The following is a 144,179-nucleotide window of genomic DNA, read 5'->3' on the forward strand; positions in this document are numbered from 1 at the left end:
AGCCGGGGGGGGGGGGGGGTGCACACTTGTAATCCCAGCATCTGGGAGGCTGAGACTGGAGGATCTTGGTTCGCGGACAGCCTCAGCTACTTAGTGAGGCCCTCTGCAACTCAGTGAGACCCTGTTTCAAAATAAAGAATAAAAAAAAAAAAAAAACACAGCAGGGGGTGTAGCTTGGAGGTCGATTGCCCCTGGGTTCCATCCCCAGACCCACACACACACACAAAAAAAAATAATTAAACAAGCCTTTCCCTAGCACAACTTTTTTTTTTTTTTTCACTTTCTCCTACTAATCATCCCTCTTGTTCCTCTGCCCAATAGGAGCTCATGGCTAGGAAAAGCAAGAAGATTACAATCAGCTCTTGTGTGTTTACATTCACCCTTCGGACACGAGCTTCAATATTAGTTTTTACAAAGAGCATTAATGGATAGGGTTGAAAGAAGAAGCAAACTATTCCCTATATCTGCATAACATTATCTTCAAAATATAGTGCTCTTTGTGCTGTTGCTCTCGTTAAATGTAACCAAACTGAGGAGATTTGTTAAAGCCACCACCACAGGTGTTCACACGTCCCTACTGGATCCGCCACCGTGTGGAGACACATCTGGTGTGCCAGAAACAATCTAGGAAGTGGTGTGTGGGAGGGGAAAAAAATTAAAAGTTGTCAAACATATTTCTTTAGGCATTCAACATAATCTGCCATTCTAATTATTTTCGTGGTATTTATGTAGCCAAGTTAATTATTATACAAACTAAAGTAAAACTTTGAGTTTCTCTTATAACTTTTTGTGTGGTAGCCTTCACATGATGAAAGTGACCTATCCACCTGCAACACAGATACACAAATACACATACACGTTATATTACAGGATTTTCAACTTGGGATACAATTCAAAGTATTAGACTATCCCACATTCTCCTGAAAATTCCCAATGATTTACTGCTAATGCTTGTTGAGACCTTTCAGTAACAAGAAGATAACTCCCTCAGTATTTCCCTTCTTATTAGAACAATTGTGAATATCAAGCAGGGTAAGTTTAGTGTCAAAATTAATTTCATCAACAAAAACAATATACACAGCTTTGCAGTGGCAAACAAATTTCCTAAATTCCCCCATTTTTTATTTTTTTAATTTTTTTTTTTTGCAGTACTGGCGATGGAACCTGGGGGTATTTACCTCCTAGCTACACCCCCAGCCCTATTTTTTGAAACAGGGTCTCATTGAGTTGCAAAGGGCCTCACTAAGTAGTAGCTGAGGCTGTCTGCAAACCGTGATCCTCCTGTCTCAGCCTCCCAAATTCTGGGATTACAACTGTGCGCCACCATGCTGGGCCTCCCCAAATTATTTTACACAGATTACTCACAAGCCCAGATTATTAATTAAATTATACAAAGCTAAATCTTCCGATGCACAGTTCAGCTTTGAAAATATAAACCAAGGGTGATACAGGGTAGCTCAGTGGAAGAAGAGCTACACGCCGGAACCCTTGGTTTTGACTCTCAACATGGTGAACAAAAACAAAAACTAAATAAATAAAAATACAAGGCAGGACACCCTCAGAAAAGACTTTAGCTGAGTTTTCCTAAACAATAGTGGTCTAAGAAAAAATACTTGAAAAATACTGGATCCATTCACCCAGTTAGGAATATGAGGACTATTTAACAGCCAACATTTTAGCCAGATGAGGTGGTGCACACCTGTAACCTCAGTACTTGGAAGGCTGAGACAGGAGGATCACAGATTCAAGGCTGGTGGCAACAATTTAGCAAGGCCCTCTGCAACATAGTGAGAACTTGTTTCAAAATAAAAAGGTCTGAGGGTGTACCTCAGAGGTAGAATACCCCTGGGTTCAATCCCCAGTACCACAAAATTAAAAATGAATCAGTTTAAGAGCTAACATTTAGAAAACACTTATGTCTCAGATACTGCTTTATAGATATTCAGATAAATCTTCACCAGAACTTTTTTTTTTTTTTTTACGGGTACTGGGGATGGGACCCAGGGGCATTCTACTTCCAAGCTACACCCCATGCCTATTTTTTATTCTCTATTCTGAAACAGGGTCTCACTAAGTTGTAGAGGGCCTTACCAAGTAGCTGAGCCTGTCTGTGAACCGGGATCCTCCCGTCTCATCCTCCCGAATGCTAGGATTACAAATGTGCGCCACCACGCCCAGCTTACCAGAACTTTTGAGGTACATGTTTTAATTTGTATGCTCACTGTGCAGATGAGCAAGCAGACACAGAGATAAGAAAGTCAGGGTTAGAGTGGAGTTTCAGTCCAGGCAGCTGACTCCACAGCCCCTGGTCTCAGCAGCCCTCCTGCTGCCGGGATGCCATTGCAGGTGTGCCAGGACTACCCGTGTGCTCTTTTCTCTGTCGCTTCTCAGTCTCCACTGGGAGGTGTTTGACACGTCTACTACACAGAAACACTATGCTGATTCCAGAGAAGTCAGTTAAGTCACTTCTTCAGAAACAAATCATCTGAGGGAGGACTTTTATTCCAGGAATGGCATTGGGACATCTTAAATCTACTCCTCTGCAATTCAGTAGTTTTTATCTAAATGGCCTGAGACCTATGGAGTGGAAGCACAGTCTAGATAAGAAGAATGAGTGAGGAGATTTATCTAGAACACTAGAGTTTTAAATCACTTTTAATTTATCTCTAAATGAATGCATGTGTCTACACACAGGTACAAAGTGCTCCACAAAGCAGGAAATCCTAAGGAGAAAAAGAAACTCCAATAGGAAACTTAAATATTCTCTAGGTTGTCAGCGATAAATATTTTGGAGAAAATTAATGAAGAAGGTAAAGAAACGAGATGATCATTGAAAAAATAGCTGAAAAAAACCAGGTGTGGTGGTGAAGGCTTGTAATCCCAGTACTTGGGAGAATGAGACAGGAGGATCACAGGTTTGTGGCCAGTGTCAGGTACTTAGTGAGACCCTGTTTCAAAATAAAGAATAAAAAATCAGCTGGGGACATAGTTTGGAGATAGGATGCCCCTGAGTTCAATCCCCAGCACCACACATACACAAACACACACACACACACACACACACACACACACACACACACACATACACACTGTCTACTGGAAAAACAAAACAGAGAAACCTACTAGAAACCTACCTACTAAAAATCCTACCTAAAAATATCAAGACTTCTGTGATCTAACATCTTACTTAATTCAAGGCCACAGGAAAATAAAAGCTAAGTTAGCATGTTCAGATCTGCCTATGGAGAGCTGGGAACGTGCCTGTTAATATATAGTGGTGCACACTGGCAGAGGTCTTGAGTTTAAACAAAGATTGTAAATGGAGAGGTAAAAGTTTTCCTGATCTTTCTCTTCTTAAAAATACCTGTAGAAGAAGGCTGTGGTTGGGAGAGAGCACGATGTTCTTCATTTTCCAGTCCTGTGATGTATTCTGAGCACATTTTCAAAGTGCCATTTCTCGTTACCAGCTCCCTAATTCTCATTTACTTTCCTCAATTGTAAATAATCAGTTGCCTAGGCTGCTTTCACTGCCTTGGCTTTTTCAACTCTATTCAAGAGGATAATAGGAAAATAACTCACCGTGCAGAGAGAAGAAACTTAGATGACATTGCTAAATGGCATGGCTACATGTAAATGCGAGTGGAAACAAAGGGGAAAGACAGAAGAAAGAAGACAAGCAAGACTACACAGATGAGCTGCTGAAGGAGCCCACTTCCTAGGGAGAGGCCAGGCTGCCTTACTTGGCTAAAGCAAGAGGCCCTGGGCTTCTGGGTCTCTCGGAGGTACAGCATTGACAGACCTCCCTTAGAACTGCCCTGCACATGGAAGCGGGGGTGAGTCAGGAACCTGCAATTCCACACTTTGCTGTAATGCAGCAGAAAATTCAAGAGGAGGAGGGGGAAGGAATAAAAAGCAAACTTCAACTCTGCATCCGCTATGAGCTCTATGCCCAACATTAGTGCAATAAAGCTATTCACTGGATGCCTGTCGCTCTCGTGTATTTCCTTCTTAGTGACTCAGAACACCATGAGAATGGAGTATTATGATACAGTACTGTGAAATCCCAACAAGATATCAAATAAATGTTTCGGCTCATTTCTCAATATAAAGTATTAAGAGTTATTTTTTTAAAAAATTAAGAAAAATTAGTGCCACAAAATGTGAGATGGGGATTGGAAGGAAGAATTTCAAGCACTCAGAGTTTCCATCATCACGCTGTGTTGCACAGTGGGCCCGCGTGGCAACCCAACGGTGTTGAAAGGTGGGCTTCCTGGGAGAACAAAGGAACCAGGACCGGCTCCCCCTGTTTATAAAACAAGGGCAGTGTAACAAGCCATTCCTAGGACACCAGCGATTTTCTATGAAGTGATTATTAATATTAACTAGCTTGAGTAGCACCTTTAAAGTAAAAAATAAAAACTCACAGCAGTCCTGCATCACAAGACTGAGTCAGCCAAGAGCCAGAACCATTTCTTTTCTTTCTTTATTTGTTGTACTACTAGGGATTGAACTCAGAGGCATTCCACCTCTGAGCTACACTGCCAGCCCTATTTTGTATGTTATTTTTGAAACATTGTCTCACTGTCTCTTCTTGCTAGTTGTTGAGTCTATCCTCAAACCTGTAATCCTCATTTCTCAGCCTCCCAAGTACTGAGATTACAGGCAAGCTTTTTATTTTGGGCGGGGGTCAGGAGGGGAGGTGTTGGTGGTGGTAATGGGGATTAAACTCAGAGGCATTCTGTCTCCAAGCTATAATGCCAAGCTTCCCACCCCTTTTTCTTTGAAACAGGGCCTCCCTAGATTGCTGAAACTAATCTTGAACGTGCCATCCTCCTGTCTCAGCCACATCTCCCTTTAAGACAGAAGCAAAAGCTGTTGATCTATAGTATTTTTAGAAACTGCTTAGGGGGGAAAGAAAAGCATATACACACATATATACACACACACACACATATATAATAAGGAATTAAAATAGGACATAAAATTATGTGAAAGGATGAGATACAAGAAAAATAAACACTGGGCTAGGTCTCTCTATTATTTTTAGGTAGTTATATCCTCAGAAGGAAATGCCATGAATAGAACTGAACTCCTGACTGCCTAATGGCATTAGCCCATTACCAAAACCCAACAAAGTACCACATTAGCTCACAAATGAATTATGGCTTTCAGAGTTTATCTGGAATCCGGTTTGATCTTATAGATAGGTTGAGTTAAATGCTACAGAAAATGCCAAGAAACACTTGAGCCAGTCCAAAAAGTACTGCAATGTTCCAGTGACACAGAACCCACAAGTCATGGTGCAGCTTCTCTGGAAGACACCGCCTTTGAGTGCAATTTTCCAGAGATCCAGCCAAAAGTCATAGATATTGAAAAAATAATTTCAAACTCAAAATGGCTTCAAATGGAAGTTTGTATGGAAGGGGAATCATTCGCAGAAATTTATCACTTACAACCAATGGATTCAATAGCTGATCCAATTACATCAGAGGTTTTAAAAGTCCTCCTAAGCCGGGCGTGGTGGCGCATACTTGTAATCCCTGCGTTTGGGAGGCTGAGACAGGAGGATCGCACAGGTTCGAAGCCAGCCTCAGCTACTTAGTGAGACTTTCAGCAACTTAGAGAGACCCTGTGTCCAAATAAAATTTAAAAACTGGTTTGACAGCCGGGCGTGGTGGCGCACGCTTGTAATCCCAGCATTCAGGAGGCTGAGACCGGAGGATCGCTGTTCGCGGACAGCCTCAGCTACTTAGTGAGGCCATCTGCAACCCAGTGAGACCCGGTTTCAAAAATAAAGAATAAAAAATAGGGCAGGGGGTGTAGCTCAAGCCCGAAAAAAATAAAAAATAAAAAAAATAAAAAATAAAAATAAAAACTGGTTTGGGAGTATAGCCCGGAGGTAGAAAGCCTCTGGGTTCCACCCCAGTACCACCAAAAAAAAAAAAAAAAAAAAAGTCCTCCTAGAAATTCATTACAAATAACAGGTAATCATGTTCTAAGCAGAACTAAAACTTCTGTGTATTTTTAAACAAGTCAATTGTTTCAATGAGATAAGTGCATTATTTCCACCAGACAGATAATTGTTTTATTGTTCAATTGTATTACATTTGTGTATCCAGGTATAAAATGTTACAACTGGAAAATTAATGAGAAACAAAGCAGTCATTACTGTGACTTAAAAATAGAACAAATTTGTCTCAAAAGTTTCACTAATTTTTTATGTTCCTGAATATGCAGATATTATTATTATTATACTTTTTTATATGTCTGACTGCAAGACAAGAATAAAAAGCAGATCCTCATGTCTATATAACTATACGTAACATCAACAGAACTAAGAGGCCAGCTGGTAAATGTCTAAATGCCTTGTCTACAAAAATACAAAAATTACAAGAATAAATTACACTAATTCACAAGAAATCCAGAAATTTGGGAAATGCAGAAAATACAAAATAAACAATTATAAAGTATCTCTGTAAGAAGTATTTTAAATGTTGCTTCATTCCTGATTATTTTTGTGACATTATCTATTTCTGAGAGAATTCTTACATATTAATTGTCCTCATTTAAGGAGTCTCCAGCAAATAAATGAGATACTAAGTGACAAAATGCAACATCAACACCTTGATAATTCAAGGCACATCATTTCCTAATAGAAGTCCTACACTGTAGCTGGCCACTGAGCAAGATGAGTTATGTGGAGTGCCCTTGAGAGCAGAAAGGAAGAGGATTATTATGAGCAATATCTAATGCACACTGTATATAGTAGAGGCACAAAAACTTCCATTTGGTAAAAAAAAGTTGATTTTTAATGCTAGTAGTTTAATTTCTTTGAATTAAAATTTATGGCATGTGTTCTCCAACTGTTCAACAGTTTCTATGTCAAATGCATTAATTATATCAACATACATCTTGTACATTTTAAAAATAGAGAGGTCATATTTTTTCCAAACTGAATTTGGAAATTCATACTTCAAATTGTACAAGTAGAGAAATATTGTTAAAGGGCATAGACTATAATTTAAATATCACACATTGATCAAATATAAAAACTGACATTGTATGTTGCCTAGGAGAACAAGCTACTCAGAAGAGCAAAGTTTTCTTGCCTAAGTTAAAATGGATATTATTGGACTACATGATAACAGAGATCTAGAAAGGTATGAAAAGGCACAATAGAATTTCAAAGGAACTATGTTAAACATACAAAATCATTTGAACCAGCAATTCTTCTTTTACTATGTATTATACACTAATTCTATGAAAAGATCTTAGAGCTGAAAGATTTGTAATAGAAAAGCAAATTTCATAAGAAGATTTCTTTTTAATTTTTGAAGTATAAATAAAAATACAACTTCTAGTTTTCTTTCTTCGTGGCTATGTTTATTTAAAGCTATATAAAGTAGGGTTTGGCCCTCTGGAAGAAAAATTTTTTTTAATCACACCTTCAAACATCATACAAGGTTTCACTACCAATCTCAGTACCAATCCCAGCACCAATCTCAGTGTAAGGCGGACGGAGTAATACATGGAGGGAAATAACCGCGTGCTGAGCACCTATGTGTTTGCATCCCTGAATCTCATCATGATGTATAATTAGGGTGCATCTATAAAAGTACAAAAATAAATAAATCACACCTTTAATATTTTAGAAAAAAATTTAGCCCAAAAACTGCTTCTCAACAAGATTACAGGAAGGCTTTGATGTATCTAATTGCTTACAATATTTTAGTGATATTAAATAAATTAATAAAAGCTTCAACAAGTAAAAGCGAGGAAAGTGAGTCCCTATATAGTTTAATGTATTTTCTAAATTTACCAAGGATACTTTTGCAGCTTTAAACAATATTTTGCATATAGATTTTTTTTTCTACAGAATTTGTGAGCTTTTGAAAACTCTTAGACATTTTTAATCTAACCTCCTTTTTTGGAAGAGGAAATCAAAGTCCTAGGGATTAAAATGTCAAATCTCAGTCTGTAGATCTGCTTAAATGCAAAGAATAGAGAGAAGAAATCCTAGCTCCTGCTCTGGTGTTCACTTAAAAGGCTTTACTGAGTGAAAATGAAGAAAGAAACCATGTCTGGGGATCTTGAGTGTCTTACGCACATTTAGAGTTGAGGAATTCGGAGCAGGTAAATTCTTGGCCTCTTGCAAGTCACATTGCACTGAGAGCTCTGCCCCAGCATCTTCCTCTCACATCTCCTCTGCCCCCCACCCCAGTTCCCTAGAGAAAGCCTCAGTCAAATCGGTGCCCCTGCTGGTCCCTGCCAGTCCTCTGTAGACTTTGTTCTGTCCTGTGAACTTCTGTTCACCTGTTTGCAGATGATTCCAAGATGCCACACCCAGCCTGGCCAAACAAGCCACCCACAGCTCACTGAGCTCTTTACAACCATTTCACTTAAATCTCAGTATCACCTCAGAGTCAAATAAAGAAAAAGTAAAACCAAACAAACTTTGTTCAAAATTGCCCTTTTCATCTTCTTTGTTCCTATTACTACAGCTATTATTCTCTAACACCCTTGGTCTCAAATTTTAAGTAGCCATAATTCCTTTCTTGCCTCCTGCGGCCCCCATCTTATTTAGTCAGACCCTCTATCCTGCATCGGTTGCCAGAGAAACAGAACTAGTAGGAAACATATATTAATTAATTCTGAAAGGGAGAGAGACTGATTGACTATAAGGACCTGACTCATGACAGTGTGAAGGCCAGCCGTCCGCTGAAGGATCAAAAACAGTTAATGCCCAAGTTCAAAAAGGCTAGGGAGCCCCGGAGTGGTGGCACAGGTTTGTAAACCCAGTATTTGGGAGGCTGAGACAGTAAGATCGCAGGTTTGCAGCCAGCCTGAGCTACTTAGTGAGGCTTCTTTAATTTAGTGAGATCCTATTTCAAAATAAAGAATAAGAAATAGGGTTGGGGTATAGCTTGGAGGTAGAAAAAGTCTGGATTCAATCCCCAATACCAGAAAACAAAATGAAAATATAAATAAATAAATAAATAAGCTAAAGATGGGGAGGTCAGCCTTTTATTCTCTTCAGCATTTTGACTAATTGGATTAGACCCGCCCACATTATAGAGAGTGGTTTGATTTATTCATTCTGCTGATTTAATTTAATCTTATCCAAAACCTCTTCACAGAAACACCCAAAGTAATGTTTGACCAAACATCTGGGCACCCTGTGGCTAGGTAATATTTTGACACAAAATATTAACCATAACATTATGGTTTTCCTTTTCAAAGTTTCCAACTCTGACCTCTGTTCTCATTCTCATCTTCTCATTTGGGTCCTTTAATCCCCTACAGGTTTTCAGCAAAAGGATGTAAAGTGGCCCTCTCCTCGCCCGCCTTCACCTGCAGCTGAGACGTCACTGTGTCTGCTGCGTCCTTCCTGCACTGTGCCCTAACTCACAGTGGCACCTTTCTCTGCATAGATCCGATTCATTTTCTTCTAATATATTGCTCTGCATAATCCAGCCCACATTCCCTACCTTCTTCTTCCTTTTTCTTATGTTTGTATAAATTAACGACTATAACTCTACACTATTCTGTCTTGTACGCTTATTTCTATTGGACACACTCCCTGGTGTCCAATTTACCCTAGAGCCTCCAAATATACATCTTCTATTTATCTTAGGCTAAAAAGCTCTGAATCTGAATCTGCAAGATGCCAAGCACCATGTGAGGCAAGAGATAGACCAAGAGGTGTTATTCTCAAGACATTTACAGTATGATGCACAGGTACCCAAATAATGATGAAGCAATACAGTGCATGCTATGCCATAAATAGATACAAAGATCTAAGAGAATATAGAGCATGCACCAGAGGGAAAGGCTAAATTATACTAGCAAAACAATGGGTCAGGGGATGCATATAGCAGGAAGAAGAAAGGAAGAGGCATTTCAAGTTTTGAGAAGAATAAGTGCAAACAAACAGAGACGGGGCAGGACCTATTACACGTGTTTAAGGTACAATGAAACATGTATGCACCATACAAAAATACTGAGTATAAAGAATCAGAGCCCCCGCAGGAAATGGCTGATAAGCCAAAGATTAAGTTAGCAGAGGGATCATTGAGTAATAGGTACAGTACCCCAGAAGCAACAATGAACATAGCACTGAGAATACGAAATAAACAACTCAAGCAGGGCTGAGGGGCAGGCATAACTGGAGGATGGAGCTAACCTATGTCTAACTAAGGGAGCAGGAGCCTCTAAAGTACAGGGGAAATTTGGTTTATCCTCCTTTATCCATAATCCTAAAATAAAAAGCATTTTCAGAACTCATTTGATGACAAATCTAAATTCATCTGGCAGTAAAAATTGGCCTAAATAGACTTGAGCTTACCTATTTCTCTGTCTCTGTCTCTCAATATGAATATTTATGAATTTCACTATAGAAATATTAATATTTTATGTTATTAGGAAATATCCTAAGCCCCATTAAAGGTGATAGCAAAAAAGAAGTATATGGTCCTTTTTAAAACCTATTATGGCCAGGCGTGGTAGCGCACGCTTGTAATCCCTGCGCTTGGGAGGTGGAGACAGGAGGATCGTGCAGGTTCGAAGCCAACCTTGCTGGCTTAAGAGACCCTGTTTCCAAATAAAAATATGAAATAGGTCTGGGAATGTAGCCCGGAGGTAGAAGGGTTTCCAGGAACTCCAGTACCACAAATAAATAAATAAAAGTAAAACCTATTACATAGCACATACCTGTAATCCCAGCCCTTGGGAGGTTGAGACAGGAGGATCACAAGTTGACCACCAGCCTCAGCAACTTAGGCCCTCTCAACTTAGTAAGACCCAGTTGCAAACTAAAAAAAACATAATAAGGCTGGGGATGTAGAACGCTCCTGGGTTCAACCCCCTAAGACCTAGTGTATCTGAAAAACCATACTACCTTTGTAAAATCTGATAAACTCACAACTCCAATACACACTGAAGTGAACCCTGAGGCTTTAGATAAGATTGTGAGAACCTTGGAGCTTGAGCTTTCATGAATCAGTCAGATACACAGAGTTCTATTGTCTAAAATGTCTTCAGGGTTCACAGAAGATCCACTTGGAATTGATTTTTCAAATGAGGGTAAGTTTTCAGGGCCACATTATTTCTTGGCTACTTTAAGACCTGTGACAAAGTTTATTTTACTAAAGTGATATAATTCAAAAGCAAAAAAATAAACTACCAATCGTGAACTCTCAAATCAACATTCCCCTACCCCCTATAATGCCAGGAACACCATCCAAAAAGAAAAAAAAAGCAGAGAAACAACATTCACTTTGCCTCCTATAACCTTAATAGATCGTTTCCTGGAATTGTCTACTTAAATAGAAAATTAATTTCCACACACAGCTGGAAATCCCACATTGGCAAGCAAAGAAAACATCAAACACCAGTAGATTAAATAAAAAGTGGAGGAAGTATAAAGACTCCACAAAACACAACTTGCTCGGTAAGGTGATCAAATGAGAACAGCTGCTCACCTGTGATGTGTGAATGCATCCTTTAAAGTGCAGTAACAATAATTATGTCAGCTTTGGAGCCAGGGAAATCATTAGGAGACTCTATCATTCAAGAAATGTTTCTGGAGTTGTATGCAAGAAGAGAAGTGAACATTACTCTTGGCAGAAATGGAAGAGGCCCTTGAGACCTACACAACACACAGATTGCGACCTGGGCCACAGACTAGGTGAAGATTCATCTCCCCTAAGTTAGCACTTTTAATCCAATTCCTGGTCGCAAAATACAAGGATGTGCAAATATGGGGAGGGATTTGTAGAGAATGCATAGTTCATCAAACAAGGATTCTAACAAGAGAGAGACCTGATGACAGATTAGCCACCTCAAAGAAAATCTATCAGATAATTGACTCTCAGCCCCTTTCGGTTTCCTCATCTCACCCTGAGAAATGTATTTCATATCAAATATACTGACATGATTATCTATACAAAACTCAAACATCAGTTTTATAAACTAATATTTAATCTTACAGTGTGTGTGCACTTTGGTATGTTGTGTTGTAGTCTATTCCATTCTCTTGTTTACTTGGAGCTTGCTAAATTGATTTCATGACCCACTAATAGTTCATGACATGCAGTTTGGAAAACATTGGGCCAGATGATTTCTTTCCGGTTCATTAAAAGAAATTATGATTTTACTTAAAAGCTATCTAAAAATATCCACCACTCCCAAATATTACTTCCTCAGTGACCTTTCTAAAGTTGATTTTTTAGTGAAATGACACAAACCCCACACCCTTGCCTTCCCTTCCCACTCACAGTAAATACCCATGATTCTTCCCTCACAATAGCCTTTAAAAAAATTATTTTCCCAACATGCATACTACTGCTAAACTTGACCGTAGAAGTGTGCACAAGGGGGTTTGCAATAAAAAGTTAAACACCTATCAAAGGAACTTCTAACAAAGTGCATTTGAGTTTTTATAAACCATCAGGCAATAGCTAAGCAAAAGTCAGAATGCTATTATGCAGTAGCAAAAAGTGACATAAGTCTGGATTTAAAATTAAAAAAAAAAACATGTTTCAAAGAAGTTATATTCCCCCTTTCAAGAATACTTTTAACTTTCTAAAATAATATCTATTGTCCCTCTTGGAATTGTTCTAATATGTTGCCTTCCACTGTGGTACACACACACACACACACACACACACACACACACACACCCCACCTCCATCCCCAGAAGTGTGTAGGAATTTCTGGTGAAAAAACTGTTTTGCTGAGTCAAGCAATATTTTCCAACACAACTGTGTATTTTTTTTCTTCAATCATATAGCTGGTGAAAAGCCTCGTTTATTTCTTTCCACAATAGCTTACAAGCCACAGAAAACAATGTTGCCTGAAAGGCAGTACAGTCTTGACTGGAGTCCTCATGCATCAAATGTGCTTGTCAATAATTTCAAAATGCTTTACTCTAAAACTTCTCTTGTTTCTAAGTCCACAGGGTAAAGAATAAATAAATCTCACATGTGTATAATAGTATTTAGATATTTTAATCATTGCAGTTTATAAAATAAAATATAAAGCCTCAAAGTTTTAAGCATTAAAAACATTCCATAAATATCAAAGAAGTACACGTCAAAAAGTTAGGCCTATTGTAATTCTGTATTCAAAGCATTCTGTGTATTTGACAAACTTGGCAAGACAAATTTTTATTTTTAATTTTTGGACGACTAATTCTGGAGGGAAAGCAAACACCATTAACTTCCTCTTCAGTCACTAGCTCTCTGTGCTGTGTTTTTATCGCTTCCTGACACAAGAAAATACCGTTAAAAACAAAGAATACTATTCAAAAAGAGTTCTCTGGGTTAGCCTAAAATCATTCTTTCAGGAATTTAGAAATGATCGCACAAGTGATAAAATTCCTCAGAAAACCTTTACAATTTTGTTTTATTACATGGTTTCATCTAGTGCTTACCAGGTCTACAAAGATTTCTTGACAAATAAGCTGAGATTGGCCAGTTAGGAAACTTTCTTCGCCCATATGGCTAATAAATGACAGGGCTAAAATTAAAGTCCTTCCCTGTTTCATATCGAACCTCACGGGGAAAATTCTGTCAAGCTATTTTCCCTATGAGCCTTCTGATCAAACTGTAGGTTTTTATTTTAGCCTATCTGTCTAAGCAGCCTTGGGTTTCTGTGTATGAGCGGAGGAGAGAGTGATACACAGAAGCTGTAAATGATAACATGAGCAGGAAGACTGGCTAATCTCTTTGTATCCTAAGTGTGGCCACTAGTTATTGAATTCTATGTACCCGACAGTACATTCAATACTGGGGACCCTAAACATGCATGCACATTATAGCCCACGAGCTAAGATTTTTTTTTTTTTTTTTTTTTTTTTTTGGTGGTACTGGAGGTGGAACCCAGGGGCTTTTCTACCTCAGAGCTATACTCCCAGACCTACTTTATACTTTATTTGGAAACAGGGTCTCACTAAGTTGCTGAGAGCCTCACTAAAGCTGCAGAGGCTGATTTTTGAACATGTTGATCCCCCTGTCTCAGCCTCTCAAGTACTGAGATTACAAGCATTCCCAGTTTGTAGTAAAAATTTAAGAATATACATCTGTTCTTGTACTTGATAAATGCATTTGATAAATACATTGTGGATGGATGGATTGATGGATGAATGGATGCAGGAAGAAAGGAAAGAATGAATTTATACTCACATTGCTTGATCATATTCAAAATGTATAGTTAAAAACTTCATTTTATCTAGGGTTTTAAAATCACTTCTTCACTTTCTAACTAAACAGGTATCTATAACTTTCTTCTAAGTCTACATCTATACAATAGACAGATTGTACAGATTTTTTAAAGAAACAAAACAATTACATGCTAATATTTCAGTTGAAATTTTTAATATTTTCAGTTCATTAAAAAAAAACTGTATTTAGGCGAGCATGGTGGCACATGCTTGTTAATCCCAGTACTTGGGAGGCTGAGGCAGGAGATCACAGGTTTGTGGACAGCCTCAGAAACTTATTGAGGTCCTGTTTCAAAATAAAAATATAAAATAAAATAGGGCTGAGAGTGTACCTCAGAGGTAGAATGTCCCTGAGTTCCATCCCCAATATCTCTCTCTCTCTCTCTCTCTCTCTCTCTCTCTCTCTCTCTCTCTCTCTCTCTCTCTCTCTCACACACACACACACACACACACACACACTTAAAAGGAATGTCAGGAAAATAGAAAATCCTGAAAAACAAATCTGTAAATATTTTTAAAGCTGAGTAATTTTACCCACTAACAGTGCAAATCAGAAAGGATAAAAAAGATAGTAATGATCTTTATTTTAATCTACTATTTAGTAAGACTTTTAATAATATGTAGAAAATTTTACAGAAAAATTCCTTCACTCCATTCTACTTTTTTGGGTTTTTTGTTTGTTTTCTTGCAGGTCTGAGGATGGGACCCAGGGGCATTTGACCTCCAAGCTACACCCTCTGTTCAATTTTTTATTCTTTATTTTTGAAACAGGGTCTCACTGAGTTGCAGAGGGCCTAGCTAAGTAGATGAAGCTGTCTGCTAACCCTGATTGTCCTGTCTCAGCCTCCTGAATGCTAGGATTACAAGCATGTACCACCATGCCTGGCACTCCATTCTACTTTCTAGTCATTATTTTCCTCTTCTTCATACTATCATTAATAACATTTATCTTGCAATACTTGGGATACTTTTAAATCCAGCTTATATAATTTGAAGGAAAGCAAGTCATACACACATATAACCATAGACACATATGCATCTGTTCATCGTTTATGTACATATATGTATATTTAATTATATATAACCATATATGTATCTATCTATATTTGAAAATCAGACAATTTATGTGTTGGTCAAACACTTCTTTACAGGTTTAACTTCTTTATGTGTTCCACATTGTGCTCACACAAAACTCTCTCATATTCAAACAAATGTGAGAAAACTACCTCTTTGGAGAATTCACTTTAATTAATGTATCTTTGGGGGGGGTTGGCACTGGGCTTGTACCTTAGTGATGTGTAAGAAAAGGTGGCTAGAAATAGTAAAGGATGACTAAGTGTCATCTTCAGGGGCACTGGATAATATTTCCTCAACACACAATGTTCGCAAGAGAACCAGGATGGTCCCAGCTCTGCACCTGTGCTCAGAGCCTTTCAGGGGTGCGCCATGCTCGCCAAGCCCCAAGGGCTTGGTAAATCTCTGGTGATTTTGACTCAGGAGGTTCCGGTGGGGCCTAGAACCTGACAAGTCTGAGAACCACTGATTTTGTGTATAGAAAGAAACGCACGGAGCAAGAAGGCTGCAAATGTGACATGCCCTATTCCTTGGACACTGGAAATGCATCATGAGTGCTGATGGTTCTGGCAGGCCCTGGCAGCCATGCAGGATTTGGGAGAGAGGATAAAATTAGATTTGTGCTTTAGAGTAATATTTGTCAGGCAGCACTGTGTAGATCAGGCTGAATGGATGAGACTGTGAAAGAAGAATATTTGGGAGCTTACTACCCTGGCTGTAACAGGAAGTCATGGGTGCTAAAGGTAGTTGACAAAAGTAAAATATAAAGTCAATTAAGACTCAGACAACGTGTGGAGGGAAACTATAAATTTCAAAAATGGTGCCATGGTTTTAAGTACAGAGAGCTAAGAAAGAATCTGTGATATTCACAGAAAGAAGAAGGTCAAAGAGATTAGACTAAGTGAAATATTCATAAATGAATGATCAAAAGAAAAACATTGGCTGAAAGAGGCAATTGGGTTTTAATCTCCATTCTACCAAATTCTTGCTAGGAGGTGCTAGACATTTTTTCTTAAACTCTCTGAACCTCAGTATCCTTAATTAAAAATAATACTAGCAAAACATAAGGCAGAATTTCTGTAAATATTAAATAAGATTACTGTCATAGTTGATCCATAGTAGGTACTGAATAGACAATGCCATTTCTTCTCGCTTTTATTTTGGCAGATTTATTTATTTATTTATTTATTTTTTTGTAGTGCTGGGGACTAAGCAAAGAACCTCAAGCATGCTGGGCAAGAACTTTATATTTGAGCTACCTTGTTTTGCAGATTTTTATTTCCAGTGACTTAAAACCATTCCAGACACATAGTGGGCACACAGTATACATTTCTGAATAAATGAATGAATTACTATGTTTTTACTATTACAATTCTATTGAAGACTGAAAAAATATCATGGAATTTGCCAATTAGGCAGTAATTGACGTGGGGACCGCCTAAATACCTGGGAGTTCTGAACACTGGTGGGAGCAAAAGTCTGAGTGTTTGGAAGAACATGTTGCAATTTAAGCAGAATTGGAGGAAAAATGTTTAATGGTGTGTTTTTTATTCTGCATATTAAAGAGATAGTGCTCTACTAGAAAACAGATATGCCTATTAACCATTTTCATACACATCATATATTTTAGAGTTTTTAGAGCGTATTCTCTTGTTTAGATCTTCGGCCCCTTGAAGTAAAGAATTCAGTTCCTACATTATCATTTCCATCTTAAAGATGAGAAAACTGAGATTCAGAATTTGGTGGCTTTTTTAGGTATGAATGCCAGGGCCCAGAATTTAATCAAGGTCTTTTTGAACACAGGGTCCTGATCCATTTCATTCAGATGAGCTTTCTCCCATCCTGCTCCCACCTCAAGTTTGCCCTAAGATGTGAAGAATACAGCAGAGTCTTAGGAGAGTAATGCTCCTTCCTCAAAATGCAGCCAGCACCAAAGAGCACTTAAAACCATTCCAGACACATAGTGGGCACACAGTATACATTTCTGAATGAATGAATGAATGAATTACTATGTTTTTCCCACCATTCCAGGGTCAGTGGTCCATGCCAGTGCCAACAGTTCACCTGCTCCTTGTTGGCCTCAACTGAAAATTTTGTTAATCGGTTGGGAAATACCAAGGATGTCATTCCTACTTGTCCTCATAACCTAACCAGAATAGACTGTTTTCATAATTAGGTTGTGATAACCAGCCAGGGTACTGGACTGCTTGAATTCACATTGTGGCACAATATTGAGATACAGGCCTTAAATAAGTCTTTTAAGATGTGGTTCCTCATCTCTGAAACAGTACATTAGAATTTTTACTAAGATTCAATGAGATAGCACATAAAAAACACCTAGCACATGCACTTGGGATTGGAAATATAATGAACAATTAATGGTAATTGCTATTTAGCACTGTACGGTATCCAAGTTTTATAGAGAGCCCACAATGATCAAGATACTTTGCAGAAAGTGAACAAATATTTCATTAACAATAACTGCTTTTTTATGGAGAAAAAAGTCCAAAATCATCACTGAATTTTTCATTGACTACAAGTGTCACATTCATTCTACTGATTCTGAATTATTCATTTCTAATCATTCCAATTCACAAATTAGGATAATGGATGAGGGTGGATTTAAGCCCGTAGTTGAGATTCAGTAATCATGATCATTAGGAAATGAGTTTAGATATACAGAAAAAAAGTCTTTCTTAAAAACATAAATAGGTAGTCTTGCATATCCTTGTAACAATTAATATCTAAATGGGATTAATTTGCCTCTTTTCAAAATAGAGTTAAGTCTAGTTTTCACAATTAATTAGACAATATTTCCCCCGTTAGAAAGGATATGCCATCTTGTAAATGGTAATGTTTTTATATTTATTTACTCTATGCTGCTCTTTTGCACTTTTCTGATGCCTCCTTTAATGGTGGCTCTCAGCACTGGCTGCACATTATAATTACCTTGGAGATTTAATAAATATCCATGCCTACTCCTCATATAAGTCAAGCTGCATCAGAATCACTGAGCTGGTGGACTTGGTTCAGATCTTATCTTTTTCATTCCAGTTTTCCAGGTACTTTAAATATATAGTCCCAACTGAAGATAACTGTCTTACCTAATGTCTATCAAATAACAAATCATAGACTCTTATGCCTGATCGCTATCTATAAATGAAGTCAGTTTTACTCTAGCCATAAAACCACTTGCTCTGAAGGCCAGCCTTCACCTTGATAGCAAAGCAGTTTGACATACCGTCACTCTAATCAAACACGTTTGTGAGATTTCCACGCATTAATTTTCCTAATAATATTAAATGAGATGAATTATGTAGAAAGATCACACTGTACACAGCTACTCAATTACACTGCTAGAAAAGACAGAACATTCAAGATACAGAGTGGGCACTGCAGTATTTTTTTTTAATTTAGACATAATGCTAAATTTGTAATGGTTAAGGTTACAAATCTCAATGAGTAAAAAGGTTATTCTGAGAAAATCAGCATAAGATATACAGCATTATAACATTAAAATACTCCCTTGACTATATAGATATTCTATAGTCCTTTTTATCCAATACCCTTACAACCTTCAAATGAATATGCTGGATTCTGATTGTGCAGCACTGAGAGCTATGAGGGCACAGCGAGCTTATGAAATCTACCTGGTTAAAACAACAGGTGACAGGCAAGCGTGGTGGCTCATGCCTGTAATCCCAGTACTCGGGACACTGAGATAGGAGTATTGCAAGTTTGAAATCAGCCCCAGCAACTTGGAGAGGTTTTCAGAAACTTCTCAAGATCCTGTTTCAAATAAAAAATAAAATAGCCCTAAGAGTGTAGCTTGGAGGTAGAATACCATCGAGGATCAGTCCCCAGCAAAACACACACACACACACACACACACACACACACACACACACACACGCACGCATGTGCGCACACGCACGCATATTAAAATATAATAATTGATGTATTTTAAAACAATAATTATATTTCCCTGATGTTATAGTTTAGATCTGGAATGCCCCCAAAACACGAGTGTGGAAAGTGTGCCCCAGTGAAGCAAGGTTTAGAGGGGCCTGGCTGGAGGAGGGGAGTCCCTGGGGGCGTGGCCTGAGCACCCTCCCTGCCCCGCCCCTCCCTTCCTCCCTCTACCTGCCTCCTGGCTGCCATGACCTGAGCATGACCTCCACCCTGCTGTGCCACCCTGATATTTCTGCCCTGGAGCCAGCCACCACCCGTGTCCTGAAACTCTGAAAACGTAAGCCAAATAAACTTTTCTTTCTCTGAGTTGTTCTTGTCAAGTATTTTGGTCACAGTCATGAAAAATCTGACTAATAACCTACATTATTTAATAGTGCATTTTAGGCATAATTATGAGAATGGTAGAATAACCAAGTTCTAAGGCATTCTGAGAGAACAGGGTGAAAAAGAAAAAGCCACTTGACAGGCAAGATACCTCATAACTTTTGTTATTTGATACTTCGGTATTTCAGTTCACAAAATTAATTAATTAATTAATTAATTTATTTATTTATTTGTGGTACTGAGGATTGTACCCAAGGGCATTCTACCTCCGAGCTACACCCACAGCCCGATTGTGTTTGTTTATTTATTTATTTGTTTATTTATTTATTTATTTATTTTGGTGGTACGGGGGTTCCTGGAAGCCTTTCTCCCTCCGGGCTACACTCCCAGACCCATTTTATATTTTTTTATTTGGAAACAGGGTCTCTTAAGCCAGCGAGGCTGGCTCCAAACCAGTGTGATCCTCCTGTCTCAGCCTCCCAAGCGCGGGGATTACAAGTATGTGCCACCACGCCCGGCGCCCCCCTCCCCAGCCTGATTTTTAATTCTTTACTTTGAAACAAAGTCTCACTGAGTTGCAAAGGGCCTCACTAAGTAGTAGCTGCGGGTGTTCCGGAACCACTATCCTCCTGTCTCAGCCTCCCAGATGCTGGAATTACAAGCGTGTGCCACACGCCCAGCCCAGTTCACAAACCTAAAATGACAAAAACAGTGACATGTTCTGTCCATCTTCTTATGCCAGTACAGCCTCTCCAAAAGCAACCCTCTCCTCCTGGGGAAAAGATAGAGTAAGGTAGGAAAATTGAACCCCCAAAAAAGGCCTCAATGATTGAAAAGTGAATCAGATTCACAAAAACAAGAACATAAGTTGAGAAAAATATATACATTTATCTCTTTCAAGCCACTGTAATTATTAAGTCTATAGAAACTTAGGCACAAGTAGGAAAATTCAGGATTGAAACACTGATTCATGTGCTTAAATATTCAAGAACCGTTTTTTTCAATGAATCATCTGTTAATGATTGGAAGTCACAAGGAAAGATGAAAAAATGTCCCCTGAACATTTCAATAAAACATAGTCCTCGTTCCTCACCTCTCTTCATTCATTCCATCTTTCAGTTGTTAAGGTGCTGATTGCTGATTTGGTACTGCCCACGTTTCCAGCTGCAACCTCTTTTCAGATGCTTTTTAAACTCCTGTCTTTAGGTCCAGCTTCTCTTGCTCCACTGTACTCTCAAGCCGGCCTCCTGACAACTGTGTGGCTAACAGTACTAGAATTGGGTATCTGGATCTAAATGCTAGCTGTGTCACTCAATTTACTTTGGAGCGAGCAAGATAACCTCTCAAAGTATCCATTTTCCTATCTGTAAAATAAGAACTAGAATAGTTCCTACCTGAAGGGCTATGTACCAAATTCAATGATATAAAGAAAATGCACTGCAAAAGCCCCTGGCTTGCAGAAAGGACTAAACACAGCCTTTTCTACCAGTATCCCTCGTGCCTACTGATTCTGCGATCATTCTTGAACTTCTCTGTTGCCTTCATTGTTTCCCACTGTTTTTACATCTTCCAGTTAGTTATCATATCCCAGCTATACTTGTTACAGTTTGAGAATATGTTACGGTTTGGGGAAACTGTCCCCGGGGACCCCTGTTAGGGTTCCGAACACAATTTCCCTCAAAACATAAAAAGATAAAAAGCGCGGGTTCTTGTCCTGAGCTAAGGATAAATACACATTAGCCCGGACTCTTGCTGAAGATTTAAAGAAGTTTATTAAAAAGATAGAAATACAGAAGATAGTTACAGCCCCATGCCATTCATAAGTGGCATGGGGGGGGTGGTTTGAACAAATTCACTGAAGTACAAAACACATGGACCATTCTTATAGCCATTCTGACCAGATCCACTGCAGGTCCTTTGATATGTAGATGTGCTGCCCTATCTCTGGCCCAGGTCTCCAGCTCTATCTCCAACCCAGCCAGACCCGCCCCCTCTGGGGCAGGGGGCAGCTCTGTCTCCCGCACAGACCCCCACACCTTTTTTTTACACTCCAGAATGTGTTAAGTTGCTTATCCGGAATCTGGGATTTCCTCCCATCCTTGAGGAAGTTTGCTTCTCTTTAGAAATGTAAAAAGGCCCTTTTTCCTGATGCTCCTGGCTTTCTTTACTACCAAAGATATATTTTAAAATTGGAAATACTGGTACATTAATACATTTTGAAACCTCTTCCCAATACTGGTACAATACTTTTTTTTCTTTTTCTTTTTTTGTTTGTTTGTGGTAGTGGGGATTTAACCCAAGGGCATTCTACCTCTGAGCTACACCCCCAAACCTTTCATTTTTTTGTTTTGAAACAGGGTCTCACTAGGCAGCTGAAAACCATTCTTCTTTTGAAATATTTAAAATTAAACCTTCTTTTTTATTTCTCTCACTAAAGCCTGTTCCTAATGCTGATATGATACAGAGCAAAAAACAAATGGAAGCCATCTATCATGCTTCCAAGTTTTTTAAAAAGTGTAATTCAAACTATCAGCTATTAAGTAAAATATGTTCTACCCTCCAACCTTTTAAAATATGCTTTCATAAGCATTTATAAGCCCAGGATTAAATTTAGAATTTTCAAACTCAACTGGGCATAAAGGCCCACACCTGCATTCTCAGTACATGGGAGGCTGAGACAAAAAGATCGCAGGGTTGAGGACAGCCTCAGCAAGTAGCAAGACTCTGAGCAAGACAAAGAGTAACAAAGGTTTGGGGGTATAGCTCAATTTCAGGTTTCTTTAAAAAAAAAAAAAAGTAAAGAATTCTCAAACTCTTTAGAGTTCTGGGCCAAAAAGTCACAACAAAAGGAAAATTGGTAGTTAGATTTTGTTGCCTGTTCCCAACTGCCAGCTATGGCCCATCTCTTCCCCCAACTCCAGAACTCTGTAGATTTTCTTCCCATTGATGCCTGTTAAAATCTAGGAATGGACCCCTAGGGCCTCTGCTGAGAGCTTGGCCCTGCTTTGCACCTTGGCTTCAACCCAGTGAGATGATTTTGCATTTCTAGCATGTGGAATGGTGAGAGGATAACTTTCTTTTAAGTCACCAAGTTGGTGATAATCTGTTACAGCAGCCACAGGAAACCAGATGAGAGACTGATATCCAGAGAGGTCAAATAACTTGTCCAAAGCCCCTGAAGTCAATTAGGGCAGAGGTGGGATTTAACAGAATCTTCCTGGGTCCTCTGGTACTCTCACTCTTTCTACTTCACTGTGCTTCCTGCAGCAAAGTATAGAACACCAGGGTTCTGTGACTCTGGGATTGAAATCTGGGTACAAGATTCTGCCTCTTCTATGGCATAAGAGGGAAACTGTGAAAGATGTTAAATCCCTCAAACTCACCAACTGCATCCGACATGTATCTGATTTATCAAAAATTAACAAGAAAAATGAGTTGACAAAATAGTTTCTAGTACAATGTCCAGAAAGATACTCAGAAAAAAATCTTTTCCTTAAGCCAGATATATCAATATACAACAGCAAATGTCCATATGATAAAAGGGGAGGGGCATAGGTGTAACTTATAAGAAATGCCAGCACAAAGCATGGCAAAAAAATATAAAAACACAGCAGAAAGGTGGAACCAGGCAACTAAGTCACTCACTGATATTCAGGGTAGACTAACTTAAAGTGGCCGTATAATTAAACAGACAAGTGGCATGTGTCTTCTTGCTCAAACATGAACAAACCTTGAGAAAGAGACAAAACTGAACATGGTGAGAGGACCCAGAAATGATGGCTTGGGCCTCAGCCTTATCAGTGCAGAAAGATCTACAAACACCAGATTTTGCTTCGATACTCACTAAAGGACAGGTACAGACCTCACTTGGACTCATTCATTCTAAGTGTTCATTTATGATTACCTCAAATGAGACCTCTAACTATCCTTTAGAGTGACAATACTCTCATTGAAACAGCCAGCTCTAGGTCGGGTGTGGTGGCGCACGCTTGTAATCCCTGCACTTGGTAGGTGGAGACAGGAGGATCGCACAGGTTTGAAGCCAGCCGCATTGGCTTAAGAGACCCTGTTTCCAAATAAAACGTATAAAATAAGTCTGGGAGTGTAGCCCGGAGGCAGAAGGGTTTCCAGGAACCCCAGTACCACCAAAAAAAATAAAATAGAATAAAACAGCCAGCTCCCATTTGTGGCTATTCTCAATGAACATCTGATCCTTTACTACCTTTTTTACAACTACAACTTTAATGTACCGATAGAATAAATTTGTGACATACTTTCCAAGTGAGGAAAGCAGAACAAAGGGAAATTTAGTGAATAACAGAGAGATGATGGGTGACTTCTAAGCTAGTGTTTAGCTCCTGTGCTTATACTAGTAACTCCAAGTACACATTAATATAATGGTTCATTAACAGATAAATAAATAAGGTAACAAAATACCCAAAGTCAAGATATAAGGGTTTATTTAGTCCAAGTGAGTGTGAACATTTTTCCCTTAGGAGTGTAAAGTGGAGAATGGTGAGAACTATAAGGGCAATAGAGAAAAAAAGATCAAAACCTCTTTACCCTATATATTGGTTAATAACATGACCACAACAGGATGTAAGTGTTTCCTTAATGATCCTGCAGTTATAACAAGCAGAATAAACAATCCAGCCTTAACATGTCACTGCTCCCTAAAGGGCCTGAGCTTTCTCTTGTAGTTGAAGAATTAGTCACTCATTTAGACTGGGGTGGTCCCTATGGATTCAGGAGTTTGCGATCAGCTAATGGGCTAAGGCCTTGTTGTCAGTACATGCTCCCCCACAGGAGGCTGGACCATTGCATCATTCCGGGGAAGAGAGATGTTAGTGTGTGACAAACAAGATTCGACTCAGAGGCTCCCCAGAGCACTGAGGGAAAGACAAGCAGTTCTTGGCTGCTCCTTGTCTGTTCTTTCCATTATCTTTAGAAAAAGGAACTTCTTGGGTGGCTGTGATATATCTAGTCACATTTGACAAGATATATCCAACATAAGGGGACACTGTCTTCACCAAATGCAATACTTCAACACTGTCAGGTAATAAAGCCAAAAACACATACATCATTAATGCAGACTCAAGGAAAGTTTAAGATATTTATTTAATCTTTATGAAGACTTTAATTATTAATGTACTTATAAGTTCACTTTAAGCAAGAGTAATGAAAAACATATGTTATATATATTATATGTCATATATATGTTACTGAATTTAAGCCAGCTGTTTTTCTTTTTACATTTCACAGAAATCTAATATGTAAAAATTACCATTAATATATTAGGCAAAAAATTCATTAATTTTGTAAAGCTTAAAGAATATCGGATCTGAGCTAGGTATGATAGTGCACACTTGTAATCCCAGTACTTGGGAGGATGAGATGGGGGATCGCAGATTTGAGGACAGGCTCAGCAACTTAGGCCCTCTAAAACTTAATGAGACCCTGTTTCAAAATAAAAAATAAAATAGGGCTAAGGATGTAGCTCAGAGGTAGAATATCCCTGGGTTCAATTCTTAATATCACACACATACACACCAAAAAAAAATAAATAAAAAATATTGGATCAATATAAGTTATATAGACTAAAATAATAAATAATTTCCTGCTTAAACACAACTCAAAATCCTTTTGCTGTTTCCACTATTCTTAACTCTAGTGTATATTTGGTATGGGGAGGAAGGTGGCTTTTAAGTGTAGAATTGAGGAAAAAGAAAAGAGGTGGTGGGTCTGCTTCTATCACTGTTCTATGTCAAGTAAATCCAAGCTTGGTGACTTCTCCACATTAAGGAAACTCAATATGAAGCCACAGGCTTTGCAATCATCGATCCCTCTATTGCAATATCTATTGTTCATGGCATAGATAAGTCACCGTAAAAAGAGAGAAAAGAATTTCAGTGGGTAGTATTAACTAGAGGCAAAAGAATATCCATTCACTGTCATTCAGAACATGTGAAAAAATAAAAAACAAAGACAACAAATGGTAAATAATAAGAAACCAAAGGAATATAATGATTTACAAACAGAGATGAAACCACTTGGTTTTGCTCAGATATTTTCTTTTTTCTTTTTCTTTTCTTTTTTTTTTTTTTTTTTTTTTTTTGCGGTACTGGGGATAGAACCCAGGGGCATTTTACCTCCAAGCTATACCCCCAGCCCTATTTTTTAAAATTCTCTAAGGCAGAAGGCCTCACTAAGTAGCTGAGGCTGTCTTCAAATCTTGCTTCTCCCATCTCAGCCTCCCAAGTACAGGGATTACAAGTGTGCCCCACCTTGCCTGGCTGGCTCAGATATTTTAATTGCCTCCTGTTTCTCCAAACAGCACCACCACTATCACTGGCCCCCTCACAAGGCAAGGTGTCTTTACTTCTTCATTTACCTCCTCATCTTTATATGCTAGACAGTGCACTACTCAACTAATGGAGGAAACATAAATAAAAATAGTCAGTTGAGTCTCTTTATAACCCCCATAACAGGATCTTAGGAAGGTGTCTCTTGCCTTCAAAGCTCAGTCTCTTTGAGAAAGAAAACCCTCAACATCAGAAGATGAGCTCCAGAATAGACACAGGCAATGCATGCCAGAGTCACCCCGGGAGGCTCCAGGGAATGACAGAGTGAGAGCTGGGGCTGAAGGACAGGTGAACCGGACACCCCAGCAGCAAGAAAGGTTCATTCAAAGGTCTACAGGTGGATGAGCCAGACCTGGGGGTAGCACACAGCTCTACATGGTGACTAGGAAAGGACTCCTGGAGGAGAAAAAGGAAGACAAGCCCAAAAAGAGTGCAGAGTTCTCATGGGCTAGAGGTGCCAGAGGGCCACTGATATTCCTTAAACAGAAAAGTGACTGTACCAGGTTTAGGCAAAGGCAGATCTAGTCCTCTTCAAGTAATTTTACAGAATGTGTGTGTGTGTGTGTGTGTGTGTGTGTGTGTGTGTGTGTGTGTGTATACTAACAGTATTTATCCAATTTCCTTTATTTCCTTTCTTCCCCCATGTGTTTTATTTTTAAAACTTATGAAATATATCCCAATTCAAATTATGCAGGACTAAAGAAAATAATCAAACTAAGATAAGAAGGCAGATAGATATGGGAGTTATTAGTTCTTCCAGCAGAAGGGAAAATGAACCCTCAATAAGGTTTAAAATACCTTATTGATATGTGTAGATTAAATAGCACACACTATCTAGCAAGCTATGGTATGCATCATTTTTCCTCTTTCTATAATTAACTCCCCCAATTTTTTTTACTAATTTCTAACTCCATTCATTAGTATACCATGACCCTTTTAAAAAATCTGGTTTTGAATTTATTTTTTCACTTTAAACACAGGCTAAAAATAAGACATAATTAATCCTCCATTAAAAAATAAAGTATGATAATACAGGCATTAGGCACAAAAATACAGATAGATTCAAAGTTAAAATAATTATTCAAGGCTGGGCATAGTGGCACACGCTTGTAATCCCCACACTTGGGAGACTGAGAAAGGAGGATTGCACAGATTCAAAGCCAACTTCAGCTACTTAGTGAGGCTCTCAGCAACTTAGTGAGACCCTGTTTCAAAATACAGTATAAAATAAGTCTTCGAGTATAGCCCAGAGATAGAAAGCCCCTGGGTTCCACCCCGAGTACCACCAAACAAATAATAATAATAATTATTATTCAAGAAAAATTTTCATAGTTATATATTTTGATCTTTCTTAGGTGGTTTTGAAAATATCTCTAATCACAATACTTTTAATGCAACATATTATGAAAGCAGATAGGACTTTTGGAAGAACTATTTCACAAGAACCAGATTAATACTTTATTCAACAGCCTATACACCCTAAATGGAAGTAACATACCCCAGTGTGTCCGTGCCCATGAACACTTTGCGAAGACAGCTGAATTCCCAGGGGCAAACAAAACAAGTAACTACAATGACTTGCAGTATCTTATTCTTATCAAGGAGAAAATTTAGAAGAAGGATTCAGGAGAAAGTTATAGCTTTTCCCTTTCATGCAGCAATCTTTAATCTCTAGAAAGCACTGTATATCTTGAGGTCAGAAAAACCAGGTAAGGTTAAGTAGCCTGGATAAGAGCAGAGCTACAAGGTGTTGCCAGATTTTATTAAACTCACTTATATTTCTCGAGAATCCAAAACTTGGGACTGTTTTTTTTTCCTGTCATTTCAACCTTTCTTTCTGAAGAACAAGTTCTTCTGAGAGCAAAATATAAAAGGTGAGGGCCCAAAATATGTGTCAGTATGATTACCTGTTCTCTCCCTGGACTCAGGGTAAAATTATTAAGGTAAATATCAGCTCCAAAGGAAAAACCCCAGCTTACCCAGAACAGTTTCCAGTGGAACTACAGCACTGATAAAGTTTTCTCAGAAGTTGAGAATTTGAGATAAAAGGTTAATTATGCAATTATATCTGAAGAGCTGCCATCTAGCTTAAGAGGAAAGAGCCTTCTACAATCAAATGCCAGAGAGTTATCATAAAAAAGGTTTCAAACAATTTCATTAACTACCTCAGTTTCTCCATTTCCTATAAATTGATATAATATTTTTAAAAGAAAGCCCAACAATAGTTTAGTCATTAATCTTTCATTTTGGATATTAAAGTAAGTTCAAAGCAACAGAAATCAATATGAAAGCATAAGCATGCATTATAAAACTTGCTGTTCATAATTTCCAAGGACAGTCATGGCAAAAATCAAAACCATAAAAAGCTCTCACCTACTGCAAATGCAAAACTTGGTAAATTTATAGAGCAAAAACAGAAAGAACCAAGAAAACAGGAGGAAGGAGAGACAGGTAAAATGTAACTACAAGTGGAAGAAATGAAAGGAAAACAAGCACATTTTGCTCATAAAAGAGACTTTTGTGCTTCCTCAGAATTTGGCATCTTATTAATAATTTAACTCAACATACCCTATCATTCTAACTCTATAACAAATTAGATAAAATAAATCATAAATGGAGAATATTGTTATGCATTGGCATTCATAAAAATAGGAGATAAAAACTAAGAAATATACAAAAAAAACATAGGAACTAAGGCATTGGGGGTTATTTAGTGTAAATTCAGGTTACAATGTAGGCCCTCTGACCTTAGGGTTATTATAGTATCAAAACCCAACTCACACACACAAGCATACTCTCCAACACACACACACACACACACACACACACACACACACACACACCGTTTTGGAACTCAAAGTCAACCTCTATATGTCCCCACATAATACTCTAAATAACATTCTGTCCAGCTGTGTATGGTGGCACTCACTTGTAATCCCAATACTTGGGAGGCTGAGATAGGAGGATTGAAGGTTTGAGACCAGCTTCAACTTAGATTCCAACAACCTTCAACTTAGATTCCCAACAACCTAAAGAGATCTTGTTTCAAAACAAAAATCAAAAAGGGCCAGGGGAGTAGCTCAGAGATAGAACACCCCTGGGTTCAGTCCCTAGTACCATACACACATAAAAAGAATCTGGCCATGTGTATTTTGCAGAGGTACCAAGATCCTGCTCATGGAGCTTCATTGTTTTGTGATTGTGTTCACAAAAGATAAGTGTAAAACAGGCACTCATCAACCATTGTATATTTTTATATTTGAACTAGGTTTTTATCAGAATATTTTAAACTATAAAATTTCTTAACAATACATCCCTTATATACAGCAAAGATAAGAATTGTAAATATTAAGTCTAAAGTATTTCCTCTTCAGCATGTATGCAGTTATAATTTCATGTAAACTGATATGACTCTCATATATGAATTAAGGACTCATAATAGTCTACAGAAAATATCTTATTCTCACTTTCTGAAGAATTCTCACTAATAAGAACTTGAATTTTCTTACAACTATATTAGGAATTACCTATTTAGAAAGATTCATTAGAAAAAGACTTGAACAATTTTTTGAAAATGTAATATACTGATTTGTCCTGTTTGTATCTCTTTAAAGAAACCTTATTTAACTCTTTAATACTAACTTAATCAAGAATATATTACAAAATATTCTATAAGAAGCCATACCATGTTTGCACTCTTGGGCATAAATGTTCAAGAAAATATGGTAGAGACTGGCCAGGTGTTCACCAAACCTGTTCCCTCCTCTTCCTGAAGGAATGCTGGACTACATTTCCCAGCCTCGTTCATAATTAGGTATGGCAATGTGGTTGAATTCTACCCAATAAAATGTGAACAGAAGTAACATCCTTTAGAAACTTCCCACATACAAGCCACTTCTTCCATTTTGCCTCCATCAGCTTTGTACAGATGCACACTGACCTTGGAATCCATGAGCTGAAGAAACACAAACCACAAGTTGGAAACTGGCTGAGGCCTTGGAGAGGCAGTAGAAAAAAAAGGCCCACCATAAGGAAAACAGACTGACTCCACAGGAGGAACAAATAGCCTTGTTGTTTGGTTCGGTTTGGTTTTTTAATTTTTTTCTTGATGCATTGTAGTTATACATCTTAATGGGTTACAAGATGGTAGAGGCGTGCATGCTCACATCACTCATTTAGCCCTAACCCAGTTCCTACCCCATTCCCTCCTTCTCATGTTTGGCTTAGTGATTGACTTAACCTTGTATTTTGTTTGAGCTATACCTTGGGTTTTGTGTATACCCTTAAAATGATGAAATACATAAAGTTAATTGCCCACAAAATTACTCATGAAAAGCAAATTTGAAAGCAAATTAATACACAAAATAGATTTAAACTGAACATTGTAAGGAAATGTTTGCCTCTCCGAATTAAGAATAAATAAAAGAATGGGGGAAATGCCTTCCCAGATTTATGTTTCAAATTTAAATATCAATTGAGAAGTTTAGACTTAGAAGTAGCAAAGAACAAATCACTTAATTGTAAAGTTAAGAGTAAAAAAACTTGGAAAAAAATTTAATAAATGCAATATATTGTGTTTCCCATTAATATTGTGCCCCGTAATCAAATTCTGTCACAACAAACACAGGGGACTAATTCATTCTATCATTCCGGACCGTTTTTCTTCAATACAATTTGAAATAGACAATTGGCCAGGGACCTAAAATGTTTTAATTATGCAGAACTTCTTGTATTTTGACCTGTTTTTCCTTACAAAGTTAAGATATCATACTCATCCAGGCAAACTATAACCTATGTGATTTGTGCCATGATTCTGTTACACTTAACATTCTGTGTGTGTGTGTGTGTGTGTGTGTGTGTGTGTGTGTGTGTGTGGTGTATTGTGTGTCTGTACACATACTGTGAACAAACTAAAGAAAAAATACCCACTTGAACATTATGATATTTGTTTGTAGCTTTGTCCTGGTTTTAGTTTCCTACTTAATGACTAAATGGTACCACAGTGGGTAATGCACTGGAGTAAAAGTGGTGAATCATTAAAGAGTTCGTAAATTTTAAAAACAGGGGCAGGCCTTCTGGGTCCCATATGCTTCTAGAAAACTCAACGTTGTGCTGTATTAATTGAACCATGAAGCTTTTATTAGTTCTTTTTAAAAATGCTTGCAGTGAAGCTTTTATTAATGCTTGCCCTCAAATTGTGTATACTACTTAGCATTTCCATAACAATTTATATTTCAAAGAACTTTTTGATCATTAGTTAAACCTATTCTACATTTCTATGAGAGAATTCAGCTGTTTAGCAAAACAGAGGCATGAAGGGAAATCCCTTAACTAATTTTTGCACAAGATTTACCAATAAAAAATGAATAGAACATCAGATCGTGCTACAAACCTATAGCTTTTATAAATAGCCCAGTTCTCTCACTTCATATGGGTAGAATATTTGTTATAACCTTTCCCACAATGGTGAAGAAAAGGGGAGTGATATCTTAATACAGTTAGCTTTAAAAACCTTGCAAAACAGATATGGCCACTCTACCTTCTAAACTTACTAAAAGCCTGCAAGGCCAAGACACTGCATAGTTCTTGAAAGCAAGATGCAGCCGAACCTTTTTACTCTTAAAAGTGTTTTATTTTGAAACAGAATCTTGCTAAGCTACTGTGTGCTGACCTTAAACCTGTGATCCTCCTATCTCAGCTTCTGAAGTATTGAGATTACAGATGTACCCCACCACATTCAGTGTAGCTATTTTATTTATTTATAATCAGAGAATGAAATAACTGAACTCTTATATTTTGGCACACAGGTGAGAGACTTAAATTGAAGTAGAATTTCAAAATGTATTTTTTGTTTTTATACAGTCTCAAAATCATAAAAACTGGTGCTATTATACAGAATAAATTATTCTGCACTCTGTCAAATTGTAATGATCAGTATTATGCATTCCATTTATCTAGTACACAACTCCTACCCCCTCAGATATACAGAATGATACTGGTGGAAGAGTCTGGAATCTGTATTTTTAACAATAGTCTTGGATAATTTTTATTATCAAAGATATATGGGAAACACCAACTTAGGTAAGCCCAGAAGTCTCCCTCTGAGAAATGGAAATTCTGATAAAAGGTCAATTATTAGAAATACCATCCATACTGCTACAGAGAAAAATAATGAATTTCTGGTCCTATATTTACTAAGATACTTAAGAGAATGAATAGGCCAAAACTATTAACATTTCTGTCTCTTTCACTAAAGAGGTTAGTCCATAAGATTGAACACATGTTTTAGTACTCCTTGTGTTTCTATTGGGTAATACACTACCCAGCATAAGATAGACACTTGGTAAGTTTTGAATGAATGAATAGCTCAACTGCAACTGTTAGCTGCCAATCATCCAGACAGTCTTCCCTCCTCTCGGGCTCCTCAGGGCCAGACAGAATCCCCAACACTCTGATTTAGAACATTACTTGGGCAGCAAGATTAAAATGAAAACTAGTGGAGGACTTCCGGGAAGATGGCGACCGAGAAAAGCGGGGCTTAAGAGCCCCGCTAACAACCAATCTCCATTACCACAAAATCAGCGCCTTTCATAGACAGAAAACACCATCACCAAAGAAACAAAAAAATCACCAGGCTTCAGAGAGAAAGTGGACTGAGAACAGAGCTCAGAGCCACATAGGAGATGCACCGACCTCACGCCCGAGGACGCGGCAGCAGCGCCATACTGCCGGCGGCAGCGGCAATTTCACCGGACGGCTACAGCAAGCCGAAGTGAGCCGCTGTGGAACAGCCAGGCGGGATTTCTCGGCGAAGGAACAACTAAAGCTCCCAGTGGCTGAGCTCAGCACACGCTGCAGGGATTCAGAATGGAAATCAAAACCAAGAAGAAATACGCCAGCCTCACGGCCGAGGGCGTAGCAGCGGCGCCATATTGCCACCGGCAGCAGCAGCAGCAATTTCACCAAGTCCAGTACGGCTACATCTGCGTACTCAAGAACAGTGAGTCAAATTGCGGGCCACAGAGGAGAAATCCCAGTACTGTACTCCCTGGGACTTGACCCAGTGGGGGAGTGGCGGTGGCAGAGATATCACACCATAGGAGAACGTGCAACCTGGCACCCCCCACAGTCTAAAGCAGCCTCTATCGACTCTCTGGGTCGGAGACTCTGTGATACAACCCAGTAAAGGAGTAGTGGCGTCTGAGATACTACAGACTCGAGATCCAGAACACCTTAAGTGAAGTCATAGTGACCCAAGGGAAGAACCCAGAGAAGGCACAAACTTCCGAAATCATGGGAAAGAGGAATAATACTGGAGCAATGAATGCCCACAACCCCACAACATCAGAACCCGATAAAACAGAAAATAAGAGATTTCTAGAAGATCAAATCAGGAAAATAACTGTAGAAATAATAGAGGTGCTTCGAAAAGAACTCAGAGAGAGCCAAAAAGAGATAAAGGATGCAATTAATGAAGTAAAGGCCTCAATTCAAAGCACAAACAACCGATTAGACCACATGGAGAACAGAATCTCGCTCCTAGAAGATGATCATTCCAAAAATGAACGCATAATTTCTAATCTAGAAAAAAATATCCAACAGCAGGAATCTGACATTGAAGAAATATTGGCCCATTTTAAGAGAGCTAACCTAAGAATAATTGGGATAGAGGAGGGAAAAGAAAGTGAAACCAAAGGGATCAACAATCTCTTCAAGGAAGTAATAGCAGAAAATTTTCCAAACATAGAGCAAGAGGTTGATACACAGGTCCAGGAAACTTATAGAACTCCCTTTAGACAGGATCGGAGAAGAGGATCCCCACGCCACATGATTGTCAAAATGACCAATGTGGAAGCCAAGCAGAGAATCTTAAAGGCAACAAAAACAAAGGGCCAAGTGACATTCAGAGGCAAACCAATTAGAATCACTCCAGACTTCCCAATCCAAGTCATGAGAGCCAGAAGGGCTTGGAGTAACATATTCCAAACTCTGAAAGAAAACAACTTCCAGCCAAAAATTTCCTACCCAGAAAAACTTTCTATCAAATTAGATGGAGAGCCGGGAGTGGTGGCACACGCTTGTAATCCCCGCGCTTGGGAGGCAGAGACAGGAGGATCGCGCAGGTTCGAAGCTAGCCGTGCGCGCTGGCTTAGGAGACCCTGTTTCCAAATTTAAAAAAATGTAAAAATAGGTCTGGGAGTGTAGCCCGGAGATAGAAGGGCTTCCAGGAACCCCAGTACCACCAAAAAAAAAAAAAAAAAAAAAATTAGATGGAGAAATAAGAAGCTTCCATGACAAACAAACTGAAGGAATTTATGTCTTCAAAACCAGCACTAGAGAAAATACTCAAAGAGATTAACTACAAAGAAGAAATAGGTAACACACACCAGAACCAGAGAAATAAGGTTTTCCATCCAACAGACAACTAAGATTGGTTATCTGTGGAGATTCATTATTTATGTTAGTCTTTTACCTATCTCTAAATGGTATTGTTTGCCTTTATTGTTAATTTTTAGGATTTCTAGTTGGAATATTAATATACCTTCAGATATAGCATTTGGAAATATTTTATCCCATTCTATTAGTAACTTTTAACTCTGTTTACATTGTCTTTGGATATACAATATATTTTTTTTATTTTTTAGGGAGTTTGTATACTCTTCTGTTGCCTGTGCCATTGAAATCATATCTAAGAAATCACTGCCAATTTCAATGTTGTGAGGTTTTATGACCCAGATTTTCTCCTAAAAGTTTATAGTCTTAAGATTTATATTTAGGTCTTTTATCTATTTTGAGTTAATATTTGTATATGGGATTAGGTAAGGGTCCAATTTTATTCTTTTCCATGTAATTATTATTTTTCAACAATATTTAGTTAAAAGATTATTATTTCCACCACCAAATGTTCGTGGAAACCTTGACAAAAATAACTTGACAATATAGGGAAGAGTTTAGCTCTAGGCTTGTATTTAACTCCAATGGTTTATAGATCTGCCTTTAGAACAGTACTACACTGTTTCAATTATTGTAGCTTTATATGGTTTGAAATCAGAAAATATATATCTTCTAGCTTTGTTCTTTTTCAAGATCGTTGTGGGTATCTAGAGTCCATATTCCATATTAGGATAGATTTTTTTTTCTGAAAAACAAATATATAAATATATGATAGTTTCACCAAAAAAAATAGAAAAAAAATATTCTCTGGTAAGAAAGAAAGTAAAAAGAAATATTGAAATGTTATCTTTAAGTCATCAAAAGCTTGGTATCAGACAAATGAAACTGTTATGTGAGATTATCATTTTTAAGTTTGGATAAATTGCTATAGTACTAGATGTCAACCACTAAGCCAAGCATGGGAGGGAGGGATGGGGAGAGAATGGGGTGGGGATCGGGTGGGGGCTGACTGGGCGATGTGTGCATGTATGTCTACAAAAGTTTGTATCCCACTATGATGTATGAATACAGTGCACCAATAAAAAATTTTAAAAAATGAAAACTAGTGAATTCTATATATGTAAAGTAACACTTATTGTTTGACTTAATATATGATCAAGACAGTAATCACTTGTACTTGATATCAACTGCATTTGAATTCACATGGAGAAAGTATTTCAGAGAATGCTGTCAATACAGAGAAAATGTAAGAATTTATACTACACCAGAACCAATTTTCAAGGCAAACTTAAACAGTCAGAAATACTATTAAAGAATTTCTGTAACTACTGGAGTGAGTCTATTTTTCTTTCTGGTGCATCATAACTCTTAGGAACCATTCATGAAACAAAAGAAAAACAGTGAACGGTGATGGCATAAGCCTACATTCTCTTTAGATGTTAAAAAAAGGCAATATACAAGAAAAAATACTTTTTGTAAGTCAAATAATCAAATTATATCTCAGCATTAGAAAATATATAGCACCAAAAGAAGTCTTATAACAGTGAAATATTTGTATGTTTGTATAAAGAACATTTTCTTATATACACACAAAGTGTACTTCGGGCCCGAATCACAGTTTATTACCTGCAGTGAACAGAAGATACTCCCACCCATCTAGCTATTTCTTGTGATATTTCTCAGTATCAACTTTCACTCATTTCTTGTGATATTTCTTGTGATATTTCTCAGTATCAACTTTCACTCATAAAAACTTCTCAGAGTTGACTGAAACCTGTAGATAATGTTGTTCTCAATAAAACAAAACTATGTATAAGAAAAAGAGTACACGAGGAACTGTGACCCTAAATTCAAATGACCTTCACTTGATGGTTGTCTTATTATCCCTCCACTTTTTCACTTTAAAATTTAAAAAATTTTCCACTCTTAAAAATTACTATGACTTACAGGCACTTTAAAACAGCAACCTCAGCCAGGTGCAGTGGTGCACACCTCTAATTCCAGTCTTTGGAGGCTGAGTCAGGAAAACTGCAGATTCAAGGCTGGCCTCAGCAACTTAGCAAGGCCCTCAGCATTATAATGAGACCCTGTTTCAGATTAAAAACAAATAAACAAACAAAAATGACTGGGGTATAACTATCCCTGGACTTAATTCCTAGCACTACACACACACACACACACACACACACACACACACACACACACACAAGTAGCTGCCTCAAAGGACATTTTCATATTATAAAATTGATATTTTTCTGGAGGCAAGATATGCTGAGTCCAATTGCCAAATATTACCATAAGAAAAAATATTTGACTGTGGTGGTCTAAATTAAATGCCTCTTTTGTGTGTGTGTGTGTGTGTGTGTGTGAAGGGGGGGGATGGAACCAGGGGCATTTGACCTCCAAGCTATATCCACTGCCCTATTTTTTATTCTTTTATTTTGAAACAGGGTCTCACTAAGTTGCAGAGGGCCTCACTAAGTAGCTGAGGCTGTCTTCGAACCATGATCCTCTGGTCTCAGCCTCCCAAATGCTGGGATTACAAGCGTGCGCCACCACACCCAGCTTAAAAGCCTCTTTTAAATTATGCAATTTTGAAACATTAAATTTACAAGTAAATAAATATACAAAATATATATTTAAGTGCTATGTTTATAAAATACGGATATAATTTTAGCTTCATTGAAATAGAAAGGATAATAATACTATACTGTAATAATAGTGAGCAACACAGCTCACAGAACACCCTGTGGGGGATGAAGAGAGGGTAGTGGGGAACAGGCATAGGAGACTACACCTATGGTTCCCAAAGGGTGGTTTCCAGGCAGCAGTCGTATCATGCCCTGGGAAAATGTAAAAAAAAAAAAAAAAAAAAAAATCACAATTCTTGGGCCCCATCCTAGACCTATTAAATCAGAAACTATGGACATGGGGCTTATGTTAACAAACTATCCAAGTAATGCTAATACAACCTAAAGTTTAAGAACCACTTGGCTACATAAGGACTCAAAGATAAGAGGCCTTGGTCACTCTTCATCTGCTTTACCAAAAGGCATGATACCAGTTATAAATCATGGGGTTTAGCTGGGCCTGGTAGCTCATGCTTGTAATCCCCGCACTTGGGAGACTGAGACAGGAGGATTGCACAGGTTCGAAGCCAGCCTCAGCTACTTAGTGAGGTTCTCAGCAACTTAGTGAGACCCTGTTTCCAAATAAAATATAAAATAGGTCTGAAAGTGTAACCCAGGCTTCCATCCCAGCACCTCAAATAAATAAATAAATCATGGGGTTTGTTTGTTTGTTTGTTTGTTTGTGGTGCAAGGTATTGAACCCAGGGGCATTCTACCCCCAAGCTCCACACTCAGCTCTATTTTATTTTTTATTTTGAAACAGGGTCTCACTAAGTTGCTGAGCGCTTCACTAAATTGCGGAGGCTGGCTTCCAACCTGTGATTCTCCTGTCTCAGCCTCCCAAGTCCTGGAATTACAGAGGCTTTCTCATTTGAAAAAAAAAAAAATCAGAAATGTGGCTAAAACCTCTGGGATATATTCAATACATCCCTTAAAATCAACAGTCATAGTTATACCTTTCGATCACTTCCAGTTCCAAATTCAACCTACAAGTTGGGGGCCTGTTGGGAGTATGGAGAAAGGTCGACAAGACAGTAAAATTCCAGAACACCTAATCTGGGCACAGCACTTCCTAGAATGAAAATCTTAGCAAAAGGCCCTCCTTTAGGAACTCTGAATATAACTTTACAATAGCTTCCACCTATAGTTGGATAGCTGAAGAATAGCAACACAATGAAGGATGGATAGGAACAAATTTCCTCTTAATGATCCAAACAGAAAATAATTCTCCTACAATTTGCCTGTGATTAATATGTGTTTCTGGCCCTACTCCATCATTCTCAAAACTTGGATTTTGTTTGGACCAAAAGTGACACCCTGCTTCCAGAGGACTGGGTGTTGGCTATGCTGATCGCAGCACTCCATGAGCCTTGTATTGCATGCTGGACTCAGCGGAAGCAGGTGCTGAGATTATAATTAAATATGTGTATAGGAAACAGGAGTGGCAGTAAAGAAGGGTGGGGAGGAAAAATATCCTTCCTGTGTGTCAAAGAGAGAGGCGGAGTCAATCCACAAGCTGACTGCCAGACCCCATACCAAACAGACACATTAGGTTAGAAAGACCATGGGTACCAATTAGATTCCTGTGTCACCATTAATATTTATAACTTCACAAGAATCAAATTGAATGTTATATTAGAAGCAGAAGAAGAATCAAAGCTCAATGCTCTTACAACAATGCAAATGAAATTAGTCGCCTGAAAAGCAAACTGGGTTAATAGAGGATTAGCTGTAGAATGCAAAATTCAAGTTTATTATTATATCAACTAATTTTCACTAGAAAAAGAATGTGTCTTCATGACTTAAACTGTTTGGTTTGAAGCAATACAAAGCCACATCTTTCACATTAAGTCTGGTACTAGTTTAAATAGCAACAGGACTGACCGGGCTGCACTGGCGAGCTCATCATGGGAATCAGAAGGACTGGTGGGCTACAGTGCAGATTCACGGCCTTCGCTCAGCAAGCAATGGCAGTCCAAGAGGTGAGGAGAAACCTGGGATGCAAGAAAATGCAAGGTGTAAAATACAGGTTATGTCAATCACACCAAAAAAGAAACCGAGAACTGGCCTTGAGTCTCAAACTCCACCTCAGCTTTACTGTGGATCTTTGAGGCAGTCACCCAACCCAGCTGGGTCTTTAAGTCTCCATCCATAAAAAAGCAGATATACCAGTCTTGCTTACAGCACAGGAATACTGTGAGCCCCCAAATAACAGGCATAGAAGGAATCTATAAGTAAGAAAGCACTTTCCATAACTAAAATGGCTTTAATATTTATTTTACCCTCTATATCATTACTATAGAAATTAAAATTTTTCATAATTTAGATATAAATAGTTACTCAAAAATTTTTAATTCATTGTGAAGTATTTACTTCTGGAGGTAGGACTTGTTGGTGGAAAAAAAAGGCCTAAAAATAGTAACAAATAGACCATAAACGGTAAGAGGGACAGAAAATTCCCATTACAGTTCTCATTTCTTGAAGCCTTTTGCAATCTTGTTCCAGCTAAAAGTAGTAACAGCCATAGTCTTTCTAGGAGTGGCACTTACAGGATGAACTCCTTGAAAGGAATTTAAGGGACTTTCTGCTTTTAATTTGAATGCACTCCCACTTAAGAGACACTAAAAGGAAAGGCAATTGGAAGGACGTTTCCTTAACAGTTTACTGGAATGTCAAACTTAAAAAAAGAAGAAGCAGCAGCTTTTAAAGTTACACTTAATGAGTTTCTTACAAAAATAGTATATCCCAATTGCTCTATTTTTACAGACAGATGCTATAACTCTGAGAATTATACATCTCTTTATCTTGAGAATCCAACATATTTATTGTGACTCGTTTTCCCATCAGTATTTTGAAAGTGTTATTACTATTTTTGCCCAAAAGTATAAAGCCGGATATAAATACATATTTTCTTTGAAGAACTATATAATATCACCAAGAATACCTATAACACTTCAAATTGCCTCTGAATAGAAATATGCTCTTTAGTTATTAAAACAACTCAGTAGAATCATCAGATCCAGTAGGCTACTTCTCAGTCTATTTCTAATCTTCTACATGTATATATTTGAGGTACAGGGGATGGAACCCAGGGTCTTCCTATTTATGAGCTACACTCCCAGCCCTATTTTTTAGTTTTTGAAACAGGATATTACTAAATTGTAAAGGACCTCCCTATGTTGCTGAGCCTGGCTCAAATCTTTGATCCTCCTGTCTCAGCCTCCCTAGTACTGACATTACAGGCATGTGCCAGCACACCCAGCTTCTAATCCACACCATTTAGGGGCAAAATTGAGACTGAATTTTACATGAATTAAGACTACCGTTAACTGCTTTGAAAAGAAAGAGGGGTCAGCTGTCAAAATCTATCATTGAGAATGGGCAATTTATTCTCAAATCTTCCCACACTTCTTTATCCAAGGGACTGATGAGAAATAGACCATTTAGAATAAGAATGTTTTTCCCCCAAGTATATTTGTTATTCATATGGTAAGTATGAATTAGAAATAACAGGAAGTTGGCCTTCAAATGGATGGATAACTAGAGAAAGAAAAGAAAAACAAATGCAGATTGTTTGTGAATACCAATTATCAGAGCATGTAAAGGAAACTTATCTGGTCTCAATTAATAGTTTCAATTAATTTAAACATGAGTTTGCCCATGCTGTGAAAATATATATGTATACACTGAAGAAAATTAACACAATGCTACAAAACAAAACTGCTGCTATGAATCCTTGGTCTCTTGAGATCCAGTAATGGTTATTCTGGCTCTTGACTATATTCCTTGAGGTACTTGGATCCATGAAAGTGAACTGAAATCATCTCTCTCTAACTATACCATGGCCAGCTCTCTGCAAGGAAGTGACTGTTATAATATTCTGTGATACAGCACAGTGCAACCCAAGGGGGTGACATTTTGTGGTGTCTTAACTGGAGCAACCAGGAGAGGGAATGACCCTTGACCCTGCCCCGCCCACATTCCTCTCAACATCCCTGTGGTGTTTCTTCTGTTTGGCTGTTAATCATCCCACCTAAACATGCAGTTCAGTAGTAACACACTGCGTTTCACAGGTCACAGACAGCTTGCACATGGGTACTTCTGATCATCATGACAACCCTTTGGAGTATATGGAATAAGCTATTACTATTCCCACATTACAAATGAGGGGATTTGAGGATTAGAGAATTTAAAGGATTTGTTCAAGCAGGGCGTGGTGGCGCGCGCTTGTAATTTCCACGCTTGGAAGGCGGAGACAGGAGGATAGCGCAGGTTCGAAGCCAGCCGTGCTGGCTTAAGAGACCCTGTTTCCAGATAAAAATATTTTTTAAAAAAGAGTTATTCAGTGAGGTTGGTAAATGGAAGGGCTGATCTTCTAACCCTTTGCCAGTGTTCTCTTTGCTGTACAAGAAATTTGGGCCATCCCAAATTCTTGTTTGAATATCAAGACCCTGCCTTCCTAGTCCCCACAATCTCCATGAGTTACAGGGCTCCTTTACTAAGGAGCCTATCTAGCTTTTTAACCACTGAGTGCAGATTAAACAAAAAGATACAATGAATTGAAAAGTTGGCATAAATGTCTAGAAATCATCCCACAGCAGAAACCTTCAGTTTTGACTTAGACTCGATGTTCCTTAAATACCAATGCTTCTTTGAGCTCTTAACTGTATTTAGTCTTCTTTCTTTGTTTTTCTATCAATTGTTATTATTTGGGAGCAGTGCTACAAAGAAAACAGAACATTTTTATAGTCTATGTAGCTAATGAAAACCTCATCTGTGTCTCTAGTATATCTTTCCCAGACTTAGGGCAAGTTGTAAAGTACGGTTCAGTCTACAGAGTCATTCACACTCAGCTGCAAGTCCTTCTCTTCACAGATGGAGCCATTAGCTCTGATTCCTCTAAACAGTGAGCTCCATAAGCTGACTCAATTTATCACATGCACTCAACAGAGAGTCTACTGGTGAGAGAAGCCCACTGTGCCAGCTCATTGAGCACCAGGAGACTCCTCAGACCTGTAGTCCTTTACTTATGCTCAAAACCAGAAACTCAACCGTAATTTCATCTTCGGAGAAAAGCACTAAAAATTTGTTAACGTCCTTTTAAATGCAACAACTCTTACTGATTATACACAAGAAACTGTTACCCATGATGGAAACTCAAGATTGTTTCATTTCTCTTTTTCTTGCATTTCCCAGAGGCAATCACAAAAGCCAGAACATTGACCTCTTAAAAGTTATCAGGGACCCCCTTTCCATTTCAATTAATACTGTCAGTAATTGCTTGTTCTTAATTAGATTTTTGATCTAGCCTTCTATCCACTGTCTCTCAGGGAATGTATGAATGAATTAGTAAATAAATATAATTTGTCAATGCACAAAGTCTTTAGCTGACATTTGCATTCCTTCATAATCAGTTCCCTCCCACCCCACTTTCTCTATCCTCCTTTCCTCACACGTAACTCCTACGATTCCAGGCAATCTGCCATTGCTCTTGGTGTCATGTGCAACGTTATCAACTACTACTGAGGCACGGGCACTGTCAGAGGAACATCACTATGCTGAAGCACACTGGCTTTTAGTCCTGAGTATTCTTGTATATTATCATTTCACATTCACATTTCCATCTGCAATGGATACTGTTACCTTTTCTCAAGCTTCTGCCTTAAAAAATGTAAGGCAATGCTCAAATGAGAATTCTTAGCCAAGCACTCCAAATAGAGTCATCATCTTCCTCTATGTTCCTACTATGCCTTTCAACATATCTGAAAGAATACCCTTACCTCAGACAGTATCACTTCCCCTGTAGGTAGAGTACTCTTATTCACAATGAAACTATGTTCCACAGTTCAGATTGTATGGTATTCATCTCTGTAGCCCCACACGTAGCCCAGTTCCCGATACCCAGCGGGTACACAAGAAATTCTTGAGGAATTGGTGAAGAGAGGGGAAAGGCCAAACCAGTGAATCTGGAGTTATCGGATTTGGGGGCAAAGTCATCTATCAGATTTGTTAGTATAGAATTCTCAAGGACCAGAACACAGCCCTTTGATATGATCATAGAAAGTAAGAAAGAAAAATATTCTAGTATTTGGGCCACTATCTAGGTGCATTCACAGATTGGAAGAAACATGAGGAAACCCTTTCTCCAAATGCCATGTATCATGTTCCAAAACAAAGTCATTTCTTAGGGTTTTCAATTGAAGACACTTCTCTGATCACTGGAAGGGTTCAGCTTCATACCTTCTTATTAATTTCAGCTTTTCTCTCCCCAAGGAAATCTTGGTTTTAATTAGATAAATTATACAAGCTCAAGTATGCATTGAAATAATTGAACCACTATTCATCAAGACAGGGGAGAATGGAGCACAGAGATCCGCTCCCTTCAACTTTAGGAGAAGAAGGACTGTGCTCATAATGTTCCGGAATATATTAATGTTGTCCTAAGAAATAGGATGCTGGGGAGGCAGGAGTCTGGGGAGTTTGCAGACAGTGAAATTGATGGACACACTCAAGAGCCAATCAGTGATACAGTCTATGACTTAACCTTCTCCAATGCCAAAACCCACAGCTGGCACTCTGGATCACTGAACACACTGGGACTGCCATATCAGTTCCTCAGCTCATTCTGGCCTCGGGGGAGTTATCTATGCAAGACTATTGGTCTTCAGTTCCCATCCACATTGCCAAAAGTTTGCTAACTTCACCCTTGGAGCATAACTAAGAACAAAATGTGTCACCCAGAGGGTCACACATCTCACAAACACTCTCTGTGCTTACCTTTCAAAAGCAAATAATAAGATCCTTTATTAAACTTTCAGGAGAACCATTTAAGCACAGGCTACATTGTAGGGTGTAATACCGAGCAGGGAACGCAGCTTGGGAGGTTAGTTATGCATATATTTTGCATATTTAAGATAAGATTCGGTAGTCTGTACTATAAATATAACTCAATGGTAACATCTAAAAATATATAACATAATCAGGAATGGTCTGCTGGATATTTCATTTCCCAAGAAGAAATCCTGCCAACTACAGTACCTGCATTAAAGGAAGCCTTGGTTTTTAAAACACTAGGTTTACCCTAGGATACCCTATACCAAAATTATTTCCCAAACAGCCTCTACAGAATAAGATCATTTTATCAAGAAGCTTGCCTCCATGACTTTATTGGATTATCTTTGAAAGCATATCTGTAATTTCTTTCCTCGGACAATAGGGAGTCATAGTCACCATTATCATCAATTTGAGTTTAAAAGGAGACTCATAAAGCCCAGAAACTGCAGGATATACACGATTCCTTTACAGTTCTGGCAAAAGGGTTGTTAAAAAATTTTTTTTAAGCTTTTTCTACTTGTAAATACACATGACAGAAGTCCAAAATAGAATTGTGAAAAAGGAGTAATAGTGGAAGTGAAGGAACTTGTAACAGGCAACCTCTGCTACCTGGGCAGCAGGGGGCCTTTGTGACTTGCACACTGTAACCTTCCCTGCAGAAAACTGCCCCATCAAGCTCGCTTGAAAGAACCTGGCTTCCCTGGTCTACTCGCTGCCTCACCGGTATGGAGGCACAGGTTATGAGGAGCCAGCCAAATACAAAAGACCTTTATCCGTCATTGTGATTTAAAGTGACATAGTTCTGTCTTTCAAGTCCCAATATTGTGTACGTTATAAAAAAAAAATGTTCTGAGATTTCTTTAATGCTGGGACCTACCTCTTAAAGATCTGACAATACCTACCTACAGCAAAGTGCCCCTGTAAAATGTCTCACTAGCTGGGTGGTCTGGAAGTCAATTAACCTCTCTGAGCCTCGGCTGCTTAACTATGAATTATTCAACTTTTGGGGTCATTGTGTGGTTTGGAGGAAATAATGTGAAGTAACCAGTAGGGAGAAAGTACTCAAATATGTTGGCTATTATTATCATTATTATTGTAAAAGCATGCTTTACTTCAGGCCAAATTCCATCCCAAGAGGAAAGTGTGAGACACCAGTGCCTCTGACTTTGGAACAGTCCTGCAGCACAGCTATTAATCTTTCTAGCTCCACCAGGGCTACAAAGCAGATCTAATTATGAAAGCATTTTTCCTTTCTGTCTTTCTTTTAGAAGGCATATGTGTACTCAAAGAAAATACATTGTGCTACCTTCGCTTGTGATTGTACCATGCTTACTTTAATCTTTTACTGATGCTACTTGCACAAAACAATCACTTGGGGAGTCAATGCAAAAGAAAACACTAGGCTATAAAAAGAAAACAGTAAGCTAGGACATCTCCTGTTGCACAGAAATTTGAAAAGAAATATGTAATCTATTTCCCTTTTAAAGTCCCTTCTCTAAAGGTCTTTTCTGAAGTTTTAGCAAATCATGATAGGAATTTCAAGAGCCTCTAGGGCTCTACTCTCTATTTCGGGCAGGATTTCTAATAATTTTACTCACTGCTCTATTGGTAGTGGTCTAGCCAATTTTATGCCACCTAAAACACCCTGTAGTGAAGGGTCAGATATGCCCCTTACGTGAAGAAATTATAACAGCAATATTCCCCTAAAGAAGGAAAACAGATGAGCCCCAAAATGTGAGCTACATCATGCTGTCCCCCAACTAAGGCCAAGGCTGTCAGTGGTTCTGTTACTCCTCATCCCCGCATCCGTAACCCATTTTTCCTACTAAGATTTATCTCAAGTCCATAACTCTATTTCTTTTCTAGCTATGTTTTTCTTTCTTCCTACAGAGGCTTCCTTGGGATAACTTGGGATCTACCAAATTCCCAGAATACATTAATATGTAACAGATGACTCATTCTATTAGAAAACTGGTTATCTGAACTTTACCCTACCAATTAGTCTTGACCTCTCTTATCTTGCATAAACTTTAATTTAGACCAAATTAAGAATAACCCCAGCTCATATTATGGAACGTTGTGCTATATTTAGTGCAGGCGCAACAGTTTGGGCTGTGCTGGGATTTAATGTGCATTTACTGGAGTGCTTGCTGTGAGTGTTCAGTGCAGAGCTAAGGGGTAAGTTTCTTTTTTCTTTTTTTTTTTTCTTTTTTTTTTTTGCGGGTCTGGGGATGGAACCCAGGGGCATTCAACCTCCGAGCTACACCCTCTGCCCTATTTTTTATTCTTTATTTTGATACCAGGTCTCACTGAGTTGCAGAGGGCCTCACTAAGTAGCTGAGGCTGTCCGTGAACCACGATCCTCAGGTCTCAGCCTCCCAAATGCTGGGATTACAAGCATGTACCACCATGCCCAGCTTAAGGGGTAAGTTTCTACCTGGGAGATTTCAAACCAGAGATTTCCCAGACTGTAGTCCAATGGCCCCTCTGAAAATGTACATTCAGGTCTTATCTGACACCTCCTGAATCAAAATTTGGGGGATAAGAAGTCATACCAGCATTTATACATAATTACATGGTGATTCAAAGTGAATATGACAACTACTGGAAAAACAACATGTGCATATACATAATTAGGAAAGAAAGCAGTGCAATGTGTATGGAGAGTAACAGTAAAAAGAGCACTGGCTTTGGAGTCTGACTGGCCTCTCTGACTTTCCTACTGTATGCTCAGTTTTTACCACTATGATCCTCACCTTCTTCACCAGTAAGTTGTTGGATCTGATAGCTACCTGAAGGGTTATTAGGGATGAATGACAATATATTTAAAATACTTAGCATAGCATTCAATATACATGAGGTATCATTATAACAGTTAGGACTTCTTTATTACAAATTACCTCTGAAATTGTGAACTGCTACATTCTTGATAATTATTATTTCCTAAAAGGAATAGGATGGAACAAAGGCTATAGGGACTTGGAGAGGGGCGCTTTCATTGTGATTAGAAGTAGAAGGGGAATGTATCATGAAAAGCTTTCAGATTTAGGACACTTATTTTTATTCAAACATACATGGGTGTCAAAAATGTCCTCCTTTCCCTAAAGTTCCCTAAGTGCTAACCTCAATGAATTTAAATAATTTCAAGAAACAATTTAAAAATTATCTGGCTGTCTTTCAACTATATTGTAATTAAAATTTCTATGTTTATATTGCCCATATTATAAAATATTTCCAAAATCATCTTAGCTTCTGTGATAGTAACACCATATTGATAAGTTGTCTGTTTCATGCAACAAATGCTATTTCCAACAAGAGGGTATAATTTTAATACCCACTGCCTCTTAAATATACCATTGGTCATTTATATTATACAAAATGATAGTGCTTGGATTACTAATTTAATTTTTATAATATGGATTGCACATTTTCTGTTATTTCTTGGAAGAACCATGTGCACTATGCCCACTGAGGGTCAAGGAAGCTCAAGAATAGACTGACCTGCTCCATGGAGCTATATGGTTCATGACAGCAGGAAGCCTCTTGATGATCCCATTAGTAAAATAGGCTAATCAATTCATTTAAGCCACTCTGAGTCAATCCTATTATCCTCATTATTTCCATGAAGAATCAAGAGCAACTATAATTCTACCTCAACAAATGGAGAAAAAGTTTCAAATTATAAAACATAGAAAAGTAAGATGACAACAATTACTGACTATGAATACAGTGTCAGAATTCAAACAAAATCAGCACTCAATTCATTCCCTATGAGAATACTTCCTTTGAAACTGAGACTTTATATAAAAACAAGAAAGCTAAAACAACTCTTATTATGGCAGGCAACTTCTATTAATGTCACATAGGGGAAAGATACAGCCTTTGCTTTCATAATCCAATTCTGCAGAAAAAAATATCTGCATATATATGTATATACATATATATGCACATATTAAAATAGTCTGAGACAGATCAACACATATAAATAGCTCAATGCAACATCTGTAGCAGTCCTTCAGAGTATATTAAAGCCCTTGCTGTTTATCAGGTTGGTAAATCATATCAACTCCTAGTTATTTAAATTGCCAGTTGCCGGGCAACCACATATTTGTCAACTGTCACTCAGTCTTAAGTTCTTCTGCAACACTCCCTTAAGAAAAAAAAAATAGTAAAAAATCTCGAGACACTTATTTTGGGAATAAGAAATGCACTTAATTTTATCCCTGAGCTTAAAGAGTCTACTAATTGAGTTATATTGGGGAATAAAACCTGTTTAGTGAATTTGAGGAGGTGCCATATCTGATGCAGGTAGTAATGTGAGTGAAGAAAAGTTGTAGATCTTTACTAAAGTAAATCTCCCTTTCAGAATCTGGCTCACAATAGAAATGTGTTTGAAACAGAAGCCTTCCCAAGAAAAGACATGCACTCTAGGTGATTACCCACAAAACTAATGTCCAGTTGTTATTGTAGTTGTTATCATTATTATTGTACTAGACATTGAACCCAGGGCCATTCTACCTCTGAGATACACCCCAATCTATTTTTTTTTAATTTTGAAACAAGGTCTCATTAAGTTGATGAGGCTCTGACTAAATTTCTGAGGCTGGCCTCAAACCTGTGATCTTCCTGCTCTAACCTCCCAAGTACTGCAATTCTATAATTGCCACCATGCTAGTTAGTGTTTTATTTTTTGCCTTTTTTATACTTTTATTGGTGCAATGTAATTACACACCATACTGAGTACATGGTAAAAGGAATACACATGCACACAGCACTCGATGCGTCTCCCTCTAGATCCCACTCCCTTCTCTGCCCTGTACATATCACTGAGATGGCTATGGATAGCTATCATTTTTATATGCCCATTTACATCACTGAAGGATGAATAAGAATTATGGTCACAGTAATCAACTACTCCTTGCCTCTGATACTAATTTTTTTGGTAATTAGAACCAAGGTAACTCTACCTTCTCATGAAAAATTCTAGCATTCATATGTTTTATTTTCGTGGCTATAAATCAATAACAACTATTTTATTCAACCTGAGACTTAATTAATCTGCTAGTAGTATAAAAATTCTATCCAAAGTATATCAGGCTCCATGGTAAATGAAGATAATTGAAAAAAGTGTGTATACATTTCACTATGTGGATTCAAGTACCTCTAGAATGTCAACCCCCTGTTTCTCTGGGCATACGTTTCAGATCATATCATCTCTAAAGTTCTTCCAAATAATAATATTTTATAAGCCCATAAATTTTTAAATACTACAGTTCTCAGCTTATATAAAACTGAATCATCCCTATTTATCAGATTTTTATGTTGCTACATATTAAAAAGACATGTATCTAGATAAAAAAAATTATTAAACTTTGTAATTTATCCTGTTATGCAAGTAAAAAAGAGGGATTCCTTATAACTTCAAATAAGAAAAGTCATAATTTGTCAAATTTGAAATTAAAACATTTTGCAATAAATGAAACCATTTAAAAATGCAAAGAAAAATCAAACCAGGAGAAAATAATACAATGCAAATAATCAAAAAAATAATTAGTAATGGAATTATTTAAGGACAACCTCTAAATGACTTTTTTTTAAAGTGAGAACAATTTTAAAATAGGAAAAGGAAAGGAATTGGAAGTGAACAAAAAAGATGTCTATAGCCAATAATTATATGAAAATCTGTTCAATGAGATATCAAATCATACCCATCAGATTGGATAACATTTTAGTCTATAATCCTAGTGTTGGCGAGGATATGAAGCAACTGAAATTTTCATACACTTTCAGAGAGAATGTGTATGTGCACACACCACTTAGAATAGAATGACCTATCCTGAGAATTTATGAATATTATTTCCTTACATGGAAAGGTAAATTAAAGATACAGATGGAATTAAAGTTCCTGATAAAATGACTGAAATATTAGCTTAGCCTGGATTATTCAGGTTGGCCCAATGTATTCACACAAGAGTTCTTAAAAGTGGAAAAGGAAGCTGGGCTTGGTGGCACACACTTGTAATTCCAGTACTTGGGAGGCTGAAATAAGAAGATTGCAGGTTTGCAGGCAGCCTCAGCTACTAATGAGGCCCTCCACAACTTAGTGAGGCCCTGTTTCAAAATAAAGAATAACAATTAGGGCTGGGGTTGTAGTTTAGAGGGAGAATGCTTCTGGATTCAATTCCCTGTAACACACACACACACACACACACACTGGAAGAGGGAAGCTAAAGAAGAGAGTCCAGTGGAGGTGGAGCAATAGCATAATAGAGGGATGCAGAGCTGTCAGCTTTAAGGTGTAAGGGGAGCGAGGCCATGGTCGAAAGCATGTGAGCACCCTGGGGACTAGCAAAGTCAAGGAAATGGATTCTCTCCTAAGGGCTTAAGAAGAGATGGTCCTGCTGACACCTTGTCAACAAGACCTATGTTAGACTTCTGGTCTATAGAACTGTATGATAATAAATTGGTGTTGTTTTAAGACAGCACAATTTAGAATAATTTGTTTCAGCAGAATTGCTCATAAGTGACCTAGCAATTCTACTCCTAAGGAAATCCTCCCATATGTCTTCTTGGGAGAAATCATAACAGCGTTCTCAATGAGACTATTTAGAAGAGAAAGTTTGGAAACAATCCAGATGTTCATGAATAAGCAAAAATGTGAAATAGCTGGGAATTTATATAATGAGAATACTACATAGCAATGAATATAGTGTGATCTTGCTCAAACAAGGAAGCAAGATCACACTCTCTCCATGTAAAGATCAAAACAATTGTAGCTCAGTACTTATGGTAAATAAGTGAAAAAATAAACTAAAGAATAATTAATATAAAATGTTATCTAAAACTTAGCATAAGTGACTATGATTATATTTATGAGTGAATATTTTATAATTAAAATAATAAATAGGTTAATAAGAATGACAAACACTACACTCAGATTAGTAGCTAATTCTGGGGAGTAAATAAATTGTACACAAAATACTTCAAGTATATTATAAATGTTTTATTTCTGGAAAAAAAAAGTGCTGAGGTAAATAAATCAAAATGTAAAGACCTGACAAGAGCACACGGTGAATAGATGAGCATTTATTAAATGTAATATGCATACTTTTCTATATTGCAGAAATATTTCATAATAAAAATAAACAACATATGCTCAAATGATGTATTTTCCATGTGTCCACTGGCAAACAGGCAAACTGATTCTTCCCAAGTTCACAGAAAATGATCTCACCCGAGGAAGTATCCCTATTAACTTGCCAATTAAAAAACAAATATACCAAAAAGCAAACATCAATATTTAGCCCAATTTTTGTAACATTAAAAGTATACACCGAACAAGCAGATTTTTATTTTTCCTTTTATTTTAAGCAATTTCTTCTGAAGTCTGAAAAGTGAAGAAATAATAGACATTGGGAGGATGTTTTTTTTCTGCATGTTCCAAAGAAGCATACCCAAGTATGGAGGGGTTCATTTTCAAGTGAGTATGAATTAAATTAATAAGTATATTATCATTTTTTCAGACAAAAATATGAGATGGGTCATTTAGAAACAACAGTGTTTAGGTAAGTTGTTAAGTAAACAACATAATATGCTACACAACCTTGTCAACCTTCCATCCATAAGGATTAATAAAGCTACCAGCTAAGAGACAAAACCTTGAGAAAAAATATAAATTACTTATAATTCCATTAAACATATTGCAATTCCTAGTTTTCTCTTTTTCAAATGATAACATCTAAGCCCACAAACATTATGAAAAGATTAGGAAATGACTGTTCTGATTATTGGGAAAATGTTAAAAATGAAGGGGTTTTCCACTTGGACTGCTTTTCCTCCCAAGCTGGAAAACTGCAAGTCTTTCTCTAGAAAGCATTAATAACTTGAAATACTGGAACTGAATTGTTTTTGTCAGAAAAAAAATAGAATAACCTAAGAATAATGTATAACAAATATATGGCTTGGATTAAAGTACAAGCATTTTATTGCAACCTATTGTTATTCAAATAAAGCTTATTTAATCACTTTACAGGCCAAAGTCCCTTCCTTGCATGCCTGAGAAGACTAAGCTAATTATATTTAGTTCTGGGTGGCACACAGTTGAATACCTGTGCTGCCAAAATGCCAACCACAATGCAAAAGGCTTTTCCCCTATGAAAGAAAATATGTTCCTTTGTTCTTTCCTGACCAAGCTGATCCTAATTTTAAGTTACACGAGGCCTCCAGCAGCTCTGAATATTAAAAATAAAGCCTTGCCATATTATTCACTTTGATGAAAGGTAAGCATAGTATTCCAGTTAATTTATAGAGTACTATGCAAGATACAAATGGACTAAGAACTATTACCGATAAAATAGAGATATAAAGAAATATCCCAACCAGATATTAACTTGTAATCAAAGTTTATCACTTTCACTGCCTTGCATTTATGTAGAACACGACTGCATACAACTTCCCAGAACCCTGAGGGAATCCTTCTCCTTCAGTAAGAGCCTTTCCTTTTATTATCTTTTTCTCTTCTTTTCATTTCTTTTTACTCTAACCAATCAGCATGAACAAGACTCTTTTTGTCTGGTGAATCAAAATGCTTACATGTTTGTTTTGTGCCTCTTCTCTAGAAAAAAAACAATATCATCACTTTGCATTCATCTCTTTTTTTTTTTTTTGTGGTACTGGGGGTGGAGCCCAGAGGCTTTCTACCTCTGGGCTATACTCCCAGACCCATTTTATATTTTATTTGGAAACAGGGTCTCACTAAGTTGCTGAGAGCCTCACTAAGTAGCTGAGGCTGGCTTCAAACCTGCGCGATCCTCCTGCCTCAGCCTCCCAAGCGCGGGGAGTACAAGCGTGCACCACCACGCCCGGCTTTCATCTCTTTTTTTTTGGTGTGTGTGGGGGGGGGTACTGGGGATGGAATCCAGGGGCATTCTACCTCCAAGGTATACTCCTAGCCCTATTTTTATTCTTTATGAGTCTCACTGAGTTGCAGAGAGTCTCACTAAGTAACTGAGGCTGTCTGTAGACCACAGTCCTCCTGTCTCAAGCCTCCCAAATGCCAGGATTACAAGAGTGCGCCACCAAACCTGGTGCATCCACCTCTTCTAAAGGATTTTCCTTCTCTGACTAGGATCATCTCCTCTCAGGGTACTTACCTCTGTTCTTCCTAGGTCAAACTCCCTAAACTTGAAGCAAAAGCCATCTTTTATACTTTCTGAGCTACTTCTCTTCCTACAGAGGAAAATTCCCCATTTACTTCTGGCACATCACCTGTACCTAAACACATCCTCCTATCAACCATCCACTACATTCATTCTTGTCTGTCTGTCTGTCTGTCTGTCTGTCTGTCTCGGTATTGGGGATTTAACATGGGGCATTCTACATCCAAAAAACACCCGTAGCCTTTCTTAATTACTTAATTTTTTTTTTTTTTTTTTTTTTTTGGTGGTACCGGGGATGGAACCCTTCTACCTCCAGGCTACACTCCCAGACCTATTTTATATTTTATTTGGAAACAGGGTCTCTTAAGCCAGCGAGGCTGGCTTCGAACCTGCGTGATCCTCCTGTCTCTGCCTCCCAAACACGGGGATTACAAGCGTGCGCCACCACGCCCGGCTACTTATTTATGTTTTGAAACCGTATCTTGCTAAATTGCTGTGGCTGGCCTCCAATCTACAATCCTACAATTCTCCTGTTTCAGCCTCCCAAGTACTGAGATTAAAGGCATATATGACTACATCCATTCTATTAAGGAGTAAATTATAAACATTCAACAAACATTTTCCATAAGAGCTTAAACTACACCCCTCTATTAAATACCTAATATTGGTATACTTCCTCAGTCTTCTGGGATGGTCCAGAATCTCCTCCACTATGTATATAGTGACTCAATTATTTGAATGCTACTATATTTCCTTCATAGCTTAATTAAAATCCTCTTTTCATTCAAATAAGGATTTACAGCTTACTACCCATCAATGCTAACAGCATAATAATTGCCATATGTCTGGATAATACTTTGGTGAGTATGACATAGCAGGACCCTTTCCAATCCACTCAATTTAAAAACACATGAGTGATACCAATCCCACCACATCACCCTGTGTTTATTACTTCAAATTCTTTATCTTTATGTGTATCTCCTCCCACAGACTACAAATTCCATGAAAGCAAAGATAATGTCTATCTAATGTCTGGTATAGAATAGATAGTCCATATATCCTCATGATTATTTCAATAAAATCTTCCTAAAATATTGCTTCTTAGGAGCTGGTTGTTGTAGCACACACCTGTAATCCCAGCACTTGGGAGCCTGAGATAGGAGTATCAGTATCACAGGTTCATGGATAGCCTCAGTAAGTACTGAGAACCTCATCAGTCTAGCAAGACCCTGTTTCAAAAATAAAAATAAAATGGGGCTGGAGGTGTGGCTAAAGATAGAATGCCCCTAAATTCAATTCCTTGGTGCCATAAATAAATAAATAAATAAATATAATAAATATAAATAAATAAATATGCAGAATCACTCACAAATTATATAATGCTTAAGTACTGGCTATAAATTAGGAAAATCCAGAAGAAGTAAAAAATAAATCTTTGTGAATAGAGAGTATTCCCAGAGTTGATAATGATAAATTAAGTCTTAGAGGAGAAGCAGAAAATGCCATTTGAAATATATGATGAACATGCAACATTACAGGAGCCTTCTATGCTTTTTTAGACATAAGGGAAGTTTGAGATTTCAAAAGAGTGGAAAGAAAAGTACAGAAGAGAGCAGATTTGGCCACTGTGGAAGAAGCAGCGTTGCCTAAAAACTTCTCAAGGAGTGGCTGAGAAGATGGGAGGAGAAAGGCAGAAAGTGAGGCTGGGAAATTGTCAGGGCAGTTAAAGCCCTGAAAGAATCAAAGAGCAGGGCATCCCAGTCGGTTATTGTTCAGGAAAACAAAGAACATGCTGGTCTCAGAATGGTACGTGTTAGTAGTGGAGGTTGTGAGTAGGAAGAGAAAGATTGAGTAGGAAGATGCTGAAGGATTCCAAATAAGAAGTAAATGGAGACTGAATTAGAATAATGGGACTGGGGCTGGACTCGAGGGAACGGAACATAGGTGGAGAAAAGGAGGTAGAATCAACAGAAGCAAAGGGGGAAGATGACACCCAAGGTTTCTGATTTGGTGGACCAGGAAGAGGTCCAGAAATCAGAATAAATAATGAAGAAGAGTAAGGCCAGGCATGGTGGCGCACGCTTGTAATCCCCGCGCTTGGGAGGCCAAGACAGGAGGATTGCACAGGTTTGAAGTCAGCCTTAGCTACTTAGTGAGGCTCTCAGTAACTTAGTGAGACCCTGTTTCCAAATAAAATATAAGGTTTGGGAGTATAGCCCGGAGGTAGAAAGCCCCTGGGTTCTACCCCCAGTACCACCAAAATAATAATTAATAATAAAAATAATAATAATAATAATTAATAATAATAAAGAAGAGTAAACATCTCAGAAGTCTTCGGTTTTCATCAACGTAGTGAAGAAAATACATAAAAAATAGTAACGGTTCTCTCAGAGCTGGTATTTAGGGTAATTTTATCTTCTTTATTCTTTTTTTGAATTTCCAATTTTCCTAAAATAAACCTATAGTCTTTATAGTAAAAATATCTTAATTTCCAACCTTTCCTAATAAGAATGATTTTATTTTTTATTTACTTCATACCCACATTAAAAAAAATATATAAAAGTCAGTGAACTCAAAACCAGGTGTGGCTGGCTTAAGGGTCTGAAAATATAAAAATTTTTTTGCATAAAGATAGAAGCAATAGAAAAGATGGTGGCACTACCAGGAAATCCATGTTAGTTGGTTGTCATTTTCTTCTTCTACTGAGATCATCTGCCACATGCCACAAAATTTCCATGTAATGCCTACTGTTTGAATAGGTCATGCACAACCATATTCTGCACCAAGTTAATAGGAAAAAATAAAAGAGACAATCATTTTGTATAAACTAAGTTGCTTTTAATTTTTATTTAATTATAGCAGCAATTTACCTTATTTGTATACTTCAAAATCTTGACGTGATGATTAAAAAAGGTTCTGCCATCACCATACCGATAAACAGAAGTTCTTATACCATCTTCACAGAGTGACCGCAAGCATCATAATGTGGAACTTTCTCAAAAACATCCTAATGCAATCATTTTGTAGACTTCAGGATTAGCTCCATTTCATGATTTTCTTGAGGAAATATTTTCAGATTTTGAAAAGAATTATTCCTAGCATTTTTACAAAATGCAAATACGCCACTGCAGAGATTTATCCATTCACCAGTAGGCCCATGTGCAAGAGATACATCCATTTACAGAAGAAAGGGATAAAAATCTTCCCTTCATGCTACTTACATTTGGGCAAAAAAGTGGCAGGGGGTAAAAGTTTTAAAAGTATTTCATCCAGGTTACTATACTTCATTCTAAGATCATCCAAAACCTATGGGACCTGACGAGCAGAATTAAGAGACCCTAGAGGGACTGAATATACCTGACAACTAAGCCCAGGGTTCTGCAGATACTGCTGTTATAACAAAGAACTGTGAGAGAAGCAGCACCCTCAGCGTGGTGCAATGTTTGCTGCTAGTTTACTGCACACAGTTGGGAGCAAGGAGGGGTGAAGTCAGAAGGTGTGAGCTCCGCGCAGCCAGGACTCTTGGGCTGCCAAACCCTCTGGGAGGGAGAATGACTAAACTTCCCTCGATGACAGTGAAATTTTGCTGTCCTATGAGCCATCGGTGATAAGAGGCCTGGACAAGAGTGAATCCAGAGGCCATCAAACTGGCCTGAGATGAGCTGTCCCAGAAAGACAAAACTAGATGGCCAGTGGTCTCTTCTGCTGAAAGCAGAGAAACACCCAGAGAATCAGCAACAAAGTCCTATGGGGTGATGCTGACCTCGTCCAGAGATGACTATATGGTAGGATGTGGCAGTGTGTAAGACTTCAGTACATGTAACCTCCAAATATCTGTTGGGGTGGGGGAGGGTAACTGAGGGGGGCTTCACGGGGATTGCTCCCTTCTTATTCTTGAAATACCTAATATTTTAAGGGTAGAGTTTCACTGGGCCAATTTAAGTAATTTATTTGGACCAAATTAAGACATTTCTAATTCCATTTATATCCTCTAAAATATGTTTACAGGGATTGGGGAGATGCAAGAGATGCTCAGAGGTATGGGTTCTCTGTAGCCATGCTCAATCTTCTCTAAGAAACAAAAGTAACTTATCTACACAAGGAGGCAGGATGCTGGAATTCATCTGATAGAACATTTTACTTGACTAAGATTTACGGGGAAAGTCCTGACTTAATAAAGGACTAGGGTCAATTCAATAAAATAAGAACCCAAGAATTTGAGATGGGGGGAGTGATGGTTCAGTGAACTGATAGAGTGTTCTAGATTCCATCCAGTATTTGTCTTCTGTATTCCAAACTCTGTTTATCCAAAAATGTTTAAAGTATAATAAGCAAATATCCCAGTAAATATGGAAACTGTAGTTGTTCAAATAGGTAATAGTGAAATGGTGCAAGTAACTAAGAAAGAATTTATGAGCTGGACCATCGTGGCACATGCCTGTAATCCCAGTACTTGGGATGCTTGTTTGAGGACAGCCTCAGCAACAGAGTGAGAGTCTCAACCTAGTGAGACTCTGTTTCCAAACAAAAAAAAATTAAAATATGGAGGGCCTGGGGGTGGAGCTCAAAGGTAGAAGGATCCCGGGTTCAATCCCCAGGGCCACAAAAAAAAAAAAAGAAAAGAAAAGGAGGAAGAGGAGGAGGAGAAAGGATATTTGGAAATAGAAAGTTGTAAAAACAAACACACTCCGACCCAACCCCATGCCTTAACTTCTCTGAGAGCCTTGTAGACATCCCATCAGAAGTGTCAAGATTTTCTATGATGAACTATGCTGTTCTAATAGCTGGCATAATGGAAAGCTGCCCTATTTATTCAGAGATGTCTGGCCTCCTCTGGACTTAACATTCCTCACTGAATACCAGAGTTTTAAAGTATTTACTATGCAAAATTTCCTGCATAAGCAGCAGCTTAGGAAGCAGAGCCCTGCCTGGAGGTACTGATGGCTATTTAGACTCCATGCACCTCAGATCAAAGGCAGGATTTTCAGATAGTTTAAAATCCCATGCTAGAGTGCACTCTAAATATTCAAGAGTTGAAGATTTATCATGACAGCAAAAAATAAAAAAATCTTTCTCACATAGATAACTTTTCTGCAGTTCTGAAAGTGCTTTTTAAGAAACCGTAATCACCTGACTCTGATGTACTGAAACTAGCAAGGGAACAATACAGTTTACTTTTGAAAAGACTCTGCAAAATACTCATTACCGAACAATAGAAGCTGTGCTTCAGCAGGGCCCTCAGTTCAATTTTAAAATGCTTCAAGCCTAGTGTGACTTCCTTACTAATCAGGACACACAACTTCTCACTAGCTGAAGAGGCTTGTTTCCACTGTGGCTGGTCTATTCTAAAGAAAAAAAAAATGCTGCTCATTGAGAATTTCAGTTTTGTGAAAGGACAGAAAGGCAAATTTTATGGTAGCCACTTGATTAAAAAACCTTACAATTTGATTTCCCATTCAAAACATGAGTGATCTCCAAATTAAATGCAGGGTCAACAGACCTACTTTGTTTCTAGGCTGATATTTTATTACTAAAGAAGATGAAAGACAAAACAGAACACATCATATATAGTCTTCAGAGGTATAAGCATTAGATGGATGTATTTATTTGCATAACTAAAAGGAATATCTCAAATAATCAACTACCTAAACATAATTACCAAATATAATTACCATTTCTCCTACATACAAAGTATTGTTGCAGTTTCCTAATTTTGTTTGATTTAAAATAAGAAATAAGAGATGTAATGATACCTGAATCTAGACCAGCAGTAACAGTAGATTTTTTAAGTTGTGGGGAAGCTGGCATGTTTTATTATTTTTTAATTTTGTTGGGCTCACAGAGAAAAGCCTATAAAAGAGCTTGCATGATGTTATTATAATTTTTAAAAAATACAACAAAATTCATATTGTTGAATCTCTTCTTTACATCAATTTTCTCTTTGCCAGGGGACTAGAGGCCACATCTCTGCTGACAAGAATCCCAGAGCAGGGGGCCTGACTGGCTGCCTCTGGTTTCTCATCCAAGCCTCTTTTCCCAGGTGAAAGCGCTCCTAGATGTTCAGAGATTGCATTTTGGTAACGTGTGAATTTTGCCTATGTGATGAGTGACCTAGTTTTGGAGACAAGAGCCTACATCAAGCCACTGGTTTTCTTTTCTAATGGACTGAGATTGGTCAAGGGCTTAGATTTCTCCACAGTGTTGTAGTCATCTCTGTGGCTGCTGTAACAAATTACCACAAACTTGGAGACTTCAAAGAGTAGAACTCAATGCTCTTACAGCTCTGGAGGCTGGCAGTCCTCCATGTCAGCTGCATGGGGCAGGTGTCAAGGCATTGCAGGGCCATGCTCCCTTGGGAGGATGTATCCATCTGAAGGATACAGGATACATGTGACTGCATTTAGGGCTCACCTGCAAAACACAGAATAACCGCCCCTTCTCAAGTTCCTTAATTTAATCATACCTGCAAAAATTTTTTGGTCATAGAAGGTGACATTCCTGTCTTAAGAATTAGGATGCAGATTTTTTTAAACTGCGGATTGAATGTAGGGGCATCCCACCTCCATGCTACAGCTCTTTTTATTTTTTTTATTTTGAAACAAGGTCTCACTAAATTGCAAAGACTGGCCTTGAACCTAGGATCTTCCTGTCTCTGTCTCTCAAGTATTGAGATAATAGGCGCATGTACCATTGCCTCCAGCTGTGTTATGGAGTGTCATTATTCAGACTACCTCAGGCATCTGATAAAATCTACCATACTACAAGACTGTTTGTAAAACCTGACAATTTACTTCTTCCTGAGTCTCAGAAAATGAAAGATTATAAATAAATCATCATATGTTCTATTAATAGCTTGGTACCAATGGATAAAATGAAATAGCCTAAAGATTTCAGGATATAAAATGATGATGGCATTCAATAAAATTAAATATTTGACATTTGTAAAGATACTTTTCACCCTCTAAATTATATCATTTAAAAAAATTAAATACATCTGATTACCAAGTTTATGAATGAGAAATTACTAGAGCTGCTAGTAAACATAGACATAATCATAGTATTTATTTTGGGGGACTCTGCTATGTATCACGCCAGTAAATTATTATTAAAGAGAGTCAAAGAAATGAAACAAAGAAAGCACTCTATATTGAGAGGCCCCCAATTTGCATTCCAGGCTTACCCCTGAGTGACTACAAGCAAGCACTTATCCTCCATTTTTTCTTTCTTTTTTTCTTCTCTTCTCAAATTCCTGATCTATTGTTTGAGAAATTTCCTCGCCAATCAAGACTCATAAAAAATAGACTTAAGCCCCTAATTCACTGCAAGTTCAAAGTAACCCTATTTCTTTCGGTACCAGTTTTTGGAGAGGTTGTAGCCTGCCACACCATCTGTTTCTTGGACTCTATCCAGCATTGTATCCACTTGTGCCTAAGTTCACATTGTGTGCACACATGCGTGCACGCGCGCGCGCACACACACACACACACACACACACACACACACACACACACACACATTCACATGCACAATTCTCCCCAAAGCTCCCCCTACATCTTGCTCTTTGGCTCCCTTTCTTTGGTTTCATCTCTATTCCACACTCCCTCTAACTGAGATAAGCCCAGGAACTCTAAATCCTTCTTTCACTACTTTGCAATCTAGTTCTTATTCTGAATTCTTTATGCCAGTAACAAAAAGAGGACTTTGAAAGGAGACAGGGAGTGGAAGGCATGCAGGTAGGTTGGGAGCTCGCTGTCTCCCTGGAATCCCAATCAAGAAACTTTTGCAAGCAAACACAGTCCTCTTCCTAAAAAGATGTTCTTATTTTTTGTCAAACTAATGAGAAATTTTCCACCTTCTTACACTTTAAATGAGGCAATTTCTATCCACTTAAAAAGGTAGCTATGAGAATTTAGAGAGAAAACAGATGTAATTTAGCATAGACTGTGCCACATATTATGTGCTCAGTAAATATTATTACTATCATTATCACCATTATTATCACTAATATGCTGGAAGGAGTGAAATTCAATCTATTCAACCTATAGATCAACCTATAGTTGATATTCTTTCTTAGTTTTTTATTTAATTGGTGCATTGTAATTGTACATGATAGTGATATTCAGTGAAACATTTATATATGCACATGACATTATTTAGTTTGTTTCCTTCCCAATATCCTCTCCTCTTTTCCCTCCTCCATCCCCCTCCACTACTCTACTGTTGTGTCTCTTAATTTTCATGAGTTCCCCTTAGAGTCGCTATTCTTAATCTGACTATGAAAGTTGTTGAATTCAGAATGATAGCATGATTCAATACTGTATTCTAAGGGGTTGTCATGCATAAAAACAAATGCCAATGAATTCCACTCTGAAAACAATTTTGCATAGCTTTATTTTTAGTTTCTGAAAACTGGCCTGATTCTCTTTTCCCAGGATGAAAAGAATTCCCTCTGAAATTTCTAACATAGCAAATACAGAGAAAAGAGTATTCTGGTTTTAGTAAAAAAATTATTTGAGTGAGGGCAGAGATGGGCATTGTGATGAGAGTGATAGCTAGAAACATAAATCTGATTCAGAATCATATTTAGTCCTTAAGAAGGAACAATACAGCTCAGTACCTTGATAAGATACAATGGATCCTCTTCTTTTTCCCTTTTATGTGGTCCCTGTACCTAATTACTACCTTTAAAGATTCATATGCAATTTATACTGCTCCAAATAGGGTCATGCATAAAACTCTCTAAGCTATATTTGACCCATAAATTTTTATTATGACAGGTCTAAGCACAGCTAATGGTAGAAATTAACCACTAGCTCCATGGATCTTGACCCATCAGAGTTATAAAGGATTTTATATGGTCATCCAAAGGCTCATTTCTTTCCCTAGCAGTCCTTTAATAATACTTCTTAATTAATATATACCATGACATTAATGGAAATTATATCCCACCATTATTAGGAATAGAGCAGGTCTCATTAGTATTACTCAGCCACAGAGAATTTAGATTCTGAAATACCAAGGCTCTTGGTAAGGAAATTTGAAAGAAGAGCCACAGCATGAACCCATTGAACAATATGGTGTCGAGGAATCAGCACATTTCCAGGAAACTTCCACAATGGTTTTCATGCCACAATGTCAGGAATGTAAACATTATAATCAAAGCTAAGTTTCTCCTTTTTCCCCTGTCTAGGAAGTGGTATTCGGGCATTAAAAAAAAAAAAAAAAAAAAAGATGGATGGATGGATAGCAAGACACATAGATATAGATAGAGATATGTAAATAGAGATGGTGTCTCGTAGAGAATAACTTCAAGCAAGCAAATAAGAAAGTAAAATGCAATGCCACAGAAATGTGTGCCTCCCATGGCAACTTCCAATAGGCAAATGGTTTTTCTCAGAGTAAGCAGCATGAAAGCATTTACAGAAACATGTTGCTTTCTTTTTTTCTATAAAAATCATTTTTTCCCCATTTTATGCTTCTGGTTATCTGTCTCAAGTGCCACTTTAAATGCAAAACAACCAACAAAAACTGAGCCCATTAAGTCATTTTAAAAGGTGTTCACGTACAGTTTGCTAAGTGAATGCATTCGTATCTGCTGAATAACACGTGCATCCTATCACTGTAAAATTGAGCCCAAGGATAATAACCAGAAAAAACATACACTGCACTGCTAAAAATAAGCTGATGCCAAAGCTACCAGACTTAGCTCTTAAGTGTCCATAAAATGACAAGAAGTCATGCTGTTTCCAGTCTCAACTCATGGATATTTGACGTGTCTTCTCAGATGTCATCTAGAATATCACCACGGCTTAACTAAAAGCTTAGTGGTGTTTTTTTCCTTAGGAGGGTGATATGAGAAATAAATTGCTCTAAATATATTATGAGGTTTTCATATGTCCAAAGACTATAATTATTTTCTGTGATTAATCCTGTTTTTTACTGACATGCCATGGGCAATTTCAGTGGAATGTGTTCTGTTTCAAACCAGAGTTCATAGCTCTGTGATTTTGTGTTATTAATTCCCAAAGCAATTTGTGACAGAGGCTAAGGATGGTGAGCCGGGGTAGGGAGGAGTTGAACAAAGATTTGCTTTCCTTGACAAGACCATTGGCAGTTAAGTGTTTCCATGGTGAGCAGTTTCAGAGATACTAGAAACCAGAGGACCTATAGTGAGGCTGGGTCCAAAAGTTCATAGCCAGTTGATTTAATTCCCAGTTACTTTAAAAGACTGTTAACCTTATAGTGCTATACAAAAGTAAAAATCAAATTTTAAAAAAAAAAAGATACCTTACTCAGGGAGACAGAGCATGTTGAATTCTTTGTATTTTTATTTCTTTTCTTTTTCTGGGGTTTTTTTTTTTTTTGGTATTGGGAATTAAACTTAGTGGCATTCTACCTTCAAGCTACACTCCTAGCCCTTTTTATTTTTTATTTTGAAACAGAATTTTGCTAAGTGGCCAAGGGTCTCACTAAGCCTTTTCAAGTAAAGGGTTTTGTTTTCTTGTGTTGTGTTGTGGTGCTAGGAATTGAACTCTGGGGTATTCTACCTGTGATCTACAACCCAAGCCCTTTTTTTTTTTTTTTTTTTTGAAAAAGGGTTTTGCTAGTTTGCAAAGGGTCTCCCTGCATTGCTAGGGCTGGCTTTGAGCCTGCTATCCTCCTATCTCAGCTTCCCAAGTACTAGGATTACAGACATCTATCACCGCACCTGGCTGAGGTTATTTCTTTCTATCAGAATCCCAGTGAAGCCAGGCATGACAGCATATGCCTGTAATTTCAGTTCCTGGGAAACAGAGACGAGAGGACCGCAGGTTCAAGAGCAACCTCAGAAATGCAGGGAGTTTCTCAGCAAATTATCAAGACCCTGTTTCAAAACAAAAACTAAAAGGGCCAGGAGTACAGTTTGGAGGTATAATACCACAGGGTTCAATTCCTAGTACCACTAAAAATGCCAAAAAGAAACAACCTTATTTGTAAAGGCTGTTCCACACTGTCAACCTTGCACAACCCACCTTGCTGAAGACAAATTTCTTTATTTTGTGCATAATATAATTAAGCCTCACAGGTCCAAAAGAACTCAGCCCAAGGTCATTTAATGATTCTGTGCTATTTCCTGAATAATGTTACTTGAAGAAAAATGCATGTTAAAAAATGATTAGTTTCTTCTGCTTAATTCAGAATGCAATACTAAGTTTTTGATCCCCACAAAGAGGACTAAAATCTTCAATCACAACTTTGGAATACATTCAGATATGACAAAATATTTTACCTATTGTTTCTCGTATTACTAAAATCTTATGCGAGTTTTTAAACACCTTGAACGTTGAGCTCTTTTACTTCAGTAGCTAGCAATTTGGAGACTGTTGTGGATTTTGGAAGCTGCTAATTGTATGAAGAAAAAAAGAAATAACGTCACTGGGACACGTTGGCACACTGAAGGCAAGAAAAAGCCCTTAATTGCTGTGACTTGGGAGCAAAGGGAGGGAAGCAAATGAACGCGCAATAGAGAATTTTAAAAAGAGGCGTGTGAAGGTGTTAGAAAATGGAACACATTCAACTCTTATTTCTCTAAAGTCTGTAATTACCACCTGGGCCAAAGAACAAATAGTGATTCTCCATAATCTATCCATTGCCGCTAGCTAAAATAGCTCTTAAATACTTGATGTCAGCCTCTCATTGCCTAAAACAAGTTGGGAAGGGGGTGTCTTTAAATTGTGACTCTAATTATCAATCACTGCAGCCATAATTCTTAAAATTTTAATACTCAGATTGCAAAGACAAAAAAGAAAGAAAGAAAGAAAGAAAGAAAGAAAGAAAGAAAGAAAGAAAGAAAGAAAGAAAGAAAGGACAGCCTCACCACCTTTCTTTGAGAAAAGAGTTGAAAGTTCTTTCTGGGAGTAAGTTCCCCTCTGCCTTACAATGGCAGAGTTTCCTTTCATCCTTTTCCCCTGCTCATAATATGAGAGTTTCTTTCCTTCCTTGGTGGGTGAAAAGGGTTAGTGACAATGGTCAAAGCTTTGGTCCAGGAAAGACACTGTCTCCTCTGAATTTACTGCAGAAGTTGGTTTGGTAGTATATACTCTAACCCTCACTCCTCTGTGCAAATGGTATCATCACAAATACATGAAGCATTAATATCTCTGAATTTCTTTTACTAAGTAGGACGGAAGCAACTTCCTAATTTTCCAGAAACTAAGAAATTCTGATTAGTAATTCTAAGCTAGCAATAACCACAATATTCTGATTGTCCAACAGAATCTGTATCTCTAGCCAACAACCAAATAGTGCCAAATGCTTGTGATGAATGAATCAATACTTATTAAGTTCATATTAAAAAGTGTTGAGCGCAGAATTATCACTGTATTATATGTATATAATATTTTTATATGTATATTTATTTATTGCATGTCTGGAGATGGAACCCAGGGGCATTCAACTTCTGAGCTATACCCCCTGCCCTATTTTTTATTCTTTATTTTGAAACCGGGTCTCACTGAGTTGCAGAGGGCCTCACTAAGTAGCTGAGGCTGTCTGAGAACCGCGATCCACAGGTCGCAGCCTCCTGAATGCTGGGATTACAAGCGTGTGCCACCATGCCCAGCCTCACTGTATTATTTTTAATGCAGCGATGACATCTTTTAAAATCATGAAAATAACACCTGGTTGTGTATTTGTTCTTCATGCATAACATCTGAAACTTCAAAATGTACACTCTATGTTAAGTCAGCTTTTTGTCACTGTGACACAATACACTGTATCACAAATATTAGTTTCAGAGGTTTCAGTGCATGGTCACTTGGTGCCATCACTTTAGGCCTGTGGTAAGGCAACACATCATGGCAGGAAGAACATGTTAGAAGAGATTTGTTCTCCTTGTAGAAACTGGAAGAACAGAAAAAGGGGAAGGGGCCAGGTTCCACTATCCCCTCAAAGTCAAGGCCCCAGTGATCTAACTTCCTTATTCAAGTTCCCACCTCCTAAAGATCTCAACAGCATCACTGGCTGGCAACCAAGCCTTCAGTACATGGTGTTTAGGGGACATTTAAGAACCAAACCATAACACTCTTGCAAGTTTTCTTCTTGTTTGAAGCAGAATGGAAGTTATGCCCAAAGTGTCTATTATATTACAAGGCCTCATTCAAGATTCCCAACTCTTTTAGGTTTTCACTTAAAAGAGATCAGAGCAAATGTTGATATATAAAGACTGCTTTACACTGAACAATAATGAGTAATAAGAAAGAAAACTTTTCTTAGAATGAGTTTTACTACTACATTTAACAATATGGAAACTTCTATATTTGGATTCTGCTTGATGGTATGGGGAAAAAAGCAAAAATATCACTGGGACATGTTGGCACACTTATGGCAAGAAGCAGCCCATAACTGAAGTGATTTAGAAGCAGAGTGAGAGGCAAAGGGATGTACTATATGGTTCAATGTATAGTCAGAAATCATAACTCTATAAAGAAAAAAGATAGGCCAGTGGTAGCCTAGGGCTCTTTCACACCCCAAAAACTTGATATACACCATGTAATATGTCTGGGTCCATTATTCTCCAATTGCTTTGCTTTGATTTTGTTTGGTTTTCCCCTAAACAAGTACTGTTCACCCTGGAGAGTAGACCTCTCTTAGCTTACTTCTTCAAAAGAGCTTAAATGTATCCAATCTACAGTGGGTAATGCTATGATTCTTGCCCTGAGAGAGTGCTGGTGTTTTCCTTCTTAACACTTCTCTGAGTCTGCAATTACCTACTCATTGGTGCTTAGTCTTCCACTCCCTTCTCCTCCATTGACAACACGTCTCACTATAGCTGGAACTAGGTCAGGTCTGTGCCCTGCATGATTCAGAGGACAGTTCATGGAGAAAGTATTGGCTGGATAAATGAATAGATTAAGAATGAGTTAATGGACACCACAAATAATATCTTATAAGACTTCAGAAGTTACTGATAACTGAATATGTAAATGTGAATAAGCAGAAAATAAAGCATTTAACCAAATACTATAATAAATTAGATATTCCACTTTCCTCATATTTTAATATTTTAATAAAAACTGGACAGTATAAGTCAAATAATAACTGGTTGAATTTATGTGTATATTCCTTCAGACACATTGGTACAATGAAAACTTACTAAATGCTTACTAGTAGGTCTACTAATTGGGACTAAAAAGAAAAATAAAACAAAGTCCTTTCCTTAATAAACTTACTGTCTCATATGAGAGAAAGTCATTTTATAACAACATTGGAATTACAGAGAGAAGAAAAACAATCCAACAAAGCAATGGAAATCATCTGTGTAGTCTGTACCAGTTTAAAAAATACTTTCCATCTGGGCATGGTAATCCATGCCTTTAATCTCCTATACCTAGAAAAAAAACTTATTGCAAAATTTCAGTGTTAATAAACCCCTAAAGTTCAATAAAAAGTATATATCACATCATATATTAATATATTATATTATATTACATATATTATATTATATTATATTATATTATATTTTGGTACTGGTTATTGAGCCTAGGAGTATTCTATCTCCAGCCTATACCCCAGTCCTTTTAATTTTTGAAATAGGTCTCACCAAGTCGCATAGGCTGGTCTTGAACCTGCAATCCTCTTGTTTCAGCCTCCCAAGATTACAGACATGTGCCACCATACATTGCCACCATGTCCAGCAGGAGTATACATTTTAGATATATAGAAATATATTTAGTGACTTCTCCAGTAGTATGAAGATGACATAGGACTCAAATTCCACTCTTTCTATTCTAATTACATCATTCTTTCAAAATATATATTTTTTTTCTTGGTGGTACTGGAGTTCCTGGAAGCCCTTCTACCTCCAGGCTATACTCCGAGTTTTTTAAAATTTTTTTATTTGGAAACAGGGTCTCTTAAGCCAGCATGGCTGGCTTCGAACCTGTGCAATCCTCCTATCTCTGCCTCCCAAACACGGGGATTACAAGCGTGCGCCACCATGCCCGGCTCTCTCAAAATATTTGAAAGGATCAGGGGCTTGAATTGGGTTTTCTCTGGAGTTAAAAGCACATGGAGAAAAATGGGCACTGGAAATTCAGATACAGCAATACAACTATACCATGTTTGAAGGACTATATTGTCAAAGTCCTGATCTTACCCAAGTTAGAATGGCAGAGAGGGAAAAAAAGGTAAAGTGGGAATAAGGGAAAGAGGAGAAAGAGAAAGGAAGAGAAGGAGGATGAGAAGAAAGGGAAAAGGAAAGAGAATAAATATTCAGTTGCATTAATTATAAGAAATGAAACCATGTGGCACAATTAAAGACCCATTTGGTAGATCTCTTAACTACAACCCATCGTTCAGTGTCCCAGCCAACTCCGTGACCATCCTGCCCTGTCTGTGGTCAAATCTGAGTGTGCCAGTGACTGCTGAGGCCTTTGGGAGAGCCTTTCCAGACCCACTGCTTCTACTGTGAGCCATCTGCATACAGCTGAGATGGTTCTTGTAATTACTCAGCTACACAGAGCTCCTGAAAAGCAATTCTGAAAAAGCTTCCTATGGCTTGAGGCTTCCCAACTCTGCTGGAGCCAGTAACAAAGTAATAAAGACCTCAGAGATCACCCAGTCCCACCCCCACTTTATTTCACAGATGAGAAAGCCAAGGTCCAGAGAGATAAAATGAGTTGACCCATATTATAGCTAACAGCACACCATTTCTGCTTAGTGGGCCAAAAAAAGAGCTTAGGACCTGATTAAATTCCTTATAGTAACTAGATAATAAAACAATCCTCCTCATATACCCAGCAGTTTTCCACTACAGTCTTTGAGATTTTTTTTTTTTTTTGGTAAAAATACAAGTTTCCTGTAGTTTTTGCAGAGGACATGACACTGGCTTGCACTCTCTTCACTCAGAAGCTTCCGGGCAGCTACCACCCTAAACTATGGCTATGTGTCTGGAGGTTGAGAACCTGAACTTCTCCCACTGTGTTCTGATAACTGCATATTTTTTTATTGTAAAGGTTTTTACCTCTTAGCTAAAAATAAAAATACAGTTTAATACTTATTAGGAATATCACCTGCAAGTAGTAGCGTATGCCTGTACTCCCAGTGTTGGAATGCTGAGACTGGAGGATCACAGGTTTGAGATCAGGCTCAGCAATTTTACCAAGCCCTCAGACTTCAAGACCCTGTTTCAAAATTAAAAATAAAAATAAAAAAGAGTGCCGGAGGTATGGCTCATGTGTAGAATACGCTTGAGTTTAATCCCTAGCATCATACACAAATAAAATAAAGATTATATTATTAGATATCTCAATCATCCATAAATTTTTAAAGTATTTCATAAAAAAATTTTTTAATGCACCACAATTGGCACACGCTTGTAATCCCAGAATTCAGGAGACTGAGACAGGAGGATCATGGTTCATGGACAGCTTTATTGAGGTCCTTGCCAACTCAGTGAGACCCTGTTTCAAAATAAAATAATTAAATAAAGGGCTGGGGGTGTAGCTCGAAAGTAGAATGCCCCTGGGTTCAATCCCTACTACCACAAAAAAATAATAATCATAATATAAAAGTGTCACTATTGTTTTTAAATTTATGAAAGTCGAGAGTGGTGGCACATGCTTATAATCCCAGTACTTGAGAATCTAAGACAGGAGGATTCAGGTTTGTGGCCAGTCTTAGCTACTTAGGCCCTCTGCAACTTAGTGAGACCCTGTTTCAAAAACAATAAAAGAATAAAAAATAGGGCTGGGGATGTAGCTCGGAGGTAGAATGCCCCTGCATTCAATTCCCAGTGCTGGAAGAAGAAGAAGAAGAAGAAGAAGAAGAAGAAGAAGAAGAAGAAGAAGAAGAAGAAGAAGAAGGAGAAGGAGAAGGAGAAGGAGAAGGAGAAGGAGAAGGAGAAGGAGAAGGAGAAGGAGAAGGAGAAGGAGAAGGAGAAGGAGAAGGAGAAGGAGAAGGAGAAGGAGAAGGAGAAGGAGAAGGAGGAGAAGGAGAAGAAGAAGAAGAAGAAGAAGAAGAAGAAGAAGAAGAAGAAGAAGAAGGAGGAGGAGGAGGAGGAGGAGGAGGAGGAGGAGGAGGAGGAGGAGGAGGAGGAGGAGAAGCCGCCTATAAGAATCAAAGCAGAAATAATAAAAATACCAAAACAATCAAAGTTTTCATAAAATTAAAAATATAATTAAAGTTATGAACAGGTTTGGTGAGGACAAACACATGGCCAAAATAACTAACAGAATGGTTTCAAAACTCTTCATTTTCTCTGCAGGAGATATGAAATTCTAGCTTCTCTAGTTACTTTACTATAGGCATTAACTCCAGCAGGTTGTGGTAAATAAATACATATTATAGAAAAAATAATGCATGAAACCATTAGCACTGACAAATAATAATTCTCTTTAATTTTATGAGATTAATCACTAGACACTTTAAAAAGCAAAGAGAATAAGGCCCTTAGTTACAAGTCCTGAGCAGATAAACATCTAACAACGGAAGAAACAAATGAGGTAAACAGGCCAAAGGTGGAGTCCGGGGATGGGCTCTTGGCAACCTGGACGGCTGAAGCAGAGAAAAGAGAAAGGCACACTCGAGTAAGCCTGCAAGCTTTAATAAGTAATAATAATATAGGATGCCAAGTTAAGTTTAAATTTAAGATACAGAACAAATAATTTTGAAGCATAAGTGTTTAAACATTAGTGTTTATGACATACTTGTCTTAAAAATATCATTTGTTGATAATATAAAATTCAAATTAAATACAGTTAAACGGAATGTGCTGCAATTTTTCTGGCAACCTAGACACTGGTGACAAGGACAAGAAATCCACAAGCCATGCCAATTTTCACTCAGGTCCCACTGCTGACATTGTACAAGTTCTTTAAATTCTCTGAGAGTCACTTGGAACCTGAAAAGGTTGTTACAAGATAAAAATTAGATAATACTTAAATGCCTATGCATCAATAATGATTCACTGTTCTTCATGCCTTCATGTATTTACTAATTTCGTCCCAGGTGGATTTGGAGTAGGAAGCCATTTTTTATGCAAATTACTGATTTTAATCCCAATGGTTTTTCTTTCTTTTTTTTTTTTTTTTTTTTTTTTTTTTTTGCGGGTCTAGAGATGGAATCCAGAGGCATTTGACCTCCGAGCTATACCCCCTGCCCTATTTTTTATTCTTTAATTTGAAACAGGGTCTCACTAAGTTGCGGAGAGCCTCACTAAGTAGCTGAGGCTGTCCACAAACCGCGGTCCTCTGGTCTCAGCCTTCAGAATGCTGGGATTACAAGCGTGCACCACCACGCCCGGCTCCAACAGTTCTTTCTTGAATCCAGACAATCCGCTGGGTGCTTAAAACCTTACCTTATAATCAAACTATTACTATCTTTAACCCAAACAGAAAACACAATTTGATTTAGGGAAAATGTTCAGAGCAAATTGATAGTCATCACTAATAAACCTCTCACCCTCAGAAACTGGTAATTTCCACAGAAAGATTGGACTTTCTGTGGCCAATAAAGTAAATTGAAAAATCTCCAGCCAACTGTAATAAACACAGATTGAAAGCTAATAAAACACCACAGGGCATTTCAAGGTAACACAGCAGGAGACAGCTCACCAATATAGATGTGTTTACAGATGGTGACTAAAGATATAATAATTAATCTGCTTTTGAACTAATGAACAAATCACATGCTTCCTTAAAATACAAAGCACAAAGCTCTTAGCTGCTAATTAAGTTCAGGAGTGGAATAAACACTTGATTTGCAGTAAAGGATAAGGCTCATAAACAGTAATATACAGCTATCCAAGTCTTGCCTGTCTGACTCAAAAAAAAAAAAAAAAACAAGTGCCCTATTCAGGATATAAAAAGTGACCCAACATTATCATTCGCCAGTGGGCTTTTAGTCTTAACAAGATCCAAGGTAACTTACTACGTGTAATATGCTTCCTTGGGATCTTTTGCAAATGAATTACTCTAAATTGGTTATAAGAACCAGAGTATGTCAAATAATGATAATATTGAAAGTTTATACAAGAACAACCATAGAAAACAGAAGTGAATTAACAATACTAGAAGTCCAATAAATGCATTACCCTGTATCTCCTTTATAAGTAGGTAGAGAAATTGACTAATCATGAATAAGAAAAATATTCCTTATATAGAATTTAGCAGAATTAGATTCTTGCTTGTAGTTGAAAGAGGGAAGATGATATGTAGGTAGACAGACAAACAGATAATACTCTGACCCAGAGTCCAAGAGTCAACAAACTGTAGCCCACCGAACTGTTTTTGCACAACTCAAAAGGTAAGAGTGATTTTCACACTTTTTTTTTGGGGGGGGGCGGTACTGGAAATGAAGCCAGGGGCATTCAAACTCTAAGCTATACCCCAGCTTTAATTTTTATTCTTTATCTTGAAACAGGGTCTCACTGAGTTGCAAAGGGCCTCACTAAGTAGCTGAGGCTGTCCATGAACCACTCTCCTCCTGTCTGACCCTCCCAAATGCTGGGATTACAAGGGTGCATCACCACGCCTGACTGATTTTCACATTTTTAAGTGGTTGGAGGAAATAAGAAAAGAAAATTATCTCATGATACATAAAAATTATTAGAAACTGAAGGAAACACAAGGACGTTGTCCATTGTTGAGTATTATTAAAACACAACTATGACTGTTTGCTTAGCTATTGTCTATTTTTGCTTTTTCACTATAAGACTGAAATACTTATAACACAGACTAAGTGGCCCAGAGAACCTAAAATATTTACTGACTTTTATTGTCTTGCCAAACCCTGTGATAGACAGATGAGTGGATTAATGACACTATAGTCCTATACTGCCTTTGTGCCCCCAAAGGTTTCCAAAGCATGGTCATTTAAATTGCCATAGTACTTACAAACTTCTTTTTTTTTTTTTGTGGTGGTGGTACTAAAGATGGAACCCTTCTACCGCTGGGCTACACTCCCAGACCTATTCTATATTTTATTTGGAAACAGGGTCTCTTAAGCCATCGAGGCTGGCTTCGAACCTACGTGACCCTCTCATCTCCACCTCCCAAGTGTGGGGATTACAAGCGTGCGCCACCACACCCAGCTACTTACAAACTTTTTGTTGTCACTTAAGGAATAAATCATATTATCATGAGGTAGTCTTCATCTTTATGACTTATAGACATATATTTCCTTGAAAAATGGACATTCAAGAAAGGCTCAGAGAGCTGGGTGTGATGACACACGCTGTAATCCCAGTACTTGGGAGGCTGAGACAGAAGGATAACAGGTTCAAAGACAGGCTCAGCAAAGAGCAAGACTCTCAACAACCTTGAGAGACCCTGTTACCAAAAAAAAAAAAAAATAGGGCTAGGGGTATAACTTGGAGTTAGAATTCCCCTGCATCCAATCCCCAGCATTACAAAAGGAAGGAAGGAAGGAAGGCAGGCAGGAAGGCAGGCAGGCAGGCAGGAGCTGGACATGGTGGTGCATGATTGTAATTCTAGCATATGGGAGGCTGAGACAGGAGGATCGTGGTTCACAGACAGCCTCTGCTACTTAGTGAGGAGGATCGTGGTTCACAGACAGCCTCTGCTACTTAGCGAGGCCCTTTGCAACTTAGTAAGACCCTGTTTCAAAATAAAGAATAAACAATAGGGCTGGGGTATGGCTTGGAGGTAGAATGATCCTTAGTTTTATCCCCAGTACCGCAAAAAAAAAAAAAAGAAAAGAAAGAAAGGCCCAGAAACTCAGGTTACCTCTCCTATCATTCCAGCAGAGGATTTCTTCACCATCCCAACCCTAACCACCCACCGTCCTTCCAACATGGCCCTGCAAATCCATGCCCTCACAGGTCCTTGATTTCTCCAGTTCTTCATTCTCATCCACTACTACACTGCGGCCAGCCCTGGGCGGTGTCCCTGTGGCAGGAATGAATATGTCTGGGTCACAGGATAAAAGACATACAAGAGATAACCTCATTCCCCGTTCTGCTACAACTGTTCTCAGTCATCAATCTCCTCTAACACAATTTTCTCTTTACTTCTCACCAAATCTGGCTATTTCTTAAAAATATAAGTATCTCTTACTACAGTATTCTGGACTCAATGAATCACTTTTACCTTTTTGTACTTTTATATTCCCCTACAGAACTAAGAGGAAAAAGTGAGGAGGATAGAAATGTTTTTTCTTACCAACTACTACCACATTCTGTTTACTCTACTGATAACAGTACTAAAAAGGAAAAAAAAAAAAACATTAGTCTGGTTATCTGATCCTTTTGGAATCAGAAGCAGAAGTCTAAGAAAAATGCAAGGAGTTCCTGTGTTCTAAAATGGACAATGGAGAGACACAAACATCTCCAGAAACAACACTTGGGGGAAAGACAGATAGAACCAGATAAATATCTTGGGAGGAAAAGAGGAGAGGAGAGGAGAGGAGAGGAGAGGAGAGGAGAGGAGAGGAGAGGAGAGGAGAGGAGAGGAGAGGAGGGGGGAGGGGAGGGGAGGGGAGGGGAGGGGAAGGGAGGAATTAACTGGTCAAGAAACTCCTCTAAAATTACACCATCAGAGGGTATATCATTCCTACTCTATGCCCCAGGAATCATAGCTTCTCACATAACATTACATAGGAACATAAGAGATCTATAATAGGAAGTTGAATATTTTAATATTGTGTCCTCTGTGCCTAAAATACAACACTTCCAGTAACAAAATAGACGCTCCATAAACAATTTTTGAATGAATAAACTGAGGGATAAATGAATTACTCTTACCCCTTTATTTTATAAAAACTAGAGTATGAGGAGATAAATCCTATGGCTTTTTTCATAATCACATAGCTGGTTGGAAAGTAAAAGTAAAATCTCAGATTTTATGACCTTGCTCTTGCCCCAAGCCTCACTGCAAGGTGAAAGACAGAGTGGAAGACTTAAGTGACATCCACCCCACAAATATTCTACCTTCTTCATCAACAGATCTCTACAGTAGCTCAGCAACATTCTCAGAAGATGGTGGCCATCTGCCCACCCTAGAAGATGAACTGTGACTAGTCTAAAACTTAGACTGCTGGCGGGTATGGTGGTGATCGCTTGTAATTCCAGTACTCGGGAGGCTGAGACAGGAGGATTGCAGATTCACAGCCAGCCTCAGTTTCCTCATAAGGCCCTCTGCACTTAGCGAGGCTCTTGTTTCCAAAAAAGAATAAACAATAGGGCTGGGGGTGTAGCTCAGAGGTAGAATGCCCCTGAGTTCAATCCTCAGTACTGCAAGAAAATAAAATAAAACTTAGACTTGCTATCTGATTCTCAGTGACCAGTGTATACTTTAGAGCAGACTTTCAACTCAGAGTTCTGGCTAATGATATATAAAAAGCAATCTATTACAGCAAGAGCACTTGGGGAAATATTTTCCTATCTTATAAGATCAAGAGACTAGTCATTCTACTACCTTTTGAAAATTGTTAAGGGAGGCTGTACTGTGGCCAGTGGGCAACTCATAGCCATGAGGTTATAGAGATTTTAAGGGACCAAATGTAACCTAAAACCAAGTTCACTGAGCCGTTAAATTAACTACCCACCATTAAACAGCCTATTCTAGATGTCTTATGTGAGAAAATAAACTCAACCATTCAAGTTGAGTAGTCTTGTGCTTGCAGCCGAAAAAGCAAGTTGAGTTACATACTTAGAAGATGTGCTGTCCTTTGCCTCAGCTTCCGTCTTTGCACCAGGTCACCGGAACCACAGGTAGCATCTTAAGAAAAGTGCCCCTTCTCATTGCCAAACAGGAGGAGGATTTTACAATGTCTAGTTCTATCCTCAGGAAAGCTCTAGTCTATTCCAGGCTAAATCCAAATACATTTTTCCAATAGAAATATTATTATATATGTTGTGTGGGCCCCATGATGATTTTAGAGCAGAAATTATACAATATGGCTTAAAAAGGCTTTTGTGGGTTGGCCTGGAAACCCAACATTGTTACTATGGAAAAATATTTCAAACTCCAAACAACTCTGTTCCCAATGAACTTTTGAATGCAACCTATTTTAAATTGGGGGGCTGTATATTTATTTATAATTAAAATTCACAGAGATGAAACTGAGTTATCAACTACAAAAATCACATTTAAACTTCTGGCTTTAAAATGATAAATGCTGCTTTGTTGTTTTGGATGAAATAGCTCTGAATAAAAGGGAGCTGTGACCTGTAGTAACAAAGAACAATGCAAATTAACAAAGATAACCTACCAGATTCCACTTTAATTTAACTTTCTATTAAAGGAAATGGCTGCCTTGCAAACTGAATAGGTATTAGACTACTTAGTAGGAAATAATAACCCATTGTGCCAAAACCTGCCATCATAACCAGCATCTCTTCAGGGCCACTAGGAAATATTTAAAGCAGTAGAGTGAATGGCTATATGAAAAATTTCCCCCTAAACTGATTTTTAAAAAAAGATTTTTGCCCTAACCAGCAAAAATCTTTGTATTTAAGAATGGATCCAAATCCTTTTGTGTTCAAGTCAACCAACAACTGCAATTTATCCCCCTCTCAAAAATAGTCCCTTCTCCTTCTTCATATTCCTTTTCTCTCTCTTCTCTCTCTTCTCTCTCTTCTCTCTCTCTCTCCTCTCTCTCCTCTCCTCTCTCTCCTCCCTCTCTCCTCTCTTCTCTTCTCTTCTCTTCTCTTCTCTTCTCTTCTCTTCTCTTCTCTCTCTCTCTCTCTCTCTCTCTCTCTCTCTCTCTCTCTCTCTCTCTCTCTCTCTCTCCACCCCCCTCTTCTTTTGAGATAGGATATCACTATATTGTCCAGGCTGGTTTTGGTGGTACTGGGGTTCTGGAAGCCCTTCTACCTCGGGGCTACACTCCCAGACCTATTTTTTATATATATATTTTTTAATTTGGACACAGGGTCTCTTAAACCAGCGCAGCTGGCTTCAAACCTGCGCAATCCTCCTGTCTCTGCCTCCCAAGCGCGGAGATCACAAGCGTGCGCCACCACGCCTGGCATCCAGGCTGGTTTTGAATTTGTAGACTCAAGTTATCCTCCTTCTTTAGCCTCCCAAATACTAACTTGGGACCACAGGACTGTAACACCACACAAGGCTCAGGTCAATTTCTTGATCAAGAATTTATCCATGGATCAAGGTGTAGCAGAAAAAGGAAAACTTTCCAGTTATCATGGCATTTTATCTCTGTTTCCTAAGCCATAAAATGGAAATTGTAGTAGGTAGAGTCCCAGAGACACTGTGGCTTTCACAGGCTATGCACGTCCCAGTGCTGTACTGAAACCTAGCAAGCATCATCAGTTGCACTGCTCCCATCCTCTTCTCCCCTTACAGGAATACAGCCCTCATACGACACGTCAAGAATCTCACCAACCTGCACACCTGACTGACAGCCAGAGTTTATTCTACTGATAAATGTGCATATGTTCCCTGAACAAAGTCAATTCCAGCATAATCTTTAACTGCTCATGAAAATGAATTAACTTATCTCTCCCTCCCTTAAATAAAATATTATGATTGAATACTATGTGGGCCTTTCAATACTGTAATTACAGTAACTTGTATTTAAATTCTGTTGAAGCTATGGATCTTGAAGTTGGCTTCAGGGAATTGGCATGTTGAAGAAACACAGAAATAGCTTCATTTCATAAAAGGGTAAAAAAGAAACACAAATTAACAATTGCAATTAAATCAAGGTTTCATATGACATAGAAATCTCATTTTTTTTTCTCAAGCTCTCATCTTTCCTTTGTGAACTGTTAAGTTTCAAAGTACCCAAAAGTACTCTCAATAGTGTACTAGTTTTTCCCCTAAAATATCAATTGAAAAGACCAATGACTGTGAAAATAATGGTGACAGTATTTGTATAAGCCAGTAAGGCTTAGAACTCAGTGTTCTTAATGCTTTGAAATTAACTTTAAGAAGCTAGACTTGACTCTTTCAGTTAACATGACTGCCACACTGAGCACATCTCTGTGTATTGCTCCCTTAAATGTTTAATTTCTGAGTGTTGTTTAAAGCGGTTTCCAGCTCCACGTATCCTTATGGCACTTGCTCTACCTCGGCTTTACTACCTATGTGTCCCGCCCTTTTGCTCCTTACTAAATCTACCAGCTGACAGAGAAAGCACCAGGTAAATCAAACAAGAGCCTTCGCCGTGTGTGCTCATCACCGTCCAAAGCAACTCAAGCTGCCAGCACAAGCCTCCGCAAGAAAACCTGACCCCGTGCCCATGTAAAACGCTGGGGGCAGCAAGTAAAATCCTTCACAGGGCAGCTGTTGCTTTTTTTCAGTGTATCAGTCCCAAAATACACTGCTCAAAAGAGAGTTTTGGCAAAAGAAAAAAAAAATACTATTATAAAGGAGGGAGTATTGTCAATTTCCCTAAGGCACAGTTTTCATTCATAAAATGCTTTCAAATAAAATAATTTAACTTTGTCCTACTTCTTAAACCCCAACAACCTCATTTATCTGTCAGCTTTATTTCAAAACTGAGATTTATCAGTGACTAGAGATGTAAATAAAACTATTTCCTTGTGGGGCACTCCATGTTTTTCTCCCCAAGGTGAAGTTTGGCTTTTCTCGCATCTCTGTATCTTCTGTTATACGTTAAGTTCAAAATGCCTGAAATCTACCTTTTGCCAACACAGAAGTAAACTCTCATCCCTCAGTACTCACAAAGAGTCTTCAATTTCTCAACAACCAGCAAGCTCTACAAATCACCATCATGCCCAAGGGAAGAGCAAATCAAATTGCTTTTGAAAGATACAAAGAGAAGCAAAAACTAAAAGCTCTCATTCTTAATCTAAAAACAATGCATATGCATGAGCAACACTAAAGTCTAAATATACACTTTGTATTTCACCCACACTGCTTATGACTACAGATTTTTGCCAAAAATATTACATTTAAGCATAATACCTCAACTTTTTGAAAATCTCCAAATCCCCTATTTCCTCCCCACTGACTACCCCCGCCCAAGTACAACACTACAAATTTCTGGTAAAGGACAAAAAAATCTTAACTTAAAAATGAAGAAACTAAGGTAAAGGAGATTTCCCAAAGTAGTCTAACAGAGAAGGTTTGGGTTTGGCGACCATCCCTGCCTGGATTTCAGAGAAATGGGCTTGAGAGACTGGGATGGAAATCAACCTCTCTCTCTCTCTTTTTTTCTTCCTCTCTCTCTCTCTCTCTCTCTCTCTCTCTCTCTCTCTCTCTCTCTCTCTGCTAATACTGAAGAATTTACTAATCTTTTTGAACTTCAACTATAAACTGGGCATAACATCTTCTACAATCAGCATCTACATGAATTAAGTAAGCAGTAGCCTGTGAAGCAGGGCTTCTGGGCCTACAGAGTACAGCTGGAATTTTGGATCATAAACTCTTTATTGTGAGGAGTTCTTCTGTACACTGTATTTAGAAATATCTCAGGCCTCTACCCCCTAAATACCAATAGCACTATCCCACCTGTTGTAACAACCCAGAGTGTCCTCAGACATTGCACAATGTACCAAAGGACAAAATCCTCCCTTGTTGTATCTGGTGAATTATATGGCCAATAATAAATGCTTAATAGATGACAGTCACTATTACCATTGTCCACGTTGTGATCATTTTGTCTACCCACCAACATTGGTTTTCAGATAGAAAACTGTGATAAAATCCAGGTTCAAAACTTCCTACTTATTATGCCTATAAATGTTCTGTAGTAGGAAAAAAAAAAAAAACCAAAGCCAAGTGGGATGAGGTCATGGCAAACATCCAGAGGATTGACCGACACTTGATGAAATGCATTTTCAATATGACACCGATGTCTTATATGTTAAAAGGAAATTTCAGAGAGGTTAAAGGGAATATAAAATTCACAGATTTGACATATGAAGAAAGTTATGGCCATGAAGCACCACTTCCCAGTCATAATGTTAATTTATAGCAGAGCTGTGAACAAAATACTGACACACTTACTCCAGCTCAACAAATATTTCACTTCACCATGACAGGTATATTGGGAAAATCCAAAATAGACAGCCAGACTTTCCAGTGTCTATTCACTGTCCAAGTGTGTTTTCCCACTAAATCCCTCTGGTCAACTGGCTAAGCTCCTCCAGCTCTCGCCCAGTTTCCATTACTAGGCTGTCCAGTGCTTCAGAATACTGACACCTCTAGCATGTAGAAGACAGAAGACAAATTTAACCAAGGCAAGTTTGGGTAGCAAAAACTGGTAGCTTCAGACACTCTACTGTGCCATAACAAACATTTTCTATGGCAAACATCTTTGGCTGAGATAGAACAGACCATCTTTCATACTTCACTTAACCAAAGTACATTGCTTGGTCAGATCAATTTGGCCTCAAAGATCTACTCAAACTGTATTTCTTACTCTATTTTCTAAGAATTTTTAGTACTAGAGGCATGTGACACGGTTACTATGCATTCCAAAGAAACAACCTGGGATGGATTCTTCATACACTTTGATCTCAGATGTATTATCGTTTCTCTTACAGACTTGTAACCTGCTACTTACTAAAAGGTCTATGTTAAGGACAAGAATGTAAAATATGTTACCAGTAAGGAAGAGAATATAAGCAACCAAAAAATTAAGTAGAAAACATAAATTTTCTTGACCCTAATTACAATAATTAAAGATAAATTAAGAGCCAGAAATGGTGCCACAAGCTTCTAATTCTAGTACTTGGGAGCCTCAGACAGAATGATCACAGGTTCATGGCCAGCCTCAGCAACTTATCTTGACTTAGTTGAGACCCTGTTTCAAAATAAAAAATAAAATAGGGCTGAGTATATAGCTCAGAGGTAGAAGGCCCCTAGGTTCAATGCCCAGTAAACACACACACACACACACACACACACACACACACACACACACAGAAAAGTTACTTTAACTTGAGAAGGGCTTTGAATAATATACTCTGAAAGAGGTCAACTTCATCTTTTGATATATCTATGCTGAAACACACTTCTGAGCTGCTTCTTGATATCCCATCTTACCTATCTTGGCCACTCTTCTTTTAGAGCCCAGATGCCTAGCTTTCAAGTTGATAATTAATCTAATAAATTAGTCAAAATCACTGTGGTAATGGCTTTCTCTAACAAAAATAGGTCCTGGAGGCAAAACAGACAAGGGATTTGAAGGCTAGTAATTTTTTTTTTTTTTTTTTTTTTTTTTTTTGGTGGTGGTACTAGGGTTCCTGGAAGCCCTTCTACCTCCAGGCTACACTCCCAGACCTATTTTATACTTTTTTATTTTTGGAAACAGGGTCTCTTAAGCCAGCGGGACTGGCCTCGAACCAGTGCGATCCTCCTGTCTCTGCCTCCCAAGCTCAGGGATTACAAGTGTGCGCCACCACGCCCAGCAAAGGCTAGTAATTTTGACCACGTTATTTTCTTAAGCCTCAGTCTGTAATGTGTGGAATAATAACTTCAGTCATCTCATAGGTGACCATACACAATGGCTATGCCTAGCTCAAAGTGAATGTCAGCAATAGCAGCTCTCTCATTAAATTTTCTTATATCCTCACATAAGCAGCTCCAATGGTGAAATTGTTAAGCAAGCTAGAAAATAAGAAAACTATGCACAATGTTTTCACAATTAAAAAAAAGTAGTATAATAGAGAATTTTCAAAAATAGAACATATGGACTCCCTGTTTTATACATGAAGAAATGGTGATAAGGCCAATATGAGCATATCACCTTGACATAACACCTCTTTCCAGTTGCTTTCACCCCTGTTCTAACCAAATTAAATCACATTAAGTACTTTCATTACCTTTCCATCAAGGAACCCTATAAAGACTAACAATATTCTATCTCTAAAGTTCATGTTCAATTCTCTGAGGGGGAAAAAGACCCCCAAGTGGGAAATGTCACAGAGAAATGCCTTTCCTGGGCTTATTTGTGAAGTCAGAATGGTAGTAATAATATATTCCTCATAAGATTCATGTGAAGAGTCAGTGAAATACTGCATGGTGAACTCTGGGCCCTGAACCGAGCACAAAGTCTCATAAGTGCGGATCGTTATTATTGCTCAGAATGTGACTCAGAGAGATTAAGTCATGTTGCCATGGTAAGTGATGGAGGGGAGACAGAACCCAGTGTTCTGGTGTTTCTGGTGAAACATATACAGGAGGAAGAGCAGACCCATAGAGCTCTGCCGCTGCTGCATGCTCTTCACATCATTCCTCCATCCTCACTTTTATAAGTTTCCTAGGGCTGCCATTCCCAAGTACTAGAGACTAGGGCTTAAAGCTACAAGATACTTATTTTCTCAGAGTTGTAAAGTCAAGAAGCCTAGAATGAAGGAGTCGGCAGGGCTAAGCTCCCTCTGAAACCGTGGATAGAATCCTTCTTTGCCTCCTCCCAACTTCTAGTGGTGGCTGGCAATCCCTTGATCTCTGGGGCCCGCAGCTTCATCTCTCCAGTCTCTGCCTCTGCTGTCACACGGTGCTCTCCCCTCGTGCGCCTCTGGATATCTCCCTTCTCATAAGGATGCCAGTGGTACCGGAGTAATGTCTCACCCTACTCTAATATGGTATCATCTTACCTTGATTACATTTGCAAAGGCCCTTTCGTCCAAATAAGGTCATATTCACAGTACCTGAGCTTAGAGCTTGAATATCTTTTGCGGGAACTTAAGTCAAAGTACCTCTTTCTTACCTGAGAACAGTTTATTTTGTTGTGGTTTGGTTGGGGATTTCTAGTCAGTCTTACAGCTACATATGTGAAGTTCACTTGTTCTTCATGCTAACTGGCCAATTCAGAATTATTGTAACAAAAAGGCAACTATGCCTACTTAACCGTGTTTACTTCCCAAGCTCATTAGTGGTTCCATGTGGTGAGAAAAATTTCCTACTCACTGTATCAAATTTAGCACATTTATTTAGTCTGAGTCAATGCCTGAAATATCCTTTCATACATTTAAGCCAATTTTCCCCAAGGTCATACAGCAAAACAGAAGTCACAGACCTTTCTCCTGTGAGTCAATCACTATAAAATATAGCACTGAATTTGGTGAAAGGCAGTTAGGATATGAAATGTGCCTGGAATAATACAGTTGTTTTTTTTTTATGTAACAAATTTTTATTATTTCTTTATATACATTTGAACTAAAATCAAAATGGCATTGATCTATAATAAGTTCTGATTTCATATGCATGTTTCTGTAATGAGGTAGATTTTTTGACACTGAACAGCAATTCCATATTTCTTCCAACTGTACGGGGTATAGTACTTTTGATTACTAACCTTTAAGCAATTGTAAGGGGTATAGAACTTTTGATTAATAACCTTTAAGCAAAGTGATAGGTAAAAAATAAAATTTTCCATTTCATCCTTGTCAGAAAACACCAGCAAAGACCATAAAACATAACTTTTCCAATCAGGCATAATCTTTCATTAATGCTCAATTTTTGTGTCAGCCTGTCTTATCCTGGAGATTTTATAATATAAACTTAGTTAATTTTAATAAGAATTAAAGAAACATTCACTCAACAACCTAAAAACCAAACTAATCTAAGTTCTGGTCAAAAGAACAGGAAACAAATTTTCATTAACATACACAAGAAAAATAGCTACCAAATTTGATCTAGCAGAGGTAATTGCTTCACAGCATGAAACTGTTAAGAAACATGAGCAGGCTCTTCTGAAATTTTACAATATGGATAAAATTCTCCCTTTAGAAATAAACACTACAGTTTATAGGAAACTATAGAGATACTAGTCAAACCGGTGACTAACTCCATGCAGGCAGCATGGTGAAGTGGCCATGTTCCACCCAGAGTCAGGATGCCTGGTTTGAAGCTGTGCATTAGCCCTGGAAGCTGCCGAAAGTCGAGGCTGCCGCTGAATCTCTAATACTGCTCTCACTTTTAAAACAGGGATAGTGGTAATAGGACTGACATCTAAGATTTTAATAAATAATAGATTAAATAACCATAAAAATCAATCTTTGACATAATGCCTAATTGCTATTATTATTAAGAGTACATGTTCACACCTGACAGGTATGAAGAACTGCCTGGTTTCAGATGACAAGTGCTATAAACTACTGATATTAAAAACCTTAGAACAAGTAACAACCTCTTTGAGCATAAAATTCCTTAAAAGTGGAAACTAGTAACTTCCTTAAGGATATAAAATAATATAATGTATATGGATCACTTAGCCCAATACTTAAATTCCCTAAGATCCCTAGAGAAAATGTGTATTTCATTATATCTTCATGGTGGAATTAAATCTTGCAAATAACAACTCATTCACTGTTTACTTGTACAGACAATTTTATCATTTAAAAATTATTGTCATAAATCTAAAACAAAAATTATTCTGTGCTTAGAGGGTGTGAAGTATTATATTTTTACAAATGTGAATAGCGCAAGATTGATCCAGATAAGGGTTTTAGAAACATATTCACTTAAGTTCTATTCTCGATACTCTCTGGTAGTGCATGAACAGACAGTTGCCATAAATTTCACTCTTCTCTAGTATTTTTTAGCTGCAAAGAAAGAGGCTAACATATTTCAAATGAGAAATCTTGATGTATAGTCCCACACAAACCAGAAAACAACCCAGTAATGTATGCAGCTCTATTTGTTTAAATCATTCAGATATAAAAAGTATTATGAGGCACATTCTCAGATTACTTTCCTTTTTGCCGATATTTTTACGGGAGCCTTCCCAGCAGCCATAATTGGTACTGAGATGTAGTTAATATTGGTTCCCCTTCAGGTCCACGGACTGTGTCTTACTTCCTTACTGCTCCATCTAGACTGATACAGAGAAGTACAGATCCTCTCCTCCAGAGGGAGCTATGCCAGGTCTGTACTTAGCAATTAAAAAATAAAGTCGAATGCCAGGCATACCTATAATTCCCTAGTACTTGGGAAGCTAAACAGGAGAATTGTATGTGCATTTGAAGCAGGCCAGCCTCAGCAACTTAGGGAGGTCCACAGCAACTTAGTAAGCTCCTGTTTCAAAATAAAAAAATAAAATTGGGCTGGGGGGGAGGTATAGCTCAGAGACAGAATACCCCTGGGTTCAGTCCCCAGATACACACACACATACACACGTGCACACACACACACACACACTCACACTCACACTCACACATATACACACATATAGACAGAATGAATAATAGAAGTCAAAAAAGTTCATTCCAGGAGTGAAGATAAGGGAACTGTAAAGGCTTCTTTCCAAGGAAGATGGCCTTAAAGTGATCATAGAAATGCAAAGGTTGTAGTTAGCAAGGACTACTTGGCAAACCCTGCTAATTTTTCCACTAACTCTACCAACTTCTCCTTGGCTATGTCCCACTATGAGTGGGCAATCCAAGCATTCCATTTCTCAAAATCTTTTGTAGCTAGGATGGGGAATGAGGTACAGAAGAACTCTTCTGAGGGAATGACTCCAGAATTTTGCTTTTGTGATTAAGCATGACACACATGTAGCTGATGCTATCTGAACCCATCCCTCTTTTTCTACCTTGAAGATGATATTTCAAATAGCAGTGTCATTTTGCAATCAAGAAACAATCAACAAACACAAGGACCAACTGGCTAAGCAGGGCCACAACAGTGTTTTAATTTTAAAAACACAGCTACAGTGTGAGAATGGAACCCAGAGGCATTCGACCTCTGAGCTACACCCCCAACTCTATTTTTTATTCTTTATTTTGAAACAGGGTCTCACTAAGTTGCAGAGGGCCTCACTGAGTAGCTGAGGCTGTCCGCGAACCACGATTCTCTGGACTCAGCCTTCAGAATGCTGGGATTGCAAGAGTGCACCACCACGCCTGGCTAGAAACCATTCTTCTAAAGTTTTGAGATCCTCAGCCAAATGTCTGAGAAGCTGTTAGACTGTAAGGGAAGGGGCAGAGGGCAAAATAACACAGAATGATACCGGAGCACCAAAGCTACACTGGCCCACCTGAGGAAGGCTTCATACACCTATTCAATATCAACACCCATGTTTGGCAACATCAATACTGATATCTCTTAATTTAGGATAATTACTTAATATATATTTGAAAAATATGGTCTGAAATTTTTTAATGTTAAAGCACCATGTAAATCCAAAGTAGCTCTATAACTTACTATGTTTCAACTGAGGAAAATAAAAACTACAGTATAATAGTAGAAACCAATAGAACTGAGATAGTTTAAGCAAATTTTTATGCATTTCTTTGATTGAAGTACATATATATTTATATATAAAAGAGTGTGTTAAAAGCAAGAATCCAAGTGAAAAAGTCATAAATTATAATGCTGAAGAAAGTCATGTTCCAAAATAAGACTTGTTTTCTTCAGCAGTCTGGATAACATTTTACCTTGTGTTCAAACTATCCATGCATGCGATGAATGCAGTTTAGTCAACCTCAAATTATACCCCACTTCTGATCATCTCGCAGAGACTCAATCCGTGTCCATGGAAATATAGCATTACATTTGTAGAGCTAAGTAAAAGGGATAATACTTGGCATTTAAATGTATGAGGTGCCTCTAAATTGTCTCTCTTTTTTATTTAAATAGTTCAGCCTAGAAAAACCGGCCAAGAATACAACATAATTTCAGAGATTAAATCAGAATAAAAACTCAGCTTGGTCAATCACAGCCTTTCCCTCTTTTTCTATGATTTATTCATAAATAAACTGATAACGTTCTGTCTTTTCTTCAGTTCATCCTCCCTATTACTTAAATTAAAATTCACTGATTTGACTTTCACGTACATGCACTTGAATTTATCATAACTTACGTTTATCATTCCTCTTTCCTACAGGAATAGAGGGATTTCACTATGTTCAAAGGAAGAATTTTTGTATGCTCAGTTTTGCCACAATAGCCTAAATCTTATTTCCTCCCATTTCTCGGTCACCTCCTTCCACATTTACGTCTACCTTCCCCTGTATCATCAATCTCTCCTCTACTGGGTCCTCATTTTAGGGCTATAAATTCATTCAATAGAAACACAAACAAAATAATCCCCTGAATCTGCAAACATTGTCTCATTACCTACCTACCTAGAACCTAGGAAATGTCCCTTTTCTGCTATAGTTTTCAAAAGAATACATGCAACCAGCTTCCTCCTTTCCCATTTGTACAGTCATTGTGTGCTGGTAAATGTTTAGCAACTGGATCTCACAGGGAAAAAAAAAGCGTGTGTGTGTCTATGCAAATGTTGGAATGCTTGATACATGTGTATATCTGTTTACATATATGTGTATAGACACAAGTTCATTAAAGATAGTACTAATATAATAGAGTTATAGCACCCAACTTACAAATAATAATACAATATGCTTTACTGTAAATTCCATTTAGCCACTGTTTCTTAAATGAACATTGATGGATATTTTCTTTTACACTAATAAGATGAAAGTGAAACAAGCTGGGTGTGGTGGCACACACTTGTAATCCAAGCATTTGGAAGGCCAAGACGGGAGGAACATGGTTCGCAGACAGCCTCAGCTACATAGTGAGGGCCTTTGCAAACTCAGTGAGACTCTGTTTCAAAATAAAGAATAAAAATTAGGGCTGGGGGTATAGCTCGGAGGTAGAATGCCTATGGGTTCCAATCCCAGTACCCCCCCCAAAAAAAGAAAAAGAGAAAGTGAAACAATAACTAAATTTGTTGGAATTTCTCTTACTCATCAATAATGGGAGAAACTTCTTTCTTGAATTGGATAACAGTTTATAAATACTGGAAGACTATTTCTCCCATTTTTTTGTGCAATTCACAATGTAATTGTCTATCTATATCCAACAAGATTATAAGTGTACTCTGCCTTCTTAACAACTTTTCTGTCACTTTCTCAAGTCTAGAAAATCAGCAAAACATAATCTCTCTGATTTGTAGCTTTTATTTGCCAATTTCCATGGTGTAACTACTCCCACAAGGCTAATTTCAAGATACCAATGTGAAGTCAAAAAACACAGACGTAAAAAGATGTGCTGTATCACAGCGTTGAATAGTGCATCCGCCATTGAGATGAAATAGTGGGATCTGGTATGTCACCCAAGAGCTCATGTGTTGAAGGGTTGGTCCCCAAAAATGACAACAGTGTTCAGAAAATTATTGGACCATGAGGGCTCAAATCTCATTGTGGATGAATCCACTGATGGATTCATAAGTTAAATGGACTATTTGGAAGTGGTGAAAACTCTAGGAGATGGGCCTAATTGAAGAGAAGGGTCCTTGGAAGCATGCTCTTGGGAAACATCTTGTTCCTGACCCTTTCTTCCCCCTCTCTCTGCTCTCCGGCCACCAGGAGATGAGCAGCTTTGCTCTGTCATGCCCTCTCTGCCATAATGTTCTGCCTCACCACAGGCCCACAAGGGGCCAAGCCACTGTGGATCTCAGAAATCAAGAGGCAACATAAGTTTCTTCTAAGTTGTTTTTCTCAGTGAAAAACAACTTATTTTGTGACAGAAAGGTGACTAACAAAGATATAAGTCACCTTAAGAGCATGGCCAATAAGAAAATGTAGTAAAATAGCACAGGAAGATCAGTTTTCAATTTTCTTTTTTTTTTTTTTTTGTGGGTGTGGGGATGGAACCCATGGGCATTTGACCTCCAATCTACATCCCCTAACCTATTTTTTTTTTATTCTTTATTTTGAAACAGGGTCTCACTAAGTTGCGGAGGGCCTCACTAAGTAGCTGAGGCTGTCCGCAAACCATGATCCTCCGGTATCAGCCTCCCAAATGCTGGGATTACAAGTGTGCGCCACCACTCCTGGCTCGATATTTATTATATTTGTTTTAGTGTAATTTATTTAATTATAAGGGTTCATCATTAATAGCTCTGCTTACCAACCGCTCACACAATTCCTGAAAGTTAAACCAGTCTGGATCTCAGGAGCCAGCAAAAGCCAGATCCAGCGTACCACTGAATGTAAATACCGCTTGTATACTATCTCTCTACGCACCTCGTCTTGTTAGAGCCAATGGGGCTTGCAATAACAAAACTGTGGAACTTTTTACTCCATTTTATTTGATTTCTCTGCAGTATTCCCAACCCTTTCATTTCTACCATTCTTTCTCAGCTTCACTTACTTATCTACTCTTCTCCTTAAATGGTCATGTTATGCTAGGGTCAGCCCCCTTTTCTGCTCATTTTCACACCCACTTTTGGCAATCTCACTAATGGCTTCAAGTGAGCAACTATTCACCAATAACTTAGCAGACCAGACTGTGCTAAACTCCAGAATGGATTGCACACTGCATTATGAGTTAACTCCCCTTCTTATTTACTTACTAATTAAGTAATTAGTTGGGTAATTATTTATGTCTGTCTCTCCCACTAGACTGTAAGTTTCCCAGACATATGGAACACTGTGACTCTTTTCTTGATACATCATTGGAGTCTAGTGCATTATCTAGCATATCAATACTCTAGGAATCCATGGAGGTATGAATGAATAACCAGGTGCCATTTCAGACACAACATGTATGTAACATGACTCAGTAAATGTCCCCTAAAATATGTTCTCTCCTAAATTTTAAATATACTCAATGATACCAGCATCCGACCCTGCCACATGTGAGAGAATCCTGTATTCCTCCTATCCTGTACTTCTCATATCCAGTCACTCATGACTACCAACATCCTTACCTCCTAAATCTTTTTGAAATCTGTTTCCTCTCTCCCATCATCAAGACCTCTTCCTCAGCTTAGACTCACTTTTGGCTGGATCCTGTACCAGCCCCCTAAGTCCTTTTCCCCTGCCTCTCCATGATCTAACTTAACTACAGAGCTACCACAACAAACTTTGAAAAATTGTAACTATGGCCCCCACTGTTTAATAATTGATCAAGGTTGTTCTGCTACCTAGAAGACAAACACTGAACTCTTCACCCCAGTCTTTGCAAAGCCCCTGTGGTCAGGACTCGCTCTGGCTACTGGCTTTGATCACCTTCCGCTTTCCCTGGAGAAGTCTACCCTGTACTAGCACTAGCATGGCTGTGGCCCCCTACCCTCTTTCATAGCTCTTGGCCTCTGCACGTTTGCTTCTCTCTGCCTGGAATATCCTTTCTCTTTTGTTTACATGATGGCTGTTATGGTTTGGATATATTTTGTCCCCTAAAAAGTTTCTGTATTGGCAATGTAAAAGTGTTCAGAGGTGAAATAATTGAATCATAAGGGTTCTAATTTCATCATTGGATAAATATATTGTTGATTAGTAATTTGAATAAGTTTATTGGGTAGTAATATAAGCAGATAGGGTATGGTCTTGGGGATTATATCTATGTTCTCTTCTTCCCTTTGTGCAAGTGTTTCTTTCCCTTTCTTTCTCCCTCTCTCTCCCTCTCTCTCTCTCTCTCTCTCTCTCTCTCTCTCTCTCTCTCTCTCTCTCTCCCCCCCCCTCTGTCATGTGAGAGCAGGGTCCTCTATTCAGCCTCCCAAAGCTGCCATCATTTATGCTTTTGAGCCAGCCCTATGAACTGAAAGCTCTGAAACTATGAGCCCAATAAGTCTTTTTTCCTCTAGGTGCTGTGTGTCAGGCATTATGATCATAGCAGTGAGAATGCTGACTGAAACCGTTGTCAAGGCTTACTTCAAGTACCCTTGCCCCTGCAGAGGTTTTCTTGAACCCTAACATAGATCCTAACTCTGCACTTTCATAACCCCCTGATCCCTTCTGTCACTGCATGCATCCCCTTCAATAATGGTTACTTTTTAACCTTTATTTCTTCCCCACTAAACCACTTTCACAGCATCTACCACAGGGACAATCATATTGTATGATTGTTCTTGCATGCTATAACAAACCATTTGTTCTGCAGTGAAAGTATACATATACTTTCAAGTGGCTTCTGTCCCTTTCAAAACCATTCACCTTGAAAGTTATCCACTTAGTTTAATTATGATGGCATTACTCCAAGTATTTTTGGAAGTCAACTTTCTGAATTGTCTGGGGAATGTTCCTTAAATGATCTCAAGTGAGGCCAAAGAAATATTCTGAACAGATCTGAGGCCTGGGAGGAGCCACAGAATGTACAATACAATATGTGTCAAAATGAAAAATGTTAAAAATTATATAGTTATTGATATGGAGGTACTAACAAGCTGGCTCATAAGCAGGCTTAAAGGGGGAAACTAAAAAATATATGTATATTTTTATAGTACTAGGGATTTGAACCCAGGGTATTCTATGTCTGAGTTATGCCCCCAGCCCCATTTTGTTTTTTTTTTTTAATTTTTGAAACAGAGTCTCACTAAGTTCCTCTGCACTGCTGGCCTTCAGCCCATGATCCTCCTGCCTCAGCCTCACGAGTCCTGGGGTTACAGGTGTGCACCACCACACCCAGCTTCAAAAAAATATTTTGAGCCATGATCATTTCCTTTTAAAGACATTTGTAACTCTAAAATTGTTAGTTTGATTGGCAATCTTAATGTTAATATGTAATTACTAGTAACTTGCTTGATATATCACATGTAATTCTTCAAATTAACATTTTCCATAGAGTGTCCAATTTGAATAGTTATTGTCTTAATGGGGGGGAGACCACTGATTAAAGAAATTTAACATGGTACTAATTAAAGTTTAAGAAAAGATTATTTACTCCTAGACTTTCTTAGAGTTGTTAATATCTTACTATGACTCTCCATGAAGTACATCTATGATATACAGTGCTTATAAAAGTCTTTTAACATCATAATCCTTTCTTTTTGCAGATGTTGTAGAATTGATGCCCCATAAACCTTGGAAAATTTGAACTTCACCTGGGACTTCATTTTTCTCTTGGCACTATGACTTGTGTTCAAAAACTACATTGATACCAAAAGCTGCATATTAGGTCGCTGATAACTGCCTTACATGCCTGCTGTGGTTTGGATGTGATTTGTTCAGTGCTAAAAGCTTGGTCTCCAGTTTAACAGTATTGAGAGGGTAGATCTTTAAGAGAAGAAGCCTAGTGAAAGGTGATTAAGGGATGCAGGCATTGTCTTTTCAAAGAGATTAATGCAGTAATGAATTAGTTTGCACAAGAACATACTGTTATAAAAGAAAGAGCCTGGCCCCTCTCTGAACTCTTGCCTCCTCCCTTACCTTGCGACCTCTTGCTTGCGCTCCTATCTTGTGATGCCATTTACCAGGTTTTGATGCAGGCAAGTGGCCCTCGCTAAATCCCAGTACCATGTTGTTCTGACTTTCTTGATACATAATTATGAGCCAAGTAAACCTTTTTCTTTTATAAATTAAGCAATCTCAAGTGTTTTGTTGTAGCAACACAAAATGTAATAATAAGACAATATTATGTCTCATTTATCCTTATGACCTATCTTTAAAACAATTTTCTACTGCAAATAGAACAAATATCCTCAATTTAAAGTTCAGGAAGAAAGAGGCTTAGAAAGTTTAAATAGCCAGTCATAGACCATACATCTAGTTAGCAATAGACACAACATCACCCTATTTTGAACAACACGTGGGCCCAAAACACTTATCCTAACCAGTGAGTGGGTTCTCACCCACACTGCCTCCAGGATGCTCCTCAAACTCTTCTGGAATATACTGCTCCTTCATAAATGCCCCACATAGCTAATTCCTACCCATTGCTTTAAGGTCCATTTTATCCACTTTTCCTGGGATGCCTTTACTGCCAGTTGGTTAAAAATAACTATACCCATGGTACCTTATTCCTTTCACGGAACTTACAAATTTACAACCTTATATGCACTGCATATAGAAGCCAGATTCACACAGCGTGACGGGAAAAGAGCACTTGACTGGCTAACATATTTATGATAAGAGACAATTTCAGGGTCTAACTACATTTCTAGCACTTTTTTAGGGTAAATATCCTGATAAATTTGAAATACTACTTTAAACTTCTGAAGTATTTTCAGGAATATATCTCATTTGATTCTCAGCTCTGAAATAAAGAACAGACATTATCTTTATGAGGAAACAGCCAGAACTTTGAAAAGCTAAGTTTCTCTGAAAAGAAATTAGTATATCCCATCGGCTAGTACAGCAGTTACACACAGTAGGTCCTTATCAGGGTATTAAGTAAATGCTTGAGCAAGGCTAACTTGAGTTCTGGTCTTTTTCATGCGTCAGCACTCCTCCCACAGTCATGCACCACCTCCATACATAACGATGCTATTGATGTCCACCCACACCCCTGGCCATTACTACTTGAATTTGTGCCCACAGACATCCAACTGCCAACGCTTTCATTTCTTCTCCCTGAAGCCATTCTCTGGGACTGAAGGCTGGAATTTCTGGGCAGTAATGTCCCCTGGAAGAAGCCCTCAACTGAAAAGTAACTGGCTCCATGGTAAAGTACCCCAGTTCCCTTGCTTCTCTGTCAGATAGTTCTAAAGCAGAGTTTCTAATGGTTGCCCCAGAAGAACTTAACTTCAGCTAAAACAGTAACTGGTTTAATACAAACCCTTTACTGACTCCCTTTCCTATTCCTGCCCATGTTTACTTTGCCTTCTATTCTAAATAAACTACATGCAGTCAAATCTTTGTCACAAAGTCTGATTCTGGGGTCCAAAATGAAATACAATAAGAAATAAGAGATTCTACTTTTAAAAATCAAAGGTAAAGCCAGGCGTGGTGGTGCACACTTGTAATCCCAGAATTCAGGAGGCTGAGACGGAAGGATTGTGGTTCAATGATAGCCTCAGTTACTTAGCGAGGTCCTTTGCAACTCAGTGAGACCCTGTTTCAAAATAAAAAATAGGTCTGGGTGTGTAGTTCAGAGGTAGAATGCCCCGGGTTCCCTCCTGAGTACTACAGAAAAAAAAAATCAGATATAAGAAAAAAAGGAATAATTTACAAGTAATTAATAGAATCATATTTTTCAAAGAGAAAACATTAATCAGCCATGATTTACCCCTGCACAGTTAACAAAAACAAAATGGGAGCTAATGATAATGTAAGAATTTTAATTTATGACTTTTCTGACATGAAAAAGATTGTTTTGAAAAGTACAGGAAACGATTTAAAAATCTGATGAAGAAAGTGTCATTTAAGTATTAGGTCTTAAATCTAATACTTTCTCAGGTGAATAGGATGAGAAAAGTGAAATCTCTCACTTTTTTTCTTCTACTCTTTTTTATATAGCTTTTTAAATGGAGAGAGAGAGAGAGAGAGAGAGAGAGAGAGAGAGAGAGAGAGAGAGGTGTATCATGTATATTTCAGTGAAGCCATCTAATTACATATAATTTCTTGGATTTCTGATCTTCAGTAAACCAAATACAAGTACTCTCTCCCATACACTGACAATTTGATACATGCACTCACTTATTCAAATGTTACCCAAAATTTTCTATGTAGAAATACTGAGAATTATTTCTACAGGTTAAAGAGAGACACAAAAGCTATCCTCAGAGAGTTCCCAATCTAGATAGGGGCAGGAAAATAGATAGCTACCATGTAAAGTGAGAAGGGATGCCTAGGATACTGGGGGGGGGGGGGCACAAACACCCTACCTATTGTTTCTGACCAACACAGAGCAGAGGGAGACAGAAGCAGCAAAACTGTGTTAAGCCTAGCATATATGTGTTCTAAAAGATCCTGGTTGCCCACGCTCAGCCAACCATATTTCATTTTAAATTAAACCCCAACTATAAAGCACAATATTTACATCCACATTGGAATTTTAAAAGCTTCTTCCCATTTTTCTGATTGCAAAATGTAGATAAACTCATCAACATAATTTCTTCATCCTGTAGGGTGCTTCTGCTTGAGGAACCTAGGACAACCTAGGTCCAAGCCTCCTCTTAAATAATCTAGCACTGGTGTATAAGAAGTGATTCCAGGGGAGGTAGAATATGAACTAAAGCTCGAAGAAAAATCAAGAATTCAAGAAATAGGTGAGAGGAAGGGAGAGAGGATAGAATTTCTCCAGTAGAAACAAGTAACTGAGTAAAGCTGTGCTACAGCATGGGATTCTGAGGGGAGTTGGGAGATGGGTAGAGGAGCATGAAGAGAGGGACAGGTAGGGGATGTGAAATGACTGGACTAACAGTAAAGCAGACTGGAGAGACCAGCAAAGGTGGGTTTTGAATGATAAGAAGTTTTGAAGTTTTGTTTTTTCTGTTATTGTTGGGAGGGGGTTGTTTGGTTGGTTTTAGGGGAGTGTGTGTGTGTGTGTGTGTGTGTGTGTGTGTGTGTACACTGAGGATCAAACCATGGGTTTTCCACCTCTGAGCTATATCCCCAAGTCTATTTTTATTGTTTGTGTGTATTAAACTGGGGATTTAACTCAGGGGCATTCTACCTCCAGCCCTTTTTAGTTTTTGTTTTAAAACAGGGTCTCACTAGGTTGCTGAGAGTCTCTGTAAATTGCTGAGGTTGTTCTGAAACCCGCAATCTTCCTGTCTCAGCCTCTCAAGTATTGCAGTTAAAAGTGTATACCACCATGGCTGGCTAGGAGCTCTTGTGTATCTTGCTTGTGTTTTGGTATTATTTCCTATTTTAATGTATAATTCACATAACTATAAATTCATCTTTAACCTGTCCAACCCTGTGATTACTAGTTTATTTACAGAGTTTTAGAGCATCATTTCTAATTCCAGAACCTTGTCATCACTCCAAAAAGTAGCTCCATTACCACTGTATTCACATCCCATTTCCCCTCCCCTCAGGCCCTGGAGACCACGACTCTATTTTTTGTCTCTAGATTATTGCATATGCAAAGAAGCATATAATATGTGGCCTTTAACGCCTGGCTTCTTTCACTTAGCATAATGTTATCAAGGCTTGTCCATGTATGACAACAATCAGTTTCATTACTTTTTAATGTCCTGGGAATATTCTATTATATAGTAATCCCACATGTTTTTTTTTAATTTGTTCATTGAGTGTTAGACATTTAGGATGTTTCCATTTTTTGACTATTATAAATGGCTATGAACATTCACATATACTCTTTGTTGGAAACTGATTTCAATTCTATCTAAGAGTTGAATTGCTGGATAATAGGTAACTCCAAGCCTAACATTTTGAGGAATTGCTAAAATTGCCTTCCAAAGTGATGGGCCATTCTACATCCACTGCAATGCTGAAGACTTTGAAATCATCCAGAAGGCAGATGAGTTACTCAAAGTCCTGCAGATAGAGGAAAAGATATTAAAATTTAATTGTAGAAAGGTCACTCTAGAAGTAGTGTGGAAGATGATTATAGGATCTGACAAGAGAATTCTACTGCAAGAAAGCCTAGCAAGACAACAACAGGATTATTTAATTAAGAGAGTAATAGTAGGGAAGGGAAGGAGGAATTGGAACTGAAAAGAAAGAAACAGAAAAAGGAAATAGCCATTAGTAACATTAACTAAAAACTTAAATTTCCTAAGAAAAAAGGTATGATGTGACAAAGTTAAATTGCTTAAAATATCAGGCAAGTAATTAAAATATATAAAACACACCAGATGTAAGCAATAGGGAGTTGAACAAAGAAGAAGCAAGAATATGTCTCACTTAAAGGAGGCAGTTGTAACCACTTCAACCATCTGATGCTGTAAGAAATATAGAGTGTGAGCCAGGCGTGGTGGCGCACACTTGTGATCCCAGCATTCAGGAAGTGGAGACCAGAGTATCTTGGTTCGCAGACAGCTTCAGCTACTTAGCAAGGCCATTCACAACTCACTGAGACCCTGTTTCAAAAAATAAAGAGACTAAAAATTAGGACTGTGGGTATAGCTCGGAGGTACAATGCCCCTGGGTTCCATCCCCCATCCCCAGTACCACCAAAAAAAGAAAGGAAGGAAGGAAGGAAGGAAGGAAGGAGAAAGAAAGAAAGAAAGAAAGAAAGAAAGAAAGAAAGAAAGAAAGAAAGAAAGAAATATACAGACTTCTAGGTAAGTGAAGCAAGAATCAGAATGTGCCCACTCTGAAGGGGTGGATTAAAGAGCTGCCCTTGAAGCAGGCAGTGAGGAGAGAGGAGGGGCGGAGGAGGAAGCAGGGAGCCTCTGCACTATCCCATGGGATCCTGGAGGATGATTCGCAAAGGAGAAGGTGGAAGAGGAATGAAATGTCACAGGGAGGTATTTCACATGAAGTATTAAAAAATGGACTTTGGGATTTGACAACTAAGAAGGGACACAGAAAAATGGCGGAAAAACAATTGGTAACTGTGAGAAAAATAGAAAGCTGGGTAATTTAACTCTATCTTCCCAAACCTTGTTTTCTTCAAAAGTCAGCATAAGAATAATGTGCCTCAATTCCGTATTTAAATTTCTGAGAGAAAAACCAGCTAGGTCTAATTGTATTGTCCTCCTTGGCTAACATATATCGACTAATCTAGTTTTTTTTTTTTTTTTAAGTGAAGTCCTCTGAAAAAGTTTAGAATTCTATGATGTAGAAACTAAATAGTCCTTCCAAGATTATGCTTTATAAACAAAGAATATGATGAGAATAGGACATAGCTTTGGCTGCATGTAACAGAGATCCCAATTCTAGTGGTTTTAAGAAGACTCCAATGGCTAAGAGTGTAGCTCAGTGGTGCTCAGTATGCCAAAGGTTCCGGTTTTAGTTTTCAGCATAGCAAAAATGAAAAAGTAAAAGTAGGAGAAAGAAAAAGGAGAAAACTCCAGTATACTGTGGCAACTCTGCTTCAAAAAGTCATCCACCCTTATCCCAGGCACTTTTAAAGACCTGTTTGCAGACACCATTGGTGGCAAACACCTGTAATCCCAGTCCTGGGAGGCTGATGCAGAAGGAATCCAGGTTCGAAGCCAGACTCAGCACCTTAGCCAGACCCTGTTTCAAGATAAAAAATTAAAAGGGTATAGCTCAGAAGTAGAGTACTCATGAGCTGAATCCCCAAAATAAAACAAAGGAAAACAGAAAATAAGCCAGGCATGGTGGCACATGCTTGTAATCCCAGCATTCGGGAGGCCGAGACCAGAGGATCGTGGTTCGCAGACAGCCTCGGCTACTTATCGAGGTCCTTTGTAACTCAGTGAGACCCTGTTTCAAAAACAGAAAGACTAAAAAATAAGGATGGGGGTGTAGCTCAGAGGTACAATGGCCATCCCCAGTACCACAAAAGAAAGAAAGAAAGAAAGAAAGAAAGAAAGAAAGAAAGAAAGAAAGAAAGAAAGAAAACTTGCTCTGCCATCCTCAAAGTGCTGGCCTCTGTAACAAGGCCATATCCGCATCCCAGAATGTGAGATTGAAGAGGAACCTGCATACCTCTCAATAGCCCATCTGAAAGTTGCACAAATCACATCTACTTACAGCCTATGGGTAGGATTCTACCACATGGTCTGTTTCCTAGCTGCAAGGGAGGCTAAGAAATGCTACCATTATTCTGTAGGAGTCCGTCTCCAGTTGAAATTCAGGGTCTGTGTCTGAAAACAGTAAGAAAAAAGAGGTACAAGATGACAACTAGCAGTTTCTACCCAGAGTGATATTCAATTTTTTAAGATTCTGTTCTTAAAATTCTATAAATTATTTACATTTTGGTTCAGTTTTGCAAGAGAATATAAATCTGGCCTAACCTTTATGCTTAAATATTGGAACTAGCAATGTAACAACGCCACAATTTTGGCTCCATGGCGCTGATATTTATTTCAGCACTGAAGACAGTCAAAGTTAATTTTAATTTCTTCTTACTAAATTATTTTCTGAAGAATCCTAACACAACTCCAGTCTTCTTGCCACGCTTAACAACTAGCTTTCAAAAGACTACATTAAAAACTCAAATTACAAAATTTTAAAATCATTGACATATTCCCACAGCATATGGAACTATACCACCTCAAGAATTCTTTTAAATTTTCACAGTCAATTGTGCCCTTACTGCCAGAAAACTAAGTAATGAGATGTATTCACTATAGCAAGATGTGCTCCTGAATTGTGACACTTTATTCTCATATTAGTTCACAGTACTATATTTTATCACTCAAATACAAGATCGGATTAAAAATAAAATAATTCATCAGCACAAAGTTCACTGCTGCTTGATATGTAAACATTCTAAAAGCCTATCCATGAGCTATAGAACCTCTGAAATAAATAACAAAGAGGAACAATCCAGAAAAAGTGATCCAATTTGAAGTATAGTAATTTATGAGTTGTTTTATGTTCATTCACATCTACTAAATTCAAGAGTATATTATTTCAAAGCTACTTGGCTTCTATCTTTTTTTCTAAACATGATACTTTCCTATAGTAGTATTTGAGGAGGGTTCCTGGGGGTCAAATCCGGGAATGTTTCTCTTTGAGCTAGACCCCTCCGACATTTTTTACAGGGTCTGTGTAGGTTGCTAAGGGTCTTGCTAAGTTGCTGAGGTTAGCCTGGAACCTGTGATTCTCCTGTCTCGGCCTCCCAATTAATATTGAAATTATTGGCATGCACCACCATACTCAGCTAGCAGCACCTTTTATATACTTAAAAGTATGTACATCATTGTGTTCAACAAATTTAACTTCCTAATCTATGACTGGTTTGCCTTAAGAATGGTTTTGAATGGCCACAGTGGTGACAAAATCATCAAACATGATATAATATATAGCAGACTATTAAAGCTGAGTGTGTTTTAGTATAAAATACCAAAGAAAACTAGAAACTATTTTTAAATGAAGTATTATATTATAATAAATCATATCAAATTGAATAATACTTAAATCATCTTACAAATAATCTCGACTAACAAGATTTTAAATAGAAAAGAAAAGGAATGAGAGATACCCACTTCCAGTCAAGGTAGTGTATGAGGAACTGGAATTGCTGGCCAGACTAAAAAAAAATGAGAGTTCTGTACAAAATACTTTAATAAACAATTTCAAAGACACTGACTATCAGGAAATAATCCTTGAAAAGTGAACGGCATATGAGGTGAGCCCTAAGAAATGGAAAACTGGAAATTATGAGACAGAGTGCTGGATGAAAGAAAGCTAAACACAGAGAGATCTCTGGGGATCTACACATAGAAAGATCTCTGGGGATTCAGCAGGGTACTGATTGGCACATTTATGTAAAGCAACCATCTAAGAGCACAGAAAGAATCACCTGAAAGGACTAGAGGGGAAAGTACCTACCACTCACACAAGGCTGAGATTGTGCCCATTCCTACCTACCACCCATAATGGAAAACCTTGTACTTCATAGACTGCTGGGTATGGTGCTCAGAAACTAATCTTAAAACAAGATCAAAAAGGATCATGCTGGTTCCAAGTCAATAACTGCCTTCCAGGAAAAAAAGTGCTCAAAAAAATGTATAGAAACAGGAAAACATTCAGCACACTACAAAGTAAAAATCACAGCATCTGACCTCAAAAATTATTAAGCATGCAAAGAAGTAGGAAAATATAACACATACCAAAAGAAAAATCAATCCAAAAAAGTTGACCAAGAATTAAAAGAGACATTATAATTTGGAAATGAGGTCATTAAAGCAGTTATTATAAATCTGTTCCATATGTTCATAAAGTTAAATAGAGACATGGAGGAGATTTAAAGCAAACAAATCAAACTTAAAGAGATGGAATTATAGTGTTGAGGAGCAAAACGGTACCTGTGATTATTGGTAGTTAACCAGAGACATAGTAATAGGAATTATCCAAAAAGATCATATAGAGAAAAATACGAAATAACCAAACAGAGCATCAGTGAGCTTAATACGTATGTAACTGGAGTTCCTAAAAGAAAAGATAAAGGGGAGAAAAACTCCCTAGAATTGGAAGAAAGAACAACTAATATTTGTTCTAATATAATAGGAACTATAAACTCATGATCCAAAATACACAACGAACCCAAAGCAAAAGAAACAAAGAAAGCTATACCAAGACATATCAAATAAAATTATTCAAACCCAGTAAGAAGGGAAAATATCATAGGACATGTTCATATATAAAGAAAAACAATGATAAGGATAGCAGCAGACTTGTAATAAAACATAAGGATAATGAGAAAATTGTAGTGCAACATCTCTGAAGTACTAAAAATACCAATCTAGAATCCAATATGAAACAAAATCTCATAAAAAATAAGGTGAAATAAATATGTTTGCAGACATACAGAAGCTCAACGTGTTCATCAGCAGCAGACTTGTGCTGCAAGAAATGTTGTAGGAAGTGTTCAGACCAAAGGAAGATGATGCCCATGGAAATCTGAATCAACACAGAGGAACAAAGAGCCCCGTATATGGTAACTACATGAGTAAGTACAAAAGGTTGCTTTTTATAATGGGAGTATCTTTAAAAGATTATTTACTAATTCCATTTGCTTTACGTTTGTAGCACTGAGGATTGAACCCAGGAGCATTCTACCTCTGAGCTACAACTCTAGCATATTTATTTATTCATTTATTCATTTATTACTGTGGAACTGGGGATTGAACTCAGGGACATTCTATCCCTGAGCAACACTCTCAGCCCTTTCTTACAATTTATATTTTATTTTGAAACAGGGTCTTATTAAGTTGCTGAGGGTCTCACCAAGTTGCTGAGGCTGGTCTCAAACCTGTAATCCTCTTATCTAAATTTCCCAAGTACTGAGATTACTGGCCTGGGCTATCATGCCCAGCTAGTTTTAACAAAAGTAATAATGTAGTGTGGTCTTAAAACATATGCGAAAGAAAAAGAACAGGATATGAAAAGTGAATGTTTTTGATACTTGAAAATTATGAATTCACACAAGAATATTTCAGACCTACTACTCTAAAGAAATGAAAACTATAGTGATTATTCTGAAATCCCATTCCATTTGACTTACACTCTGCCAATTGGCTTAAGTGGTTTTAACATTATACTTTTTGAGAATAAGTTATATTTATTACATGTGTTTTTATAAAGAAAAGGTAGAGAGCAAGTTCAAAGGGTGTTCTTATTAATAAACAAGCTAACTCATAAGTTTAGGCCAAGACTTCTGCAGAATGTTATAGATAATAGCAAACAACAATTGTTTCACTGTAAAACTAAGCTCAAATATTTATTTTAACTGTTAGTAATTGGGTAACTGGTAGTAATTGGGTCAACTAGGTGAGTAGGAGGCTTAAAAATATATTTTTAGCATAAGTCACACACAAAAAAAACGTTCCCTTACTTACTTACTCGACCTGCTGAAATTGAACATTTTGAAACAGGGTTTTACGAAGTTGTGGAGGCTCTCACAAGTTGCTAAGGCCGGCTATGAACCTGCGATCATCCTGTCTCAGCCTCCCAAGTACTGAGACAACAAGCTTGTGTCCTGGCTTGTAAAAATGAAATAAGAAGTCAGATATAGCTGAGCATGCCTGTACCCCAGGATCTGGGAGGCTGACACAGGAGGATTACAGGTTCCAGGCCAGCCTCACTGTTTTAAAATAAAAAAGGGCTAGAGATATAAACTTGAAGTTAGAACACCCATGGGTTCAATATCCAGTAAAAAAAAATTAAAACAAGAAATATAAGTGAAGCTGGGTATGGTAGCACATGTCTGTAATTCCAGTACTTGAGAGGCTGAGATAGGAAGATTGTAGGTTTGAAACCAGCCTCAGCAACTTAGTGAGACTCTTGGCAACCTAGTAAGACTGTTTCAAAACAACAACAACAAAAATATATAAAAGGACCAGAGGTGTAGTTCAGAGTAGAATTCTCCTAAGTTCAATCCTACCACAATAAGAAGAAAGGCAGGGAGGGAATATGCCCAATAACAAGATTCAACATAGATAGGCAGGCAGACAGACAGATAGACGGATGGATGATGGATTTTCATCTAAGTCTTGCATGCAGACCCACAAGTTGCATAAAAAAATCTTGGCCACTTGTGGGAAGTAATTCCTGCCTGTCTAAGTGGGCAGTGCTGTTGTACTGATTTGATGCATTTTGGCAACAACAGCTTTGAAATTTGTTGTGGCAGAATTACATCTTATGTAAGGATTGAGTCTTAATATGTTTAAGTATTTTTGCTGCTCCTCGTTCCTTTCCTATACCAAAAAGGGTAAAAAAGCAAAATAAAGACTCAATAGGAAAAAGGAGTATTCAAAGGCAATTTAAAGAGCATAATAAATTTTAAATCTGTCCAGAATACCAGCAGACATTAGTATATAGCATCAATTATGAGCTACAGAGCATAAATACCAGCAATGATGATAATGATGATGATATTAATTCATATAACATAGATAATTCAACTTCAAGTGGTTTATTAGGAAATGAAAGGATTAAAACAGGGATTAGCAAATGTGAGGAAACCTAGGTCATTTAGATAAAAATACAAAAGCATATGTAAAACTTGGATAAAGTGTTAAGGGTCAGGCCTCTAAAACAATCAGGAAATGATGAGAATCCAAACCAGATGGAGAGTGAGTAAAGAGAGACATACAGCATCACTGGTAATGTGGGAAAGAATAAAAGAAACTTGATGGAATATAACTCACTTCATCCACCCAATGATAACAAAAGCCATTAACAGCCGACTATCACTATAGGAAGGAAGGAAGGAAGGAAGGAAGGAAGGAAGGAAGGAAGGAAGGAAGGAAGGAAGGAAGGAGAGAAAAACAAAAAGGAAGATGGAAGGAAGGAGAAAATGAAAAAGAAAGAGAAAATGCAGCAGTATTGGCTGTGTGGGCAAATGAACCTGAGAAGGAGAAAGGTAGCATCATCATCAAGATCTGTGCTGCCCACTAGCCACATGAGACTACTTAATAAGTAAAATTAAATAAAAGTAAATTCAGGCCCTTGGTCCCAGTAGCTAAATCTGCAGTGCTCAGAAGCCACAGGTACCTGGTGGTTATGATATTAAGAAGCATAGATACAGAATATTTCCATTACAGCAGAAAATTCTATTGGACAGCACTAATTTCTACAACTGTTAGAAATGCTCAGTGTATGAGAGGTGAGATCTAAATGCACGTATAGGGCCTGTAAGTCAGCCATCCCTTCATTCAGAACATTTACTAAGCACTTGTTGTGAGAGTCACTATGTTAGGCATTTAGAGACCACAGATTAAAACAGTCCATGCCTTAAAAAATAACAACATAAAAATAACTGGCCAATCAACAAAGACACATTAGGCCCCAGTCGTAAGAGATACACATTGAGTTGTGAAAGGAAACAAAAACAGTGGGCATGTTCTCTCTGATCTCAAAGAGCTTCCGGGAAATGGAGTTAATTACGCACAACGTAGAACTTGATGAGAATGTTTTAATGGACAAATTAATACTTGGAACCGTATGCTTCAAACTGAGATCCATAATTTGATGTGGAATTCTTTTCTTATTTTATTGAGATAAAAATCTAAAGAGATAAATATAAATTTATTCTAATTAATTTCAGAATAGGCATCTTAAAACTAAATACTGCTACTGAATTCTCATTCCGTGGTTTGCTGTTGGTGTTTTGAATACTACATGCCTGGACCAGGTAAAGGCCAAATAATATACAAATTTTTGAAGCAAAATCTGATTAAAGAAAAAGTCAAGGATGAATTACTCATTATAGAACACATGGCCAGAAAGGCGTCCAACAGTACAGGCATTCTGCAGTATAGTGGTTAAAATCATCATCATCTCTGTGTAGTTTCTACACAATCTGTTCTTCATTCCAGCAATCTCTGAATACGGCTTACCCATTTGATTTAGAATTCAATAACTCCATAATGCTAATCACATTTTCAAGAGAACAAAAATGTTATAGAGTTCTCAGCTGATATCTCATTAAAACTGACATTTGAGGATTATATACTAAAAGAATTTTTCATCATGTATGAAGTCTGATTACCCTGAGCATAGCCTTTAAGTTAATAGTATTTATTTTTAATTTACTTTTAAAAGGATACTTTCTGCATTTATATAAATATAAAACATATACACGAATTAAATAAGAACAGGCTCTGAGGCTACATCTTTATATTCACAAACCCAACACTGGCAAGGTACTATCAACATATGATATCATTTGTCACATTATTCAATGCTGCTTTTTATTGTTTGTTTTGATTTGTTTTATTTTTGTGGTTCTGGGGATTGAACCCAGGGATGTTCTACCTGTGAGCTATACCCTCAATCCTATTTTTTTTTTAATTTTGAAACGGAGTCTCACTAAGTTGCTGAGAACCTCACTATGTTGATAAGGATGGCCTCGAACTTGCCATCCTCCTGTCTCAGTCTCCCAACTACTGGGATTACAGGTGTGCACCACCATGCCTGGCTGCTATGCTGCTTCTTTTAATGTCATCAGTTCTGTTGTTCTCATTTAATATTCATTCACTGGTTTTGCTTTTAATAATTTATAAATCTATAAGCAAGACATGTTTTATGCTTCTATTAAGAAAAACGTTTAATAAAAAAGTTTGTATTGTACTGATTGTAGTCTCAGCCAAAAATCATCCCATCATTCTTGTGGCATTTTATTTGCACAGGGAATATTAATACACTGTATGTTCTCTGCCTTCCTTCTTATCTAGAAACCTCCCCCCTTACCATGGGGAGGTTCCCAGATCTCCAGTGGAACATGAAGTCATTCCAGAGACCTCATACTCATATGTAAGTCATTATGGACACTAATGTACATTATATTTCAAAAAATACAAAGAGGCTATCCTCAGTAACGAAGCGCCAATTCCTTTAAAGACTTTACTCATGCAGTTCCTTTTCTTAATCATGAACTTTTGAATTAATACCAAATGCAATTTGTATGTGAGAACCATAGCTGCAATCCTGAAGTACTGTTAGGAATTTGGAGAAGGGTGAGACCACACTGAACTGTAGTCATCAGAGAAAACATCACAACAAATGGATGCAGGTTGGGCCCAGAGGAAAAGAAGAGCGGAGTAACTACAATCTCCTAATGGGTGTGCGCTCCAAGTAAAGCCCCAGGCAACCAAGTCTATTTTGGCTATAAGTAGACCACTGGAAGTTCCGGAGGCCGTAGGTTCCGAAAACACACTGAGAATGGAGGACTGTAGGAAACCCGTGCTATCTGGTACTGTTTCAATCAAGGGGCAGAAAATGTATGGGTAGTGTAGTGCTGGGAAAAATAACCCCAGCAAAATCACTAGTAGAACCAGCCTCAGGAACGCCTGGATGCAGACAATGGACAACTGTTGGTTCACGCACATCCTCTATCTATCTGTCCTTATTTACATGTTGGTTTATTCTCGCAGGCTGGCTTTTCCCATTTATCTAAAATCTGAGCCACTTGATAGCTCTAACTTTAGCGTGTAAATCCATATAGACTTGCTGGGTACAAGGCAGAAAGTAGCAACAACTAAAAACGTAAAGGTAATAAAGATCAGCTGGGTCCAGACTATGAAAGAACTGATATCATGCTAAGGAGTTTGGGCTTTTAGAGTCGCATCTGGCCTAAACTGCTTTAGGAGGAATCTAAAGCTTATATTAATAATAAGTCTATTTCAAAACTTCCTGAGCTTCATTGTGCTCTGGAATAGGTTTTTACTGTAGACGTCCATCAGGCGGAGGGTGGCTCACAATTCCCCTCTTTGTGAAAGGTACTATTCTAAAAGGCTAGACACCTGGACCAGGATGGGATAATCATCATATTTCACCTACCTCGCCACCATGGAGTAGTTCGTAGGTATGAATGTGACCTAACATGACCCAATCGGAGTGCTTCCTTGGGGTATTCAGTTTAAATTTTTTGACTAAAATACTCAGGGACATCAAATCCTAAAGGCTTCCTTATACTGTGTGCTGGGGTGCCGAGTAAAACTCAGTAAAATTAACAGAAAATAGATGAGATTTCCTGGGTCCCACGCTGAGCTGGTATTTTACAGCAGGGGAGAAAGGGGATCTGGGCCAATGATTCTGATCAATGGAACGAGATCCATTTAAAGAAGAGATTTAAGTACATAAAATAGAAGAAAAAAGTCAAATATCTATGAATAGAATCAGAGGCACCACAGAGTAGAAAGGGGGACCGAGTAATAGAAGAACAAAGGAAGAATGTCTCAATAGACTTTTCAAGTAGATCAAAACAGTGGCATTCGAAAAAGCTATAGAAAGAATCCTACGGGCAAAGAAGCAATGAGAATTCATAATGTTTCCTGATTTAACTTAATAGTAGAAATCTACATACTGGAGAGAAAGGAGGCACAGAGCTTTTGATTTTAACCAAAATGATGAGTTGAAATAAAAAATGCACAATCTCCACTCTTCGTTCTTACTTTTAGATCTAAAAGAGACCTATAATCTGTGCTTCCTGCTGAGAAAATAAAAGAAGGCATGATACAGCACAGGCTCTCTCTCTCTCTCTTTGACCCTCATCTTCCAGTATGCAGTTCTCTCAAGGTGAATGATGAATCCAAAAGCATCCCTAGCAGACATTCACTTCAGCGAGTGAATTAGCAGGCTTCCCCCCCCCCCCCCGAAACTGTGCTGACTGCTTGTGAGCCCAGGGTGTGTACTACAAGGCTGTGGGGTTTGGAACAGACCTGGATTCAAATTCTGATGTCACCCCTAGCTGAATGATCCTTGGCAGGGCATTTAACCTTCAAAGTCTGCATTTACCTTGGGGTGGGGGGGCAGGCAGAGAGGAAGCCGAACCAGAGAAATGTGAACCAAGCTGTCAGAGATGAGATACAGGTTAGATAAAACTGTTCCCGCAAAATGCTGAATGACCGGCTGTGTTCGGCAGTCTTCCATGCTCCTACATCGCATCCTGTAGTCTTTGGGCCAGATAGTACAGTGAATTGGAAGGGGTATTTGGGTCTGTTCTCTCCCTATGAGAGATGCTGTCCATGCTGTGGGACTCCAAATCACAGTGCTGATTCCCTGCAAGGACTGGTGGGATCAATCCCTTAAAAGTCTTTCACATGTGGAATATTTTAGGGACTTAAATTAAGTCAATTCTTAGACTAACATATGTGCCACTGACTCATCTTTTAAAAGGATCACCATCGTTCCTATATGGGGCTTCACTACCATCACTCTCCTAAATCCCAAAAGAGCTTCCTTTCCAAGGACATGCATAACTCCAGCCACTTTCCTCTCCAATCCCATCTTCAGAAGGTTGACGTGCCTATCTTGGTCAAAAACTTAAACATTTCATTAAGCAATCATTTGCTCACAGTTTTTCTTATTCTTTCTCTTAGCAATGGACATTTTGCATTCTTTTTGGCCCAGGGGACTGAATCTTTTTATTATATATACATGAAAAGTCCTCTTTATGTTATAGAACATACCTTCCTTTTCCCTGTAGAAGGTGGTGTGCTAGTAACAGCAGCAACAATACCTCACAGAATCATTTCTGTAAAATAATTTTGCACTTTGTTTCTGATGGAATGGCTTCTAAGCCAAATCTTCTCCCTATATCAGAGATTGTATGAGCCAGTAATTGTGGTGGACACATCCCAACATGACCTCCAATGAGCCATGCCCTTGTATAATCCCCTCCCCTCAAGAGCAGGTAAGACATATGATCTATTTATAGCCATAGAATATGGCAAAGGTGGTGGGTATCACTCCATTGATGATAGGATAGGACATATTGTCTTTGTATGTATACACACACACACACATATATGTATATGGCAATGGTGAAGTCACTCCCATCATATTATATTATATTATACTTATATTACTTCATATTAGACTTTGTTTTATCTGCCTGAGATAAAACAGAGCAGGCAGATAAAACAGAGCAAGACAGACTGAAAAAGTATGCTTCCATGTTGTAAGAGTACCTGTGGTTCCTTTGCAAAGAAGAATAAGAGCTCAGAGTGGCTTCTCTTGATAGCCAGCAAGAAAATGGAGATCTCAGTCCTATGACCACAAGGAGATATGCTCTGCTAACAGCATAAGCAGCTTCCTTGGAAGTAGATTTTCAGGAGTTGAGCCTTTAATAAGACTGCAGCCTCAACCAACACCTGATGAGATTTCTGAGTAAAGGATTTAGTTGACTCGTCAGCAATCAATCAAGATATTAAGTGTGTATTGTGCTAAGCTTCTAAGGTCGTTGTAATACGTTACACGGCAATAAAAAATAAAAACAGTCAACACCGTTAGTTTTCCTGACTCGCTCCTAAGTACCTCAAGTGACACAGTCTATCCAAAGCTTAGCCTTTTTTTCAAATTTCACTCAAACCACATCAGTCCATTCCTGTTTCCTTGCTATCACCCTTCTGTAGAAATGGGAAGAAGGAGCCATTTCCAGCAGCCTCACTCTCCTCTGTCTTACCAGCAGCCTGCTCTCCTCTCCCTGTTGCAGCAAAGAATAGTTTTCTCTAAACTGAATTCATAATAGTAAACAGTAAACCACACCTGAATAGTTCATTTTTTTCTGTATTTCACATTGAAAATGATTTAGATGAGCTCCTGAATAAAACATACACTTAAGGAGAGACAGTAAAAAAAAAAAAATTATATTAACTTAATGCAGTAGAGAGTGCCTGGCATTGTCTGCTTATTCAGAAAAATAACTAAAAAGTATTCTCAACAAATATGTGTGAGCTTACATAAGATTACATATTACCATTTTCTGTGAAATTGCAATGCTTTCTTCCGCGCCCTGGATAATACACTCCACTTTTGAATCTAACAATACAATACCAGAAGTCTGCCACCTTGACTGTTACAAATCATGTGGGCAATTATCCTGAAAAATTCTGTTGAGATCTGAAAGACAGGGGATTTGGTAGGATAAAGAAAAATATGAACAAGTCACTGTCCATTTTCATTTTTTAAAGTCTGTTTCTCGAGATACGAGGTCTCCCTGGACAGAAATGACTAGAATATTCCATCAACCCTTTTTTCACTTTGACAACTTCTAAGTTCAACCAGAGAAATGAGACTAAGAAAAGAAAGACGATGTCCTGACACCTACATGATCCCTGACCATTACCAGCTGGCCCTGGAGTGGACACTCTGTTACTGTCCTCTGTCAATATCCCTTCTCCCCCCCCCTAAATCAGGTTTTGAGCGCTCTAGCTGGTAAGGCTGACAATCCTTCAGCTTGACAACTCTGCTGACAAACTTCAAGGGCTGCTTTGATCAGTAAAGGGGCAGTGTGTGGTTAATAATGGAGAGCAGTGGGGTAGGGCACTGTGTGAACTACAGACCAATGGCAAGAAAGGGTCCCCTCAGAGGGATGTCTCAGCACTTCCTATGAGAGTGATGGTTCTCGGTTCTCCTCCATCAGCAGGCAAGAGGGAGCCCCTCCCCCACTGACTGATCTAAATCTATGAAGATGAGCATGTTGAACATGTTATATATCTAGAAATGTGTAAGTTTATAAAATTCTCAAAAGAAGGCCATAGGAGCAGCTTGCCTTTGCATTTTTGAAATAAGAATTACGTATGTGATCCTCAGGTTTACCCTGGTTCAATTGTATGAAACTTTGGGTCCTTCACTGAAAATGACATGCCATCCTACCTGTCTCTGGAGTATTTTGATGAATTATCAAGAAAGGTAAGAATTATAATAACAGGCTGGAAAGCAGTTGTGTGTATCTCTGGATGTGTGCAGTAAAATTAATTAAGTAAAATGTCTTTAAGGAAAGGGCTTCAAACAACAAAACCCCCCAACAATTTAAATATTAATGTAAACTGCATATTAAAACAAACAAAAAGCCAAATAAAGTAAAAATAAAAAGCCACATTTGGATGCAATAACAAAAAAATGTCCATAACTACAATATTTCACTAATGAGAAGGTACAGATGCTACATACAGAAGGATTTTATGATGTCCATATGTTTCTCAAATGACTCTCCTAGTTAGCTATTTCTCCATATCTCCATTTAAGAATAACCTACACCTTCCCCACTGAGTGGGTGTGAATTATAATATAACATGCTGTAATATTTAAACAATTTCAAAAAGTTACTCTAATAAAAAAGAAATCAAAGCTGTATAAACCCAAAACACCCTTACATGAGCATATTAATAAAAATATGAATTATGGGTATCTTTTTTGCGGTACTGGGGATGGAACCCAGGGGCATTCTACTTCTAAGCTATACCCCCAGCCCTATTCTTTTAATTCTTTATTTTGAAACAGAGTCTCACTAAGTTGCGGATGGCCTCGCTAAGGAGCTGAGGCTGGACATGAACCTGCGATCCTCCTGTCTCAGCCTCCCAAATACCGGGATTACAAGCATGTGCCACGGCTTGTGGGTATCATTTAAACTAGTCAGTTAAACAGGCTTGTATCTGATAGCTGGCCTTAGGATTTAAAACTCTTTAAAACTTCAATTAGGAGTTAATCTAAAGCCAAATATATATAACCAATTATCTATATATAATGACAATAATTTCATAAAGCAACTCTTTATTGGGCATAGGCAGTTTGGTCACAAAATAATCATAAACCTATAACCATGTATAAAATGACCTTCTGATTTCAGAAAAGCTATAGCTATTTTTACAGAAAATGGCAGTTTGCTATATCAAACACTCTCTAGCCGGTGTTGGTCTGACTTTCTAAAAAAGCCTAGTCCAATAGGCTAAACTGCAAAGAAAGAGGAATGAGGGGAACAGAAAGAATGAGCTAAAATAATAATTAGTAATAATAATAACAATAACTTGTCTCCTACCAAGCATTTTGGCACATGTATATATATATATATATATATATATATATATATATATATATATATATACCCAATACTTGAGAGCCTACTACAGGAGGATTGCGGTTGTCAGGCCAGCCGCTGCAACTTAGACCCTAAGCAACTTAGCAAGACCCTGTTTCAAAATAAAATAGGGCTGGGGGTATAGGTCGGGGTGAAGTGCCCCAGTACACACACATACACACAATCTGTTTCCTATATACAAACTGGTACTTAATTTAAAACTCTTTTCTCCTGCATAACCTTCTGTGCATCTAACCATGTCCAGTCGGTAGTGAAAATTACCAATTCAGGAACAGAGCTGGGAAAGCATCTCCCTCCCTCTAGCTGGCAGCCTATCAAAGGTCAGATTCAGGATTCCCACTCTACATGCACCTGTTTTGTAGCTGAAACATATATGAAAACATTAGCTTACAAATAACATATTGCCAGAAAATACTGTTCTTCTTAAGATCTGCCCCCATTCAAACCAAATAGATGAAAATAAATTACAAGCAAGTTTTACAACTGACTAAATTATGGCTTCTTTCAGAAATATAATATTCTTATTAAGCATTTCAAATATGAATGGTTTCCAGAAGGAACAACAGTGATTTGATGTTTGGGTAATTAAATCGGTCCAAACTGGAACAGTGGTTTAGGAGGTTAAGGAAGACTAATTACCCTTAGCAAAAGGCAAATATATTAAACAACAAATTTTTCAGTCACAATAATTTCCATAATAAACATCCAAAGCACCAAAGAATAGTTCAAAAGATATCTTTCCGACCATGATTTTTAAATTGTCCTCATTTATTAACTGCAACTTGTTCTATGCTGTTCCTCATTAGAGAATGAAAAAAGATTTCTGGGACATCAGAAAATAACATCCAGACCTTTTCAAATGTCAAAAGGTTTCTTCCCAAAGATTTTAAGTTTTTTTTTTTAATATCTTCAACATAGGTTTTCTATGTACTTACTCTCTTTTCCTAGATTTCAATAATGCATGCAAATTTGAAAGCATGATCATGCTCCAAATACTTGTAATTCCAAATTCTTACTCTTTATGAGACATCTCAGCATACCAAGAGTATTTGGTTGTATAAGCACTGTTTTGCCGTTTGGGGAGAAAAAAAAATTACCTCTTCACTTTCTTTTCTGGTAGAAGTTAAACTTTTTAAGCTCTTCTTACCTCCGTTCCCTATTTTACACACACATACTCTTCCCGTAAAGTGGAATATCTGTATACATATGTATGCATCTCATTTCTCATAGGTTTCAAAATTCTATTTTATCTGAAAGTTCCTTTTAAGAGATTACACACACCTTCCTGGCAGGGAAAACAAAACGCGACAGATTTTCATGCAATTAGAGCATAAGAGACTCACTAGAGAATTTCCCAAGTCCACATCACAGGAATGGCATCATGGGCTCCAGCTGCAGGCCACCTCTCCTGACAGCCGCGCCTGGGATCTGCAGGGCAGCTCGGTCCCACTCTGTCACACACAGACACACAGGCCTCTGCCACCAGCACCTCTCACTGCGGACCAAACAATCGCCGCCTGGTAGGCGATCGGGAACGCCCCCCGAGCTCCGCTCCCTCCAGCCCTACTGTGACATCCCCAGGTGGCCTTCATTAATCAGTTTACCTTAATAAGCTTAATTCATCCCTCTCCTTTCTCTAGACTAGCAACTGCTTGACTGCCCATCCTCCAGCCTACCGAACTTTTCTTAAACCCCAGTATTCTGCTGTACGGTTTGAGAACTGCAGTCCCCCAGCAATCATCAGACGTACCCCCACTAAGTACTGCTCCCTCAAGCAACATGTTGGTGGTACAAACTTTTCATTCAGAGCTCGGATCCAGCACCAGCTGGGTGTGTGTCTGGGCTTGGGGGTGGGGGGGAGCCCTGCCACCAACCCCTCGCCTCGGGTTGCCCGGCCAAACGTCAGGCCCCGCGGCGAGCGGATCGCCCTGCACCAACTCGGGACCCGGGTGCCCGGAACCCACCCACCCACCTCGGGGCTGCCAGGCGCTGAGCGAGCGGCACCGGAGTGGGACGCGATGCCTCGAGGCTGGGGGACCCGGGCAGGGGGCACGGCAGCGGCGCACCCCGAGGCCCCCGGCCCCCAGCGCCGCCCCCGGCTGCACAGGGCGCGGGCTGCGGGGCCACTCACCTCGCCGCTGCGGCCGGGCTGTCGTGCGCCCTCCTCCGCCCCGCGCTGGCGACCCCTAACTTCTCCCTCTTCTGCACACAGCCATCTTTCCAGGAGGAGAGGAGAATGGCGAGGCAGGCGGCGGGGGGGATTGAAAGTTGACTCGGGCACGGCGCGGGGCGCGGCGCGGGCGCGGGGTGCGGGTGCGGGGCGCCCGGGCGGGCGCGGGGGGCGCGGGGGGCGCGGGCGAGCGGCGAGCGCAGGGAGGACGGCGCTGCGAGCCGAGCGGGCGGCGGCGCGCGGAGGATTTGCTAAAAATAGCACTTCTTGGGGAGGGGAGAGGGGGACGGAGGTGGGCGGGAGGCGGCGGGGCCGGGCGGGAGCCCCGCAGCAGGCGGGGCGGTGGCGCGGGGGCTGCGCGCCGGGGACACCTGGGCGCGGCGGGGCCGGGCGGGGGCCGCGAGCGCCGCCCGGGCGGAGGGCGGAGGCTCGGCCGCGAGTCGCGGGAGCTCGGCGAGCCCCGGGGACTCGCGATCCCTGGGGGAGCGGCCCAGGCCGGGCGCCAGGTGATGGCCGGGCGGCCCCGCCGGCCGCCGAGGATGGAGAGGGAGCCCCGGCGCCGCCCCAGCGGGCGCTCAGGTGCGCGCCGCTCCCTCCCCGGGAGGGCGAGGGGGCTTCGGGGGGCGGTGCCTGGGACAGCCCCACTTGTGCTTGAACTTACAGAATCATTCACGGGAATTTAAAAATATATCTCTATGCGGCATCTGGGGTTTGGTAAAGGGCCCAATGGGAAATGTGAGGAAATATGGTGACTGCTCTTAGAAATATGTATTTAGGCTTAAGGCTGGACACAGAGCACGACTGCTCAGAAACCAACCCTGACAGAGGGAAGTCAGTTAGTCGATTCGAGAATTAAAGATCTCCTGCCGTGGTTAGTATATTTACCTTGGGGATTTTTTTTCCTGCTGCTGTAACTTAAGTATATGCTAGTATTACTAATGCCTGTAAGTTCCTTTATAAAGCATACAACAGTGAAAAATGTAAAAAAAAAAAAAAAAAGTCTAATTTTAAACGTTCTTGTCTAATGCCAACAGTTGCTGGCTCAAAGAGGCTAATATTTATGGTGTTCATAATCTGACCCTCAAGGGAATGTAAGCTAGCGTACCCTACATGTACATTTATGGTTTTCCTTTACATCAGCTAGCTCACAGGTTATATAGATGGAGAGGAGGAAGAGACCTAACCCAGTGTCCTCATTTTCAGGTGAGGAACTGGGACCCAGGAAAGCAGCCTGAGTTGTCCGAGGTCTCACAGTAGAGGTTCCGATGAAAACCAGACTGCCAGTGATGCAAAACCAGAATAACATGGAGAAAAGAAGCCTTAGGCTGTCTGTAATATGTTAAAATAACACTTATAGTAGATGGGAGCAAGTCACAGCCAGACGTAACCCCCACTTTTTGCTACCCAGAAAGTCTCAGGCCAAAAATGGTCGTCTAGGTTGACATGAAAAAGGTCACAACCATAAAGTTGGTGCTACAACTTCAGCCAGCTTAACTTTCTGTTTATACTGGAGATTCTGTTAGTAAGTATGATGAACCCCCCCACCCCAGAGGGAGTGGGAGAGTTGCTGTGGAATGAACCCAGGGTATTCTACCTCCATGCTGCACTCCCAGCTGTATTGTTATTAGTAGTATTTATATTATTAGTATTTGAAGCAGGGTCCTGCTAAATTGCTGAGAGCCTCCATAAATTACTGAGACTGGTTTTGAACGTGGGATCCTCCATTCTCAGCCTCCAAAGTACTGACCGGGATTACCGGCATGCATCACCACACCGGGCTAGTGTGAAATGCATGATATTGACTAAGATATTTTGGAGCTATTTCTCACTTGCATATGAGCCAGGTATAAATATTCAATTACTTTTCTACCCTTCACCTTTCAAAATGGAGTTCGTTTTGAAATTGTCCAGTGTCCAACCTTCTTGATTTTTATTTTACTGTTTCGGTTTGCCTACCATAGACCCTAAGAAATCATTCTTCCTTAGAGAGACCATATTCCCATTGTCATTCAAAGAAAATTTTTTCTGAAAGTCATGATTGAAGCACATTAAAGTCTGAATTCCTAGGACTTCACTGGTTATCTAAAACATATGTTTATGTAATAAAGGTGTGTATGGCAGATTTTGATCTGAAATTTTCTTTTACCTTTTAAGGATATTTTACAAGAAGCAGTTAACCCCACTTATCATAGTTATTTATGTCGTCACATCTAGGTCATTTTTTAATAGGGGACTATCATCTCTATATTTTTCAGACATTTGAATGCAGATTTTGAGCAAGGTACTTACTGGCTGCCAGTGGAGAGTCAGATATTTTAAGATATCATTTATTAGTGAAAAATTGTAATTTATCCTAAAAACCCTAATAGGGCTCCAAAGCTTGTATTTATGACACCTAATTTTTTGTGACATCTAATTTTTCTTATTTTTATTCTCTCCTAAACTCAGCTCTATAAAGACAGGAATAATTCAAATTTTTGTACTGTTCTTCACAGATTATTTTGTTTTTTTAGAAAAGTTCTAAATTTACAGAGAAATTGGGAAGATAGTATAGGTTGAACATCTCTAATTGGAAAATCTGAAATGCTCCAAAATCCACAATTTTGGAGCTGCAAAGTGATGTCAGAAGTGGAAAATTCCACTCCTGACTTTATGTGGTAGGTTACAGTCAAAGTACATACACACTTAATATATTGTACAAAAATTTCCTCAACTTTATGTATATACAACTTTATGTATATATGGAACAAATGAATATCATGTTTAGATTTGAGTCCTAACCCTAAAAATCTCATCATGCATGCAAATATTTCAAAATCTGAAGAGTCCAAAATCAAAAACTCTTTTGAGTCCCATACATTTTAGATAAAGGATACTCAACCTATGCATAGAATTCAATGTAATCTCTACACACATACACACAGTTTTCCCTGTTAATTTCTTTTATTAGTTGAGCACATTTTTTACAGTTAGTGAACTGATATTTATACATTATTAGTCACTGACATCTATAGTTTATCATATTTCCTTACGGTTTTTTTTTTTTTTTGGTGTGTGTGTGTGTATGTGCGTGTGCTATTGGGGATTGAATCTAGGGGCATTCTACCTCTGAGCTACACCCCTATCCCTATTTTATTTTTTTTATTTGGAAACCGGATATCACTAGGTTACTAACAGTCTCACTAGATTGCTAAGTATGGCCTCAAACCTACCATCTTCCTGTCTCAGCTTTCCAAGTACTGCGATTACAGACATATACCGCCACTCCTGGGTTTCATAGTTTTTAAATAATGTCCTTCTAGGATACAAAGCTATAGTTAGTGGGCAACTCCTGAGGCTTCTCTTGATCATGAATTTTCTTAGATTTTTCTTGGTTTTGTTGGCCATGACAGTTTTGTGGAATACTGTTTAGCTCTATTGTGAGATGTCGCTATACTAGATTGAGTCTCATGCTTTTCTCAGTATGAAAATGGAGTTGAAGTTTTGGGGAGAAAGATAATAGAGGTAAAGCACCATTAATATCACATTATATAAACAGAAAATATTAGAAACATGTTATATCATTTGTATATTGACTTTGATCACTCTACTGAGATAGTGTTTGTCAGCTTTCTCCTCTGTAAATTTAGTATTTTCTCCATGTCTCAGTCAACATTCTTACTGCTGTGTGCTGATAAGCCTGACCACACACAACAGAGAGGAAGGAAGATTTACTTGCTCACAGTTTTTGGAGGTTTCAGGGTTCAGTCCATGTCAAGCTGGGTCTGTGAAGCTCAGGGCATAATGAAGGGAAGTAGAGAGAGGGATATCACTTTCATATCACAGAAGCCAGAGGAAGAGAGAGAACAAGGGCAGGAGAGACCTTCTGTAATGCCCAAAGTCGCACTCCAGGGAACCCCAGCACCCCTTAGCAATCAAGCTTTGTTTCTAGCATTGCTACCTTGTTTCCATGAGAGTCAGGGAAACATTTATATACAAACCAGTACACTCCCCTTCCACACTCTCTACTCTTTGATACAACTCACTATGTGCATCCCACACTTAAGGAGTGAGGAGTTATGGCGCCCTCTTTTAGGGTAGAATATCGACATAGTTTATTTGGAATTCTTGTGCAGTTATTCGCATTTTATCTCTAGAGTTTAGCACAATGCCTTCAACATAGTAGGCTCTTACTACATGTGAATTGCAAGAATGGGATTAAACAGAATTTTGGAAAGTTGACGGTCTGTATATCAACAAGGCTCCCAGCCTGACGCCTGAGGTCATGATTACAGTAGATTAGCACCCATAACCTCAGGCGTCAGGCTGGGAGCCTGAAACATATCAGTTCCAGGCCAGTTCCTGTAGCACCACTGGAGACTCCTACAGAGTCAGGGTCTAACCATGCTTCAGCAGACATGGGGTCCAGGTCTGTCCAGTAGACTCCAGCACTGGGCTGATCCCCACAGACCCAGGCTGTGGGCCTCTATTCTGGACTGATCCCCATGGATCTAGATATATACTCCTACCCCAATTTAGGGTAGCCCTAGTTTGGGGGCTACTCCCTGTGGCCCCAGGCTCCAGTAGACCCAGGATCCAAGTTCAACCCATTAGACCCTAGTACCAGGCCAGCCCCCATGAACCCTGTTTCCAAGACAACTACAACCCCAGGCTCTATGTCCGTGGATCTACGACCTAAGCCTACTTCCACAGATTTAGGCTCTAGGGCTACTCTGGTAATAGACCAGACTCCACAGACTCAGGATCCAGACCCATCCTAGTGGATCCAGGAGTCAGGCCCATTCCAGAACCTATCCAGCATCTATAGACTCAGGTTCAAGGCCTACCCCACTTCCATGTAAGGCTCTATAAACACAGGCTTCATGGATACAGGTTACAGACCCACCTTTGTGGACAGAGGCTCCAAGCCCACTCTCAGGCATCCAATCAGTCGATCCAGGTGGATCAAGGATCCAGGCTCAACCACAGATCCAGGAACCAGGCCAGCCTGCCCGAGGACTCCTGCCCACCTGAAAACTATGCCACATGGCTTTTCCAGAATCTTTAGAGGGGCTGGTAAAGAGCTTTCCAAGACAAAACTGGTTCACAGAGTCTAGTTATTCAAATTTGAAGACACCAGAACAATCAGAGAAACATGACATACTGAAAATAAAGTGCTAGTAGCTCAAGAAACTAGCAAAATAATAAATTAACTAAAAATAAAATATGGAATTAATAATGATTAGATCAGAAATAAGTGTGATAGAAATTAGGAAAATCTAAGTGTTTTTTAAAGGGAAAATATAAAGCAACCAATCTGTGGCTAGAATAATTAACCCAAGAGAAAACACAAGTAAAACCAGAAATTAAAGGAAACATTTTGACTGACACCTGAGAAATAAAAGGGTGATAGACTATTATGAACAACTGTATGCCAACAAATTGTATAACCCAGAAGAAATGAATAAATTCCCAGACACATACAGCCTACCAAGACTGAATTATAAAGAAATAGGAAAGTTGAATAGACCAATAATGAGTTAGGAGACTGCATGAGTAATAGAATTTTTCTTTCAAAATGACACCTAGGACCTGATGTTTTCACTGATGAATTCTAGCATATTTAAAGAAAAATAAATCTTAGTTATTTTTAAATGCTTTAAAAAAATGAAGAATGGGTAATAGCTCTGAATTAATTTTATGAGGCCAGCATTATGCTGCCACCAAAACTAAAGAAGAATACAAGAAAAGAGAATTACAGGCTTATATCCCAAAGGAACACAGATGAAAAATTCTGAACAAAATTATAAAAAGTCAAATTCAATAGCACATTAAAAGAATTATTCACCACAATCAAATGGGATTTATCTTTGGGATGCAAGGGATATCTATGGGGTTCAACATACAAATCTATAAACATAGTGAACCACATTGACAGAGTGGTGGACAAAAAGCTTGTGATTAACTCAATAGATGCAAAAAGTATTCACTGGCAAAATATAACAGCCTTCCATGATAAAAAAAAAAATCTCAGAAAATTAGGCATAGAAGGAATGTACCTCAACATAATAAGGCCATATATAAGAAACCCACAGATAACATAGTCAATAGTGAAAACTTCAAAGATTGTCCTCTAAGATTAGGAATAAGACAAGGATGCCCACACTTACCTCTTCTATTTAACATGATATTTAAACTTTTAGTAAGAGCAATTAATCAAAGGAAAAAAATAAAAAAGCATCTAATTGGGAATGATAAAATTAAATTGTCCTGTTTGCAAACAATATAATCATATATATGTATGTATACACACACACACACACACACACACACACACACATATATATATATATATATATATATATATATATATATATATAATCTGAAAGGTTCTACCAAAAAACTCTTAGAACTAAGAAACAAATTAGTAAAGTTGGAGCCAGGAACAGTAGTGCATGCCTGTACTATAATCCCAGTACTTGGGAGGCTGAGACAGGAGGCTCATGGGTTCAAGGCCAGCCTCAGCAAATTAGCAAGACCCTCAGCAATTTAGAGAGACCCTGTTTAAAATTAAAAATAAATAGTGCTCAAGGTATAACCCAGAGAATGCTTCTGGGTTTAATCCCTAATACCAAAAAAATTTTGTAAATTTGGAATGTATACAAACAATGTACAAAAATCAGTAGTATTCCCATATACTAGCAATGGATTACCTGAAAAAGAATCAAGAAAATGATCCCAGTTACCATAGTTATGAAAAATAAAATGGAGCAAATTTAAACAAGGAAGTACAGATCTATACACTGAAAACTATAAAGCATTGATGAGAGAAATCCAAAAAGAAACAAGTAAATGGAAATGTAGATTCTGTGTTCATAGATTAGAGAAGTTACTATTATTAAAGTATCCAATATGCCCACAGTGACCTACACACTCGCTGACTGCAATCCTTATCAAAACAATGTCGTTTTTACATAAAGAGAAAAAAATCCTAACATTCACATGAGACCACTAAAGCCCCAAGTAACCCAAACAATCTCAAACAAAGAAATGAAGCATCATACTCTCTGATTTCAAAATATAAAGCTCTTATAATCAAAACATTATGATGGAGACATAAAAATAGACAGTTTGACCAATAGGCCAGGTTAGAAATAAACCCAAATATTTATGATTTGCTAATTTTTTACAAATTACCACAAGCACACATTGGGGTAAAACGTTTACCCAACAATGCAGTTGAGAAGACTGGATATCTGCATACAGAAGAATAAAATTGAACTTTTATCTCACACAGTCCAATAAAATGGATCATTTATAGGAAAATCAAATCAGAATGGAATATTAGACTTAAACATATAGAGCTGAAAACTATAAAACTGCCAGAAGAAAAAAAAGACATAGGAGTAACAATACATATCATTGTTCTGTACAATGATTTCTTCGCTAAAAACTGAAAACCATAGGCCACCAAATAGTAAGTAGACAGTAGGATTACATCAAGTCCAAAATGTTTCTACATAGCCAAGAAAACAATCAACAAGGTAAAGAGACAACTGATGGGCCAGGCGTGGTGACACACACTTGTAATCCCCGCGCTTGGGAGGCAGAGACAGGAGGATCACGCAGGTTTGAAGCCAGCCGCACGCGCTGTTTTAGGAGACCCTGTTTCCAAATAAAAATGTAAAAATCGGTCTGGGAGTGTAGCCCGGAGGTAGAAGGGCTTCCAGAAACCCCAGTACCACCAAAGAGAGAGAGAGAGAGAGAGAGAGAGAGAGAGAGAGAGAGAGAACTGATGAATGAGAAGAAAATATTTGCAAATCCTACATCTGATAAAAGGCCAATATTCAAAATATATAAGAAACTTAATTCAATAATAAGAAAAGAGACTTCTGGGAAGATGGCGACCGAGAAAAGCAGGGCTTAAGAGCCCCGCTAACAACCATTCTCCATTACCACAAAATCAGCGCCTTTCATAGCCAGAAAACACCATCACCAGAGAAACAAAAAAATCACCAGGCTCCAGAGAGAAAGCGGACTGAGAACAGAGCTCAGAGCCACAGAGGAGATACACCGGCCTCACACCCGAGGATGCGGCAGCAACACCATACTGCCGGCGGCAGCGGAGAGTTCACCAGACGGCTACAGCAAGCCGAGGTGAGCCGCTGCAGAACAGCCAGGCAGGATTTCTCAGCGCAGGGAGTATCTAAAGCTCCCAGTGGCTGAGCTCAGCACATGCTGCAGGGATTCAGAGTGGAACTCAAAACCAAGAAGAAATAAGCCAGCCTCACGGCCGAAGGCGTAGCAGCGGCGCCATATTGCCACCGGCGGCAGCAGCAGCGAATTCACCGAGTCCAGTACAGCTACATCTGCGTACTCAAGAACAGTGAGTCAAATTGCGGGCCACAGAGGAGAAATCCCAGTACTGTACTCCCTGGGACTTGACCCAGTGGGGGAGTGGCAGTGGCAGAGATATCACACCATAGGAGAACGTGCAACTTGGCACCCCCCACAGTCTAAAGCAGCCTCTATCGACTCTCTGGGTCGGAGACTCTGTGATACAACCCAGTAAAGGAGTAGTGGGATCTGACATACTACAGACTCGAGATCCAGAGCACCTTAAGCGAAGTCATAGTGACCCAAGGGAAGAACCCAGAGAAGGCACAAACTTCCAAAATCATGGGAAAGAGGAATAATACTGGAGCAATGAATGCCCACAACCCCACAACATCAGAACCCTATAAAACAGAAAATCAGAGACTTCTAGAAGATCAAATCAGGAAAATAACTGTAGAAATAATAGAGGTGCTTCGAAAAGAACTCAGAAAGAGCCAAAAAGAGATAAAGGATGCAATTAATGAAGTATAGGCCTCAATTCAAAGCACAAACAACCGATTAGACCACATGGAGAACAGAATCTCGCTCTTAGAAGATGATCATTCCAAAAATGAACGCATAGTTTCTAATCTAGAAAAAAAAATCCGACAGCAGGAATCTGATATTGAAGAAATATGGGCCCATTTTAAGAGAGCTAACCTAAGAATAATTGGAATAGAGGAGGGAAAAGAAAGTGAAACCAAAGGGATCAACAATTTCTTCAAGGAAGTAATAGCAGAAAATTTTTCAAACATAGAGCAAGAGGTTGATACACAGGTCCAGGAAACTTATAGAACTCCCTTTAGACAGGATCGGAGAAGAGGATCCCAATGCCACATAATTGTCAAAATGACCAATGTGGAAGCCAAGCAGAGAATCTTAAAGGCAACAAAAACAAAGGGCCAAGTGATATTCAGCGGCAAACCAATAAGAATCACTCCAGACTTCCCAGACCAAGTCATGAGGGCCAGAAGGGCTTGAGTAACATATTCCAAACTCTGAAAGAAAACAACTTCCAGCCAAAAATTTCTTACCCAGCAAAACTTTCTATCAAATTAGATGGAGAAATAAGAAGCTTCCATGACAAACAGAAACTGAAGGAATTTATGTCTTCAAAACCAGCGCTAGAGAAAATACTCAAAGAGATTAACTACAAAAAAGAAATAGGTAACACACACCAGAACCAGAGAAACAAGATTTTTCCATCCAACAGACAACTAAGATTGGTTATCTGTGGAGATTCATTATTCATGTTAGTCTTTTACCTATCTCTAAATTGTATTGTTTGCCTTTATTGTTGTTAATTTTTAGGATTTCTAGTTGGAATATTAATATACCTTCAGATATAGCATTTGGAAATATTTTATCCCATTCTATTAGTAACTTTTAACTCTGTTTACATTGTCTTTGGATATACAATATTTTTTTTTTATTTTTTAGGGAGTTTATATACTCTTCTGTTGCCTGTGCCATTGAAATCATATCCAAGAAATCACTGCCAATTTCAATGTTGTGAGGTTTTATGACCCAGATTTTCTCTTAAAGTTTATAGTTTTAAAATTTATATTTAGGTCTTTTATCTATTTTGAGTTAATATTTGTATATGGGATTAGGTAAGGTTCCAATTTTATTCTTTTCCATGTAATTATTATTTTTCAACAATATTTAGTTAAAAGATAATTATTTCCACCACCAAATGTTTGTGGAAACCTTGTCAAAAATAACTTGACAATATAGGGAAGAATTTAGCTCTAGGCTTTTATTTAACTCCAATGGTTTATATATCTGCCTTTAGAATAGTACTACACTGTTTCAATTATTGTAGCTTTATATGGTTTGAAATCAGAAAATATATATCTTCTAGCTTTGTTCTTTTTCAAGATCGTTTTGGGTATCTAGAGTCCATATTCCATTTTAGGATAGATTTTTTTCTGAAAAATAAATATATAAATATATGATAGTTTCACCTAAAAAAATAGAAAAAAAATATTCTCCGGTAAGAAAGAAAGTAAAAAGAAATATTGAAATGTTATCTTTAAGTCATCAAAAGCTTGGTATCAGACAAATGAAACTGTTATGTGAGATTATCATTTTTAATTTTGGATAAATTGCTATAATACTAGATGTCAACCACTAAGTCAAGCATGGGAGGGAGGGATGGGGAGAGAATGGGGTGGGGATCGGGTGGGGGCTGACTGGGCAATGTGTGCATGTATGTCTACAAAAGTTTGTATCCCACTATGATGTATGAATACAGTGCACCAATTAAAAAAAAAGAAAAAAGAAAATATATTTTAAAAAATAAGAAAAAATAACCACTCAAAACTAGCAAATGACCTGAGCAGACATTTCTTAAAAGTAGACAAACAAATGGCCAACATATATATAAAAAGCTCAACATCTCTAATAATAAAGGAAATATGAATTAAAAACAATAAGATATCACCTTATACCTGCTAAAATGGTTATCATCTAAAAGACAAAAGAAAACAAGGGTTAGAATGTAGAGAAAAGGGAGCCTTGGTGCACTATTGATGAAAATTTAAGTCAGTCAGCTGATTTGTAAAATATCATGGTGGTTTCTGAAATACTAAAAACAGAATTACTATATGGTCCAGCAGTCCCACTACTGAGCACATATCCAAAAGAAATAAAATCATTATGACAAATGTTCATCATTGAATGAATGGATTAAGAAAATGTGGCTTATATACACAATGGTATGTTATTCTGTTTTGAAAAGGAAGGAAATCTTGCCATTTTCAGCAATGTAGGTAGATGTTCTGTTAAATAAATAAGCCAGGAAATGCAAGACAAATATAGCATGAGGTCACTTATAGGTGGAATCTGACAAAGTTGAACTCATAGAAGCACAATAGAATGGTGGTTACTAGGGGTAAGATGGGGCAGATTAGGGGCTTTGATGCTGAGCAGTTGTTTATCACAGGATACAAAATACTTGAATAAATACAAGAAATCTATTGTATAACATAGTAACAAAATAGTAACAGTAATAAGATACTGTATTATTGAAAATCACTGCGAGAATAGACTTAAAAAGTTCTCTACACACACACACACACATACACACACACACACACACACACACACACACACACACACAAAATAACAAGTATATGAGGTAATGCCTATGATAATTAGCTTCCAAAATGTATACGTATTTCAAGTTGTGTGCCGTGGCACATGCCTGCAATCTCAGTATTTGGTTGGCTGAGCTAGGAGGACCACAGATTTGAGGTCTGCCTCAGCAACTTAGTGAGATCCTGTTTCGAAAATTTTTTAAAGAAAGGGAGACAGTCTGGGGGGATAGCTCAGAGATGGAATGCTTCTGGTATCAAAACAAAACAAAACAACAAAATAAAACAATAGAAATTGGGAAGGGCTAAATAAGTGATGTGTACATGTATCCCTCCACCATCTTGTGCCGTATTAAGATGTATGACAACACTGTACCAAAAAAGTAATTAATTAATTTAATTAAATAAAAACAATGTATATATGTTGCAAAAAGTCATGTTGCTCACAATAAATATGTACAATTTTTATTAAACTGTATTTGTCAACTTTCTGTCATTATAACAAAATACCTGAAGCAACTTCTAAAGAGAAAGGTTTGTTTTGGATCACAGTCTTGGAAGTTTTAATCACTTCTTAGTGTCCTCTTTGCTTTGGGCCTCTAGTGAGGCAACACATTAATCCTGGCATATATATGGCAGAGCAAACTACTCACCTCAAAAGTCAGATAATTAAGGAAGACAAGAAGGGTCCAGGGTCCTACAATCCACACCCTCAGTGATCTGCAGACCTCCCATTAGGCCCCACCTCTTAAAGATAACAGTACCTTTCAATAGTTCCATCCTGGGGAAAAAACCTTTAACAAATGGGCCTTTGGGGGACATCCAACCTGTAGCATAAACTAAACTAATTAACTTGACTTAATTAAATGAACATATTTTCCATATTTTGGCCAAAAAAAAGCCTCTTGTTAAATTTTGTTTTGTTGTGTTTTTTGTTTGTTTTATTTTGTTTTAATGTTAAATATGAGGGAAAATAAATAAGACATTTTGGTGGCTATAATGGGAGATGTTTGGTAGTTCTCTTCAGAAGGAAAAGTACTGTGTGCATTTTAGTATTATTGTTTGGAGTATTTGTGGTGGTCCCCGGGGGCACATCTCTCACCCCAGTGGTATCTAGCTTAGCCTTAAGACTTTGTTAGCAGAAGTGATGTGTGCCACTTCCAGCACACTCTTTAACAGCCTCTTGTGGTTCCTCTGTTTCTTTTTGCTCTAAGCCACTAAATCAACTGTTTTCCAGATAAGGAAAACCTCTTCTTTTTCCAGGAAAGAAGACCACATAAAGCAGAACCTCTTCCAAATCACCCAGGGCATAACTCTGAGCAAAAAATAAACCACTGAGATTTGGGGGCTTCTTGTTACCACACATCACTTAGCCTTTGCAGTCTAATTGCAAAATCCTTTTTAAGTTCCTAAAGTTGCACCACCAAGAGCTGTGTTTGGTTCAGTTCTCATTAGTGATCACCTTTGGGTTGCAGCTTTTTAGGGTTTGCTTGTGTTTGCTTATGACACATTATATTTTAAAAGGTTTTCTTCTCATGTTTAAAAATAAACATTTTTTGTGTATAAATGTGGCTCTGGGAATTGAACCCAGGGGCATTCTACCTCTGATTTACACTCTACACTACAAAACCTTTTTAAGTGGTTTTTGTTGTTTTTGTTTGTTTGTTTGTTTGTTTTTTAAACAGGGTCTAGCTAAGTTGTTGAGGCTGGCCTTCAACCTATGATCCTCCTTCCTCAGCCTCCCAAGTACAGTTGTGTGCCACGACACCCAGCTAAAACATTGTTCTTATGAATGAAAAAAAAATTCTGTTGTAACATTGTGAGCAAAATTTGAATACCCACTCTGTGCGGAACACTTTGGCAGATACAGTAAATCATTTTTCTGAATATTAATTTTAGGTCAATGCCATTAAAAAGTAAAGAATAATAATTAGAAGTAATAAACAGAGCCAGGCATGGTTGCATACACTTATAATCCTGTACTTGGAAGGCTGAGAATCACAGGCTCATGGCCAGCCTCAGCAATGTAGCAAGGATCTCCAGAACTTAGTGGGAACTTTTTTACAAACAAAAAATAAAATAGGGCTGAGACTATAGCTCCAAGGTAGAATGCCCTTGGGTTCAATCCCCCAAAATCACAAAAAATGTAATAGAGAAATTTAGTTAGAATAATATGCTATCAAAGGAGAATTTTACAATGAAGCTAAAATAACTTAGGCTCCAGAGACCCTCATTTGCATAGATGCTTTCTTTCTAAGGCTCAATATTCATAATTCAGTAGCATTTTAATAATAGAGACTCCACGTAAGTAGAAGCCTCAGGACACCCATTTCTGGCTTTCTTTATATTACCAAACAAGCAAGAGTAAAAGTAAAGAGTTACAAGAGTCCCAAGGATACAAAGGAACATTCTAGAGAGAAAAAAAAAATGGCAGCTCATCCAGATGAGTGAGACACCTCTTCTGCCACTGAGAGCCTCTCAGCCATCTCAAGCGATACAAATTCGAGCCAGGCATGGTGGCACATACAATACTCCCAGCAGTACTTGGGAGGCTGACACAGGAGGATTGTGGATTGAAGACCAATCTCATCAATTTAGTGAGGCCCTTAGCAAATTAGCAAGACCCTTTTTCAAAATAAAAGCAAAGAAGGGATGGATGCTCCTGCCATGCTCCTGCCATGCTATTTAAATAGGGTATTCATGTAGAGGAGGATGGAACAGAGTAGAAGATAACATGGACTTCTCTGAAAGGTGGTATTGTTCAAAGTCAATTCTTTTACTAGCCAAATAATAAACTTTACTAATATCTCTTTGCATATGTTTCTTTCTTTGAAAAGTAAACATGATCAGGGGCCACAGATGTGGCTCAGTAGTAAGTGATCGCCTAACATGTGTGAGGTTCAGGTTCAATCCCAGCACTGGAGAGAGAGAGAGAGAGAGAGAGAGAGAGAGAGAGAGAGAGAGAGAATGAGAATGTAGTCCAACACCTATAGATAGAAAGACAGTGAACAAGTGATATTTCTCAATGAACTCTGAGGGCATACAGAAGGCATTTGCTTTAAGTTATTACAAACACCCTTTCCCCCAATTTGAATGGTTTATTTCATCCTTGAGAAACTGATCCTTGGCCAGTCAGCTACCAGGCTCCTCCATGACGTCTCTATTCCAGGGCCTGGAAACATAGAAGGTGCAGCCTCGTGGCAGAGAAAACAAAGCTATGGTGGGCATGTGCTCTGATTCTGCAGGCTTCCTTTTGAAAGTCGCATATATCGACTCTCTCTATTTTGTTAGTCAAAACAAGTCACTTGGCCATGCCTGACTTCAGTGGAATGGGAGGAACCTTAGTAGTACTGACAATATTATAATATATTTATTAGGGATTTCCTATACACTATGCTAAGTGCTAGTACATAGATTATTCCATTTAAGTTTTACAACAGCACTGCAACGTAGGTACTAATAATTGCACCATCAAAGAAGAAGAAATTGAGACAGAGTCAGGTTAATTACTGCTAAAATCCCACAGCTAATGAATGAATAATGGAGCCTAATTCAGACATAGGCAGTCTGACTCCAGGGCCCAGCTCCTAACCAGTATGCTGAAGTAGCAGCAAACAGTCCTATTCCCTAGTTTTGAATGCAGAAGACAAAAGATGTAATATAGAGAAATATGAGTGAAACAAAGGAAGCTCATAATACTTTAGCACTAAGTCAGCAAGTCCTAGTAATTCACATATTCAGTAAACTTGATTACTTGCAATCTATATATCCCTCACAATATCCATAATAGAATTAAAAAAAGACATTCTCAGGGACTGAGGCCATGAAGACCAATACAGATAATGTGAGATAGATTACATTTATCCAATGAGACCAAAGACCAAGACCAAGGGGACCAAAGAAATTAAGTAAGCTGTCAATCTTTGGCCTTTCAGACTAGTGAACTTCTTCTCCTTGATTAGGAGAAATTCATGGTCAAAACTAAACTCAGGCTAGGCGTGGTGGCCCACGCTTGTAATCCCCGTGCTTGGGAGGCAGAGACAGGAGGATCGTGCAGGTTCAAAGCCAGCAGCGCTGGCTTAAGAGACCCTGTTTAAATTAAAAACTATAAAATAGGTCTGGGAATGTAGCTTGGAGGTAGAAGGGTTTCTAGGAACCCCAGTACCACACACACACAAAAAACTAAACTCAAACCAATTATTTAATTTACTTATAGGTATCTACACTGAAGTATTTCCTTAAATCTGAATTTAGTGAGAAGTTTTTCTTATAAGTCATCCTTATGACTCATTGTCAGATGATGCCATTTTACCAAATCTAAAATTTAGTAGTATGGCTTTTAGCAACAAGAATCAGAAATACCATGCCATAATGGTTTCCCATGTTGTCATAATCATAATCACATCAGCTGACACTCAGAAGACTTAATAAAAGTTGGGCATCTTTTCCCACATGAAGTACAAATATCAACCTTGAGAGAAATACACCATTCCCAACCACAAGGAAACTGAGGCTCCGAGAGGTTCAGCAGGTCCCAGAGCTGGTCAACGGTGGACCTGGATTAATTCTGGGTCTGCCCATCTCAATAGTCCAGCTGTGATATTAGTGCCAAGGCAGTCACTTTCTACATCCTGCCTGTACCACTCCACAGTGAATTAGGAGTTGACAAAGAAGGTACAGAGCTGAAGTCCAAATTTCTATGATGACATGATACATGGGATCAACTAGTGTGGTTATTTTTGAAACCTTCACCTTATTATTTATCTTTTTTTAATTTTCATCCCATTGGTTCTTTCCCTTTGTCCCACCTTCCCTGGAATAAAAATAAATATCATATTGATTATATTCCTGTACAAACAATTTTCCATTTATTTACTCCTCTAGGGGATGATTAACCTGCTGCTGTTGCTATATAACTATTTTTAGGGGCTAAGTGTGGACAAATATGTAAACTGCTACCAGCTTCTCCTGGTCATCGATTCTCCTCTTTCTCTACTTCCATAACTCAACCCTGTCCTCTCTCCATCTGTTGCTCCAAGAGGCCATTTCTTCTTTCTCTTCTTTCTCAGGATTTTCAAAAGAAAAAAGTGTCCAGGTGTGTCTGAATACACAGGTAGGATTTAATTATTGCATAAATTTATCATACAAAATGTTGTACATTTCTTTTACCCCTGGCTTCTTTTTTTTTTTTTTTTTGTGGTACTGGGGTTCCTGGAAGCCCTTCTACCTCCGGGCTACATTCCCAGACCTATTTTATATTTTTGAAACAGGGTCTCTTATGCCAGCGCGGCTGGCTTCGAACCTGCGCGATCCTCCTGTCTCCGCCTCCCAAGTGTGGGGATTACAAGCGTGCGCCACCACGCCCGGCCTACCCCTGGCTTCTAATCCTGGCCTCCTGATATACTAATAAGGGGGAAGTGTTTGATGAATTGAAAAATAAGCTAGATTTGAATATGACTCCCATTTTATGGTAATTCACATACCTTCAATAGACAAATAGACGACTGAATAACAAAATGAACACAACTCGAGCACGGTGCTGCACACCTGTAATTCCAGTTCTTGGGAGGCTAAGACATGAAAATCTCAGCTTTGAGGCCAGCCTCAGCAACTTAGCGAGGCTCTTAGAAAATTAGCAAGGCTCTGTTTCAAAATAAAAAAATAAAATAGGTCTAGGAATATAAGTCAGAGGTACATTGTCCCTGGGTTCAAAACCCAGTACCACAGGATGAAAAAAAGAAAAAAGCAAGGAAAGAAGGAAGAAAGAAAGGGAGGAAGGAAGGAAGGAAGGAAGGGAGGGAGGGAGGAAGAAAGGAAAGAAAAAAGAAAAGCAAGGAAGGAGCACATTTTTGAATGTGTGATTTCATTTTGGATTCCAGCCTTAACTGTTCATTTATGCTCTGCCCTCCATCATTTGTAACTTTTAGTAATTGGTAACCAGTAACCAGGTCGCATTTTCAGTTTAATTTCAATGTAATTCCAGTATCATAATAATCAGGTCACAGTTTCAGTTTAAAGAGACCATTTCATGCATCCCCTCCAGACCCATTTCTTTCTAGCCTCACTCTGCGCCCAGAGGGCTGGCTTCTGCATCCCCTGGGATTCCTTCCTTGTGTGTTTCCGGTTGGGTGTGATCAGAGGAGGGCTTGAAAAAGAGGTCACATCATATCTTTTGTGTGGTATGTGGTGTGTCGTAATGGAGATTTTACCCAGGGACACTCTGTCCCTGAGCTATACCATCAGAACTTTTTATTTTGAAACAGGGTCTCACTAAGTTGCTGAGGGTCTTGCTAAATTGCTGAGGCTGGCCTCAAGCCTGTCATCCTCCTGTCTCAGTCTCTCAAGTGCTGGGATTACAAGTGTGCATCACTATGCTCAGCTACACCTTATCTTTTAGAACCACCACCCACAGTTGTGCCTGCTGGGCTATAGCCTGGTGGTGAGTGACTTTCTGCTCAGCCTGAAGCTCTCATAGCTACAGTTCACACAAGGCTCTGCTAAACTGCTCTCACTTGCTAGGCGTGGTGGCGCACGCTTGTAATCCCTGTGCTTGGGAGGCGGAGACATGAGGATCGCACAGGTTTGAAGCCAGCCATGCTGGCTTAAGAGACCATTTCCAAATTTTAATATATATATATATATATATATAAAGTATATATGTGTGTGTGTGCATATATATTATATAAATATATATTAAAATATTATATATATATATATATATTGCTCTCACTCCCCAACATTTTAGATCCAGAGATATGAAAGACATGCTACTACTGCTGCAAGAATAGCAGGTGTACCTGGCTCTTGGGTACTTCTGTAACACTTGTTGATGCCTTTAATCCTGCTGTCTATTTCTCTATAAGTGGTAACTCAAATCCTCCTTTAATTGTGCCATCTTTCTTTCTGCTTAGACTGTAACAAGGCTAACACCACCTGTAATAAAAACAAATTTTAAAGTCAGCCCAGCACAGCACACTCAGATTAGAGCTGCCAGGTAGCTCTACCACCATTACCAGAGTAAAACTGGAAAACTGACCAAAGATACATTGAGAGACACAGAAAGACCAAGAATTCCAAGGTTTCCAAGAGCCCTGGATTTCAGTACCCAGCTTGATTCAGGGTATCCTCCAAGCTTTCCTCTCAGGGCAAGAGAAGAATCAATGTTTCCCTATGTGTTCCAACTTGAGATGTACATTCATGTGTGCAAGCTATGTGGTCAATGGGTGCATCTAACATAATAATAGTATTGACAAGACAAGTAGCAAGTTGCCTGGAAATAGAATCTCTAGATAAAATATGTGACTTAGGGACATATTTGGAATAGATCATCTAAGGTCATAATGAAGTATAAGGAGAAGTAGAAAACAGAAAATTTCAAGTTTGATGCTAATCATTCTATATAAAGAGAAATAAGCTAGGCATGGTGGCTCATTCTTGTAGTTTCAGTACTTGGAGGCTGAGACAAGAGGATTTGGGTTCATGGCCAGCCTTGGCTACTTAGTGAGGCCCTCTGCAACTTAGTGAGGCCCTGTTTCAAAATAAAGAATAAAAAAAATGGGCTATGGGTGTAACTCGGAGCTAGAGTGCTCATGGGTTCCATCCCCAGCTCCACAAAATAAAAGGAAAGGAAGAAGAAAGAGAAAAATGTAGTTTATCTTCTGTTCAGTTATTTCATTAGCATAGTGGTTCATATAAATACCATCACACTACTGAAACAAGGTAGCTCATTGGTTTTTAAAGTAAAAATATAAATAAAAGTAGTCTTTATTGATTGCAAAAATAATGAGCAAAATACAGGCGATTCAGCAAATGGAGATTAATCCCCTAATTCAATAAAGAGAAGACTATGCTAGTTTGGTACTATAGGTTTTCTTATTATCCCTTTGGTGTTGTTATTTTTATTTAAATTTTTTAAAGGTCATGTCAACACAGTGCCCACTATGGATGAATTTATTTTTATACCTTAAAAATACTGTCTTTCTCTGAATGAATATTGTAAATCCTCAGTAGTATCAATAACATCTTCTTACTCTTAATAAACAGACTTAAATTGTGTGTGTGTGTGTGTTGTTGTTGTTGTTGTTGTTGCTGCTGCTGCTACTGGGGATTGAACCCAGGGGAATTCTACTTCTGAGCTATAACCCCGATACTATTTTTCTTTTCCTTCTTTCATTTTTGAAATAGGATCTCACCTACTTACTGAGCCTTGCTTTGAGCCTGCGGTCCTCCTGTCTCAATCCTCCAAGTACTGGCATTACACATGCGAACCACTACATTTGCCGATCCTTTGTTCCTCCCCCAAATAAAATCAATATTTATTAATTAATCACACCTCAAACTTTGAGTTTTCTCTCAGTGCAAAGCAACCACTACATACACATAAAATATTCATTTGTTAAAGTAATAATTTCCCTGGTTCATCCAAACTGCAATGCACATGACTCCAAAGACTACAATTTGGGGCAAATGTTCATAAACTAAAAAACCACAATTTCAAGTTTTCAAAACTAGTTCTTAAAATTACTTACAGGACATTCAGTCAATTTTACTTCTCAGCAAAATTTATCAGTGTACCTCAGTACAAGAATTATCAAAAGCCAATTTGAGGAACTAGAGATACAACTTTCAATGTACTAGATTCCTTAGTGGTTGACCCATTATAAGTAAGTGTGCCTTTACAATCTGCTGAAGACCTTTGTATATAGTTTCGGCACCTAACAATTTCTACCAGGTTCCAAGGACTCGGGTCAAGTGATTGTGCATTAAAAAAAAGAGCCAATTACTTCAGCACAAGCCATTCAGAGCCTAAAACATTTGGATCACATTGATGGGGTTATAGAAAATAAAGATTTGGTTTTGGTCATTCTTCAGACTTTGTTCTTGAACAAAAAATTTCTATTGTCAGCTAAAAACCCTTGGAAAATAGAATGCAATAACTACATTTTTAGGGTATTTTCTTATAAATATTGCATACTTCAGTGCTCTTAAAAAGCATTTTAGATTTTCAACATCTCTGTAAAATTGCATCTTCTTCTCTTTACTGCCCTGTTCATTGTTCAAATTTGTCCATCTAATACTCAGGAATGAAGTACTACTTTCCCTAATTCTTTGGATTACTGATAAGAAAGGCATAATTTATCACCTTTAAATATAAAATGCATTCATGATTTTAAAAAATATGTTACTTAATAGCCTGATAAAGACCGGGGGAAAAATAAGAACACAGAAGACATATATTAATCTTAAGAAAAAGCTTATTGGGAAATATATTTTTTTCTTGCTTGTTTTTCTCACTTTAGAAGTTTTAAAAACATAAAGCAGCTACTTTCCTAGAAAGGGATAGAGAATTATAGGACAACTGGTAGGCTATATTAAAAATCTTTATATTAAAAACTGCTATTTTAATATATTTCATATGGAATTATAGGAAATCCTCTTTATTTCTATATCACACTGACTTAACCTTAACTGTTGACAAAATACTAATGCTATACCATAATGCTATACCAGAATACTTTTGGAGATTAATTTCTGTATTTTATAATTATAGCCATTCCACAGCTTTAACAAAGTTGGGGTCTATAAAAAAAAAGTCTAACTGTGGAATACTCTATTAGGAACTTTGAGTTAAATAGAGTAGCTTGAACATACATACATTTCGGTTCGTCCTAGAAACCCATTGAAATTACAATAAAGATATTTCTTTTTTTTTCCTTTCTTCTTTTTTTTTTTTTTTTTTGTGGGTACTTAACATTGAATCCAGGAATGGTCTATCAATGAGCCACATCCCTAACTCTATTTTGAGAGAGAATCTCACTAAATTGCCCAGGCTGGCCTCAAACTTGCAACCCTACTGGCTCAGCCTCCTAAGTAGCTAGGATTACAGGTATGTGCCACTATGACCAGCCAAAGATATTTATTTAAAATATAAATCCAGGCCGGGAGTGGTGGTGCACGCTTGTAATCCCAGCACTTGGGAGGCTGAGACAGGGGGATCACACAGGTTCGAAGCCAGCCTCAGCTACTTAAGTGAGGCTCTCAGCAACTTAGTGGACCTTGTGTCCAAATAAAGTATAAAATAGGTCTGGGAATATAGCCTGGAGGTAGAAGGCCCCTGGGTTCCTCGCCCAGTACCACCAAAAAAATAAAATAAAATAAAATAAATAAAATATAAATCCATAAAAAAGGAATTTAAAAAAGATGATATAATTTTAGAGTCTGGAAGATAAGGTGGACAAGTGGTAACTGAATTAGAAGACAAGATAAAACTAAAATAAAAAATAAGTCAACACACAACTCAAGAATTGCAAGTAGCCTGTGAAAGTGGAATTGAGAAGGAGCCAGCGTGGAAATCCTACAGGGCCACCCTGAACAGTTTGCACAGTTCAAGCTCTCATACCTAGCAGGTATCAGACAGCACAGAGTTCAATCATAATGGCTTTGAGAATTCTCATTTACTTTCAGAACATGATTTAATAGCAACTCACTGAATGACGGGGGAACTGGAGATATATCTCTGCACATTTCACTGCAGATAGAGTAGCACACATACCTTCTTTGAGGTGCCAAAGCCCACGAGGCACTGTCCAGGTGATGCCCAGACTTCAGGAATTATATTAACATCACTTGGGATAGAATGAGGGGGTGGCCCTGAAGATCTTATAGATTGAGGGTAAGTCTTTCCTAAAAAAGGAAGAAAGAGGTACACTGTGAAAGATTGGGAAAGGAGATGCTTCTAGTGTGCAGGGAGACTTAAAATTTAAGAACATCCCTCAAGAGATCTAGCTGGACATGGTGGCGCACGCTTGTAATCCCCGCGTTTGGGAGGCGGAGACAGGAGGATCGCGCAGGTTCGAAGCCAGCCGCGCTGGATTAAGAGACCCTGTTTTCAAATAAAAAAGTATAAAAGTAGGTCTGGGGGTGTAGCCCGGAGGTAGAAGGGTTTCCAGGAACCCGAGAACCACCAGAGAGAGAGAGAGAGAGAGAGAGAGAGAGAGAGAGAGAGAGAGAGAGAGAGAGAGAGAAATAGAAGAGAGAGGAGAGAGAGACCTAAAACATTGGTGCTTCTGTCCTTCACACAATGGGTTCGGTCATGTTTACGTACAATCACTTTAGTTGTCTGCAATGCTCCAATAATTTTGACATATCACAGAGTTTTAGAAAATGACAAACAGCAACGTGAGTGTTATAGAGAGGAGTGTCTGAAAAAGGACAGTGCCTGAAGGCTGGGCAGCTCAAGAACCAAGGTGAAAAACGGTCTCAATTTCAATATTCTAGAATGTTCTAGCAAAAGGTGACAACTAAAGTTTCCCCAGAGAATACCCCGAGGTGGGCACTGTTGTGCAGGACAATTATGAAGCAAAGCTCTGAGAACCAACACCTACAGGGCAAAGAAAGGCAGCAGAACCGGGCGGAGGGAGAAGCTGGGGTTCGGTGCAGCTGCAGAGGGCCTTGCTGAACCCATGCAGCTAGGATGACCCACCTGACGTGGGGTGAGGGACCTGAGCCATTTCTATTCTTAGTTTCACTGTGTAAATAGAGGCTATCCACAGAAGGGAGAATGAATTTGGGCAAGAAGGCTCTTATTAGATCCACTGAGGGTATCGGTCCTTTTCTCATGAACAGGGGATTTGGACAGCACAGCACAGTATTCAAATGAGTGGAAAAGACTGGTATATGAAAAGAATTTAAATTAAAAAATATATACTGGTTATATCCAATTACCCAGTGATGCAGATTTATATGGCAGGGGAAGAGAGTTTGAAAATAATTATATTAACATGAATAAGTAATCAGATGGTAAAGATGAGTATAAAGATTGTGAAGATAGGATCAAAAATTTCTTGGCATTTTCTATTGCTCTTTATGCAAATTATGACCAAATAAAAATAATACATTTTCAGCCTATGTTGTAGTCCTTATCCAAACTTCAGAACAAATGAATATTGATCTAGAAAGTCCCTTCTTCAACACTCAGTCTCTCCTGCTCTTTCTCTGTCTCTTTTTGTCTCTATTTCTTCCTCTTTCTTAAAGAGACCTGTTTTGTTGGGAGGAAATTTGGATAAGTGCTTTGCTGTGGATAGCTTAGTCACTGAAGGAAAAAATGAATTGCAGTAAAAAGTTATTACTGCTTTGTGAGAAAATTGAATTTTGTTAAGTGTAGGTAGAGGTTTGTTTTGTGGAAGATAGAAGGTACATATCTGGTCCATTTCCTGTGGCTCTAACAGAATACCTGACACTAGGTGAACTATAATGAATAGAGATTTAAGCTGGGCACAATGCTGCATGCCTGTAATTCCAACAATTGAGAGAGGAAGGTAGGATGATTGCAGGTTCAAGGCCAGCCTCAGCAATTTAGCAAGACCCCATTTCAAAATAAAAAACTAGAGCTGGCCGTGGTGGCGCACGCTTGTAATCCCCACGCTTGGGAGGCGGAGACAGGAGGATCGCGCAGGTTCGAAGCCAGCCGCACTGGCTTAGGAGACCCTGGTTCCAAATAAAAATATAAAAAAGTAGGTCTGGGAGTGTAGCCCGGAAGTAGAAGGGTTTCTAGGAACCCCAGTACCACCAAAAAATAATAATTAATAATAATAAATAAAAATACTAGAGTATTTAGGAGGCTGAGACAGTAGGATCATGGAATTGCAAACAGCCTCAGCAACATAACAAATTCTCAGCAACCTACCAAGACTATTTCAAAACAACAATTAAAAAGGGTTGGGGTTGTAGCTTGGAAAAAGAATGCCTCTAGGTTCAGTTCCCAGTAAACACACACACACACACACACACACACACACACACACACACACACACACACAGGATTGGGGTTGTTGTGGTAGCTTAGAGGTAAATTTCCCCTGGGTTCAATCCCCAGTACAATTGTTTACAAAAAAAAAAAAAAGATTTCTTTGGTTCACGGCTCAGGCATGGTGCCAGAATGTGCCTGGCCCCCTGTGCTGCTTCAACTCCAGTAGAAACTGAAAGGGTAGGAAAAGGTGAAAGATTCAGAGGGTAAGTAGTGGCCCTGCCACTAATCCAGCCTCACAAGAGCGAGCAAGAACTCTCTCACATGGGAAAGGCATTGATCCCTTCCCAGGGGCTCCACCCCCATCACCAAAACACCTCCCACTAGGTCCCACTGCCCACCCCTGATGCACTGGGGACCAAGCCCCAGCATGGCTTTTGGTGGGGACAAACCATATTCAAACCTTAGCAGCAAACAAGTCCAAACCAGAAATAAATTGTTTGGGTAGTAAGGAGAGTTTGAAGAAGTAGTCAAGCAGGCTGGTGGCATAAGATGAACTGTGAGAGGCAAGGATCAAGAAGGAATTATTATCACATATATGTATGTGTGATATCAATTTCTTATCTGACAAACTACAAGTCTTTCAGTAAACTTTATTATTTACCAATATATCATAGAATTGGATGTTTTTGACTCTGTTTTGAACTTCATCAAAGTGTGACTACTGTCTGCTTGTGGGCTTGAGGTTAGAGCGCTATTGGGAGCCCCACTTGGCAACAAATACACCCATAGTAAACACAGGAAAACTGGAAGCTCAAAATAGAGAAGATACCTGTGTGTAATAGTATCATTAGACAAACTTCAAGTATGTCAAAATTCCCAAAATCAACCTAGTTGTATTACCATGAGTAAATTCAGCAGCACTGAGCCCAGGAATCTGGTTTGTTGAGTACACATAATCTGATCACTTTAAGTACCACCTACATGTAGATAAGTTCTCAATATCCATCCTAGCCTAGGTCTCTCCCATCACTCCAGAGTCTGGGTCTCTTTCCTATTACATTCACTAAGACATGTTCCCTCTACCACCTAGCACCACTTCACAAGTTTTTTATTTTCCATCTCAGTTAATAACTCCAAATTTTCAATCACTCAAGCCAAAAATTTGACCTCTTTTCAAAAATGACATCCAAGCCATCAGTAAATCCTCTTGATATGTTACATTACAGTATATCCAGGATCTTCTCAACACCTCCATGGTTCACTCCTTAATCATCAGTACCTGACACCTGGATTACTATAGTAGCCTCATAACTGGTTTCCCCACTTCCACCTTTGTCCCATTACAGTTTATTGTCAAGACAGGAGCCCAAAGGCATAAAAGCCAGAAGTCCTGGCAATGGCCTACAAGACCCCTTGATACTCTGTTTTTTCATTGTCTTCCTTAATCTTCTGCCTTATGACTCTATGTATCTGCTATCTATTATCTATTTCATTTTCCACTGGTTTCCTGACAGTCCCTTGAATGTACCAGACACGGTGATGACCAGACTCTTTATACTCACCATTTCCTCTGCAGAACATTCTTCTCCCAAATATGTGCACAACACATCCCCTAATACCTTAGTATTTACTCACAAATTACCAATTTAAAACTGCACACTAGACTTTCTTTGCCCAAGTATTCTGTCATATTTTATCCCCTTCCCTGATTATTTCTCTGATCCATCTGATACTGTATTTTTAACTTACTTATTGGAATATTGTATGCTTTTCTTCCACCCTACTGGATACAAACTCTATGAGATTAGATATTTTTACTATATTTTGTATTTTATCCCCAAATTCCTGGGACAGTGCTTAGAATACAGTTGGCACAAACTCTTTGAGATTAGAGATTTTTATTATATTTTTTATTTTATCCCCAAATGCCTGGGACAGTGCTTAGAATACAATTGGCACACAATGAAATAGACTGAATGAATGGATTGACTTTGGGTATTTGAGAATGTTCATGTCTTCTTGATTTTCATTTTGAGAATTTTATCAAATGTCAATCTGTACATATTTTAATTGGTCCTCTGCAAATAGGAGAGTTTCATTTGATTCTTTCACCTTCTAGTATTTTTTTAAATTCAAGTTTCTCAGATTGCTGTGAAGGCAGGTTGCCTGCTGAGCATAATTTTACAATGAGTATATGCAAGAGGCAATATAAGAGATGCTTATGATGCAAAAACTTCAAATCCCAACCCTTCTCTTTCATTGCATTCCTTGTGTAAACACAGAGTTGCATATAACATTTATAACAGAACAGAATCATTTGGGAAGGTAGAACAGAAAACTAAGCTTGAAAAAAAATACTGGAAGTCATAATTTGCCTTTCATAAATTCACACAAGTGAGAAATTCACCCAAAAATGGAAACTCCAAAACAATAATAAATATATAATATTACAGACCAAAGTTTTGTGGGTTTTTTCTTCTTCTTCTTTTGTAAAAGTGGTTTCCATTTCCTGTGATTTTATTACCCATATGGACCATCTGTGTTAGAAAATGGACTCCTGGGCCACATCTCTCCTTCAATGAAAAACACTTAGTGAGTGTCCACTATTGATACCACATACTACAGTACATTTACAAAGAATTATATAGTGTTTCCCTTACTCTCCTTAATTTTCCCAATTGGATTGAGAACCACCATAAAGGCACCAATAGCCCTTTAATTTACACTCCACTAAAGTTGAATTTGTAATTAAAAACCATAGTAATTTTTTTTTTTTTTTTGCGGTACTGGGAATGGAACCCAGGGGTATTCTATCTCCGAGATATGCCCTCAGTCCTATTTTTTAGTCTTTTTCTCTTTGAAACGGGGTCTCACTGAGTTGCAAAAGGGACTCACTAAATAGCTGAGGCTGTCTGCAAACCACGATCCTCTGGTCTCCACCTCCCGAATGCTGAGATTGCAAACGTGCTCCACCATGCCCGGCAACCATAGTAATGTTTACACTGTCCTTAAAGAAAGTATTTGGCTGAACCCAACCAGACGCAAGAGTTCAAGGGAACCCACAGATGCAGCCCAGACAAAGCATTCTTGCAAGGCATAGGAGAGGACAGAAGAGGGTGCAATTTGAATATGGAGAGGCCAACAGAAGATAACTGTACCTTCAATAAGGCAGCAAATGTTGGGGAATGTTATGATTTAGATCTGGGATGTCTCTCCAAAAGCTCATATGTTAGGAAATGCAGCAATATTCAAATGTGAAAAAAAACTTGACTATGAGGGTTCTGACCTTATCAGTGGCTTAACCCATTTGGTTAATAATTTGAGTGGACTGAGACGTAGTAGAAACTATAGATAGATAGTTTATGGATGGACGGACAGTCATAAATGGAGAAAGTAGATCACTGAAGGTATGGCCTTGGGGACTTTAATCTGTCTCTGGCCCTTTCTCTTTTTTTTTTCCTTCCCCGCTGCTATGAGCTATGCAGCTTTCCTCTACAATGATCAATTCCTTCCACCATGATTTTCTTTCTCACCCCAGGCCCAGAGCAATGGACTCAAACTTCTGAAACCATAAGCTAAAATAAACTTTCCTCTTCTAAGTTGTTTGTGGTATATATTTTGTTGACAGAGATACAAAGCCGACTAACACAGAGGTAGAGAATAAATGCCCTGATTTTTCTATTTTCCTGTATTTCCACTGGCCAAACCCAAGCAGAAATCAAAAGATAAGAAAGCCAAAAGATAAGAAAGCCAGATATCTGTAAAGGTCAGCTCCTCAAGCATGTGACCAAGCAGATAAGCCAAATAATGAACCGCAGGAAAGGAGGTATGGGTTCAAGACAGTAAACATAACCACCGATATACCTGCTTTGTGTCAAACATTGTACTTGGTATTAATGATATGAATTATATAGATATGCCAGCTCTACCTATATAAAACATGCAGACAACTCAGAACTAACTAAATAAAACAAATATGATTAATTTCTCATATACTTCTCCCCCACACACACACTGAAAAAATAGAGTAGGCTGGTCTGGGAGCATAGAACAAAAGCAACTGGGCTAAGTAAGCACAGGATGCCAGTGGAGACCATGGGAGGTTGAACAAACTGGTTTAGGAATCATAGGGAAAATGTCATAAGTAAGAGAATGCTGAAAGTGAAGAGCAAAGAGTGCTTGGTTATTGAAGATGATTAGGGCAAAAAAGGATGCAAGAAGTGGATTCCAGACAGTGAACATGAGCAGCATGACCAAAGTGAATTTGATATATATTACTACTAGTTAACTCAATATAGCTAGGATCTAATTTGAACAACCAAGAAATGAAGCCAACACAAAAATAGAGGCCAGATAACAGTCTTTTATCATATGCTAAGGAATTTAAGAATGGCTTAAGGGCAATGAATAACCTTAAAATGTTTTAAACACAGAAGTGACATGATTAGATTTGTATTCTATATCACATTGGGCTATGTTTTGAAATCATACTAGAGACTAGGTAAAACCAGAAACACATTAGTCAATTAGAGGGAGAGATGTTGAGTGATCCATGACATTTTTAAAAATAGAAGTGACAGAACTTGACTGACTAGATATTTTAGGTATAGTAGGTAAAAGAGTAGAGGATGACACCCAGATATTATGTCAAGGAAACTGAGAAATGTGGTTTTATTTCACTAAAGTCAAGGAAAGAGCATTTTAAGAGGACACTTCCATTAAATGTAACATAAAGGGCCAGTAGAACACAGGCTACATGTAGCCATAGAATTCAGCAAGAATGTTTTTTGATGACCTGATTGTAAATGATTTTGGTAGTATAAGGGGGAAAAAAGAGACATGGATAAAGGTGGAAGAATGGCAGATTAAACCATTCACTTTCATTGTCTACTAAAACCTCACCAAAATGGCAGAAGAGAAAAAAAATTTTTTTGAGGGGGAGTCTAGGAATTGAACCTGGGAGCATTCTACCTATGAGCTATGCCCCTAACCCTTTTTACACTTTTATTTTGAAACAGTGTTTTACTAAGTTGCTGAAGCTGGCCTTGAACCTATGATCTTCCTATCTCATCTTCCCAGGTACTAGGATTACCTAGTGTACCACCATGCCTGGCTCAGGAAAGAGTTTTAAAGACATAAACATGTATGAGTGGAAACAGCTGAGAGAGCCTTAAGATGAGAGAGAGAGAGAGAGAGATGAGAGAGAGAGAGAGAGAGAGAGAGAGAGAGAGAGAGAGAGAGAGAGAGAGAGAGAGAAATTAGAGATGAGTTGAATCTGAGGTTTCTAGTTTTCTTCTCCCACTAATTTACTATTGCCAAAGGTCAGCAGCCAGCTCTACACTCTTGAAGAAGAGGTTGGGAAAGTCTTCTTAAAGGTGTTTTACCCACCATCCTAAAGAAGAAAGACATAAGATACAAAAGACTAACTAGGTGTGGTGGCACATTCCGGTAATCCCAGTATTGGGGAGATGGAAACAGGAAGAGTGTAGGTTCGAGGCCAGCCTCAGAAATATAGCGAGACATTGTTTCAAAAATAAAAAATAAAATTGTCTCAGATTGTAGTTCAGGTGTAGACTGCCTTGGATTCAATCCCCAATACCACCAAAAACAAAAACAAAAAAACACAAAGTAAAGGACCTTCCAATTCAATTACACAACAATAAAGACTACAGTAAACCAATCTCCTAGGAGTTTCCAATTTTTTTCATATTCTAATTGTTAAATATGAGAAGATAACTTATAATTACCAGATATCTGAAAAAAGCTCTTTCTAACTTAAAAAAAAATGGTAAAGAGCATTAGTAGTAGAAATAGAAATTCTGCAGAAAGGAGAAACTTTATAAATACATTCTTGATATTTTCAGAGAAGTATGAGAAGACAAGGTAACCATGAAAAAGAACATGATACAAATTATTATTCATGGTGGGGGCATAGGAAAAAAAGATTAGCCATGATAGCTTCCTAGGGCTGCTGAGAAAATTACCACAAACTTTCTGGCTTGAAATAACAGAAATTTATTCTCTTACAATTGTGGAAGGCAAATGTCTGGCATCCGTCTGGACTGAAGTCAAGGCGTTGGCAGAGCTCATTCCTTTCAAAGACTCTAGAAGACAATCTAAACTTGCCTCTTTCTGCTTCTGGTGGCTGCTAGAATTCCTTGAGTCTCCATGGTCACAGCATCTCCTCTTCTTTTTTTCTGTAATTTCCCCTTACTTCTTTCTGGTAAGAACACCTGTGATGGTAAGCAGGGCCTACCCAGATAATCGACATAATTGCCGCATCTAAAAAGTGTTAATTTAATTGCTTATGCCAATACCCCCTTTTAAGTAAAGTAACATCTGTAAATTCAAGGGATTG

The sequence above is a fragment of the Muscardinus avellanarius genome, assembly GCF_963383645.1.
Source record: "Muscardinus avellanarius genome assembly, chromosome: 9".
NCBI classification, from domain to species: Eukaryota; Metazoa; Chordata; class Mammalia; order Rodentia; family Gliridae; genus Muscardinus; species Muscardinus avellanarius.